The 144,179-nt window shown below is 44.9% G+C and overlaps 1 protein-coding gene across 1 annotated transcript; it reads left to right on the top strand.

Annotated features, from left to right (window-relative positions):
• Window positions 1-33,311: 33,311 nt before the first annotated feature.
• Adamts16 (ADAM metallopeptidase with thrombospondin type 1 motif 16) lies at window positions 33,312-133,838 on the top strand. The gene is made up of 23 exons (XM_041632225.1): window positions 33,312-33,371; window positions 33,480-33,582; window positions 40,410-40,741; window positions 63,211-63,472; window positions 66,153-66,352; window positions 67,746-67,829; window positions 70,184-70,343; window positions 71,667-71,772; window positions 77,876-78,013; window positions 84,714-84,867; window positions 86,803-86,898; window positions 96,426-96,574; window positions 97,549-97,721; window positions 99,466-99,596; window positions 101,010-101,133; window positions 101,685-101,929; window positions 107,324-107,462; window positions 112,131-112,257; window positions 122,107-122,308; window positions 122,439-122,633; window positions 124,963-125,187; window positions 132,326-132,473; window positions 133,710-133,838. Exons 1-23 carry the CDS (start codon window positions 33,312-33,314, stop codon window positions 133,823-133,825), a joined length of 3,669 nt encoding a protein of 1,222 aa, XP_041488159.1. The 3' UTR covers window positions 133,826-133,838.
• Window positions 133,839-144,179: the final 10,341 nt, after the last annotated feature.

Below are 144,179 nucleotides of genomic sequence, written 5' to 3'. Positions count from 1 at the left end.
ATGAAGGAACCACAGTCATGCAGAAGAGGAGGGATTAGACAACACCAGGCATCTTCAGGCTCAGAGGTAGATAGTGAGCTCAAAAACGTCTCAGAGGAAACTTCTGGCTCACCTGCCTCACAGAGCATGGTGCAAACCCCAGGTCATTTATTGTAGAGTAATCTTTTTGTACACTGTGAAGATGTCTCTCCTGTTTAACCTCATCTGTCAAGGCACTTCTGATGAGTTTAATAAAGAACTTGATGGCCAATAGCTAGGTAGGATAGGATAGGTGGGACTTCTGAGTAGAGATAGGAATTCTGGGAAGGAATCAGAGAGGTGGAGATTCACCAGACAGATGCAGAGGAAGTCAGATGCACAGAGGCCATGTGGCAGAATGTAAACAGATTAAGCTGTAAGAGGTAATTGAGAACAAACCTAAACTAAAGCCAAGCTTTCATACTTACTAAGAAGTTTCTGTGTCATTATTTGAGATTATTTGACATCCAAAGAAAGTACAATTACAGTCATAGCTGCTCCTTCCAGCTAACCTGCAGATTCCTGTTTTCCCACTTTCTCAGGGCCCTCACTCTGGAGAAGGAACTGGGAGATCTCAATAGCTGTATCCTCATGTCACATTCTCAGTCCTGGGCTAGCCTGTTCTACAAAACACAGAGGTATTCAGAACACCATAAGAACTGGAGAGGATGCTATAAAACAGACTTGACTTTCAAAGCTGATGAAATTTTCAGCTTACATCCAAGCCACCAAAGGTAACTCAAGGACATGGAAATAAAATGTGTTAACAAATCCCTGAAGTCTTTCCGAGTGTCCCTCCCCTGTCTCTACCTTAGCAAGGATGCTAAACAGACTATGACCTCTGCAGGACCGTGAACAGGCAGGGCTACAGCCTGTGAAAGCACCTAAGCAAGCTTAGAAACCAGAAGTGCTTTAGGGTGGAAACTGTCATCCTTCACACCATGATTTTCATTAAAAAACAGAGTATTTAATTACATTCACAAACTAACTTGTACCTTTCCCATTAAGGTGCCACTTGCTCCCATAATGCAAAGCTCTAAGATTCCCACAAACCCTTTGCTGAAGCTGTAGCAATAACACCCAAGGGGGTCCCCTTCTCCCATGTTGTGCTTTTTCTTGGGATGAAGTCTTAGAAAAAGTTTTGATCCTGTGGTGGAGGGTGAGGTCACACCTAAGCTCCATGAGTTTGACTTAGAAGGAGGACGCAGCCTGAGGTAGATCAGGCAGAACAAGACATGAGGAAATTCAGTAGATGCGGCTACAGATCCTAAGTCAGGTTCCCTCCAAAAGACGTTCAGCTGAGCCACGTGGCAGCAGCTGTACTCAACACAACTCAACTCCAGTGTGGGAGGAAGATAAATCTGAGGCTCCCCCAGCCTGATACAACTCTACACTGTGCCTTCCAAGACAGGAAATAAGACTGGAGATTCTACTCTGTGGACTGTTCCTGGCACTGCCAATGAATCCAGGATGTCTGGAGTAAAGACTTCCCAGACAATGAACCAAGAGACATGAATTGTCCTTGAAGACAGTGGCCTTTGAGATGGAAAGGAATTCCACCAAGGACAATGAAACTCCTTTCAAGGGTAGACACCTACCTCACTATCTCCTGTGTCTCTCAGTGGAAGCTGTCCTGGAGCCAGGACAGGGACAGTATACCTCACAGAACCTGCTTTGTGACCTCCTGTCTACAGGAATGTTTCTTTAGTGTACACTTTGCTGGCTAAGATGTATGCACTCTATTAGGAGGATTTTTTTCTTTTTCTTGGATGGTATTTGTCCCCAGAATCACAAAATTTAACAGTCTACTTTCCATTTTAAGAAAATAACCTTCTCTTCTGTACTCATGAGCAAAGGTGCATAATTTCTAGAACTTTCTTCCTGGTCCTCCTTTCTCAATCCATCATTGGCTCCTGGATGTTCTCCTTCAGTTCCCTCTCCAGATCTGCGATAGTTCTTTCTCTATTGGAAACTGTTGTTTAATTGTAGCATTTAACTAAGATGGTGTGAGCCTGTAAGTATGTGACATCACTGTGCTGTTTGCTGTGCACAGGTGTTCCCTTTTTACTTAGCTGTCTGTTTACTGTTTAAACAAACCATGAATCCTTTACTTTACAGCAAGTGTTCAAGGAAGACGGTGCTGTCAAAGAGAAAAAAATCAAAAGTTATACTCCCCAGAAGCAATTATTCTTAGGCCAGCTGTTCCACCCCAAATATTCTGATACCCTAACCAGACTCTACAGTACACACAACTATTGTCCTGAGAAGGCTGCAGGGCTTGAAGGACAGGTCCCTGCTGTGGAATAATCCTCTTGTACACTCTAAAGATTTGTCACTCAAATTGGCATAATAAATCACTGATTGGCCGGTAGCCAGGCAGGAAACATAAGTGGGGCGACCAAACTAAGGATGATGGGAAGGAGAAGGCAGAGTTAGGAGTTCCTGGCCAAATGCAGAGGGAGCAGGAGATGAACATGCCATGTTAATAAAGGTACCATTCCATGGCAGAATGCAAATAAAGAATATGGGTTAACTTAAAATGTAAGAGCTAATTAGTAACAAGTCTGAGCTATTGACCAAGCATTTATAGTTAAGATAAGCCTTTAAGTGGTTATTTGTAAGTAGCTGCAGGATAGGGAAACTACCATTTACAGGTCCCACAACAGAATGGTCAAGGTCACAGCAAACAACCATTCCGCTCCTTGTGAATCTTCTTGTCCTTGCTCCTCTACCATCCCTCTGTCCATTCCACTTGCAAGTCTCTTACAAACACATGGAAGTAATGCCATCAACTCTTCATGCCACTTTAAATTAAACCAGATCCCCCACTAAACTCCACATGTTACCCACCATCTCTCTCTTTGACCAGAACAATGGGACCAGCCTGTGCTTTAGTTAGTGGACCATTCCAATGGAATCCCAGACCTCACTCCTGCATGGCTGTTTCATAAACTATCAAACACCATCTTAATGAAGACCTCAAAGTAGCCTTGAGACACTACCTTGTGACTCTCTCCTCCTCCTGCCCCATGTTTCTTTTCTCATTGTTGCCATCCTGACTCAGAAAGGCCTCCTGGATGAACAGGGTAGCTGTTCCTATGGGATGATAGGTGGGAGATAAGGAAAGATTTCTGCCTTAGTTTTATCTTTCTAGCACTATATGAGGCTGGTGCCCCTGCCATCCCTTTCTGCAGATGTCTTGAGAACTACTGGGATGCCAACCCAGGAGTCTGCTGGGTATGAAGCTGGGGGTCTTCAGAGCATAAACCATGAGTCCTGATGACAAGCGGCCTCATCAGGCTTCTTTCTTTATTCTCACCACTATTAATAAATCTGCACCTCATCCTCTGCTCTCTTGAGGGCCCAGCATAAGATCAAAGTGTTTTCTGGTAATGCAAAGGTCACCTTTCAGCTTTGGGGCTTCAAGGGTGCACAGGCTAAGCTGGTCAACACTGTGGGAAGTGCCCGCTTCTCAGGACATCCATGCACCACAGCTGGTTATAGTGATATTGTGCAGGGAGAGGGAAGAATGATGACCCTCACTAGCTTCACTATTCTTGTCCTGATCTCAGGTTTTAGAACTGTGAGAAAATGAACTCCTCTTGTTTAACCCACATGTGGTATTTTGGTAGGGCAGCACATGCTGAGACACCCTGCTTCTCAGAGGAGGAGACCGAATCCTCGAGGGATTAATTATCTTTATCTGGGCACACAGCCAAGGAAGGACTGGGCTACAAATACCCTCTATTTGAGCCAACATGCGAATAACCAGTTAAGCCGAAGTGGATAGAAGCATTCAATATCTAATAACTTTAGATAAAAGTCACTCAATTTTATGTTAAGCATTTTGACCCACTTTAGATGGATTTTTGTACAAGGTGAGAGACAGGGATCTAGTTTGGTTCTTCTGTGTATGGATATCTAATTAGTGCATAGAGTGGTCTATGTACACAAAAGAACTTTATTAAGCCATTAAAGAGAGTGCCATTCCAGGACAATGGATGAAACTGGACACCATCATGGTAGGCAAACAAAGCCAGTTTGGAGAGCAGGACTATACATATAGGATCCATCCAAACAAAAATGCCACAGCTAATCCCATTAGTTTGTAACCTTCTTTTAAAAGTGAATTCAAAAAAACACTTGATAGTTTAGCTGATTCGTTCACATTTAGTTTTCAATTTCGAAATAGACTTTTAAAGAGTTTTGGAACTGAGGCTGCAGCTCAGCAGAAGAACACTTGCTTAGCATGTGTGAGGCCCTGGTTTCATCCCAGTGATGACAAACACACAAACGCACATCGGTCTCGTCTGTCTCGTTCTTTTGTGCATTTCGAATGTTCATTTGGGAATAGTGTTAGATTTTAGAGTTCCAAAGACATTCCAGGAGACTCCTGTCTACTTCAGACCAACCTCCCCCTGCATCCAGCCCACACAACTGGAGTGGTTTATTCAGTAGAAAAATGATATGAAAAGTGAAATGACATATATCTGAAACGTTAGAATCAAGCCCATCTCTTTGTATGCCGTCTTAAAATTAATATAAGCTCTCAAAAGAGAAACACTGACAGGGAATCAAAGCAGAAAGAGCATGGTGTCTAAATTGCACGGTCCAGGGATTTCCTTCTTTGCCATTTCCACCTTCTGTCCCAGGATAGAATCCAGGTATCACACTGCCTGGGCGGTTTTCTGAGTGGCAGCCCATGACCTGAGACCCACCCCACCGATCTTCAGGCTGTGTTTGGTCCTGCCTCTCTCATCTCCCCATCAGAAGCTTCTCAGGCCCCCCCTCCCCCAGCTTGATAGTTCTGGGGTATGATGGCCAGACAGGTTGCTGGGTGTCCTTCAGCTTAGATCTCCTAGATGCTTTTTTCATAATTGGATTGGAATTGCTGATTTAGAGATGCCATAGGCATGTCTGCATATGTGTGTGTGTGTGTATGTGTGTGTGTGAATGTATACAGTGATGTATATATAAGTATATATAACATACATTATATATAGTTTTATATAGGTATGACTATATATATATATTGCTTTTCAGTTGATATGAAATAATCTTAACAAAAGTAATGTTAAAAATATAAAACTATTAGGCACCGAATAAATGCTATTCGTTGCAAAATGTACTCTTCCTTGAGTAACAAAAATCGCAAATGTCTGTAGATTTCATCAGTCTCTTCCTGTTTGCTTATGCTGAGATAATAGGTGTGAAGCCACCCAACTCTACCCACACAGCTTTGTGTCACTTAGTCTGTTCCCTGTAGAGCATCACTCTGTCCAGGACTTACATCCAGAATCTTGTTCTGTCACCTGGACTCATACATGCTAAGCCATTGCTTCTGTCTCACCCTCTATGAGCCGACCTGCTTTCTGGTTTTCCTGTCCCAATGTAAGGTTTTTGAGGTTAAATGACACCATGGCACACAACAGACTTTCATCACTTACAGCCATTGCATGGATGTATCCATACAATGTTTCCCTTGGCTTTTGTGGTGCTCCGCCTTATGACTGGGGGATGCGGCTGCTGTGAGTACCCCTCGTATGCTTCATTCCCACCCCTGTTTTCAGTTTCAGTTTTAGGGTTTTAGACTGCTGAGTAATATTGCAATTCAGAACAATAGGAAGTGACTTTGAACCTTCAGTCTTCTGAGAGAAGTTGGAATAGCTACCGCCAGGAGGACCTTCTGAATCATGCGGTAAAAGTGGGACTACAGAACTTCCAAAAAACCCATAACCAAAACTTCTGTGGGCCTCCTCTGTACAAAAAACAAAATAGGTTGTCAAAGCATGGCTGTGTCTTCTCCCTGCTCCCCTGAGCAGGGCCCCTGTCTGACTATGTCAGGGAAAGAGTCATTTTACCATGGGGATAATGGCTCACACCCACATGCTTCTACTCTACTCTTGTCCAAGGAGGAAAATGACAAGACACACAGAAAGGTGTCATGATGATCACTGTAACTGATGCTCCAAGAAATGTGTCCAAGTTGGTCCTTTCCAGGGAATCGGAGTTCAAGCTGCTTAGTTAGTCATGTTTGGTCACCACAGCCACTGATTGCTTAGTCATGTTTGGTCACTACAGCCATTGATTGCTTAGTCATATTTGATTATAGCCACTGATTGCTTAGTCATGTTTGATTATAGCCACTGATTGCTTAGTCATGTTTGATTATGGCCACTGATTGCTTAGTCATGTTTGATCACTACAGCCATTGATTGCTTAGTCATATTTGGCTACCATAGCCACTGATGGCTTAGTCATGCTTTGATCCCCTCAGACTCTGGTGCTTGTCTGAGAAGCATGTGCTTCTTGTTCTTACCATTGGGTGTGTGTTGACAGAGGTGTTGTAGCCGAAGGTAGAGTCATTTGCCGTGTAATCCCAAGCTAACACATCTTTTCCTAAGGAAAGCTTAGCAGGTATGAAAACTTAGCCCGTGTCTCCCTAGGGGAGCTGTTCTCTGTCCAGTGAACAAGATGCTGGCTGATGCTGGGCTTTTTCCACCATCAGTCAGCAAGAGAAGGGCTTGGACCTATGTTCCAGGGAGCCCACCTGGCTGGTCTAGCCATGCATTTCTGGAATTTATTTGATCACAAATTGCTTTAATCACAAAATGACTCCCAGGAGTCTCCTAGGAGGGTCTAAAGATTCCTTGCAGGGAGAACTTGGATACTGGTAATGAAGTTCAAATTCACCAAAGTTTTTTTTTTTAATCTAAGATAAACAAACTCAATGAGGCATAGGAAATTCAAACAAAAGCCAGCACATGCCAAAGCACATTCATGTGGCTGAGCAAACACAAGGGCATCCCAGGAACAACATAACATGAGGATCACATACCTTCTACGACTTCTGTCCCCTTAACTAGGTGCCCATAACTCACCTTCAGGTCCTAGGCAACCCAGAACATTCCCCACAAATAAGGCGAACATTCCCCAAAAGAAATCAATGTTTTGCTCAAAATCAATATGCAAACCTGACACAAAAACTGACGACTGTTGATGTTTGGATTGACAAACAAAGTTATATTATTTGTTTCACTGAAAGGAAGCCAGACTGTTGGTGTGGTGATCCCTTCACACTTCCTTATTTCATAAATAAGTAAATGAAACAGCAAGTTTGAGTTATATGTTTGGCACAACCAACAATTCATTAGTCAAGACTTAAGCAGAGACGAGAAGCCTGCTTCTCTCAGTGATGAGCCCTGGGATGGCAAGTGACCATTCACAGAAGGCCAGAGGGCAGACACATTAGACAATGGAAAGTAACCAGGAAAGCAGTGGGAGATCAGAGCTCAATAAATTGTTCTTCAAAAGACACTCCTTTATTGATGGACAGTGGTCAGGGGACAGTCACAATCAGAGCAACACCCACATGCATGGTCAACAAAATCAATTAAGGAAGCTGGACAGCAAGGCTCAGACAACCTGCGGTGTTCCAGAGAAGATAGAGCACCCTCCAGAGGGAGGTCTAGTGAACCGACGATCCAAGGTCAGAACAAGCGGTCAAGCCAAGCTTGGTGTTTTATTTTCCTGCTGTGTCCTTTTTCTGATGTCACAGTGGAGGTTAATCACAGCTGTGTATGGGATGTAGCAAGTGCTTCAGGGAGCAGGTAGGGAGGAGTCGTGATCGTTAATGAGGAGAATGAGCTGTTGTCTGAGCTGTTTCTCATTGCTGTGATAAAACACCCCAACAAGATCAGCTTGAGAGAGAAAGGAGTTATTCTATCTTATGATTCCACAGGGATATGGTCCATCATGGCAGGGCAGACTGAGCAGCAGGCAGGGAAGGCTTGGAGGCAGGCGCAGGAAGCTGTCCGCCAAGGGCATCTGTACTAGGGAAGCAGAGAGCAAATAGAAAGTGATGTTGAGTTATTATAAAGCCGCAGAGTCCGTTACAAGCACCCTGGTAGAGCCAGACTCGTTTACCAGGGGTTTCTCACCTCCACACTGTAGTGCCAGCTGGGGACCAAGTGTTCAGTCATGTGAGCCTGTGGGGCCATTTCATATTCAAATCACTGCAGCTATTCCCTGGAAGTCAATCACCACTTTAAGGATGCCTCTGCCTGTGGAGCAGTAGGACAACCTTGAGAGTTACGTGCACAAACAATTTTTAAAAACAAGGTTCCTATTACTTAGGAAGAAAGATGCCACTCACCAGTTGTCTTGAAATGTTGATTTTTGAACAAACACCTGAACATTTTCAATATTGCCACACTTCCACGACTGATAAACCCATGCACTAGGGCTACTTGGCTATCAGAGAGACCCCAGCCACAACCCTGAGTGGATGTGAGAAGCGTGTTCTGCCTCTGCATGTATCTTTCTGTCGCCACACAAAGTGTGTGGCTGTGGAGGCTCAGCTGTACCTCTGCAGACAAGGCTGTTATAAACCTGCTTCTCACCCGGTCAGCAGCTTCCTGTAAGGCTGGCTGCAGAGGACGTGGCTTGCTCTGCCACCTCCATTACAATCCTCAGTGATGAGCCAGCCACCTTCCTGGCAGTTCCAGTGCTCACTCTACAGGGATGCGGTAGTTAGCTATCAGCCGAGGAGAACTGAGTTTCTAACACGACCCATGCACGGGGCCCTGGAAGCCTTGGAGGGATCGGTGTGCACTTTGTGCAAACCTATAGTTACTCAGTGACAGGGTAGTCTATGGAACAGTGGGAACCCACTTGGGGTTAGAAATAACTCGTGCAGTGAGTGAATGATCAACCCCGCTTTGAGTAGCACACTTCTCTTGAGTGTCCTAATGTTCTGGAACCAAACGCCAGCTATGGCTGAGGTAGGAGACTCCTGTTCACAAGGTCTGTGCTTAAGGACCATGAAAGCCAACATCAGCATGCTGTGCCACGTGCTTTCCTGGTCACAGACTGGGCGACGTCACCCTGTAGATGGCCCTAAAATCCTATTCAGGGACTGAGTTAAAGTGCTTGCTGCACAGGTGTGAAGGCCAGAGCTCAGATCCCCAAACACGCATGCAAATGCCAGGTGATATAGCCTGCCTGTAATTACAACCTCAGAAGGCAGAGACCAGGGATACCCAGATCAAGCTGGGTAGCACTGTACATGAACGAGGAAGTCAGGACCGCGAGGAGTGCATCCACACACTGAGACAAAGGGGCTGATCTATTGGGAACTCACCAAGGCCAGCTGGACTGGGTCTAAAAAAGCGTGGGATAAAACCGGATTCTCTGAACATGGCAGACAATGAGGGCTGCTGAGAAGCCAAGAACAATGGCACTGGGTTTTGATCCTACTGCATGTACTGGCTTTGTGGGAGCCTAGACTGTTTGGGTGCTCACCTTCCTAGACCTGGATGGAGTGGGGAGGACCTTGGACTTCCCACAGGGCAGGGAACCCTGACTGGTCTTTGGGCTGGAGAGGGAGGGGGAAGGGAGCAGGAGGGAGGGAAATGGGAGGCAGAGGCGGGGAGGAGGCAGAAATTTTTAATAAATAAATAAATAAATAATAAAAAAGACTGAACATATTAGTGATCTCTGGGTTTGAGAGACCCCACGTCAATGACTAAGACGGAAAGCCTGGAGGATAATCCTGACATCAGCCCTGGCTTCCCCCTGCACACACATCTACACAAACACAAGATGCATGCATACCGACTCAAGTGTATAACATACACAAAGACATGGTAAAAGGAAGACAAATCCAACCATGACAAAGGGATTGCTCACTTGTAGATCTCAAGGCAGAGTTTGCATACTTGATGCATGATGCTCCTATCTAGGAGGGAGTAACTGCAGCCTAAAGATGCTGAATAAAGCAGATGTTCAATCCAGCCACCCTGTCAAGGAAGACAGCGGAAGACATCATGTGCTCTCTGTGTCCGGCTGGCTACTCTGCCCTCCTTCTTCCCTGGCTCTCTTTCTGTCCAAATAAGTCCCACCTAACTTCTTCCTGCCGAGCTATTGGCTGATCAGCTCTTTACTAACAGTGAGAGCAGCTTGTCTTCACAGTGCGCAGAGGGGTTATTCCACTGACCCAATGTGTGTGAGAGTCTAGATTTCCAGAGATCCCTGCTCTCTGACTTCATCATCATCCCTGGAACACATCAACTATTTCATGGTCCTTTCTAACCATCCCTCAGACAGCAAGGAGTAAGAATGTGAAATGAAAAACCACTTCCCTCCTTCCTGAAGGGAGACATGCTGCCTGATAGAACCTTTCGCCTGGCCTTAGCAAGCTTGGGAGTGGCAGGGATTGAGGAATGTAGTTTTTATTTGAGGTGTCTGCATGCACAAGGAAGTAAAAATGAGGCTCCCATTACTGAGGAATAAAAGGAGACCTGCTAGAGGAAAATACAACCTTGGCAAGGTTCCTTCTTCTTATGACATGAGAAGGTGATTAAGGTTCTTACAGACATAGCATTTGCTATAAATACAACGTCTTCATTTCTGGGTCACGTTCAATGTAGACAGGCACTGATTTCCAACTACCTGATATCAGAACTCTCCACATAAATAACACTCCTAGTCTTGCATCAAAATCTGCCCTTTTCCCCATTGCTTTTGCCCACATGAGTGTCTCATTCCAAAGGCTCATCTTAAAACAGACAACCAACAGCCCAGCCTGCGAGGAGCCATGCTTCGGGGATATTCTCCCACCAGCTCACAGTGACACAGGGACCACAGTTTTAAACAAGGGACCCTCTGAGCCACAAGACTTTGTCTTCTCTGAAGACACCTGAGGTATCCTCTTGTCTTAGGTTCAGATGGCTTTACATGCCCTATGTCTGATTCCCAAGTCTTTTAATACAGTCCATTACCCTGGACAATTCTCATCATGGCGGGCATGTGACGATCATGGAATCTCATGGCTCCTTTTCCTGAAAGGTGTTAAATGGTGGGGAAAGTTATTTCCTCAGTCGCGTTTCACAGATATGATGATGAGACTGGAGACTTCACTCGTGGTCCATTCCAGTCCTAATAGGTAGTGTGTAGGGAACTGGTGTCTACTGTGAGCCACAGTTTCACTGTCTACTGCTTTTCATAGCTTCGAAACATTGCTGAACTAAAACAAACCATTCACAAGATGCCACAGAATCTATCCAAGCTGATTCCCTATAAGCATGGCCGGACTAAGGTGATGGTGGCATCCCACCCAAATCACTGATCTTCTTATTCTTGTGGTGATCTTCAAAAGTCAGTGGTGACTTTGATCATGGCTCCTACATGCTCAGCTTCTAATCGGACTTTTCTCTGGAGACAGATTTCTATGTTGGAAGTTTCATTCATAGGAGGGAGCACATTTTTTTTCTAAAACACAAAATATTTGTATATGTTAGTGGGTAGGTGTGTTCGGAGTGATAGCAACAGATTCTGGAAGCTAAAGTGTTGTGTCCTAACTGGGGTTAGTTAGTTGTAGGTTGTAAGCTGCGTGATGTGGATGCTGGGAACCAACCTCAGGGCCTGTGCAAGCCTAATATGTGTTTTTAACTGCTCAGTCATCTGTTTAGCATAAAGTATATTTTAATGTGGAAGTTGATCTTGTTTTTCCATCATTTGGATCCTTGGAATTGAAGTCAGGTCACCAAACTTAGCAGCAGATGCCTTCTGATCAAGGAACCGTCTCATAAATTCTTCTCAAGCACATTTTTATGATGTATTTGTATATTGTTAAGTGTGTTGTTTGACATGTCCAATGTTTATAACACAGTCTGATCACACCTGCCTTCCACCTTCTCTTATCTCCTCCACATCCCCCTCCTATCTAACTGTCCTGTTTCTCCACAGCCGCCGCCATGGTTTGATGTCTGTTTTGTGACCCTCTCAGCGTTCCGAGGCCTTCCTGTGTGTCCATGAGTATGGAGATAGCCGCTGGAGTGTGATAGCTCACCAGGAGGACCATTACTGATATGACTGACCCTTCCCTGCACAACCCACAGTGGCTTTGTAGTCATGCATGTCTGGTTGACAGGGCTCCAAAAGCAGCACCTTGGCTCCTACCATTCACACAATGAAAAAATATTCATAGATGTACTTGGCTGTAGCTTAGCAAATTACATGAAGAAACTATGTCTATGAGCATAAGCATAACATAAAAATGATAAATAGGAGGATGCTAAGAGAAAAAAGTCATAAATTTTCAGTCATTTGATATACAAAGGACTTCATTTTGACACTTTGCAACCTTACAGATAAATTAACCTCTCCCGGATACCAAACAAGGACCCCACAAATAGATATCTAAAGCCAGCTACCAATGTGCTAGCCATTCCGGATGGAAAATAAGAGACCTCTGCTTGGTAGTCGGTTGGCAAGCCTGAAGATCCAGACAATTTCTGGTACAAGTGGGAAAATGTGCTCGTAACTTACCAGTGATGATCTCTCCACATATTGATCCATGAATGTCTATGTCTCTCACTGATGGCTCAGCCTCAAAGATCAAGTCTGAATCTGAAACATCATAATATAGAGGGAATTCAGACGAGGTCATTGATTGGTGAACTCTCAAGTGCAGCAAAGGTGTCCATGTAATCCTTGAAGCCAGTGGAGGGCCTTGGCTGACTCTGACAACACCATCATGTGAGTCTCTATGTTCTGCTCCATCGAGAGCCCTTGATGGTTCTGTCGTTGAAACAATAGTGACAGACTAGGGCCTCTTTCCTGACACGGCTCTGGGAGATCATAGCTGACTTCATGGATTCAGAAAACCAGTGTGCTTCCTGTGCTGGGGGGTACTGCACACACAGCAAGAACATCCTGATTCCCTCGGAAAACACAGCCTCCAAAGGGACCTTGGAATGAAAACAGGCATCTTCTCTGACCTTCCATCAGCCCTGGCTCACCTCTGTGGCTGTATGAGTGGAGATGTGGTCACTCAGCTTCTGATATTTTGTAGTTTTGCTTTGGGGGATTTTGAACACTCAGTCCCCTTTTCTAAAAAATTCTCCATAAAATCTATTTGGATATTTTAATAATTCTTAATGGATGTATTTTGAGCCAGATTTAATAATTTTATTTCCATTATTTTGTACTCTGCAGTTTCCATGTGTTTTTATATGCCAGAAAACTACCCAATGATGCTGAAATTCAAACATCAAAGAGAAGAAAACTTGGGCCAGCATTGAGAAGTGGCCATGTGCCAACATGAACTCAGAATTCCATTTTAAGGGCAAGCTGGGCACAACAGGGTGCATGCAGATCAATTGACCAGAAACTGTTTAGCAACTCATGCAAGGCCTTGCCCAGTTATCTGTTTATTGGAATTTTTCTAGCAATTTATTCTACACACACACACACACACACACACACACACACACACACACACGCCACATACACACAAACTTTTTTTAATAAAAAAACTCTCTATTTTCTTTCTTTAAAAAAAACTCTCTATTTTCTTGTAATTAAATTCAAGTTTAAAAGACCACCCTTCAACCATGACCCCTATTTAAATTTTCTTTTTCAGACTGAGTTTTGGCGCTCCACTGACACCAGGCAAATGACTCTTTATCTCTGTCCTTAAGTAACTAGTTTGGAGGTCAGAAAATGGTGCTCACTGTATCCAGTTTCAGCATCTGCTCCTCTTTTACTGTAACTGTGAGCTGATGGCTCCGTCTCACAGAACCTCAGCAAACCCACAAAACTAGGAGTGTGATTCTGTTCACCCTCCTCCTCCCACTGACGGTGCTAGAGCTCACAGGGGACCCCTTCCTAAATTGCAATAATGTGATGGTTACTTTCAAACGTCAACGCGCCACAACCTAGAATTACCTGGGAAGGTAACTTCGAATGAGAAGTTATCTAAGTCAGGCTGGCTTATAGGCAACAGTGAGCAGGAGCGTCTTGACTGTTGACTGAGATCTGAAGAACCAGTCCACTGTGAGCAACACGATTCCCCCAGACTGGGCCTCAAACAATGTTAGCATGAGGTAAGCCAACACGCGAGGATGTAGGCAATACAACTATTAACTTTACCTTAGCCCCTTATTAAGGATGTAATGTTTTAAATTTGGGATTTAACCTCAAAGCCACAATGGACTCTAACTTGGAGTTTTAAGCCAAATAGACCTTTTCCTTTCCTTTTTTTCCCAAAGATATTTTATCACAGCAACAGATAAAGCTATGACACACATTTCTACACCAATAGTTTTCATTGGTTTTCCCAGAGAACTGATCTGAAGGCAAGAGTCCAAGGTCAGGGAACTTGAAGGCAGCTTTGAAAGCACACTGGCAGGGACGCCTGGAACCCAGAGAAAAGACTGAGGATGGAAGTAGATATTTGAGCCAAGAGGTTCCTAGTTGGGTGACTGAGCTAACTCCAACATTTCTGGACATCTCTGTGGAGCCTACACCACAGGACACCTCCTCAAAACCTGGGAAATCTCAGCAGCCAACTCCCCAGCTATCAGGGGCACAAGTAACTGCCCACCACTCCTTTCCCAAGCACTGCCCATGAGTGGGTTACTGATAGGTCAGGGTACCAGCTACATGACTCCACTTCTGCTCCACACCTGCGTGTGTCCTGGGTGCTCTTCAACTACGCAGAAAACCAATCGTCACCTGGTCACTGGGTCCGCAGAAAACCATTGTCTGGTAGCTAACAAGTTCTACTTGCTCTATGTTCTGCTGGCTTCAGCTAAATAAGTCAAGGGGACAAAAGTTTTGGCCATTGCCCAAATGTGTACAGTTCAGGGATGCCCTGAAAGCAGGCAGACTTTCATCTGCTGCTTGAGTCCTGGCAGAAACTCGAGATGAAAAGAGCCAGGAAGGATAAACGTTCCAGACATTGCTGTATCCTCAGAGACGGTAGCTGGGGGGATCTAAAGTCCTGTTCCCTAGGGGATTCAGCGACTGAGAATAACAGTCCCGCTCCTATTGGCACTGCCCTTAGGTGGTTCCATGGTTCCTGCCATGATCGCTCCCTGTGAAACACACAGGCCTGCACCATTATCTAATCAGAGGAAAAGTCCTTCAGGTGTTTCAACCATTCTGCCACCACATACCCTTTAATTAACAAAGCCATTTTAGCAGGTCTTGAGGAGACACTCATCACTGGTGGAACCACCATCCCCACTGTGGAAGTCACCAAATTCTGTGGATTCCCCACAGAGCATGTTCAGACCACGTCTTCCTGGACCTTTGACAGACTGTGGCTCTCCCAACCCTGACATAGTACGGTCTACACTTGAACTTGTTAATCAATAGGGAGCCTACACTAAGGTGCCAAGATGACAAGAAATCCCACATTGCATAAAAAATTGGTACCCCAGGAAACACCTTTGGGACAAAGTCACTTAATAAAAAAAATCCATTCTGTAAAAGTAGTGGATGTATACAGTCTTACAAATATGCAAGTCTCAAAACACGTGAGAACTAACGGGAAAAGGCACAAGAAAGAAAAGCATTGCCTACAAAAGATGAAAACTCACTGCTAACAGTTCCAAAAGAAATTTAGATTGAGAAGATAAAGAAAAAAACCTCAAAAGAGCAGTGCTATACTGTATATCTATAATCCTCCCAGCGCTTGAGAAGCTGAGGCCAGAAGACCGTGAGTCCTAAATCTTTACACTCTATACAGCAAACCCTGTCTAGAGATAAAAAATACACAAAGAAAACAAAAACAATTATCTTTAAAAGACCAATAGAATCTAACAAGATTTGGTTAAATAAAATTAAGAAACCTACAGAATGTGAATGAGAAAGTCAGCAAGACGCTTTGAAAAAGAGCCAAATGGAAACCTTCTAAATGAGGAGTTCAAAGGGGCAAATGAGAACCTCAGCTGGCAGTCTCAACACAGGTGCTGTAAATTAAAGGAAAGATTGTAAATTAACACAGGAAATATTGGAGCCTGAAGTCAGGTATTTGCCAATAAGAAGTAAGGAAGATAAGAGAATAGTGAAGATATTTGGGAGAACATGAAAAGAGATATTCTGCATCACCAGAATATCTGTCTGGAACCTAGAAGGCAGAGGATAACAGCATAGAAAACAGCTCCATAAAATAAAAACAAACCCTTCATCTCGACAAAAACATATGTTCTATGTGTAGGAGGTGTCTGGAACTTCTAACAGACAAGGCCACCAAATCAGAAAAGATTTCTTCATTGTCGCATATTATAATTCACCTGAAAAATAGGTGTGACAGAGAAAGAATCTTAAATCGCCAAGAGAGAAGCCTTTGGGAAAATTCCAGGACAACTCCTTAGACTATGGCCCTTAACCTTCCTATTGTGGCAACTCTTCACTACAGTTCCTCACGTTCTGGTGACCCTCAAACATAAAATTATTTATGTTTCTAATTTATAACTGTAATTTTGCTATTGTTATGGATCATAATGAAAATATTTTTGCTTTCTGTTGGTCTTAGGAAGCCCTCTGAAAGGGTCATGACCTACAGGTTGAGAATAGTTGCCTTAGACTAAGAATATATTTTTTCTGCAGATATTCTGCAGGCTATGGGGAAAAGGAATGATATAATTACAGCATCTCAGAAAAACAATAGGCAATCTGAATTTTTGTGCTCAGCAAAGCTGTCCTTCAAAAATAAAGGATAAAGCCAGGCGATGGTGGCTTTAATCCCAGCACTCGGGAGGCAGAGGCAGGCGGATCTCTGTGAGTTCGAGCCCAGCCTGGTCTACAGAGCTAGTTCCAGGACAGGCTCCAAAGCCACAGAGAAACCCTGTCTCGAAAAACCAAAAATAAATAAATAAATAAATAAATAAATAAAATAAAGGATAAATAAAGATCTTACAAAATAAGCAGAGACAGAAGGAAGAAAGAGAATTATAACCTCCGGGCAACCTTACAGAGGATGCTTAGCAGGGGTTGGGGGACTGCAGAAGTGACAGAAAGACAGCTGTCCTCATGGCAATGGTTTTTGAAAGGATGAAAAGAAAATATATTAACAGACATTCGAAAGATAAATGTGTGAGAATTGAATAACCTGAGTCACCAAACAATACAGACACTGAAGTAAAAAGAGGGGGGAAACCCTACCAGCTAAAAGAAGTCAACCAAAGTAAGTTAACCACTTCCTTTCCAGAGCCTTGAACAGTGTAATAGATCATATAAGAAATACAGGACTGGCTAGATCAATTTTTATAAATAATTCAATACCATGTTTCCAGCAAGAAATCCAACTCACCAACAAAATCACGCAGGCTGTTAATGGCAAGAAAAAATATTTTCCAGGAACAATTAGATCCTAAAGTGAGCAGGTGTAGCTACACTGAAACCTAACAAAGTAACGGCAAGAGAACCACGAAAGGTGTATGACAGCAAAGAGTGGATTCATGGATAAGACAGAACAGTTGTGAATCTACATGCATCTAACAGCTCGAGGTTTATTAACTAAACAGTCTTAGACCTGGAAGGAGAAATATACACCAGTGCACAGATAGCGGCAGACTCCAGTTACCCTCTCTGATCAATAGATCACATCATCCACACAAAAACAATCAACATAGGAACAGCATGGTTGGGAGAGGGAGAAGAGAGATGGGGGGAGACTGGAAGGAGAGGGGGGAGGGGAAATGTTGGTTGGGATGTAAAAACAACAAAGAAAGAGAGAAGAGGGGAGAGAGAAAAAGGAAGGAGAAAGGAAAGAAGGGAGGGAGGAAGGGAGAGAGGGAGGGAGGGAGGGAGGGAGGGAGGGAGGAAGGAAGAAAGGAAGGAAGGAAGGAAGGAAGGAAGGAAGGAAGCCTTTGAGTTATTGCTGTGTGTGCATTCACAATTAATGGACCAGCAGTTTCAGCATGGTAGTTTTCGGAGGCCTAGATTCCTAAAGAAAACTTACTCTCCCTCCTCCATACGCCATCCAAAACCAATAGCTTCCCATCTGCCAATAGTTTCATAAGTCCCTCCCCGTCCATACCAGGGTCTTGGGCAGGTCTTTTACATGCTGTCTTAGCTGCCATGAGCTCATGTGTGCAGCAGTCTTGTTAGGTCCAAATGTCTAGCAAATGCTTCACTGCCGATCCATGCAACCTTGGGCTTTACAATCTTTCTGCTGCCTCTTGCTCCATGAGCCTTGGGGAGGAAAAATACAATATAGGAATTACATTTAGAGCTGAGCATTCCACGGGCTCTTATTCTTTACACCTTGGCCAGGAGTGTCTCTCTATTATTCTCCGTCTATTGCAAAAGAAGTTTCTCCAGTGAGGGTTGAAGGAGTCACTGAGATGTGGGTATAAAGTCAAGAAGTTAAGAGCAGTTTATTACTGTGTCCATTTAGCAGGAAATTAGTGCTCAGTTCTCCCCAGGGCCGGTGACATAGCCAGTCATAGGGGTCTGATTTACTCAACAATACCAAGCATGAATTCTGTGTTGCGGAGTGAGCTTTAAATCCGATCAGAAAGTGGCTGGTTACTTCTGTAACACTGAGAAGCACTGAGCTTAAGTAACCTCAGAGGCACTTTGAGGGGGAGGAAAGGCCTCCTGTTGTGTCCTGCTCCACAGCCTCTCCCCTGCCTGGGAATTCCAGAATGTCCGCTGAGAAATAGTGGAATGTCCCAAAGTGTCATCCTTGAGAATATTTGTACTTCGAGTATATACTGTGGGAACTCAACAGGGCTAGAAATAGGAGATAATAGTTGAAAGACAAAAAAATGCATATTTCAGTAAATAGAAATTCTATGTACCCCCAGCTTCATCTTCAGTAAACCAAATATAAGAACATTCTATTGAAGAAGAAAAAAAAAAACCTCGCAGGAGATAGCATGACAATAATGGAGAACAAATCTCCACAAACTGATTTCTTGTTGAGGTTCACATCAGTGGAAGCCAAAGACCTGCCTTCTCTGCTGCCACAGGGGCAGCCACACCTGCCCAGCGGGGATCAATGGAGAACTGTGTGCACATCACCAGGGTAACCGCGGGGCCTTTGTCAGCTCCAACTGCCAGCCACTAATCTCTACCCACACTTCCCAGTCACCAGCTTCTCTCCACCTCACCTGCCAGTCACTAACATCTGCCCAATCCACCTGTCAATCACAAACCTCCACCACAAATACACATGTATTACTCACTAACGCCAGTCCACCTCCCCTGCCAGCCATTGGCCTGTGGCCACTCACCTCTGCATGGCAGATTAAAAACTGAACGTCATTCCCAGTGTGCATAGATAAATGGGACTTTGTGCGTTCTCCATATTCGAATTCTCCACAAGTCTCAATTGCTTGGCTAATTATAGTACTCAGAGAAAATCAAACTTAGCCCTATGTTATAAATACATTTATCTCTTAATTCAAAACAACGTTTCCAGTCCCCGCTATGCAGCTCATCCTATTGTTTCCATCTTGCTCAAGCTAGTGACTGGGTTTTGAGACTAGAAGCCTTATGGTCTCCTCAGGCCATTGCAGAGCTAGCATGAGGGTTTCCTCAAGATCAGTTGCCTAGGCTGAGAATTCAGTGCCCTCTTAGGCCACCTCCTTTCTAGACCTCTCAGGCTCCTTTGGGTACTCCCACCTGAGGGTGACACACTTTCTCTCCAGCAGACATCTGACCCTCCCAGCAAGGCACCCAGATCACAGTTCACCTACGCCTTCCTTGGAGAGGAGCCCCTTGACTGACGACAGGCCTTGGGAGCAGCAGTCTGTGGACTCAGTTCCCAAAGTTGACTGGCCATGATACCAGAAAGAATCCATTAACATTCGCACATAGAGATTTTGGGGGGAGGGTATACATTTTTATCAGCCAAAGGTCCTAAATAACAGCTCATAACACACACACACACACACACACACACACACACACTTAGCACTTCCTACTTTGAATGATTAAATAATTGAAGGATGGAGGACAGGAGATCTGTCCTTACTCTCTAAGCCCAAGAATTGTCACTTATTTTCTTGAGAGACTGTTGTGAGATAATGCTCTTATACACTGTAAAGATTTGTCACTTGTATTGGTTTAATAAAATGCTGATTGGCCAGTAGCCAGGCAGAAAGTATAGGCGGGGTCACCAGAGTAGGAGAACTCTGGGAAGAGAAAAGGCAGAGAGTCAGTCACCAGCCAGAAGCAGAGGAAGCAAGATGAAAATGTCTTACTGAAAAAAGATAGCAAGTCATGGGGCTAAACATAGATAAGAATTACAGGTTAATTTAATTTGTAAGAGCTAGTTAATAATATGCCTGAGCTAATAGGTCAAACAATTTATAATTAATATAAACGTCTGTGTGTTTCTTTGGGACAGAACAGCTCTGTGGCTGGGTGAAACAGAAACTTCCACCTACAAAACAGGCATACTGAAATAAAGATAGAGAGAGAGAGAAAGAGAGAGAGACAGAGAGAGAGAGAGAGAGAGACAGAGAGACAGAGAGACCCCATACTTGGTTGCTGTTTTTGCCTAAGTTGTTCTATTATCAGCAAAGACTTAGGAGTCAGATATTGGGGTAAAAACCTGATATATCAAAGAAGTGGCAGAAGGGCAACCAGCTGACTTTCCCCCTTTTTACTGGAGACCTAGCAAAGCAAACCTCTCCATATGTACCAGGCAAAAAAAAAAAAAGACCAAGAATCTCTAAGTCTCTCCATATTCCTTCCTGTGCCTCTCTATCCATCTTCCTAGGTCCTCCATCCTCTTTGCGGCTAATTCTTGTCAACTAGTTACTGGTTCTGCCTTCTGATCCAAGGTTAATTTTACTAACACAATCTAGGAGCTTCATAACACAATCAACTATCTCATGACACTTGGTCAGCTCGTCCACATATGCACAAGAGATAATCACTGATGCCCTTATGAAAGGGAGGCAAAAGGATCTGGCCCTAAAACAAGGGATGCAGATTGGCCACTGGGCACTTCTAAAGGCCACAAACAGTATTTCCTTGGAGCCCCTGGGAACACTTGTATTTCAGTGGCATGACATTTGTTGAACCTCTGGCTTGTGGAACTGTTAGGGAATGAATGCGTCTCTTACAATCCCTGGAGATCTCCCTGTTTGTTACTGCATTCCTGGGAAGCAGAAGTCAAGAGTGTATGTAGTCCTCTGGATGACTGCATGGACTTCTATTCTGATCTCTAGTAGTTCTGAAGTGTAGAAACTGAAACACAGGGAGTCCCAGAGCCAAGACCGACACTCAAGCCATCTGCTACAAAACATTTGAGAACTTGGTGGAGGAAACTCAGAGCCATATCTGGGACTGTTGTAGAATTCATTCTGTGTGTTCACATACTTTTGAATATTTAAGACTACATAAGCAAGCTCATATAAATCTTTGGTGGTTCTCCAGATGCCTCAACCAGCCATAGCATCCTGTTGAGAAGCATGGATTAATTTGTCATTTCTGTATAGAGGAAGAGCAGGCACATTGGAGAGATTTGGTGGGCTGATATTGTAACAAATGACATATTGTGCCTTTAGCTGGCAGAGTGTCAGGGTGTAGGACACCCACAGAGTTTAGTAGACCCTTGGGAACACAAACATCATCCAACCACCAATGGAGCTTCACCCATTAAAGAAACATCTGCTTACTTAGTATTGCCTTATCTCAACCCATGGTCCCACAGACACAGACTTCTCCTTGTAAAAGCCCAACACACATATAGAGGAACAATGTTCACTTTGTAGTTTCCAGGCTCATAGGGAGTGCGCTAACCAGAACTGTCTGTAGAGACACAAGTCATTAGACACAGCCCATGAAGGCTACTCATACACCCAGTAGGGATTACTGACCATGAACTTTACGACATCACGGGTGATGCTGTAGAGGGTGTATACATCATGAATGAAAATCCATCGAGCTGTAGGAATCCAGTGCACATTGGGAGCTGTATCAGAGAGGATCTCAAAGATGAAGGTAGACAGAGGGAGACATTTCTGACTGTACGAGTAGCCTGTGACACTTCACTGAAACCCTGGAGGACATCACAGAGAAGATGGTCTTCTCTGCCAGGCAGGCAGGCATTCATGCCTCAGACTTCTGCTTTGCTCTGAGTGTTGGATTAGAATCTGCCTGTGCTTGACTGCTCCAGTGTAGCCTTGGACAACTCTTGTCCCTTGACCTTGCCTCACTGTTGTTTTGGGTATCTTGGTTGTGCTCTTTGGAACCAAAGATTTTTTGTCAGAGGCCTAGTCAAGTATGCAAGCACCACAGGGGTGTAAAGTGGATCAGAACCCTTGAAGCTACACAGTATTTTCTCCCTGTACAGTCAGTTTACCTTGAAGATGATAAGGGCGAAATCTAGATGTCAGGAAATATGTAGATATAGAGTAGATCAGATGTAGATGTAGAGTAGATCAAATGTAGAGTAGATCAGATGTAGATGTAGAGTAGATCAGATGTAGATGTAGAGTAGATCAGATGTAGATGTGGGGTAGATCAGATGTAGAGTAGATCAGATGTAGATGTAGAGTAGATCAGATGTAGATGTAGAGTAGATCAGATGTAGAGTAGATCAGATGTAGAGTAGATCGGATGTAGATGTAGAGTAGATCAGATGTAGATGTAGATCAGATGTAGATGTAGAGTAGATCAGATGTAGAGTAGATCAGATGTAGATGTAGATGTAGATCAGATGTAGATGTAGAGTAGATCAGATGTAGATGTAGAGTAGATCAGAGGGCTTAACTCTGCTTCTCGCTCTAAAACATGAAGGTCCAATCTAACTGTATGGGTGTATGGATGATAGATTTCAGAAGAGGGAAGGGGGCAAGAGTATAGGTGGGGACAGGGGACAGAAATTAAATAATCTGCAGTTATTCATCATCCCACCAAAGAGATGCCAGCCCTTTGGGGACAGAGGAATGAAGTTCCAACCGTCTACACACTAACTCCCATGACAAAATCGGCTCCTCTCTGCTTGTCATGGGAGCAACTTGAAGACAGCCTGAAAGATATTGGCCTTTCTTTTTTAAATATAACATTTTATAATTTATTTGAGAACATTGTACATATTACATATTTTTATCATTTCAACCCTCACTCGTTCTCCTAACTTCCCCAAGATCCATCTTCCGCCCATTTCCAGCTTTGTCTGATAACCAAGAAAAGGGAAGAATTTTTTTTTTTAATGTCATAGTAGGTGACTTGATTTCAGACCTTTTCCATCATCCAGGTAGGATTCATTTTGTATAAAAGATAACAATGATTAAAGGATTCTGAGGTAAACTCAGTAATAGTTGAGGGGACGTGATCCCAAGTAGTAGAAGAACAATGAGGGAAATAGGATAAGTAAATGGACCTAGAATTCTTGGGCTTAGAAAGGATATGGGAAAATGAGAGTGACGTTGCCCAGTGCAGCTTCAAGAAGAATAACTTAGGAAGAGTGGTTTGTTTTCCGGTGTTTAGGTTGAGGATTCATAACATCCAGTTTGTTACGAATAGCATGTCACATATTTGAGAAAAATTGTTAAGGAGATTATGTAATCTACATTTCCACTAATTTCCTTTATTTTAATTACTGTATGATCAGCTACTTTCAAATTCTAGGAGATTTTTGGAGCTGGGAATCAATCTGCATTTGGTACGATGTTTGAGGGAGGCTGCTCAACTGTATCCATCATCTTGACAACAGAGGCACAGAAACTAGAGGAGTTGAGAAGCCTGGGTTTCAGTTAAGATACAAAACCTGAGTGGGTAAATTTCTCAGGAAATTATGTCTTGGTTATCAGAAGTCAATGAAAATTTTCATTTTCAAGAGATTTTTTTTTTGGCAGACAATTTTGTTCACAAAGAAACATGAACAATGGGGGCCTGAGTTCAGACCCCTAGCATCCATGTAAACTGGGGCTAGGTGGTACACCTGTCACCCAACACTGCTACACGGGAGGTGGAGACAGACAGCTCTCTATGCTCATTGGTCAGTTGTCCAGCCAATCTGTGAGTTCCAAATTTAGTGAGAGACTCTGTCTCAAAAAATAACCTGGAAAGTGATACAGGAAGGTATTTAGATATATATGTTCACACAAACATGCACACACACACACACACACACACACACACACACACACTCCCCAAAAACTAAAGAAAAGAAGTTTGATTTGTATAATAATTTCATCTGATCTCATAATTCGAATGCTTTCGTCCCTGTAGAATATCAAGAAAGAATTGACATGAACGACTTAAAAAATGGAAGCAGGATGAGCATTACCTATGAGCACTGAGGCTCCCACCAAGCCTGTCCACGGCATTAGGCACAGAATGGCTGTGGTGGCATTCGGACAAGACATACTTCCTGAAAATGGCTGCTCCCCACCATGCCTCACAGTGAGCAATGCAGAGTCTCTTCTCCCATCATTCCTGTGACTCTGATGGACGGTGTTTTCATTTGCGGAAGGCATTTGCAGTGAGACATGGTGTGGGGGAGAAGAGACTGACCTCACCACCCTGCTGTGCAGCTCCCGTCTCCAGCTGCAGAAAAGAGCCAGTCTGCTCCAGAGAGGCAGCCTTCATCCTTGAAGGCCCCTGCAACTGTTCCTCATGTAAAGCAACTGCTTGGGGGCTCCTGCTGTATTTTCAAATGACGTGTAATATTTTTCATCAAAACATTACACTTTTTAAGTTGTTTTAGATTCAGTAGTTTATCTATTCTATGCTCTATTCTAAGTCCTTTTTATATTAACTCAACCAATCCTTAGAATCGCCTGTGGGGGGATGGATAGGTAGGTAGGTAGATAGATAGATAGATAGATAGATAGATAGATAGATAGATAGGTGGGTGGGTGGATGGATAGATAGATGGATGGATGGGGAGAAGAGAAAGTGAGGGAGAGGGACAGGGAGGGAGGAGAGAGGAGAGGGAAGGAGACAGTCCTGGCTGGTATCCAGCACACAAGTGCTAGGATTTGGGTCTGAGTCCTGGTTTCATCATACCCATCACAGAGATGAGAAAATGAAGACTCCGCATGGGAGGTGAATATTTATCCAGGGCTATATCCTGTTCTCCATTTTTTATGTTTACCTGAAAAATATAAGCCAGTTTAGTATTACTTAACAATTTTCGTATGTCTAGCTAACAAATATAAATTAACTTAATTTAATATTACTTAATGATCGCAATAGATGTGTGTTTTGAATACATGACTAAATCTCACTTCTGAAACAAAACCTAAGACTTCTAAAATCGCCCTCAGTCCTGCTTCGTGAGTCAGACCCAGCAGGGTTAAACTCCAGTCTACGAGCAGGCTTTCTCGGGCTTAGTTCCTGAGTAGCCAGCCATCTTGTATTTTATTACTAAAATTCCTCCCCATGCTTCTGTCTTTCATGTATTATGTATGTCCTCTTACTCACTGTGGGGAGTTACTCCCGATACAGGGTGGAAGGCTGAGCTCAAGTTAGATATCACCAGGGAGGAACATTGTGGCTTAATACTGAATTTAAGTATTAATGTTAATGCTAAGATGAATTTTAGATAATTTCCAAGGTTCCCAGGCTTTATAATGTAGCTTCTTAGCAGGAATTTGACTTCGCTTTTCTGCCTCCTCTTCCCTTTCTGAGCCTTGAAAGTATTTTTGGAAGCATAAGCCCAGGATTTTACCAGCCTCGTTCATTCACACGCACATACGTGCTATGGTTATTTCGGGAACTGCCCTGGTCGTTCTAGGGTTTCATTAGGACCTAGCCTCTCAGTTATTGATCACTATTCATCCTTTAACGCTACACCTCCCAACAAGGAACACGTCCATGTGGAAATAATGGTGCCCAAGCAGGGGGTATACAAACAGGAGACACACAGGAATGGAGTGTGAGCTTAAGGGGTTCCAGGACGGAAGTGATGGTAAGACAGCCTGCCAGACCCATAAGAAAAACACAAACTCAGTGCTTCTGGAGAACTCTCTGTCTGATCAACAAAACAATAAAGGCACTTTTGTGCCTTCCACCAAAGGAGCTGTCGGGGGCAACAAGGACATCTCTGCAAGAGAAGCAGCAAGGTCTGGAGTTTTTATTCCAAACCAAGTTGTTGGTGGTTGGGATGGGAAGTAAATTGTTCACTATGCAGCCTTTACCCACGGTGTCCCTTCCTGACGGCATGTGACTTGAGCTCTGCCCCTATCCTGCATTCGAGAACACCTCCTTCTGCTCCTTAGGTACTCTAAGGGCGGTGGGGTGGGAACACCGCAGGGGTTTGTTGCTATATGTTTTAAATATTTTAACAAAAGTGTGAAATTGCAAAGAAACCTGAGATGACAATGGGGTGAAAATAGAATCATTTCTTTATTTAATACATATTTGCAGATCATAAGACCCAAATGTGCAGAAACTTTAAGTTCAAATTAGACAAGAGCTATGGAAAATCAATAAATAAACCTCAATAAAAGTCAAATAATATGAAAAATAAAAGCAGAGGAAAGACAACTTGATGTTAGTAGATAAAAGCCATGGACCAGCAGGGGCACTCAGCAAGGGACAGGATGTTGGTGTCTGCAGATGAGATCAGCACTCTGGCAGGTGCCATGCCATCTTTAGAAGAGCAGCAGAGACTGTCTACCACTGAATGGCTGAGGAGTAGAGGTGAGAGACTGAGAGAAGGTATGGAAACTATCACATTTCATATACCATGGTGCTGTAAGATACAATCCTGACAAATTTTCATAGAAGAAATACCCTTTCTAGGAAATATACATTTAAAAATGGCTTCAAGAAGAAGGAGGATGCCCATCCTAGTGGTTTATGCCTGAAAGTCCAGCACTTGGGGGCTATAGAAGGAGAGGAGTGATATTTGGCATAGCTGAGGCCACAAGCTCAGTCCTATCTCATAAGAGAATAAAATAAAGAGAAGGTAGAACTAGAGAGAGAAAGAAAAAAGAGAGAGAGAGAAGGGAAGGAGGAAGGGAGAGAGGAATGAAGAGAGGGAGGGAGGGAGCTCACTTTAACTATTTATAGTCTTTGTCACCAAATCAGCTCACAGTTTGACACACAAAGCTTCAACATATGGCGGCATGAGGTGCACACCTCAGCAGCTCACATTGATCTACTGCCGGCCAGCACCTGGAAATGGAGACCCCCCCTCAGCTCTCCCTGGAGAAGGTGATTGGAGGCTGAAATGGGAGCCGGACTCTATGGAGCTATTACAGCCCCAACGGAGTATGGTGCTGATCCCTCTTCAGCCCAATCCTGACTTCTTAGTCACTCAAATACAGAGCACACTCTCCAAAGGCTAGCCCATGTCTCAGGCCACTGAATGGGTAGCGTGGTGCCATGGTTTGAGCCTGAAATGTCCCTGCAAGTTCAGGTTCTGAGCACTAGTGAGTAGCCCTCTTCTAAAGCTGTATATGTTTTAGGAGTTAGCACCTGGATGGCAGAAGTGGGTCCCTGGGGAGAACCAGGGTTATCCCCAGCTCCAGTCTGTGTTCTCTGCTTCTGGTCCACACCACACAACAAACCTCTGCCTGTGTTCCCAGCACCATGCACTGTAGGCTCAGCTGAGCCTCTCTCGGTGAGGGACTGTTACCCTCTGGAACTGTGAGCCAACATCGGCCTTCTTTCCTTTAAGTTGCTGAGTCATAAAGGGACAAACACACACAGAGAACAGCAGCATCAATGTAGGAACAAACACACAGAGAAAATAGCACCATTGTAGGAACATAGGGAGACAGCAGCACCTATGCAAACATGTACAAGGATGAGGTTTGTAACAAAACTTAGTTGGCTGGAGGTGAAAAAAGCCACTCTTCTCTACCCTTCACGCCAACCTTCACTGGAAAGCCATAGTGTACATTCCCCTGCACCGGTACAGCTTGTGGGAATCACTTGGTCAGCCGAATGTGGCGGGGGGGGGGGGGGGGACAGTGTGACAGCCTCAGACTGAGACTGCTCGTGTCTCTCATGCAGCTTCTCCCAGGAAACATGGCAACCACCCCGACAACATTCCCATGCCAGCCTGCAGGGTAGGACCAGGAGCACGGGCCAACTGAAATACAAGAGTGTGAGCCAGATGATGTCCTAGGACCAGGAGCACGGGCCAACTGAAATACAAGAGTGTGAGCCAGATGCCCTCTTACTGGCAGCTCCTCCAATTCTGGTGGCTCCCGTGTGGCAGCCGCTGATTGACAGCCGTGACTGCCCAGTTCCCGTTACCTCTATGCCCAGGGGAATTAAGCAGGTGGGCTAAAGTCCCCACATTGGCGTACTATGGTCTTGGCTTAGAAGAGTTTTTACTTTCAAGGTGTCTTAGCAACAGCTCTGTTGTAGAGTCTACATTGTGGAAAGGGGAACGAGGCTATCACGACAGACACATGTAGAACGTCGGTACATTATTTCACGTGGGATAGTGGGCCTCACAACTTATGATGAAAACTTAGTCCAATAACTAAGATAGGAGAGGAAGAGGAAGTCCAGGGGATAAACACACAGGAAGGAGAAGGAACCCTGCAACCCAGAGTCCGATTGCAGCCTCTCCCCAGCTGGGAATCAACAATGGCTGCACAGTTCGTGTTTGCTGGGAAGGCTGTCAGCATGGACAATGCTCTTTTCACACGGAGCTGTTTCCAAACAACGTTAAAATAGCAATGGTCACAATTAGTGCCAGGTCTCATATGACCTTGAGTGTGGCCTTACTCCTTTCCCAGATAAGTTTTTTAAGAATCTCTTAATGAACATGTTACATTGAATCTGTCCCAACTTCCTGCACTCCCTTGTGACTTGGCTTTTTACCTTGTCTGCTATAACTCTATACTGTCCTCATGCTTCTTGGGAGCCACACTGTGAACTCGAATCCTAGCAGGACTTGAAAGATAATAGCTTCAGAACCTGCCAAACTCATGTATCACTAACATAAAGACAGTAAAGTGTGACCCTCATTTGGGACATGATTTCTTGCATATCCTGATCTTCTACAAGAACCTCCCTTTCCGTTAACCCTACCACCATACACACTTAAACCTATGTGTTAAAAAGAAAAACTTCTTTCATAAATTCGGCTTCAGGTTGTCACATCCTGAAATTCCTTTCTGCAGTGAAGTAATGAGTCCAAGCTTCACCTTACTGGAGGCCTCTGTCGGGACCACTGTGTGTCTCCTACTGCACCACTGCTTACATAACTAAACATTCTACACTTTTAACATAAATACTCATGCATTGACTAATATGCAGTTACTGTTATGGATAGTGTAATTGCGGGACAGTAGTATATATACAGTGTAAAGCATGTTTTGATCAGAGACACGCTTCATCATAGTTAGTCAGGGAGGAGGAACACAGAGTGCACAGAGTGGAACTCAAGCCCCAACGTCGTCTGTCCTCATTTTCCATTTTCCCTTCCTCTGCAGACTTTGTAAACTGTGACACCTCAAAGTGAAGAAGAACCAAAGACTCCTGGGATGTGGAGCAGCAGGTGGCAGGAATCCAGTATGGTTCCCCCGCCCCCATCCCAGCCATCAGTACAGTTCTGGTTTGCCCCGGAGACCCAGGGATCGCAATCCTATCGTCATTGCTCTGGTCAGGATAAACAGGGATCTTGACGTGATGTAGGCCTGGAGTAGGACTTTCCGTCTGGTGCCCCCTGATCTCCAAAGCAACACTTTCCTGTGTTCACAGGAAACCCTAATGGATAAGAAACAAAGGTCACAATGCTTATCTTCTCCCAGACTGAAATGCTAAATTTTCTTCCACAAAAAAAAGGTTATTTTAAATTCTTATTTCTTACTATGCTTAATTTTCATGGTAGAAGGAAATTCTATTTCCAGGCCTAGAACTCGCCCTCTAGTGGGGCAGAAAGAGTGGCTGGGGAAGAAGTGAAGCCTGGCCTGGTCCACCCTGCTTTGGGACACTGGAGCTATGTAGTATGTGGTGTGGGCCCCTGGCTGTTTTACCTCCTCTGTGGGACAGCTGCACGCCTGTGACTTGCAGTGGGGAGCCTGGATCTTCTCAGTCTTCCAAACAGCAAAGCTCCTCGGCAATGCCACATCCCTGTGCAGATGGGACGGTGCTCACCCAGGCTACACAGTGTGCCAAGCACTGACCCAAATACTTAAGAAAAGAATATGGACTGCAAACCTTTTCCAGCAGGACCTTCTATTAGAGTCCTCTTCGAGGATCTGCGACCACTGAGACCCCAGCTGTTGGGCTGACTTCTGTGTGGGGTGAAGCAGGAACCACAGTACGGCCTAAGCAGCCCCCATAGCATGCACACATGCACGCACACACACAGTGACACATACACATGCACACACACACGCACACACACACCCCTCTGTTAAGCCACTTGTGGGAATGGCAGTTTTGCCTTCTAGGTAACATGTCTCTGTCAACCTGTATTGCTTGGGTTCAAATCATACGTGCCTGACAAAGTCTAATGACTAAGCCGACCGCTGCTCTAAAATGCTGTTCCCATAAAATGTGGCTCTGCTTCTCCAGTCTGGAAAGGGTTAATCAGCATGGGAAAAAATTCAGCACCCTGTAGCTTCTTTACTCCAGATGCTTGCGTGAGATCGTTCTATTTTCTCTTTTCCATTCCCTTAAATGACTCTGTCCTATACCACTAAGAATGGGACTCATGGCCTCCCTCATGGTACACAAGTGTCGTGGAACACTGAGGTATGCCACCAGTCCTTCCCAAGGGTTTCTTAAATGAGCCCCTGCTGTCACGAGGGAGATGATGCCACTGTGATTAGAAGAAGCAATGCATTGGCATAAAGAAGCAATGGTCACAACCACTGGAATTAACTGCAGTCATAGACGGTTTGTAAATCCATGGGCCAACTTCCACAACACCTGTATTCCAAGCCAGGCAGCAAAGCGGATTCTATCCAGGCTGGACCATGCTGACCTGCTGCTTAACAGAGGTGACAGAATGCATTCTGCAGCACATCCAGAGCTGACTTCTCAGGGAGCTGCAAGATGAAGGGTCTTAGGGTCCTTGCCACATGTGTGCCCTGTGCTTTGAAGTGGGACATTTTTATATGAGAGCCATTCACATTCTGGTGTGGATTGTGTCTTCTCTCTATACATGTGGAAGAACTGTTCCCAGTATTACAGGCCACGCTCACTAAATGTGACCATTCAGTTCCACTCACCCATTTCAAGGAGGACCTGTATCTCACTGTTTGCCCTATTCTGCCCCCTTCTCTGTGGTTCCTCCTAAGACTGAGGGGTGGGTTACTTACTGAGACCTAGGACCTTCTGCTCTATACAGTCTCAATCCTTTTTTGTGCTGTCCCAGAGTCTGGTTCTAGGCTGATGACGAGACTCCTTGCACAGCCAAGGGAAATATCAGGAGCCCATCCTTGTACAGAGCTCAGCATCTTACTTCCCAGTGGAAACAGTCTCATTAGAACTGTGTTACATTGTAAGGGTGAACGTTTAATGTCACCCATTCATCCTTCTTTGTGACTGATGGAACTTGTGCATGAAAGGCCCAGACATCTCTACAGGACAGTCTGGCTCCCTCCATGTTACCAGGGACATGTCTGGGAATAATTAGAAACCCCACTTACCAAACCCATGAGGATCTGCACCCAGAGGAAAGATAAACTTCTCCTCTTTCTGGGGAACATTTTGGAGAACTCCAGGCACTGCCCACCTTAGTCTGTCTTTGCTAATGGGTGAGAGCAGGTACCCTGAGGTATAAACTAGAACAGACATATTCCTGGCATTGTGGAAGGGGCAGAGAGGGATAACAGGTGTTTTTAAGGCCAGTTTCAATGTCAGATCTTTACATAAAAGTACAAAGATACGTTTTGTGTGTGTTTGTCTGTGTGTGTGTGTGTGTGTGTGTGTGTGTGTGTGTGTGTGTGACTAAGGCTGAGAACAATGCTATTCTATGGGTGCGCTGGCTGGTCATGCCTTTATTGTACCAGTGGGTAGTTCTTGCCTGGCAGACCAGTATTGTGAACTCGTTACATCACTGGTTGCTTGCATGAAACCTTCATAAGACCGCTGCCATCCATGTTCCACCACAGACAAGTCTTATGGGCCCCTCCCCTCCCAGAGGGACCAGACAGTTAAAGGTTGCAGGACTGAGGGTGTTGTATTCCTCTATTACATAGACACGGGTATGATTCACATACGTCAGGGAATCTCCATCCTGCTGTGTCCTTTCTGAAATGTATGACACCTTCAGCCAATGAAGAGCCATCCTGGGGCATCTCAACTCAATGTAGAGAGGGGCAAGCACCCCATAGACCACAGCCACTACGGCCCATGCATCCCTCCCACCCCTACAGACCAGGCAAGGTCAGTCTAGCTACAAATGAGGGACCCACAGAAGGTAAGTGGAGGGCAGCTGTTGGGGTGGGCAGTCGTTGGGGGTCACACATGCAAATACCTACCTGTACACTCCTCTGTGCTGGTTGTACCTGTGCCCACACTGCAGCAGACACTATCAGTTGTCAATGGTCACGAAAAGCACTCCTATTCACAAACATGCACAGGGCATGGGTGGACTAGAACACAGGCCTGAAGGGAGAGCATTCACTTGTCACCTTGAATATGACTGGTCTTGTCTAGGTTAGGGTCCCTAGACTTCCTAATAGGATGCCCAGTCATCTGACACTTGCTCTCTCAACGGGCCAGCCAATGGCTAAGGTTAACCTAGAACCAGCCATTGCTGACCTATACCAGACTATAGACGTGAGAGACCCAGCTTCCTGACTAGCTTGCCCTGCCCTGCCCTAGCCTGCCTTGTCCCCCATTCACCCCTCCACATCACAAGCCCCAGGACAACTCACATTCATTCATAAGCAGATCCACCCCTCCCTGTGCACCCCTACTAAAACCAACAGAAGAGAAGGCAAGCTCCAGATTGGTCCTTGGCCAGGAAAAGAGGACAAATGCCCTGCCCCTATGCTGCACAGTCCTGCCCTTAGGTGAGAAATCCCACGGAGTTGCGGTACTTGGGAGTCCCACACCAGGGCATTTAGTCGCAAGTGCACAGGGGCAGATGGCTAGATACTACCCCCTCCTGACTTTGCCTCTTCCCCAGGCTTGCATGTAGGTGGGCAAAACACCCTCGGGCTGGGTTGTATGTGTGAAGGATGCCCAGTCCCTGGAGTGGATCCCCCTTCTCCTGATCTCTCCGCCCTGCCACTCTTCCTGGCCTTTTTCCTGCTGGTACCCCTCCCTCCTCCCAGCCTTACTTCCCCCCTCTCTCCCCTCCCCTCTCTTTCTCTCCTTTGCCCTCCCTCGCCCTGCCCTCTCCTTCCCTGCCCTCCTCCCTGCTGTCCCATGCTTGGGGCGGGTGTTCCACCGCCCCCGCCACCACTGCCACTCCACCCCTGGTTGCAGAGAGAAGCTGCAGTGATAACTCTGGTGTGCATGGTGGAGTCGCTGCCTGGAATCCCTGAGCTTCTGTCGGATCCGGCCCGCTGCTCCCTAGCACATTGCTTGCACCGGAGCTATCCAGTGACCCAGTGGAGACAGCTGAGCCGAGTCTTATGAGCCCTCACTGCGGCGGGGCCATGCAGCCCCGTGGTTGTGTAGCGCTTTGGGTGCTGTTGCTGGCGCAGGTCAGTGATCAGGTGAGTCGCGCAGGTGCCGGCGGAGTCCCTAAGACCGGGAAGTGCCTTCCTCAGGTGGCTGGGCTCTGCAGCCCTGCATTCCCACTGAGGTGCTCTCACTTTTTCTAGCAAACACCTGCTTGCGCCCTGGGACCCTCAAATGCAGCGTCTGGGAGTCCGGGAGACCAGCAAACTCCGCTATCCTCCGGATCGGACTGGCTGGAAACCGATGGTAAGTCTGCGAGGTGGGGGCTCGCGGATTCCCCCAGGTAAGCGTCCGACACCACCCCACTGCTGCTAGTTGGCAATCCCCTGGGGCTCAGGACGCCAAGAGCTTTGAAGATGCGATCTTGCTTTTAAAACATTGTGAGCTCCTGCTTAAGGATGACCTCCCACAAATATCTGTATCATATTTTCCAGAGAAGCGGTAAAGGCATGCCAGTATTACACTGGAGAAAGGGTACTATATCTGAGCGTAGGAAGATCCTAGAACACTCTATATACTAACGTAATAAACGCATCATTAATGTAAATACACCAAACCTAACCCAGGCAGCCTTGCTCCCACGCCAGCTTCTTCACCCTCGCATTTCTTTCCCGCTGAAGTCTTCTCCGCCTTTGACTGACACACCTGGAGACAGAAGGTGACCAAATCAGTATCACTACCAGGAGGACATCACAAGTGAAGCTTTCCCTTGTGAGATGTTCTAGCAAGGGCGCCCGATGACTGAGAAAGCAGGCTAGCGCATAGTCGCTAGGAGGTTCTAGTCTGCGCTGGGTCCGCAGCACCCGCAACACGTGTTAGTTACTCTCCTGTCCTTTCCTGGGTCGGATTAGCTGGAGAGTGTTAGCAGCATTGGCGACCAAAGGCAAGCCAGTTTTAATCTTTTTGGTGGATTTTCAGAAAATTCCCACGATTAAAGAAGTGACCCTTTGGGAATCCTCATTATCTCGCTCTTCATCATGGTAAATTTATAAGAGCTGAATGTGCACACTGGTTGCTGAAATTCCCGATACTAAATACGAGGGTAATTAGGAAGGGGTGGATGAGTCTCGACCATACGACTGAGCACCGCTGGAGGGCGCCAGATGCAAACAGTACAGTGCGGTCAGACCGGTTGTCAGTGCGTTTGGAAGGGAAAGTTGTTTAGAGCCCACCTTCTGCAGCCTTCATCTCCCCCGCGCTTCTGCCTCTCCTCACAGTCATGACCTATAGACGACCTTACCGCTCTAACACTGCACTTTACCCTATGTTCAGAACAAAATCATAAACATTTCATGGGGACTCATGATGCCTTTGGCATTTGTTTATTGCCTGTGTAGGGTGCAGGGTGCTATGGTGGTCAGAGGATAGACACTCTGATTGTCAGATCAAACACTGGTTGTCAGGCTTAGCACGGAGCAGGCTGGGAAATCCAGCCAGCCCACCCGGGTCATGTTTATTGCACTAATGAAGACTTTTCTAAGATGATGCCATTATAGACAGAACATCTCTTCAAGGAAGAGAAGACACGCTTACTGCCTGAGGCCACAGGCCTCTCACTGCCTGGCATCTCAGTTCCTGATCCCAAGGGCAGTGTTTCCATGACAGGCACTTACCGGCCTGAACAGGGCGCAGAGTACCGAGGGTGTGAGCCTTTGCCAGGGTGGCGCTTAGTGGAGACAGGATGCCTGCACAGCTCTCTCCTGGTGCTGTCACCCCTTAGCTATCACAAGACAAAATGAGAACATGGACAGCCATCACCCAGCAGAGGCGAGATGTGTCAGAACAGAGTGTCAGAATAGAGCGCAGGGCCAAGAGTGCACTGTGACCCCGGGTCTGCACACGGTGAGACACCCGGTCTCTGGGATACGCGCTGATTGTTAAATTAGCTTTGGAGCTGAGTTTGGCTGAAAGTGAGACTTGTGAGATTCTTGCTATTTTTCTGGATGCATGAGGTAATTGTGCAGTAGGAAAGAGAGCCTCACATGCTCCTTGAGGCAATGATGGCTAAATAATTTGAGATCAATTTGATTAGCGAACATGAGTGCATCGGTTTACTTTTTTGATGACTCTATTTCGTTTTCTGTTTTTTTTTTTATTACTCAGCGGTTTTCCTCATATTTGTCTCTGTAATAGCATCCATGGTTACCGCCAAGAGCATAGCACACATTTTTAGCTTTTTAAAAACCTTAGGCTTCCAGATCCAAGGCAAAGTTCAGAAGTTCATTAGAATGTTAGTGGAGGGGGTGTCGTTGGAGTGATGGCTCTGAGATTATCTGAGTGCCTGCTGCTTTTCCAGGGGTCCCCATCTGGGTCCCAGGACCTAGGTGCCTCAGAGCTTCCTGTAATGTCAGTTCCAGAGAACCTAGCAATCCTCTGTTGGCACCTGCTCTCATATGGTACATCAAACACACACACACACACACCCTCACACACAAAGACACACTCACACACAAAGACACACACAGGCACATACACACTCACACACAGACACACACATTCACACACACCGACATACACACTCATACATAGACACACACAGACACTCACATACACAGACACATACACACACAGACACACACAGACATACACACTCTCACACACTCCCACACACAGATACACACACACGCTGCACACACACACTGCACACGTCTAGTTAAGTAAAGTGCATTTTTAAAAGATACCTAATTGGACATAAAGGATGTATATTTTTGACTGTATATTCCAGGTTTGCAATGACGTTTATTTAGACGTATATATCCTGAGATAGGGCAGGCCCAGGCCAGGCTGTGCTCATGAGTGTTTGGGGCTTGTGGTAGGACTGGGGGCTCTGACTCATGGCATATACAGATTCCTACGATGGCTAATTTCAAGCAACCAGTGTGAATGCATGTGAGGGCTGGGTATTCCAGACCAGCCTTCACATGGCTTTTTGCTGTCCCCTCTACTAAGTGGTGGCTGCTGACCTGGCACACCCACGGGTACGCCTGATCTCAATGCCATCATTTCCAGATGGGAGCCTTCCCAGACATGAGGCTGTTCTCATGAAACCTCGTATAATCAAGTCACTGGGGGTTGTGAGTCAGGGAGCCCTTTGTGAACTTTGTCTCATTGCAAACATCTGCATAGCTTAGGCTTATTTAAAGGATTATCAGGCTGCAGGAGTCTTGTTCCTTTTTAAATCATAAGTCACTGGTTTGGGGAGTGATTATCTTAACACATTACACATTAAGTCAGGTTATAGCTTTCAGTTTCCTGCCGTTACTCTTTGTCTTCGCTGGTCCAGCAAGTGCGGTGGGATGCTTGCCTTCTGAGCTCACTCACTGTAACCTCCAGCCCTGAGCCGTCCACGCATTTGTGAGCATTTGATTCTAGGCCTTGATAAAATCAAGGTTTCTCAAGCCCTGGCAGGAGTAACACTTTGCTGTGCTGTTGAGATTCGCTGTCCACCAGCTTCCCTAGATGCAGGGGCAGCATTCATTCTCCTTTCCCCCTTAGTGACAGCCAAAACCATCTCCACAAAAAGCAGAGCACTTCCCAAGAGAAGCAGCCTTGCTGAGACCATGATGCTACCTGGAAGCCAGGTCCTGGTCACAGCAAGGCATTCGGTCCCAGGTCCAGCACACAATGTCTCCTGAAAGCTGGCACTGGCCTTTCCAGAGAGTTTGGTAAATACAGTGAGATGAATTGCATCAAAAACAATAATTAAATATCAAAATGCTCAAGGTTCACAACTTAAAAGTTTGGGGCATTGAACCCTCCCTTGATACTGAAGTTTTTGAGCCATGGCATTAATAGCATGGTTCTTCTGAATGTCTCTTCTTCATGGTACTGCGCTGGTCACCAAATCATCCCCAATGAGAGTGTTTGCAAATCTTTATCCATGATTCACACCAAGTCACTCACCCCAGGAAGCTGGGTGTCAGACATTTATCTAAACAAGACTCATCTATATAAAAGCAAATTATTAATAATTGCCAGACACAATTAATACTCTATGCCCCTTTCTCAAATAAAATAGATTATCTCACCTCCAAAGTAGAGGCCCCAAGAATATAGGTTATACCGCTGGAGCATGGTTTGCATTGTTAGCTAGCAGTCACATCCTTACTCACTGATTGGCATAGATTCATTGCACATACCGGTTTGCAGGTTTCCATGCTTCCTGAGGACTTCTGTACATAAATCTTCCACGTACCTTAACACACCCACTCTCTCACCCTCTCCTCTCTCCCACCATTCTCACTCATTGCCCCAGAGAGGCTCACATCTTACTTAAATATTGTATATGAATATAAGGTTATACATCTGTGGAAAATACAGGCTCTCCACAATAATAGAGAAGATGGTATATTTGTTGTCTGGGTCTTTTTTTACTTACTTTGATGATCTATGGTTGCATGCATACTTTGTCCTGCAAGCAAAGAGCTTGGTTCTTTACCCCTTTCTTGCATGCGTGTGCAAATCTATCTATGTCTATGTGTGTGTGTGCATGCGTGCATGCACATGCTTGTGTCTATCATTTTCCCATATCTGTTCACCTGATGGCCAACACCTAGGTAGATTCTATCCCTTGGTTACTTTGAAAAGTGTTCGTTGTCTCTGCAATATGTTGACTGAGAGCCCTCCAGGTATATATCGAGGCAAGGTGTGGCTGGATGATGTGACCATGCTCACCCCTCTGTGTACAGTGACGCTCACTAGTTAGGCTGACAACAAGATTCGTGCCTCTTGCCTTTATTGCACTACCCTTGCAGGAGGGGGAGGCATCTAGAAGCCATACGGGGGACCCCCTCATGAGGAGCCAGGTGTGCTAGCTAAGAGCACCCTGGCAGCTATGCCTACCCCACAGTGCAGAGAGCAGGGGAGCTGTCCCTCTAAGGAAAGTGCTTTGGGGAACTGCAAACCAACAAAGTGCGGACAGAGGATATACCTACACTGTCTCCTCAGACATGCTGAGGCCTGCTGTGCTTGTCTGTCTCCCTTCACCAGATACCAGATCATCTGATCCTTCACACCCCTACAGAAAACAATAAACCAATGTGTCTGACCCCACCAAAGCTCAGTCACCAGCTCTGATGCAGGTGTCCAGTCACCAGCCAGGGCCTGCTACCTTCCTAATCTATAGTTGCTACCCAGTCCAGTCTGTTAATCTCACTTGCTAGATCTACAGATGAAGCTTGGGACTGGAGAGAGACACACAGATGCTGTGGACCTGAAGGAGATGGGAATCTTAGGAGCAGAGCCCTGGCCTACCTTCTGCTATGTGGCAGGCTCCATAATCTTGTCATCCTCGTGTCTTCACCCAGCATGGTTGTCAGAGAACATCCTGACAAGGCACCCTGCTTTTAATCTCCAACCTTCCTCGCCTCTCCTAAACCCAGCCACATGCCTTTTGTGGCCTGTCACTGACTGCCACGTGTTTCTTCTGTTTCCCCTGTTTATTGCTTGGCAGGACAGAAAAGCATCACAGACAAGTGACTGTGTTCACTCAAAATAATTTAATGATAAGTACATGGATATTGCTTCCCTATAATTAAATAATACTTTAGACACAGTCTGCAAACTGTGTCTGCTCCTGATGAATCAGAAAAGAAGCCTTGGTTACCAGGAGTCTAGCAGAGTTACCTCTTACGTAGAAATCTGTTTATACTCCAGGGAGAACCCATGTGTTTAGAAGGCTGGAACCAGGAAAGCTCCAAAGGTGCTGTCTGAAGGATGACCTGCCGCATTGTCATCTTAGACCCCTCCAGTCCCCATGCTTAGAGTGGGCTCTTTGAAAAGACACCTGGAAGTACCTCCAGAGCAAGGCCTGACACCTTGCCGACATGTTGCTTTCAGCTATTAGAAAAACTGCAAGCACAAAAGCCAGCCAACACTCATCGGACACACGCACTACATGCTTAATTAAATATTTTAAAGACATAAACCGAGCTAGCTAATCTCAAACTAAAATATTTTTTTAACCTTGGCCTCGACAAAGCTACCTTGGCCACAGGTCTCAGCTGATAACACGGCTGAGCAGCCCAGCCCGTGGCTCCTACCCTTCTGGAAATAGCCTCTTCCCAGATGGTAGACACAGAGAAGATATTGTAGACGGTGGTATGAACCGGGAAAGTCCTGGTTATCATCTTAAAAAATAAGATCCTTTCTCAGAATGGCAGAAAAGCTTCGATATACATAGGACCATGTTGGAACTCAGAAAAGAAAGTCCCTCTCTGCTATCTGCGGAAGGTGGGGGTCCAGGTGTAGGACTAGATGATTCTTCAGTCTTAGCCATGTAGGTCTGATAGGATCTTGGAGGGTTTTTTATGGTTTTTGTTTTGTGTTTTTTCTTTTACTTTTATGAATTAGTTTAGTTAAATGCTCTTTAAACCAAGACACCATAGAGTATAGTGGTAAGGCCTGACCCAGAGATGTCCTGCTGACAGTGTCCTGAGAACCCAGATGGACAAAAGGGAAAGCAGGGCAACAGTAAAGTCTATGGTGGCTCCATAGAGGGTCCAGCGCGAGTGAGCATCTCTGTAGAGTAACCCATGATTCCTGGGATGTGTCTGCAGCCTACCATTCCTCCTGTGTGTTCAATGACTTCAGAATTAAATAAACAGCAAGAATATCTACCATGGTTTTTTTTCTCTTTCAGTTATGGTACTTGAAGCCAAAATGTCTTGTCAGTTCAGTATAGGTTTTTATACAAAATATAAAGCACATGAAGAAAGGAGTGCTTCACAGCTGTCATAAAACAAGACCATCTGCTGTTTCCACCCAGTAAATGATAGGGGAGGGGGGCTTCAACATCCACCCAGTCTCAAATTCATATGGAGGGATAAACAACAGAGCTAAATGGGAAAGTGTTGGAAGCCACCTTCCAATAAATCTCCACTGCTGGGACAGTTTGTTACCCCATACAGCAGATTCCACTATACATAAAAGGGAGAGCCAATGCCACATCAAACAAGAATTGCTCTTCCAGGGTTATGTTTCATTACTAGCCCAAGAACTATCCCGTGTAGCCAGTCTGAGACTCTTCTCAGAACTCCAGGATTCCTCAGCCTCTGTTTCTTTTTCGATTTCAGAGTATGACCTGGTTTCTGTCTACGAGGTGGACCACAACGGAGATTATGTATCCCATGACATCATGCATCACCAGCGGAGGCGGCGGCGGCGAGCAGCGGCCCAGCCAGGAGGTGATGCCCTCCACCTGCGACTGAAGGGCCCCAGACATGACCTCCATCTCGACCTGAGAGCTGCCAGCGACTTAGTGGCTCCCGGATTCATGGTGCAAACTCTCGGGAAGGGAGGCACCACGTCTGTGCAGGTGTTACCACCAGAGGAGTTCTGCTTCTACCAAGGCTCCCTAAGGTCCCAGGGGAATTCTTCAGTGGCCCTATCGACCTGCCAAGGTTTGGTGAGTATGGATAGCTATCCAAGGGGAGTGAAGTATCAATGGGGGCGGGAGAGGAGAGGCAAAACCAGGAACCCTGGAAACATTTTCACCTGTTCTGTTACCCAAGGAGACATTTTTATGGTCTGTGACAGCAGGTGGAAATTGCCAAGCAATTTAAAATTCTTTCAAATATTCCATGCTCTTTTCTTGGGTCGATGGGGGTCTCTGTACCCACCCTTTTGTCTTCTAAAAAAGGAAAACCGTAAGAACACTTCTGTTTTAAAGGAAAGCATAAGGAGTTGTGCCCAGGTCTGAAGACATGAATGAATGATTGTTGTTCTTGTTGTTGATTTCATGTGTGGGCCCACAGGGAAAACTGTAGAAACTGTCATTGTTTTGAACCAGTCACAGTGTTAATGACTTATTCATCTTGGCTATTTGATGGGTTGTCTGAACCCACTAGAATGTTGTGTCGTCCATCTTGACAATGGCTGTGGACTTACAATCGGGACATTCATCCGTGCTGGGTCCGTGCTGGGTCCGTGCTGGGCCCGTGCTGGGTCCGTGCTGGGTCCGTGCTGGGTCCGTGCTGGGTCCATGCTGGGGCCGTGCTGGGTCCATGCTGGAATCGTGCTGGGTCCATGCTGGGTCCATGCTGGAATCGTGCTGGGTCCGTGCTGGGTCCGTGCTGGGTCCATGCTGGGGCCGTGCTGGGTCCATGCTGGGGCCGTGCTGGGTTCGTGCTGGGGCCATGCTGGGGCTGTGCTGGTCCCGTCAGACTATGAATCTATCTGGTGCTTCCCTATCTCTGAGAATCTAAGCAGACATTTCTCGCAGCTTCAGGGAGCTCAGAACAAGGAGCATGTGGCCAAACTGGGATTTTGTATCTGCGTCGTTTGTCTCATTGCTATGACAAGATGTTCTCGCAAAGGGGACTTAAAGTGTCTCAGTTTTCAGTTCAGGCCATCATGGCGGGAAAGCCACGGTGGTAGCAGATGGTGACATTACATCTATGGTCAGGAAGTGCAGGGAGACGAATCCTGGCACTCAGCTTTTTCTCCCCGTTTGTTACAGTCTAGGCCTCCTGACCATGGAATGGTCTTCCAACTCAGTGGACCTCATCTAAATGGCCTGTCACAGGCACAACCAGAGGGTTGTTTCCATGGACACCCTCAGTCCTGTCAAATGGGCCTTAGACAGTAACCATCGCTGCGAATATCTCCCCTAGGCTTACCCAGGTCTGGTTTACAGAGTAAGTTACAGAAAAGCTAGGGCTGTTACACAGAGAAACCCTGTCTTGAAAAACCAAAAGTGTGGATAAAAAAGAAAATACATAGTGTCAAAATATTTCTAGATCTCGAGGATGTTAAAGATTTACCAGAAAATATGTGAGCATTGACTGCACCTCCAGAGAAGACTTCTAGTCTGCCTTATATTGAATCTCCTCCTTGCAATGGGAGATCTCAGTCCTTGTGTCTCATTAGAAATCTGTGCTTATGTGTGAGAGTAACAGATGCACAAAGGATGGTCACAGCCAGCTCCTTATAACACCTAAGCACATGCAAATGTCAAATGTTTTAAAACACTTTTAACATATGATAGTTTCCCTTTGGTGAACGCTGATGTGCGCTGATTTCATGCTGGCTTCTATTGTCAGAGTTTTGGGTTAGCGAGTGGACAAAGCATATGGGCTAGGGCGGGGGTTACCTAGAATTCTTGTCAAGCATGAAAACACATGGATGACTTATTATACACTACCAAGAAAAATAAATCTTCTGTGATTAAGGACCCAAACTTTCCAGGTATCACACACACACACGCACGCACAAGACATCCTTGACTTTCTTCACAAAAGACTTTAATCCAGAAAGGGAAAGTGTCTGTGAGCTCTGCCTTTCCGAATTCAGCCACCTTGGATTTGTCCATGGAGATTTGGGAAGGTGCTTTTAGTCAGCACTGGGGATGGAGGTGCAATGATGACCTGGGGGTTCCCAGAAGCAGAGCCCCCCACAGTAGCTTGGTTACTCCCTTTAATATGCCCGTTAGTCTAGATAATTGGCAGCAGCTTGAAATTTTTATTGTCTTTTAACTTTGGGGAATTAACATCCAAAGCTGTAAGCATGCATTGTTTGAAGACAGAGCAGTGAGAGAGAGTAGACCAGAAGGCCTCCTCTGGGCTATAAACCATGGGAGCCAATATTGGGACCACAAGAATGTGCTTCATCCTTGACCAGATGCACAGAGCATAGCTTTTCTTTCTCGTCTAGCAAAAGGATTAGAGGTGTTCGAGGCAATGCAGGGCAAATGAATGGCATTTTAAACAAAATCACACATGTCCTCCATCTTCAGACAATACAGACATGGAGCTGGTCCCCATAAACGAAGTTTATGTCCGCTTTCGACAAGCTGGAGTTATCTGGAAAGAGGGAACCCCAACTGAGACAAGGCTGCCCTAAGATCCAGCTGGAGGCAAGCCTATTAAGGCATTTTCTTAATTAGCAATTGATGGGGAAGATCCCAAGCCCTAGCGGGTGGCGCCATCCTTGAGTTCTATAAGAAAGCAGGCTGAGGACGGTATGAAGAGCAAGCCAAGATGCTTGGTCTCTGCATCAGTTCCTTCCTCCAGGTTCTTGCTTGAGCTCCTGTCATAACTTCCTTCAGTGATGGGCTGTGAACTAGAAGCATAAGCCAAAGAAAATCTTTCCTTCCCAATTTGCTTTTGGTCACGGTCTTTCACACAGCCATAGAAACCTTAATTGAGACAAGTTGGTAAGTCCGCTCTGCGTTCCTGATTGTGGTCACCCTGTCGTTCAAACCTCGGCACACTGGGTGACAGCGCCTTTCGTGTTCATTGTTCTACTGATCCACACATTCAATTGAAGTCAGTGGCAGATATCAGCTCTCCCATGAATTCTCCCACTTGCTGTTTATCCTGCGGATACAACCAGGGCCTCCCTGCAACGTACCTGAGACTCGAGCTGAGACTCACACAGGGTTGTTTCTCCCATTGGCCCCATGGATGCTGCTCTCCAATGGGAGGCAGGAAGCCAGAGAAGATTTTGTGCTCTTCTTGACGTGTGTCCATGGTAATGTTGAACTTTTCTCCATGCGCTGGGAGTCAGCAAGGAGGCGGGGTCAGGGCGCTGCAAGCTCAGCTCGGCCTCTTAGATAGGTCTGTGATGGGAATTTGTGAGGTAAGAGAGAGGAGAAGCCCTTGTTAGTTTGGACAATGAGGTCAAGCTTCAGACTTCTTCGTGCAAACGTAGATTGTCTCTGTGGTTTCATGCAGGCACGTCAGGTCCTACAGGGGAAATCTTGAGCCCGTGACAGCTGACGGCCTTTACATGAACAGTCTGATTTCTGCACAAATCCAGTCTTGTAGAAACAGCTCTAAATTGTCCTCCAGCGGTATCTGGAGGCCTTTTCTGGAAAGACAGCTTAAGCACTTTGTTATCTAAAGGATTTGTATCTAGTGAGCACAGGCTAAAGCCATAGATTTCATTATTACCCATGTTTCGGCTGAGGCCAGCGGAAGTGCTGGAGGCAAGATCTGTCTAGCAGGAAATGCTGTGTGCCCTCTGCTTAACCCAACTGCTTTCCATCAGAAAACATACATGATTAAGAATGTAGTGTGTTTGCCATTCGCTAGAGAGACTGGTGTATGGCTCTAAGAAAACCCAATTTTCAAATAAGTATGTGCGGATACACTGCCCCCCCCCCATCTACCTCCACCAGCACATTTGATCTCCGAAACATTCTCCTGATAGTCTTCTAGGGAATGGAGGTTACTGTGAAAGTTAATTGATAGTGCTATCCTGTTGGTAATAAATAAATATTTACTGGAAAAATAAGATAAAAAAAAAACTAAAACAAGCAGTTCTTTAGACGCTACAGTCAGAACTTGGCGTCCTGTCCAAGTTTAGATTTTATTCTCAGCTTGACAACAGTTGGAATCACCTGGGAGAAGAAACCGTCAGCTGAGTAAATTGCCTCCAACAGGTTGGCTTGTGGCCATATCTGTGAAAGACTGTTTTGATTGATGGTTAAGGTGGGAGAACCCAGTCCATCGTGGGTAGCACCACCCCTAGGCAAGTGGGCCTAGGCTGTGTAAGAAAGACCTCAGAATGAACTGCGGAGCAAGCCAGTAAGTAGCATTCCTCCACGATTTCTGCTTGTCTTCCTCCTTGAGTTTCTGCTTTGATTTCCCTTGGAGGTAGACTTGCAACCAGAAGGTGGAACCTGAGATAAGCCCTTTCCCGCCAAGTTGATTTTAGCCATAGTGTGTTTTTTTTTATCAAGCAACAAAAAAGCCATCTAGAATAGTTTTAATAACAAATGCCCCCCAACATGGTAGCTCTGCAGCTTGCTCACTCTGCACCCCAGAAGACTCTTGCTGTGTGAAGCAAATGGACAGATGAGGGAACAAGAAGTGTGGGCCGGAGGAAAACCAGAAAGAGGGTACCTCAGCCCATCTTGGTAGGAAGTGGGGACTGTCCAAAAGTCCAAGCTCCAGTCTCAGGCAGAGTTGGGTTGCTATAACCAAAAATAGAGGCACAGCAAACAGTGTATGGGGAGAGGCTGCTAACACTGCTAAACTCTGGAACCCCATGACAGCACCGCCAGGGAGCCCTGAGGGGAAGGATTTTACATGTTAAACCTAAGAATATTACACTGGGTAAGACCTCTCAGTGCTGAAATTATTTCTGAGCATCTTGGTAACTGCCTCCAAATACTTTGACTGAAATTACATTTTGCTAAATAAACATACACTTTCTAACAAAAATTGAGTCTGTTAGACTACATCCTCTATCTAGTTGACATCCCCATGTCTGCTGTCACCGCCTACCGCAAATACACTGAGCTGTGGCACCCCTGGACATCGTTGATACTTTGACAGCGTAAGAAACATTCCAGAGGGCAAGAGGAAGGGCATAAGCCCCGTCGTCTCTTTTCAGATAAGGAAGTGTTTAGTAATGAGACTTCCTGGACAAGGGTGATGATGGAAATGCAGTAAGAGTAATATTAACTTAGAAAATGGATGCATCCATGTAACCTACTCAGAGATAAATACTGCCTGCTTGGTTGCACAGATTTACTGAGAGTGCATGCAGCTCCGTCTTTTCACTGTAAAATGTGCAATCAGCACAGTGTAGCTATCACCACACTCTAACCTGACACAGACACACCCACTCCCCCAAACTCCATACGGTTTGCCCCCTTCCCCTGGTCCCCAACCCCTGTCAGTGCACGTATGCAGCTACCCTGTGGTGTCTAGAAAGCACTGGTTATGTTTATAATTATGGTTATATTACATCATAATCATTCGCTGGTCCTAGGTCTCACAGGTTTTCATCCCCCCTCTCCTGTGATGATCCTTGAAACGGGGATGAAGGAACCAGATATGGGTATTCCTCTTGGGGATGAGCACTCTGCAATTCCTTGTTCTCTGCTCAATGACCGGATGTGAGTCTCTGTGTTGATTGTCATCTCCTGTAAAACACACCCTTCTTGAGCCAGACGATGGTGGCACCCGCCTTTAATGTTACCCAACACTTGGAAGACAGAGGCAGGTGGATCTTTGTGAGTTTGAGGCCAGCCTGGTGAGTTCCAGGCCAGGCTCCAAGGTGACACAGAGAAACCCTATCTCTAAAAAGAATAAAAATAAAAACGAAAACAACAACAAAACCCTCTCTGATGAGGACTGAGAATAATAATATATGTGCATAATAATAAGACACTTGGATGAGTTAGTTTGGTACTATGTAAATTTTAACAATGTAAAATCTTTAGGTTCTCCTCTAAGGCCTGTGACCTTCCTAGCTGTAAGTTCTTGACCATGTTAGAGATGCCAAGCTTTTTAGACTAGCCTATGAATCCTTCAAGGGAATTTGTGTTCTTATCTTCGTGTCCTCAAATTGTTGTTATTTACTAAGTAAAATCAGTTTTCTTATAATGAATTACTGTCTTTCAAATTTATAAACAGAAATATTAGCTCTTGGAGGTAGTACAGTTCCTGAATATGTGCCAAACACCTAACAAGCCCTGGATTCAGACCTGAGAACCACGCTATCGGAAGAGAGAAAAGGGGGAGAGAGGGAGAAAAGTTATTTCCTTCTTTATTTTGGGATATTCATAAAAATAATATTAGTTCTATAATCCATTTCATCCAATTTCTTTCTACAATGAATGCTAAACACGAAATTCTCCTTTGGGGTCTATAGAGTGGTTTGACTGGCCACTAGAAGTTTCGATGAAACTATTTTAGATGCTCTATTAGTTGGTGCTTCCAGATGAGTTTGTTAAGAAATCTGTCTTATTGGCAATGACAAGAATATATTTTCTTAAAGTATTTCAGGCTAGTTCTATACTTGGAGTTGCCTTTTGTCAAAAAAGCAAATCTGGTTTCTTAATGATATTGGTCATAATGTTTATATGAACTTTAGTGCCCCCAATACAAAGTATCATTATTTCATCACTACTCCTGAAATTAAGCTATTCTCTTGCTTTCAAAAATAAGAGCACATACATGTCACAGTGATGTGATAAACACGTCCTTGGTGTGTAAGCGGCCCCCTCACGTGGTTGGAGAGTCGCTTGGGGAACTGGTTTGAATTGTACTAGGTCTCATTTCCAGCCACAAACTCCAGGAATTCCCTGGAAACTCCAGTCATTGAGAGATTTTTCCAAAGCAGCCAGTAAATCCTAGAAAATGTTGAAACTCTGCCAAACTGTCAACCGACGGGGAAATGCTCTAGGGCCAGGGCTATGAGAAAGCAGGAGTCGGAAGGAAGAAGTCAGCATTGAGGAGACAAAGGGGAGGATCCAAGTTTTAAAGCCTTGTCTGGCAGTGGCATCTGAGGAAATGTCACTGGCGGCATTGACTCCACCTTGGGAGACAGGGCCTGTGCTCAAAGGAGGTTCTTATAAGGAAGTATGTCAGGCAGCTGTGGGAAAATGCCAGGGGTTTCCAGAAGTCTCTACTGGTTACATTGGTTCCATAGGAATAGATACAATGGTTAAAAGCAAAAGTTTGTTTGGTTTTTAATGTTTTGTGTTTTCAAATTATCATTTAATTACAACATTTCTCCCTTGTTTTCTTTTCCTCTAAACTCTCCCATACAACACTCATCTCTCCTCCAAATTCTTGGCCTCTTTCTCATTAATTGTTATTCTATGCATATATGAAAACACACACACACACACACACACACACACCACAATCCTAAACATAACCTGTTCAGTTTAGTTGGTGTGTTCTCCCCCAGAAAAGACAGGTTGCCTCTCCCTCTCTCAGATTTTTTTAGTTGCTCATAGTTCTTCGTATAGAGTTGAGTTTTATTATTCTTGCATCAGTTTTTTGAGGTTATGAAACTGAGATCGTAAATGGTGGTGTGCTTTGCCAACACACCAAGCCAGTGTGGAATTTAGACAGTCTAGGATGAGGCTATGAACATTGTGTGTGTGCGTGTGTATGTGTGTGTGTGTGTGATATTATATTTTTGTTAAAACACAAACAACTGGAAGACCTCAAATGGTAGACTTTGTGTAGTGTCCTTGGCAGTAAAACCACTGTAGCCTTTGGAGTGTGCACCAAGCAGGCTGGGAGGATGGAGTGGCAAGCTCCCCTCATGGTTTCCCTGTGGAGCTTCTAACGCCCTTTGGTGATGAAGCAGCGTTACCCCTGGCACCACCCAGGGAAGAACGCTTTGCTTTCTTACTGTGGTCAACCTTATAGCCATAATTTCTATAATGGTCATGGGATCCTAGTGGGATGGAGTTGTGCAGACCTGGCGCACACAGGCCTTTCTCCCCAGGCGGGCTGTGCTTGCCCTGTGTCACCGGTTAAAGAGCCTGTTCTTTGTGTGAAATGAAAAGCAGTGTAATTTTTTCCCAAGAGGCCCTGAGGCTGTATCTAATGACATGTACAGGGATAAAGTGGTGCTCGGGGGACTTGTATGCACAAGTGTATGTGTGTGTTTTCCATCTGTGTGTTTGGCACATCTAAATCATTCCAGAAGGAGCAACCCGGGAACCGTTATCCTTGACTGGAGGCCAGAGTCTGAATCAATGCGAGTTTGTCCATCACCAGAGGCCTGTTCTTCCTCCTTGTGGTCAATTCTCGAAACCAGCAGCCACGGCTGCACTTGTGTTATTTCCCCATTCTTTTTCAGGTCTATATTGATTTACCAAATTTTATTTCAATCTAGAATATTATCATCCTTTGGCACTTACTGCTGTCTTGTGCTTTGTTAGTAGTTGGCTTTTGTTTTTTAAAAAAATTTTAGTTCGAGGACAGCCTGGTCTACAAGAGCTAGTTCTAGGACAGGAACCAAAAAGCTACGGAGAAACCCTGTCTCGAAAAAAAAAACAAAAAAAAAAAACAAAAAAAAAACGGAAATATTTTTTTATTTTTTAAGGAATAATATCAAGCATTTTAAAAATTGGTGTTAATTTCATATTTTTTACTTTGAAATAATTATAGGAAACTCAATAAAAGATAGCTGGTTTACAGAAAAATCACTCTGTCTTTGGTTGTGAATCTGGCCTTTCAACAGTGAGCCATCTCTCCAGCTCAGAAGGCAGAGGCAGGCAGATCTCTGTGAGTTCAAGACCAGCCTGGCCTACAGAGTAAGTTCCAGGACAGCCAAGGCAACACAGTTAGAATCCCTGTCTTAAAGAAAATGGATTTCCTTTTCTCAAACAACTGTAAGTAGACTTAACAAAATGACTATCAGACCAAGTCATCACAATTTTGAAAAAAAATTTAAAAATGCCATTTTTTTTAACAAAACTAAACCTTCCATAAGCTGGTTTGTTTCCAGCTCAATTTGCATGAGGAATTGACTGAAGGAAAACCAGATTCGCTGATTTCTAAATTACAAACCTTGTGTTGATATTTTGCTGACATAAAATGTTGATTAAATATGCATTAGGAAATTACGTGATATCTGTTCAGTTCTGTCTTTGCACCTTCTAGAAAATACAGAGACGCCACCCTGGCTGTGGCTCAGCCTCTCAGCCTTGTGTCTCACTCAGCAGGCGCAGGGCAAGGATGAGGGAGTCTCTTGTGTTAGTGTCCTGAGAATGGGACTTCCTACCAGGCAGAGTCTTCTGTGAAAGTCCTACCTTTCAGGGGTGGAGAGGCCACTTGGTGTAAGATAATCAGCACACTAGAAATGATTTTCCTTATGTCAGGTAACTGAGCCAGGGAGTGAACAGCTCTTCAGCCAACACGCAGGACTATCCCAATCTCCTGCTGCTGGCACGAAACCCTCTGACAAACGTAGAAGATCACAGGCTTGTTTTAGGGCACAGCCCACGGCAGTGCGAAATTAAGAAGTCAAAGCAGATGCTCACACTACACCCACACTCGGGGCAGAGAGAAACAAATACATACATACGGAGACTCACCTCACACCTTCGCTACAGTGCAGGATCCAAGCATGGGGGAGGGTGCTGCCCACTTTAGATTGGGTCTTCCTGTATCAATTAAAGTAATCCAGAACATACCCAAAAGACATGGCCACACCCCGTCCTGATCCACCCAGCGCCTCACTGAAACTTCCCGGTGACATAATGTGAACGGTCCTTCTAGAGCATGGACAACCCAGAACCCCAGAACGGGGGTGCTTACCTTGGAAAACAAACTGGGGGAGAGAGACTTATGGCAAGGGGATTCAATCAGGAAGCTGGTTGAAAGGGCACCAGGAACTGAAAGTAGGATGGAAAGGAGCATCCGGTGTGGGGCTGACATGCTTTCATCCGATCTGATGCCTCTCGCCAGCCTGGCTGCTGTCCACAGAGCTTCTGCCTCCATTATTCGTGGGCAGTGGGGACCTCAAGGGGGAGCATGACCACTGAGTGAGGCTTCCTCAAAGTCCCCACCTCAGGACACGGTGCAGAGGAACTGTTGTGATCCTGTTCTCCTCAGCCCCTCCCTGCACACTATAAACGATATGGCACAGACAAGGCCAGAAAAATCATCACACTCTGTGACAAATATGGCTGATACTAACCTTTAGTGACATCCCACGACAGAATGCAAACAAGATTTCAAAATATTTTATTCTCTCCAGAAACGTTATTGGAACTACAGTGAGCAAAGAGAAGTAGAAATATCAAGCCGACCCTTGGGTCAGGCCTTCTCCGATGTAAGGCATTGTTTGCACACTTAGGACGGCCGTTTGAGCCACACTTTGGGAAGAAGGTTGCCTATCCTCAACACCTGGGAGATCACTTGGTGTGCAACAAGGGGTCCTGGATGAATCAAGTGCGCAGAACAGCCAGCGCCTGACTCTGTGCTCCTGGTGCAGCAGTCAGGGGAACTATAACCCTCCTTTTATTTGCAGAGATTATGTAACTGAAGCCTGGGGAGTTTTGGCTATTCTCTCCAAGGGTCATCACTAGGCAATAAAATAAAGAGTGATGGATTGCGGAATAATAAGCCAAAAGAGAAGCTTGCATGTTTTATAGCCCGGATCTATTTCTAGTTAAAACGTACCCTTGCGGAAAATTCTGGAAAATATCTAGTAAATGCTTAATTCAGTACACAGGCCTTGTGCAGAGTCACAGTCGTTATCTGTTTCTGAAGGCCACTACCACAATTTAACATTTTCTGCGCCCATCCCCCACACAGCTGGCACCTCTCAAGGCTGTAACCAGCTAAAAGCAGTTTGGATCTAATGTCGAAAACGGCTTTCCACCTCTTGCTCCGGCAGTCACTTATGCTAATTAGGAAAGAGCTCCGGGGTTACTCAATTTAATAAAGTTAAGCATCCAAATTGCCTGCGTTGGTTGAAGTTTCCTGCCCTCCCCCACAGGTAGGAATGGCCAGGAGGTGTTTGTCATTCAGTCTGGTCTCTTCCTCGTGGAAGGAATCCACCAAAGTACCTCCTGGTTCCTCAAAGTGTTAGGATTAAAAATTAAAAATTTTCTAAACAATCCCTTCAACTCCACTGTTTAGAAATAATAGCAGCATGGAACTTCATAGAGCCACGGTTTCCAATGAATTTAATTCTAAAATACTGACAAGAATTATGGAAAAGTTGCCATTTACTTAAACCAGGAAAATTATTCCTACTGCTGACTAACAACTGTAGAAAGTGAAAGGCAGACAGTTGAGAAACCCCCAGCAAAGCTTCTGGCTACGTCCTTATCAGCAGTGCCTGAACCAGAGAAAATCCAGCCTAGACCTCACCGGGGAACCTGCCGGGTCTGCTTGCCCTGGGGGAAAAAGTGCATTTGCAAATCACAGGGTCTGAAACAACTTAACCACCTCTGTTTCCAAGTGAGAACAAGCCATTAATCTCCCAGGCTGCAATTTAAATGTCAAAAGGTCTTAAAAGCACACACTAGTACACTATTACAATTAGAATTACAGTATCACGTAGCAGCTTTCATTAAAGTTGTGTCTTATACTATGTGTGAAGAGATAAGACTGTAAATGACAGCAACCCTACAGTTTGTGTTCTTTCCAGAATCCAGATCCGACCACGAGGGCAGTGTGGAGGGCTTCATTTTTACAGCCTATCCCACTCGTTTGTAGAGTCTGCCATTTAAACCTCTTATTTGGCAATTATTCACAGATTATATTTCACATTCATGCCACTAGCTGCCAAGTGGATTAGACTTGGAGACTTCTAAGAAGTCTTTTCTGTTTGATCTTGGTTTCAATGCCAACCCTCAACCACTTCTGCATTCTCTAGTTTCATCCTTCATCCACCATATAGAAGGTGTAACCATATCAGACTCTGCCACGGAGGGGGTGGGGGGTGGAGTGGCTGTGACTTCTCTGCAACAGATACAGTGCACACATAGGTGAGGCTGTGGAGTTGTAGGTGTGACTTGTATTTTATTCTTGGGCTAGGAGATGCAACTAAAGATTCAGCTGATTGCATAGCAGCCACAGTCAGAAACCTGAGACCAAGAGGTGCTGCTATCTAGCTGGCTTTCTCCTTTTCTACTTTTTATTCAGTCTGGCACTACCCGCCATAGAGAGCCAACCACAGTCAGGATGGGTCTTCCCTCCTCCTGTAATTCTCTTTGGAAGCACCTTACAGACATGCTCAGTGGAATATCTAGTAGTTAATTAGAACTTGAATCAAGTTGACAATGAATATTAAGTACCATACCATCTTATATATAGGGGCTGAAGCGTATGACCTGCCAAAAGCTGATATCTAACAGAAAGAGCCCAAATTCCAGCGCTTTGCCCAGGGATTCTGGAATGTGAGGAATTTTCCATGTTCCTCCTTTCAAGGACATTTCCTCAATATCTTTGCAGTTTCAATGACTAGCTGAGTAACAAAGAATCTTAGCAAGCAAAGAATTTAAATATATACAAGCTATGCCTTAGTCATTGTGGTGTGTATATGGGGTACCAGTTGGAAATACTACACAGCCTAGCTTAGTAAATGGTTTCCTCAAAGTTTGGAAGGCACCTGTGGCAATCCCAGCTCTAGTAATCATCCTTTTAACACAACATTATTTAGTTGGGGGAGGGGAGGGAAAAAGAAGAGAAGAGGAAGAAAAGGAAGAGGGTGAGGACAGAAGGAAAGAAACACCAATAAAGCAATGCAATGCATTATATCAAACAACGCAGAAGCCTAGAAGTTTAAATCACAGCCACAGTCGTGTCCTGACTTTAGGGACATGACAGTCCTTGACCTGTGCAGAGCTGTAGCTCTGGCAATAACTCTCCCAGTATTGGGGCTCCCTTGATTCTTTAGGGGCAAAACCACCCTTCTTTCCCCGGAAGTAAAGGCTCCCAAAGACAGAACCACAGTGGCTTAGAGGGACTGACTGTGGCAGTCAACCTAGACTGGGCAGTTGTCTGCTGGGTATTTGTTTGCTAACCTTATTTTTTACCCTTTCCTTTCCTTGTTTTATTTTTCACTTTTGTTCTTCTAAAAGCAATGAATCCATCCAGGTGTTTGAGCAGTAAATAAACCTCCTGCAGATGAAGGTTCTTGCGGACTAATTGGGCAACTGTGACATCAGTGTTTCAAGGAGAAAAATTAGATACAAGCTGCATAATAAGTTCTTGACAGCAGCTTATTATGGAGGTGTTCTTTAAAAGTCCGTTTTTGTGTGCTTTGTCTGGAGTATCAGTGGCCACGTCAAGTTGCATGATGATCACACAATCTGAGTTGAAAAGTCTGAAAATGCCATCTGTCCTCACATTTATGATCCTCCTGGGATACTGACGTGACCAAGAACATATGTAGTCATATGCATAACTGAGTCTGGAATTTATGAATGTTACAATTTGGTCTCCGTAGTAACGGATGTTTAAAGCAACTGCCTAGGTCTATACATGTGTAACAGAAGTAGGGTGAAGCAGAGAGTCGGGAAGCAAGTCGGGAGAAGACGATCACCTCCAGGCCAGGAGCAAATGGCCTTTGCAGACTGTCTGCTCAGCTCCTATGGTGAAGCTGGGAGACAGTGATCAATCAGCTCGCATCTGAAATTCCTCAATGACTTTTGCATCATTTAGGTGGCAAAAGCTAACCTGTTTGTTTAAAACTAAACTAGGGGATTTATTATAAACTCCATCTGAACTCAGACTGTATCTGGCAGATAACTTAGGAAACCATGCTTTCCTTCAGCATTAGCTTCTGCCAACAGCTCCAGAAAACACAGACGGGGGAGCACAAGCCCGTAGGTGGGCAAGGCTCTGAGCGTGTCTTGGTGTCAGGGCTTGTGACTCTCAGGGAGCATTCACAGCGCAGTCCACACCTGCTGTTTCATATCGTCCAGAGAAGGCGGCGTGTGTCAGATTCCTTCAATACAAGGGTTTGGGCTGTGGGTGGACACGGAGGATGTGGCACACTCCTAGGTAACACTCCATCTCTAGCTAGTGATGTCAGCTCTTCTACGGCATAGAACTCAGGGACCACCTCACCACCTTTCACTGGGACAGCATGGGAAAGGTTAGATCCCAGCTGTCTTCTTTAGTGATGGTTCTCAAAAGCATGGCGTACAGGTCCTCTGCCCTGCCCAGGATCAAGAGAAGGTACTGAGTGCATGCTTGCTCCTGGGGCTGATTGTGTGCCCCCCTGCTTTTGCAGCTCTCCTTTTGTAGACAGCTGGCCCTCTGTCATCATTTAGATCTCTGTAGGTTGCTGACTAGTTTGCCTGCCTCCCAGGGCGCTTCTCAGAATTACTTCATCTTAGCTCTGCGTGAACTCCCAAGAGGCAACTGACGTAGAGGCAGAGGCCAGCATAGGACCCCAGAGGTGCTGGATCTCCTGCTTCTCAGTCCCACTCCCAGGGGCTCATTTTTTTTTGTTTTTGTTTTTATTTTCTAAATGCTTTCTTGAGCTGTAGATGATGAAAAAAGACCTCACCACTTCAAGTGGATAATTCACTAACATTTGAGCAGTTACACATAATCTAGTTTTAAAGGCTTATATCTGTGTGCATGTGTGTCAGTCTGTCTGCTGTGTGGTTGTCTACTGCGTCTGTGTGGGTACCCACAGAGCCCAGAAAGGGTGCCAGCTCCCCTGGAGCTGGAGTTATAGGTGGCTGTGCAGTGAATATGAGCAATAGGACCTGAGCTCAGCTCTCCTGCAGGAGTAGCGAGTACTCTGAACTGCTGATTCATGTCTCTGGTCCCCATATTCTGACTTTAGCCAGCCATGTGGCCCCAGAAAGAACCCATTCCCTTGATGCTCACTCTGTTTCCACTCAAGCATGTAAATCATTGCAACCTGCTTCCCACCTCCACTGCCTGCTTTGGAGCCCAACCAGCTGGGGACTGTTGCTCAGATTCCTCTCTTAGCATAAGGCATCTGGACTCCTCAGGACACTGTTTCTCAGCTTTTCAGTGCATTGGTAAAGGGCATCTGCTGTGTGCGCATGTCCAGGGCTGTCTATTCCCTCACTAGTGGATAGGCATTCAGATTCTGACAGCTTCCATTTCTTCATAACGATAGCTGCTAAGCACCACTGTGCATCTCATTCCCCAGGCTCTCGTGATAACGTGGGACAGAAGGGATTATATTATAGGCAATCAAAGAAAGAGCACAATTCTCTAATGATGCATGATTAATTAAAACTCAGAGAGAGAAATTGAGGTTCAATCTGAAGATCAGAAAAGCAAAGCAGTCAGCCACTGGCTCTTTCCTCTTACTTAGTCTGAAACGGCAATCCTGTCTCCAGGAATCTCAGAAGGAGACTGTGGCTGAGAGCTGTCTCCTCCCATCTTATAATCCTTTCTAGTTGTGGGATTAAGGGTATGTACCACCGCCGCCTGGTGTCTATGGCAAGCTAGTGTGGCTACTGGGATTAAAGGTGTGTGTCATTACTGCCTGATGTAAGGCTGGCCAGTGTGGCTGTTTTACTTTTCTGATCTTTAGGCATGCTTTATTTATTAAAATACAAGTGAAATGCCACTACACTCTGACATCCACGGATACACAGGACACCCATCCAGGAGCCTGGGGCTTCAGGGATTCCTCCTGTAGATGATGTATATAGCATGACATGAGAGAAAGAAAACACTGCCTCGGGGATTGTGTTGACAGCGGAAAAAGCAGCTGACTCATGAGCTAAGTGTCGGCTACATGACTCCATCACAGATTTCCCCAGCCTCTCCTTAAGTAGAGGGACAGGAGCCCAGCATTCACGCAGGGGTGGTGCAGTCTATGGGGGAAACTTGCCTGTACTCATCACCAAGTGTGAAAAACCTCAGGACACACAGCTTCTGCTAGAAAACATGTGTGCTTTTTATGGCTTTTTTCCAGAGTCCCCTTGCCACTGTGGCCAACTCCTGTCAAAATGTACCTAGCAATAGGTGCCCCCTGGCAATAACTGTCATCAGTGTGTGACTGGCCACACAGCCCGTGGAATTTTGGTATTTTCCTAGCTACACTGAGTCCCGCAAAAGCTGTGTCTGTCTTGTTTCAGGTTCTGAGCATCACCTCCCTCTTCAAACTCTGTCCTATGATCTTGACTGTTTACATTAACTTTTCTGCTCCACCTTTGACATAGGCATATTGAACATGCCCCGTGTCAGAGTAAAACAGCTACAGATTTATCCTGTTTCCAGAAATAGAAAGCAAGTCTTTCAACACAAACATATGTTCTGGTACACACAGGTGACGCACAAAGACACCTGCACAGATCAAGCCCTACAGAAAACCACACCAAGTCCTGGAGTCACATCCAGTGGGAGTCACTGCTGACTGGGGAGAGCTTTAGTACAGACACAAGCCTGAGTCTGCATTAGTAACCGCACCACTGAAGAGTGCCGTGAACAGATATACCCATGATGGTTGATCAAAAGGACCACGTTTCTCCCACTGTGTGGAACTGAACCAATGTCTAAGTGTCAGACAACCTTGGAAAGAGAAATTCCATCAGTGACACATTTCTTAGATTATGTTTGATAACAGCGATAACATCCAGTCCTTGAGCAGGTGGTTGTTTGCTTCAACACTTTTGTCTACTGCTGTTAGTTCACATCGTTTTGCATCAACCCAGAGCAGTCTTAATAAGTAAGCAGCCTAGGATAGCACGTGCTCAATGTCTTAACTGAGGCAATATTGTTAAAATGCTACACTGAGTGGTTGTTAGGATTCTTCATAGCCTGTGGCATACCATGCGCAAGGTCCTGAGCTCAGTCTTCAATACAACTGAAACAAAACTATTCCTTATGGACACCATATGCTCTCCATCGCAGACAAATGTTGTGAGAGACCCTCAGGCAGTGTTCTGAAACCATAATAACTATCTGACCTATCATACAGATATGGCGATATAGACATTAACACTGGCTCCTCTGCAGTGACATTTTTTCAGTTAATATCCTCTTCTTTAAATAGAAACACCAGACTAGGGTAGTGGCGCACGCCTTTAATCCCAGCACTTGGGAGGCAGAGGCCGGCGGATCTCCGTGAATTGGAGACCAGCCTGGTCTACACAGGGAGTTCCAGCACAGCCAGGACTGCACAGTGAAACCCTGCCTTGAAAACACAGAAATAAAAATAGTAAATAAATAATAAATAAATCGAAACATCATTTCTCACCTCACATACTTGTTATTTGGACAGAAATAGCAACTACCTTATAAGACAGTACACTCCTGCCATGGGAAAGGTGTCAAAGACAAAGACATTTTTATATTTGTGTTTATTTTTATTTTTTATCTAGTTAAAATATTTTTAAATGCTTTACTAATTAATAATCTACCTAAAAGCAGATTAAAGAGGCTGTGATTTGGGCTAACCTAATAAATTTTTTCTTATCTATATTATTAATCAAATGAAAAGCATGACCTTAAAAGATTAACTCAAATACTAGACCCAATATTCATAGCACACCTCTGATCAAACTAGTTTTAAAGAAAGTGAAGTATCTGTCCCAGTAAGTGAAGCTTCTAAAGCTAAACTCCAAACTTAGAGCATGCTCTGGGCTTTAGAAGGTACCACGTCTCCGGTTGTCACCCACTTCAAGCAGTTGTCACCCAGCACCCAGAAATGTGCACGTGGTTGATAAACTGACCCCATGGCCAAACCCCACTCACAGCGCACACTTCCTTGGGGAAACTTCTCCTGAGGGGAAAATGCTAAGCTGTCATGTTCTTCTCTGAGCTCAAACTCACGTGCCAGGCCGCCTCTCCTCGGAGAGCAAGAACTAAAGGAGAAGACCTCACTCAACATGTCACTCCAACCTTGTTCTTCAGCCAGGACACTACCGGGATCCACACACGTCACTGCAAGCCTCTGTGCGTATTGCTAAGCGGCAAGCAGATGGCAAACAGCCGTCCGGCCATCTTCCTACAGTTTTCTCTCCCCTTCTCCTTCCCACATCCCAGTAGTCAGTGTTCCAGTGCCGAGCTGTGATCTGGTGCCAGCACAGCGGTAACTCAAGTGTGTGGGAAACCTAGGACTGAGTCCTCTTCATTGCCTGCTGGTGACATGAGTCACGCCGTCACCAACAAGATTAAGCTTGAACTAGAAACTTTGTTAAGGTATCAAGTGTCAAAATATTAGTGTTTCAAGTTGACAGACGAGCAATTGGAAAGTGTCCAGGAACCGAGTATCGACCTGAGTAGATCACAGAAACGCTGAAGCCCGGGTTTGTTTGGGTTTAGGATGACTGCGGTCCCTGTCAGCTGCACACCAGCCCATTGTCTGTGAGGAAGCAGCACCAGAAAAGTCTAGATCCTTAGCCAGGTGAGACAGTAAGAGAAAAAGAACCCAACCCGAGAGGCCCTGGGAGGGCAAGCGCTTGGGCTTCTTGAGTTTTTGCAATGGCTTTGGATGAATTTTTACTTCAAACCATCACATGTCATCTCGGAACAAAACTGACTATAGTTTGAAGCAGACGTGGCGCGTCAGGTGCTGGTTGTGGGCCAGGTTCATTTTGATCCTGAAGCTACGAGGAAACAACAAACTGCTGGCTTTGATAAACACTTGTTGGGTGCTGAGACTATTGTAGCGTTTTGGGAGCATCACTAAAGACTCCTGGAATGAGCGTGATGTTGCTCCTCAGTACACATGTTTGAGAATAGGAGGCGTGTCCAAAGAGTATCATTTAGGAGTTAAACACCCGTGTTCATGCTGACACGATCCTTTCTTCACTGCCTGTGGGTAGATAGCTCTCCTGAAAGGGCACATGGTATCATCTGAGCGCCTTCCATGCAGTGCCTGATGGGTGGGATTCTATCAACCTGCAGGAGAGATGTTCCATGGATGAGACATACAGCCATTTTCATACCATTTCTATGTGTGTTTGATTCATTTAACTTACATGGCTAGATATTCTATGTACCCGTATCAATGGATGTAGTGAGCAAGTGCACAGGTCATAAAACTCAACCAACTTCTGTGTGATTGTGAATAGCGGCTACCAGAAGGAAGAGGTTCCGTTTTGACACTTGCTGAGAAGCAGCAGGCTCCAGGGCTAACATACCTGTGTCCTTCCCTCCCTGATGGGGACAGCAGAAGACTACTCAGTTTCCAGGGACATTGATTGACATGACTGGCCGGCTGTGAGACACAGGCCCTGGGAGGGCTCCTATGAAGCTTAGGAGGTACCAACTTCTGCTAAAGCCTGGTTAATAATCCACCCTCCGACAGCGCCGGGAGGAGGTGTAGCAGGGCATGCACTATAGATATTTCATGAGTTTCCAAATTAATCCTCTTGGTTCAGTAAAGAAACACTTTCATAGCGAGAAAGCATATTCCGCTGTTTACCTATTCTCTTGAGTTAGCTGCCAAAACTGAGGTAATAGAACAACTTGTTAAAGCATTTCACCATCCATTGCTTTTCAACAGTGTCCCGAATATCATTTTTATCAGTTACTGTGCTACATGGTTAGTGACATTGAAGCTTATTTAAATATAAGGTATCATAACCAATTAAGTTATAAATTAAACAAATGCAATGCTTGAATACTTTGTTAGTTAAAAAAACGCACAAATTCCTCTTGCTGTCTCGGGACCCCACTGCCTGAATGTGAAGTCTGTTATCCAAGCCACAGAGGACAGTCTGAACCTGAGAAGCTGAAGATGATACTAATCTAGACAGCCATCATAGAACACAACGCCATCACACAGGAACCTGGAACAAGCCCACCCCAAAGAAGTGTCATATTTGACTGTCTCATCAGCTGCTTCAGGGATCAGGGCTTCAGAAGGACTGGAAGAGGATCAGAGGTCATCAGGAAGGAAGAATGCCACATTTTGTTCTTGTTTGACTCCGCCATCTTCTCCCAACTCTTCATTAGAGCGTGTGTTTTGAATAGACTAATATCTTTTCGTCTCCTTACCAGATGACAAATTACCAGGAGAGGCTGAACAAATCATCCAAAGTCACACAGCAAATATATGTTAGAACCACAAGATAAAAGCTGGGGTGGGGGGTCTATGCTACGTCCACCCTGGGCTTTCTAGAAACATCTGTGTTGGGCCTTAGTGATTTGAGGGTCTGGTTTTTCCCTAAGAGTTGGTTTGGAAATCAAGAATTGTACACAAATGAGAAAGTTTATAAGAGTAGACCATGGTTTGTCTTTAAATTTAATATCTATTTATTAATCAAACTTGTTGCCTTCAACAGTGTAGAAAGCCAGTCGGAGCAGCACACGAAGCTGAACACCGTCTTGATTATTTATGCCACTTTGGGGTCCACTAAAATATCGAAAGAATGAGACTCGGCTGCTGGCCAGGGCTGCTATGGAATTCCAAATTTGTCTGTTCCCAGGTAGAGCCACAAAGCAGTAACCCTCTTTCAGCTGAAAGTTCCAGAAGGCCAAAGTTGCTGCTCATGGGTGGCAGGCTGCTCTCTCTCTGCCTGGTTCGGATTAGACTTTTCAAGCACTACCACTTCCCAGACCTGGGTGGCATCTGGGCCCCAGGAGGCAGACCCCCCATGGTCCTGATTGCTTTCCTGATAATTTAACCAAGTTTTCCTTTGTCCTTTCTGCTTCCCCAACAGGAGCTATGTGGCTAATGCTTAACTTTCCTGGTGTGAGAAGCCTGGGCTCTTAGACCTCCCACTCCACAGCATTGCTCCCTGCCATCGAAACTGGCCTTTTCCTGATAGCTAGAAAATATTTCTCCATGCTTATCAACGCAGCCTGTGTGAAACCGCAAACTCATGTGGATAACCTGGGGAGCTCAGGGTTCATTTGGTGCATCAGTGTTAGAGAGAGAGAGAGACCCTGTTCCCAACCTCTCCATGAGAATGGGTGGCAAGCTTAGCCATGTGTCCACCTCATCCAGTATGGACTGAATCATCAAACTAGGCTCGGTTCACACACGAACAGCATGATAACAAGGCTAAGTTCCCGCATACACGGGCAAGTTAGACGGAGTTTAAAATACCCTTCAGCAGTCATGAGCACTATGTGTCCTCCTCAGTCCTCCATCAGTGTGTGGTAACTCTCCTTGTGGGGTCTTTGGGTCCTTCTTTCTTCTTTGTACCTTTTGTGCAAATGCTTTCCTGATTTCTCAGACTATCTCCCCACTGTTACTGATTTTCCTATGTTAACTTTGTGACCTTCAAATATTTTTGACGGATTCTGCTGATTTTCCGTGTGTATCTTTCGACAGTGCAGACAAATAGGCAAAGGGAGGGAGCTGAGGCCACTGTCCTCTATACATGTAGAAAGGTGGCTTTCTCCTTTCCTGTTTAAATGCCTTTCATTTCTTTCTCTTGCTTGATGGCTCTGGCTAAGATTGCCAGTCGTTTGTTGAATAGGAGTGAAGAAACGGCATCCCTTCCTTGCTCCAGGTGTTGAATAGGATTGATGAAACGGCATCCCTGCCTTGCTCCAGGTCACAGCACACACACATTTATCATTTCTGCAGTTAGAATACTGAGGCTGGGGCTGAGTTTAAGTATGGCCTTTACGATGCCGAGATTCAGCCCTTCAGTGCCTGCCTTGTTCAGGGATTCTATCACGAAAGGAAATTGAACCTTATCCAGTGCCTTTCCCGCATCTGTGGTGATGATCACGTGGTTTCAGCCTTTATTATCCAATACGGCATTAGTAACTGGTGTGTATTGAACCATCCTTGCATCTCTGTGGTACCCTACTTGATTGTGGTGATGTGGTTTCTAACACACTATGTTTTCCCATACAAAAGTGTGCTTACAGGAAATAATTGTCAGGGATTGTTAAGGCTTAAATCCCAGGGTTTAGTGGTGAGTTTATAATATTGACATGTTGGGTAGCCAGGAAGCATGCCTGCTGAGTGTGGCCTAGGCCATCTTGCCATGTTGGACAGCCATGGAGCATGCATGCTGAGTGTGGCCTCGGTTCCTACTTTCAATTGTTTATTCTCTTTCTCAGCAATGCTGTGATATCAAACTTTAAAAGTGCTTGCCATTCTAAAAGACAGAAAATACAGTCTCTTAATTTGTTTCCTCAACATATTTTAAATGTTATTTCTCTTATTCAATTTTGCTATATAGGCATTTTACTGTTGTTATACAATCATTTATCACCCATTTCCTAAAATATCTTGTCTAGAAAGATCTTCCTGTGCTCTAAGTGATGACTTTATGTTTTATTCTGCATTAATTCTGTTAGCATATTTTCTCGAATGTATCACATTTATTAAAAATTTGAAGTTCATTTGAATAGACTTGAAAATTATTAGCAGTTTCTTTTCCTCTCTCCACTGGGACTAGATGCCAATATCAATATCTAACCCTGTGCACATTTTCTCAAAGGTCAAGTCCTTGTGGCTCAAATTTACTGTCTTTGGTGGACTGTGAGCCGCCCCACCCCCAGTGCATCTACAAATCAGGCTACAGACCGTTCTGCACCCCAAGCTCTCTGAGAAGGTGCAGATGAGGAGAACTCAGACAGATGCCGTGACCTTCCTTCCCTCCCTCATCAGCCCAGACTACTGAGCCCTTCTTACACAAGGGTCCACCGGTGGGGCAGCCATGTTGGAGAAAGACATCACATCCAGTAGGGAACACTAGCGCCTTTTCTAATGGTGGTGTTTTCTCCTCCCCCTCCCTTCTTCCAGTTAGGCATGATAAGGACAAAGGATGCTGATTACTTCTTAAAGCCACTTCCTCCACACCTGTCGGGCAAGCCCAGCGGGTCTGCACAGGCTGCCTCTCCCTCCCACGTCCTGTACAAAAGATCCACGGAGCCCCAGGCGCTCAGAGAAAACGAAGTCCTGCTGGTCACCAGGAAGCGAGATCTGGCAAGATCTCACCTTCACCATGGCAACTTCCATCTGGGCCTCCCACAAAAGCAGCATTTCTGTGGTAGACGCAAGAAATGTATGTGAGGGTGATTTCGTGCATTGAATGACTTGGGTAATTATGTCAGATAATGGAATGCTTTCAATTTATTAAAAGCGTGTCTCCCCACAAGGTGAAACGTACTGACTGTCCCTGCTGCCATCAGGGGTGACTCTAGGGATGGTATTATGTGTCTCATAAGTGATGGATGAACGTGGAAGATGATTTTATTCTTTTAAATAGTGAGCATTTTAAAAAGACACACTCCTCAGAACATCTTAGAAGAAACCAGAGCCCTGGCATCCCCCTCAGTAACTCTATCCTTGAGGTTTAGACATATTAAAGCTCACATACTTTTCCCGCTGAGGTAACTCCTTTGTAAGCATACATGGAGTTTTCCACTGCCACATCAAAGAGGGAGTGGGAGACAGAACTTACCTGCAAGTTGTCAGCAATCCTTTATGAGTGGGGCATCGTCCCGATTCCTCAGAGAGGACTGTCGCTTGCACATTGTCTAATCGTATGCTCCAGAAACCCACAGCTCTCTAGGGTCTCCTCTTGGCCTAAGCCTTCAGGCATCACCTGATAGGCCTTCCCAGGGGAGACAAAGGAAACCTAGGCCTCCAACTTCAACCTTCTCTGGCTCTCAGGGTGGCTTTATCTGCCTCTCTGAAGGAGAAGAGAAACCTGGCAGGCGTTCTGTGGATCTTGAAGAAAGAGGATGGATGAAACCACTGGTGCTCACTGAAGGAGCAGGTGTCCCTGAGGTGTCAGAGCCCATGCAGTGTCTGGACCCATTTTACCCCATGAACAAAACACAAGAGCTGTGGGTGAAGGTCCTGGAAATCTCAGAGGGAATCAAGTTCAGGGGGGTTCCTCTTTGGTCTGCTGGGCTTCTTGTGGGGTAGGTCGTGATCTTCTCAGTGGATCTCACTCTTAGAACAACTGTCCCCATTAGAACCCCTGCTTTCAAAGAAACGTGGGTGTGTTCTCTGTACTCCCTGAGACATCTGTCTGGTGACCAATGCAGTGGATTTGTTAAAGTGGATGCTGAGGCTGGAGGTAGGGCTGGTGATGGGAATCTCACCCATTCTCTCAGCTGTGAGCATCCACTGACGTGGGGTTAGCTAGACTAACATGTTCTCTCAGCTGTGGGCATCCACTGACGTGGGGTTAGCTAGATCACCTGTTCTCTCAGCTATGAGAATCTGCTGACTTGGGGTTAGCTAGACTCACATGTTCCCAGGACGTTCAGAAAGCAGTGACCTAAAACAGACAGTGTTTGTTCTCAGGAGCTTCTGAGAGCTCTAAGGTCACACCACACGTAGCTGAAATTCTTTTCGATCACTTTCTAGAGAAGAACCAGTAGTTGATTGTATTTACTCCCTCTGCCTCTGTGGTTCTACAGCATCCCATACAGTAGCTGACGTAGAGACTGAGTGACCCAGGACAACACCTATGAGGGTGTCCATGCAAGTGCAAGTTACAACGGCCACAAAGGGTCCATCACTCTTAGCTAGGGCTTATTGAGATACAGGCTGAGTTTCTCACAGATGAAATATTTGTGATGGGAAAATATACATATTTCATCATATTTTAATTTGTACAAAACTTGCGTGTACACATAATGAACGACCTTGGGGATGGATTCCAAAACTGATCAGAGGCTTCATTATTGCCTATATACCTTAACATGTACCCTGGGGGTAATTCTAGAGAATGTTCTTAGTGCGCATGGGTTTCGGGTGTGACTTGACACAAAGACACGATGTAGAATTTCTACTTGTGGCTTCGTGTTTAAACTCAAATAGTTTCAGATATTGGGTCACTTCTGGATTCAGAGTTTTTCAATTCAGGATGCTCAGTCTGTATTTCCAACTCACCAACCAACAGAAAGATTTAAAACCCATTGGCTGTGAGCACCAATCAGGCAGAGTTGTGTTTGTTCGTAGCCTCCAAGGGCAAGCTTGTATTAGGTGGAAGTTCAAATCACCAGGATGGGGAATCGAAGTACACTTCCCCATGAAAGGGTTCTGTGTTGGCTTAGCCATCTCCTAAAGTTAACTGTTTTTAATAGAGTGCTAATTGTCATAATTATAAAAGCATTCTAACGGAATCCCTCCACAAGGGCAGAGTGCAGTTTGCTCTGTAATTAAGTCTGCTCAGCATACACAGCATTTGTTAGACTCTTGTAGCTGTGGGCAGCTACCACTGACTGTGCGAGACTGACTGGGAAGGAGATTGGGAGGTTAGTTATATCCAGATACCAGCATCAACGGTGAGAAGAAGGAACACCGCTTGCTGTTCTGAATGTCACGGTGTGAAGAAGCCCTGTTTCGTGAATCCCTGTGCACTAGTGCCCTTGGTCCTAGGACATGCCCCTTTTAGATACTAGGGTTCAGCTCTTACTTTAAATCAGAACAAAAACAATGTGAAGTTAGTTCTAGCAATGATTTCCAAAACACCAAGACTATATGAACCTCATTTAAATTTAGAAGGTGACTTGAACACGTCTTGAGTTACAAAGGTCGGTCAGTTCTGGGTTCTATAATGAGAATCCTATTGCTGTGTTTTAGATTCTTTATGTAGCCTAGGTTTCCTTTAAACTTGGAATCACCTTGGTCGGCATGAACATTCATTTTTCACATTTCTGTAGGATCAGTTGTGCCTCTGGTTTTGTGTGTTTGCTGTAGCTTTCTCTCCCCATGCTCCTCCACAGACATGCCCCAGCCTCCCAAGGATGACCTCTACATCTTGCCCGATGAGTACAAGCCTAGCTCCCGACACAAGCGCTCCCTCCTGAAATCACAGGGAAACGAAGAGCTGAATGTGGAGACCCTGGTGGTGGTTGACAGAAAGATGATGGAGAACCATGGCCATGGCAATATCACCACCTACGTCCTCACTGTGCTCAACATGGTAGGCCTGGCCTTTCTGAAGCCACGGGCACATGTGTGTGCGCGCGCACTTGTCTGTGCATGTGTATTTCTGTATGCGTCTGCTTTTGTGTATGTGCCTGTGTGTGTCCTTGTTTACATTATGTGTATGTGCTCATGTGTGTGTGTTTGTATGCCTGTCTCTGTGTGTGCACACCAATGCAAGTTTCAATGCTTATTTCATGTCTTGGTATAAGAAACTCTTATTTTACTAATTTCCAATCAAAAGGTGAAATTTCAGAACTTTGAGGAATTGAATAGGGGATCGCTAACTTGATCATTGTGGCAACTTGGTTGTTTCTGGATCACTTAATTCACCGATGCCTTCATATACTAAAAGTCTTACCAGGATGTTGACACATTTTGAGGCAACAAAGCTGTACCAGATTGACACACAATTTTAGGTTCAGATAACGCCTACCGCTTTAAGAAGGTTAATGCTCAGGTGTTGATATGAAATATTTAATCTGCAGGCACTGAGAAGCTCCTATTTTGGAATATCTTCCCAGATGAAACATGTCTTTGTCTTGAAGGGCACGTGTGGGAGCTACAAATGAGTCAGGAAGAGTGCTCTGTGCCTGATAACTGTGAGCGAAGCCCACACCACAGAGAGAAAAGCGGGGCTGCCCACTTGTCAGAAAAAGTTAATGGCAGTGTTTTAAATATATATTTTGACCTCCTAAATCCATGAAACCCCATATAGATCTGTGTTTCTCCAGAGTACTCCAATCATGTCTAACTTTACACAAGAACCTCACTTTTCTCCCTCCCCACAAAGAAACTTATTGTATATCTCTCTCTCATCATAGAAATTCACATGGCTCTGTCTTCACTGATCACCCACGTGGCTCTCTCATCACCTGACTCTGAGGCTGAACTTTGCATAGAATCTCAGGGCCCTGCATCCCTGATCTGTGTCAGCTATCATTTGCCTGTGTTCTGTAGAGGTCCTCCAATACAGAACTCCATGGTAATCCGCAGCCTCCATGTAACCTGATTGTTCATGAAGGAAGCGGAGAGCAAGGGAGTGAGAATCAAAGGCTAGCCAGCCTATGTAGCAAGACTGTTGCCATAGTAATGGTGATGATGATGGGGATGACAGTAAGGAGGAGGAAGAGTTTTGAAGGCTGTCTCTCCTTCATGTTGGGTAACAGATGGACTTCCTCTGCCTTCTCAAACTTGGACTTTCGTTCCAGGCTCCCTCAGAAACAGCTCCATCACCAGCCTTCCCACACAGCTAGATTATCTGAGAAATGTCAGGATGCTATGCTCACTTAGCTAAGCACTGAAACACGAGGGTTTGCTCTGACGGGCACGAAGTTGGGCCATGGGCTAGCTATGACACACTCACGGCTGATGCCGATCTTCTGTTCCAGGTGTCTGCTTTATTCAAGGATGGAACAATTGGAGGAAACATCAACATCGCCATTGTGGGGCTCATTCTGCTGGAAGAGGAGCAGGTACTTTAGCTTCAAAAGCAGCTGCTTCAACGTGCCCTGCAGGAAAATGAGTGGGAAATGCCCTTTCAAAAAAATGCAATTGCTCTGTGTAATATATTTTTATTTCTCTTTTACTTGGGAAAAGAAGGATTTCATACTCTGCATTTAAAATGACTCACTTGTTTTTCAATTCATTCTAATGGTGCATGTACATGCATGTGTGGTGTATGTATGTGCATGTGTGTGTGAGTGTGCATCTATGTGTGTGTATCTATGTGTGTGGTGTATGTTTGTGTATGTGTGAAGGAGATGGTGAGGTCATATGTGTGTGTATGTGTGGTGTATATGTGTGAGGGTGGTGGTGGGTTGTGTGTATGGTATATGTATGTGTATGTAGTATGTGTTTGTGTATTTTTGAGTATGGTGGTGAGGTTCTTTGTGCATGGTATATGTATGTGTGTATATGAATATGTGGGGTGTGTGTGTGTAGCTATGTGTATATGTATGTATGAGTATGTGTGGTGTTTGGGAGTGTGTGTCATATATCTGTAAGTATGTGTGTGCGCGCCTATGTGTATTGTGTGGTGTGTGTGTGTGCCTGTGTGTATTGTATGGTGTGTGTGTGTTATATGTGGTCTCATGGGAAAATGAAAAGGAGAGTGCATTTGTTACGAGACTATAAGAAGGAAAAACACTGGTAGTTTGAAGACAAATGTGTCTTTGGCCTTCCTGTCAATGCTTTACTGAAAGATGAACTATGTCCGCACCAAGGATGGTGACCTGTGCTGTGCCCTGCCAGACTGTGCCTCTTTACCCTGCCAGCTTCTGCTTCCCAAATCCCCACAGTTCTCAGGCTTAGACTCTGGATGGCAATGGGGGATAGTATGCCCTCTCCTCCAATCCAAGCCTCCTGTCCCCCCTACACAGCTGCATGCTGTGCACCCCAAGGAGCCCCTCGCAACATTAGTGGCATGGAAGTCTTCACTATAAATAGGTTCCACTTCTGTTCCTCCCATGCTGATTACTGACTCAGCAAAGCGTGAGAGCCCAGGGCCTGAGCTCGACAGACACCCAGCCTTCACCACCCCTAGATGACGTCTTCAGTGTCTCATGGGAGCCACAGCATTCTTGTTTATACAGCAAAGACTTGTCAGATGGAATCGGATGGTTCAGAACATCTGTGGGGCACCCCTCTACGCAGGTGGGGTACAGAAGGACAGGCTGTCTGGTCTGTCTAACGCTGTTGTCTGTTCAGAGAGCGTGCATCTGGGAGGCTGCTGAGCTAGTCGGGCTTCTCAGGTGACAGGTTAATTATTCCCTGTATTAAAACGCTTTCACTTTGGAATTCATCCAAGCCGCAAAGACTAAGCAGCAAGGTTATCGTTTGATCATACACCTGTGTTTCGCTTTAATTAACAACAGCTTCCTGGAAGTCGCCAGCTGAGGAATGCAGGCGTGCTCCTGCACTTAAGTGCAGCGGGCTGCTTCGGCGCATATGGCTCCGAGAAAACAAAATAAACAGCTAAGGGGCGAATGTCTGTATGACTAAGAGACAGCCTTTTCAGTAGTGGCTAAAGCGTTTTACAAGGAGGCATTCTGAAACAGGGCGTGTAAACTGATATTCTCTAATCCGCCCTTCCAACACTGTAGCAAACCTAGAAGCGGTTCCATAACTCAGGGCACCTGTTGTCATGGTGCTCCTGGCCCTGCATCCTCTATCCCTTCTAATTCTAGACTTCAGGCCATAGTTCACTGCTGCTCCTCCACAGCCCTTCATACAGATGGAACGTTTAATGGTATTCTATATTGTCTCCTTGATGTCTGTTTTCAGGAGTAAAGCTTTAGGCCTTGGCCTTTTTCTGTAAACAGGTTGCTTCTGTGTAGAAAACTTTCTAGCTCCATACTGTTATAGCAGGGATGGAAATGCTGTTGTTCACTTTGGTTGTGAATTCACCACTAGTGAAGGTGAGTGTGTGTGTGTGTGTGTGTGTGTGTGTGTGTGTGTGTGTACTGTGCAAGCCATACACAAAAGACTATTCTAGCAACAATTTTGCAAGGTATTATTTGAAGATATTTTTATGCAAAAAGTTCATGCTCACATTTTGTCTTTATTGGTCATTGAATCCAAGAGTCAGTAAGATACATTACAATTGATTACGTATAGAAATGTATAAATGTGTTCTCTGGATCCATACTGATTTGTAGAGTACACTGTCTTTGGGATGGTAATGCATCATATATAACTCTTATATTATCTACATTCTGGGTCCATCTGTATGTTGTAAATCTCTCCACTAAGATATCCTGCTCTATTGACAATGGCTTGACCATATTTTCCTTACATTTCTATGGGTGTCTTGGCCTCTCTTGCCTAGCCAGGGCTGGCGATTAGTCACCATGCAGACCATACTTTAAGCAGCTTCTGCCAGTGGCAATCTGGATTGATGGGGAAAGATGGAACTCGCCATGACCACGCCATCTTACTGACTGGTCTGGACATATGTTCCTGGAAGAATGAACCCTGTGACACTTTGGGTAAGATTCTCCAGTATCCCTTGGAGGGCTGTGGCAGGGCGTCTCGTTGGAGGGTGATGTAGCTACCATCACCTCAAACACTAGCCGTCTTTTATCTCTCAACAAAAGCCCATCTCAAATTCCAGAGTTCCTACACTTTCTAAGGTAAGATCTGCCCTTTCTCATCTCTTCTGCCATTGAAAATGGAACCAGGAGACTCAAGCTTGTCTCATGATGTGGCAAGAGTAATGGACGTGTTGATACTGATGGAGATGCCACAAAAATACTGTACAGCATGTCCATCTCCATATTTCTCTGTAAAGATCTGAGCATCAGCATTCTAGTCGTGTTGCAGATGTTCACAGAGTGAGACAGCATTTGGACATTTTCCCATGTGGTCAAAGAGTGTGCTACTAACCAGGACTCCACAGGCCATTTCCTTTTTACTCTGTTTCTTCTCTAAGCTCAGAGGGTAGAGTTTTTATTTAGAAGTTTCTGGATAGGACCTCGTCTAGCAGGGGTTAGCTCTGCTTCTCACCACGGCTTGCTCATGAAACTGACCCTCAGCCAGCCTTGGGAGCTGTGCATTTTACCCACCCTAGCCAGCATGGCGCACCCGGTCTGCAGCGCTCGCCCACTCTCTTCCCATCTGCTTTTTTTCCATGTGTTAGACACCAAGTACCCCCATTACCAGCTCCCAGGGAGCACTCCAGACACTGAGGACCTAGTGCAGTTTCTGGGTAGATGGTCCTTCATGGATGTTACCGTTCCTTGCTGGGGACATCAGCATGCCCTGTGTGACTGCTGGAAGGGAAGTCTCAGAAGCCCGGCATGGTTTCTCCTAGTGTCTTCCACGAGCTTTTCCTTCTTTGCCTTTGTCTTTCTGCAGTGTTAAATCATGACTCAAACACGGCAAGTGCTTCTCATGGCAAAACTGAATCACTAAGCATGGGGTGTGATCCTAGGGACCTCACCACACACCCATGCTCTGCCGTGTTTCCCCTTGAGGCTTTGGCGGGCAGATATTTCTAGGAAAAGGCAGAAACCATCCTCATCTGCAATCAATCCTCTCTTCTATTTCAGGCCAACTTTAGTCTTTTCCAGGAATGTTGCATAGAAGCTGAGCCCATTTACCAGAAGACAGAGTCCATGGGCTCCTGGGAATACATAAGATACACCCTTCTCCCACATCAACACATCATCTTTACATGATTGTCCAGAAGCAGCCCATCTCACATATCCCCAAATGAAGATGAGGACCAAACTTTATGAAGCATTAAAAAATAAATGCATAATCACTCATTATACATCAGCCCTACTGTGTGTTCTCTTCATGTCCTACAGGGTTTGCACCCATAAGTGGGATGTGCAGTAAGTACAGAAGCTGCACCATCAATGAAGACTCAGGACTTGGACTGGCTTTCACCATTGCCCACGAGTCTGGACACAAGTAAGTCTTTCTTTCTCACTGGGAGTACTGGGAACAAGAGCATCTCCTGACTACATGACTTCTGCATTTCACTGTCGGTTCTGTGATTTCATCTTATTTCACAGTGGCCTGCTGTAGTGGTACTCCATTTGACTGAACAGAGGAACAAGCTTTCTTGTCAATGGTAGCTACTATAGACTCTGTCTCTCTCTCTCTCTCTCTCTCTCTCTCTCTCTCTCTCTTTCTTTCTCATACACACACAATTAATAGATACACACACATACAAACTCATATATGATTTGTACACATACTATACTTGGAGGCATACAAGTGGACCTTGGGATTGTGGCCACTGAGAAGTTGCCCCAGTAGGAAACGATTGACTTCCCATGTTCTACCCTGACTTCTGAGCTCTTGCTCACGAAACAAGGTACCATCAGGGTTGTGCCATGAACTGGGTGGCTTATTCTGGGTAAACAGGGTCCTGGGCAAGCAGCAACCAACAGTGATGATGTTGAGCTAGTGAGATGGGTCAATGCTTGAGACGCTTGCTGCCAAGCCTGACGATATGAGTTTGATCACAAAACACACACAGTAGAAAGAGAGCTCCGACTCCTGCACATTGTCCTATGACTTTGACACTCACGTCTTAGCATGTGTGTGCATCCACACAAGGAGAGAAAGAGAGGAGAGGGGCAGCAAACAAGGATAATAAGTTATCTATGGTGTTCATTTTTCATGTAAAAGAATCTTAAAAATCATACCCACAACAGCTTACAGAAATTGTTATTCTCATTTAAGATTTCATGCTCATAATCCTGCCATCTGATTCACCTTGGGGCATGGTCTATTGAGATGTTTTCAAAAGCCACATTGGCCCCCATTTTGCTAAGGACAGCCACTGAGCGCTCTGAGGACTACAGAGTTCAGTTGTTGTCATAGAAGTTACTTCTGCCCTGTTTAGACCACACTTGAAATGTCTCTTAGAAAATGTGCAAGCTGGGATTCCCCTTTTCTGCTAATTATCTGTCTTGAAGCTTGATTTTCCTGTCAACAGAACAATGGGGGCAGTGTCTTTTGTTTGTGTTTTGACAAAGCTGTTCTTTCCATCTCCTAGGAAATGCACCTATGCTCAGAATAACATGCACACATATGTGCTCAAGTGCATGTATGGCATGCACACACACACACACACACACACACACACACACCACAGGTGCAAGTGTGTGCCTTTGTTCAACTGAATCCCACAGAGACCCCTTAGGTCTTGGCTTTGTGTGAACTATTGACCTGAAGGCAAAGCTGTAAGTCCATTAAGCAATCCCTTCATTATCACAGGTAGTGACTGATGACTTTATTGCCTAGAAAATTCCACCTACACTGTATAAGGCTTTCAGTTAAAACATAATTGTATTTTTAATAGTCTGCTAGAGTTAAAATCTTTCATTATTATAATGACACGAGGCTCTTGTCCTCTCAACCATACCTGAACTTAATTAAACAACCAAGGCATGAAATATTTAAGTGACTGAGAACTCAGCCCACAAGAGTTTGATAAGCAGGTAGACAGGGAAACAGGCACTGGTATTGTTACCCACTATGGCAGGTGCAAAGCTAACTGAAATTCAGCTTGATTCTTCCCAATTTGAGCTCACGGTCTTCAGTCTTGACTGACCCAGGCCCTGAATTTGTAGAACTCAGGGCAAGCCAGCTCTAGAACGATCACCTAGCTTAGTGATTGTCTCAGCCCCCAGAGAAGGCCTAGTGCTTATGTTGGGCTATGTATCACCATTCCTCTTAGTAGCTCTTATATTCAAAATCTCCTGGTGTTTGACCGTTCACTCCACTATCCTAACACCACACACATTGCGCAGTTCATACGTGAAGTTGTCTGTGTTGGGGCATGTGTCAGCTCAATGTATGCTCACTGTGTTTAGAAGGCTTTGTCCACTCAGTTTACAGAGGGAGAAACTGAGACTCAGTGAGATCAACAGTGTGCCCAGTACCAAACAGCTCACGTGTGATTGAGACAAGATTTGACAAAGTTCCCTCCCCTGACATACACACCTCCCTAGCTACCGCTCACCCCAGCAACCTGTCTGAGGTCTCCTTATCCCAGCCCAGCTGCTGTTTCCACTTCTGCCCCCACCTCCTCCTGAGGGTGCTCTTCGTGCCTAGGACAGTCTCTGTCAGAGCTGTACGCGTTCTAGTCCTCCCCAAGGAAGATCACCGTCTGGATGGCATTGCCCCATGCCCCACTCAAGGGCATCTTAGACACACTCTCCCAAGAGCCTGAACCTTGACTAAACCTTCTTGCTGTTCATCATCCTGGAGACAGGGCTCGTGAGGAATAGGTACTTTCTGAGAGCAGTGGGGCCACGCAGAGGGAACAGTGGGAGACATGAAAGGCACTGAGCATTGTGTGCGCTTATAAAAGCCAGTTTGGTGTAATTTTTGTTTACTTCATGTTATATTATTATTATACTACTTATTATAGTAAGTGATGGGTTCGTGATAAGATTTTCTTATATATTGTTGTACCCTGTTCTTATTTTCACTGGTTTACCCCATATCCCACCTTGCTTGGGGCCCCATTTCTCCCCATAGTCCCCATATATATGTTCATACATGTGTATTCTCCATATGAGAGAGAGCAGGCACCATGTTCTCTTTCTTCCCTCACTATCTTGTCTTGCTGCTCATCTCTTTATATCTCTTCCTCCACCTTATTCTTCCATTTCATATTGTAAGTATGTTTCTATGTATGCATGTATATACATATGTCTATATGTGTGTACTTATACATATGTTTAATTCTAGACTACAAATGCAAAAGAATGCAAACCTATTTTGTCTTTCTGATTCTGGCTTATTTCACTTTGCAAAGTGGCCTGCAGGCTAATCCTTTGGTATTTACGTCCCAATAATCACTGTAAGATTGTCCTAGAGTCAACACACAACAATGGGTAAGCTGCTACAGACTGTTGTGTTCACAGACAGCATGGGTGTGAGCACAGGCGGGAGGCATGTAGATCCTTTGGAAGACAAATTCTCAAAGGTGAAGGGACAAATACTAGTTATTATTTAGCTTGTAGAGTGATAACCATTTTAAATAGAGTGTCATGGGGCTGAAGAGATGGCTCAGTGGTTAAGAGCATTGCCTGCTCTTCCAAAAGTCCTGAGTTCAATTCCCAGCAACCACATGGTGGCTCACAACCATCTGTAATGAGGTCTGGTGCCCTCTTCTGGCCTGTAGGCATACACACAGATAGAATACTGTATACATAATGAATAAATAAACATTTTAAAAAAAGAATGAATAAATAAATAAATAGAGCGTCACGGTGCGTGGGAAAGGATATACTGTGTGGCATACATAGCTAGAACTGTGCTTCTTGGTGATAAACACCTGTCTTCTCCTTGAGATACATCTGCTCTTCCATGACTTTCACACAGATATCCTATGTGGTCCCTGTGGCATTTTTATGTGATAGACACATTCGTCATGTCTGTACATGATGCTCTGAGTGGAAAGGAAACTTAAGCTGTACTAGGGCACAGATTTGGCAGGCACTGGAATCATGGGGTGGGTGAGCCCACCAACAGATGCTCGCTCCTATCTGCGAGTATGCCAGACGTCTGCAGGGGCGGTCTTGGAGTAGCCAAAGGGTGTAGTGTATTTCCCTGATGTTTTAATACTAGCAGAATTTGAAATTTGATCGTTGAAAATACCTTTGATGAAAAAAAATGAAACTAAGAAAGCTCCAGACCCCAGGCATTGTTATTTGCATTCCTGAGCACGTAGGCTGAAACTGTAGTAAAATTATCTAGGTCATGTGTGGGGCCATAACATTCTCCACTGAGAGCGGGTCAAGGGTCAGCCAGGACAACGTGCTTTGGCATTTGGTTGTCATTGCTCTCTCCCCAATGCAACCTCCCTTCTGGGATTTCAGCCCAAATCCTCCTCACAGCCATGACACATTTTGCCTGCCATGTGGTTGCCTTGGTCTTGATTAATTGCCTTTAAAATAACTTCAGAGAATGGGTGGAGGTTAAAATGACCACATCCACATCACCCTTGTTACTGACCAGGAATGTTGCAGAAATCTGACAATATTTGCCTGCAGGATCTCCTTGGATACACCCTCCACTCATACTCTACTTAGACCATGGAACCTGCAGGCCTTAATATCTGAGTGTCTGAGCTCTTGGCTTCACTCTGGGTGAAGGGCTCTCTCCAGTCCTTAATTTTGTCTTTATTGGGGTCTAGTATAGTAAAGTAGCAATTATAAGTCATAGGTCTAATGCCAGGCAAACATGGCAAGCATCTAAGTAGATGCATGTGTCCCCAGCCTCTGTCCAAGGATGTATTTTCTTTTGTCCTTTAGGGGCCCCCCACTTCCATTGTGGGCATTTCTGTCCTAGTTCCCTTCCATCAGTCATCACGGGAATCTTGATCACGGCCTGATAATCCAGTCACTATTCATTGAACAGTTGCCAATTTCTATTTTCTCTCATGTCTTTCTTCTTTCCGTGGATCCCGTTCACTCAACACCTGTTCCTGGGGAGTCAACCTAAGGACGGCCTGTCAAAGAGCAGCAGCCAATAACAACTGGTCCTCCAATAACGTGTTTACACTCATGGAATATCCATGGGGATATTCCAGGTGCCCCAAGCTTTCCTTCAAGGCATTTTGAAATGCTTCCTGGGAGAGCTGAGAACGGTGGTGTGAGCCCTTCTGCAGGCAAAACTCGTGGAACGTGAAAGATGCAGAGCATCATGGGGAGGTGCCCGCTTGAGTCCCTGGTCATTATAGGTCAGGGCTGCAGTGGCCACTTCTCTCCTGAAGATCATGTTGCTTGGCAGGGAGGGATATGTGGGCATCTTTAAGATCCTCGTTCACAGCTACTGTTGTTTGAAGTTTGGCCATATAGGAGGCCAGGGCAGAAGCCCCAAACTGTTCTGGTTTCCGCTCTGTCAGAATGGGTACATATTTAAATAGTTCCCACTTAGACTCCTAACCTTGCTCACTGTTTGCAGAGAGATGCCTTCCAGAGCAATATAGGGATTTGCGTCAGAGAGTCAAGTCCTGCCTGTCTGGCACAGCCTCCAATTTTGAGGAACCAGCAGTGTAATGAGCACCCTGGCACTCCTAACCTTGCTCACTGTTTGCAGAGAGATGCCTTCCAGAGCAATATAGGGATTTGCGTCAGAGAGTCAAGTCCTGCCTGTCTGGCACAGCCTCCAATTTTGAGGAACCAGCAGTGTAATGAGCACCCTGGCACGATGTTACCTACCTAACAAATACCTGCAGCTGCTCAGTAGTTCTAAAATCAGTCTGAGTATTCACAACCCGGGAAAAGCTTATTTGAAAACCTCAAACACCTGCATCTTTTTTATTTATTTATTTGTTTTTTAGTCAAGAACTTCTACCTGGAAATCTGATTTCCATTGTTTCTTTTTCTCATTTAAATTTTTAATCTTTTGAGAATTTCATACATGAATACATAATTTCTCCCTCTTCTTTTCCTTCTCTAACTCCTCCCCTAAGCACCCCACTCCCTGTCAAATTCGTGAGTTCTTCTATTACTGTTGTTACATATATACACACATGCATATATACATATGCATCTATAAATACCACCGGCTGAGTCCACTTCATGCTAACTGGAAGTTAGACCCATGAAATCTCAACAATATGATGGTCTAAACAAGACTAGCATAATGGCAACACCAGTTGACATTCCAACATGGATGGGGGCACCCCAGATCAAGACTTACAGATAATTAATGGCTCCTGAAAGAGAAAGATCCAGTATACCAGATCTGGTATTAAATTTCAAGTTGTCAGCCCTAAACACATACACTTAAGACTTCTGTATTTCTAACAAATATCTCTGAAAATTTTCGCAGTCCTGGTAATATGTGTGAGACCTCTGGGATCTGGCACATTGCCCTTTGAAGCTGTGTGATAACTCATTCATTCTTCTGAAAGGATCCATGAACACACAAATACTCTCCATGGTTTGGCTGATACCAAAGGAGCTGAAGAGGGGTGATTTTCACACACTACACTCGCCCTTACAGACTCTGATTTGAAATAACCATTTTCTGTCTTCCGTAGCTTTGGTATGGTCCATGACGGAGAAGGGAATATGTGTAAGAAGTCCGAGGGCAACATAATGTCCCCAACACTGGCCGGGCGCAACGGTGTCTTCTCCTGGTCCTCCTGCAGCCGACAGTACCTGCACAAGTTTTTAAGGTATGGATCCCTCAAGCTGGTTTTGTGATCACTCTGAACTTGGGAGGGAGGGTTGGCTTTTTCTTTTTTCATATCAATATTCTTGATTACATTACACTTTTATTTATGGCTTTTATTTTAAATTTTTATTTGACAATTTTATACATACATATAAAATGTTTTTTATCATGTACACCGCCATTAGCTCCTCTCATCCCCTCCTACTTACAGTAAACCATTCCTTCTTCTGAACAAGTCCCCCTAGTATCTGTCTGTCTGTCTCTGTCACTCTCTCTTCTCTTTAGTGTATATGTGTGTGTGTGCATGTGTGCATGCATGAGTGTGTGTACATGCGTGTGTGTATGTATATGTGTGTGTTTGTGTATGTGTGTGAATATATGTGTGTGTGTTTGTGTAAGTGCAGGGTGGGGACCACACATGGGTGTGAGGGTCCAAGGTTGATATCAAGTATCATTCTTCAATCACTTCCCACCTTTACTTTCTTGAGACAAAGTTTCTTCCTGACATTCAGGTTTGACAGTTGGAACACCAGTGAGCTTCAGGGACCTGCCACCCTTCTGGTCCCCTGACCCCCACCCCCACAAGGTTGGGGTTATAGATGCCTGCCGCTTACCTCTACTGTTTACTTCTATTGTGGGAAAGATGTGGGGATCCGAATTCAGATCCTTGTCTCCTGTGTCCAGCACTTTACAACTAAGCAATACCCCCAGCCCTACACATCCTTCTGTTTCTGCTTTATTTTCTTGTTGCTGTAATTTTGTGTCCCATTGAGTTTCACTGGGGAGGGTTTTATTTGCAAAGGTGGGGTTCACTTATTGGAACATGGATGAGTTAATAGTGGCTACACCTCTGGAGAAAGTTTATTCCCCCTTCCAACAGTGATCTTTAAGTGTCCATGGGTTCTCAGAGACACCTGAGACTCCATGCTGGGATATCAGTCTTGTCTTGCACAAAGAACCATAGTTTCTATGAGTTTATAAATCCAAAGACCATACCATCCCCAAATGACACCAGCGTTTCCCGACAGCCCACCTTCCTCCCACTCCCTTCATCCCCTAGCTCTTAAATTCTTTCTGCACCCTCTTCCACAGTGTTCCTTAGGACTCAGAGAGGATGATGTTCATGTCCCATTTAGAGCTGAGCACCCAAAGCTGCTTATTCTCAAACCTTGACTCTTTCTAGCTGGGGCCACATTAAACAACGTGATAACAGCTTTGACCTCTTATCTGGACTCCTCCCATTCACCGAGAGCTCCCTGGGATCCCCTCCCACACTGGGGGCCAGGCAGACTGTCTTTAGCTCTTTCTTGCAATTATTCATCTCTTCCCAGTGTCAGTGAAACTTCATGTAAGAAGGAAGAGTTTGTTCTTTAACATGGTTCTGTTCTGACTTGTGTTAACAGGGGAGATGGGAGTTTCTTTACTCAAAAGTGTTTCCAGGATTTACTTGGTTCTTGCCCCAAATTTTACAAAACTCTCTTTCTTCTCAATGTCTGTGAGACAAATATATCAATGTTTTTATAATTTTAAATTATAGTCTGACAACTTAGAAGTTTAGAGGATGAAATTTTGGGTATGTAGTAAGAATTTGTATCATGAAAGAGTCAAAAAACTGAGAAGACCCATGGCAAGGAAACCATTGTCCGATCACAGAAAAATCATCTGAGGATATTAGAAGTGCAATGTAATCTTCAAATCAGAATGTGATTCTCAGAATTACTATTAAGATTATAGATTATATAGAATTAAAATCCAGTTTTGCTCAACAGTACTGAAAGAGTAAAATCAGATTCTGAAATATGCTCGTTTGGTTTTAGGGTAAGCAATAAAATATTTTTCAGTTGTTTTTGTAATGAAACTCTCTTCAGGGACTTTACTAATTAGTAGATTTTGTAACTACAAATACACATGCAATATTCTGCACTGTCATTTTTTTAATATCAAGCTTTGCAAGAGAGCATCGCATTGTTAAATCACTGTGGGGAGTCATTGAAATTGAAAACATAGTTTTCAATTGGACAGCCTCACATATGTGAAACCTAGAGTTCTTAGTCCTAAGGAACCCAGGACTGCCTGTCTGACTGATGCTGTGGTTGCTAGCTTCCTGATTTCCACATATTCAAAATAGTGTTCTATCCTCCACCAATTAGGTAGCCTTTGGGATATGTTCCCAGCCATGAGTAAGCTGCCGCCGCCGTCCTGGGTCAGCATCTGGGAAATGGATGGCCTGGGGTGGCCAGCTCAGCTTTTCTCCGCTCTAGGTGGAGTTGAGAAGAACAGATACTTCTTTGGAGAAATTCACCCGGTGAAGTCATGTGTCATTTACCATTAATACACACTGTCTGAATCAGTGAAGTCCATGACCGAGGGAAACGACAGCCTGTCATTCAGTTCCCCGTGTCTGTTTGCTGGAGCCAGTGACCTGGGGAGACTCTAGACCGTCACGTTACATTTTACAACAGACTCATCTTTACTTTATTTTTTTCTTCATTTGGAATCTTGCCCTATGGGTCAACACCCCTGCCTACCCTTCACCTATGTGAGTCTAGGGGTTTAGTGAATAATGCGTTGGAAAGGGACCTCCTGGAAGAAGGGAGGGAGTGAGGGGGAGTGGCCTCTCCTGCCATCCTCAGTACTATACAGCTCTGTGGGTGAGGAAAAGGGATTCCCATGAGAGGCCATTGGGATGGTTTCCTTCTCGACTGTATCCAGATACTGTCAGGTGCTCACCTTGAGGAATCCTAGCCAGGGCTGACCTTTGTGCTGAAGATAGGAGAGAGAACAGGGACCACCGTGGAGGGAAAGGGAAGGGGTCGGAGTGAGCAAGCAGAGCTGCACTAAGTGATCTAAACTCACTTCTCAAAGGCATCTGTGGTAACAGAGAATGTTTTCTGAGAGACCCTGTTTTCTCCCTTGAAAAATGAGGGACTGTGGCTAAGCTGAAAAAAATATCAGGCACTTTGTATTATGCAACACAGTCGTGAGAGTGGTGAAGGGTTTTGAAGCCCCCCCACATGCTGTCTCTGGCCTCGGCCGTTGTTTCCACACTATTACTACTGTTGTGGTACCACACACAGACAGACAGTAAGAACACAACTCAGTGGCTCTCTATGGTGGTCGTGTCCTGTAAATTCTTCCAGGTCACGCTACAGAGCCTTGGTCTAGACCCCTCAGTCTTCTCTAATAGCTCTCAGCAATGGCCAGTCTCCAGGCAGAGTCCCGAGGGCTGTTCTTCCTTGTTGTTTTAACTCGCTATGAAAAGAATCATAAGATAAATATATGAGATTCATCCTATTTACTACCTGTAGAGATTGAATTCATTCATTTGTTTTTATTGTATGAACATAAAGCAGCTAACAGTAATGAAACATTGGACAGTTTTATGTAAAGGTCAAATTATTTTGCAATGAAGTTCGTGAGATGTTTTAAAAGTTAGCTGGCCATTCAGGCTGACATAATGCTAGAGCCTCTCTTCTGTTTTATTTACCAATATACCTGGCCTTTTGTGAAAACGAGAGGAATTTAACCACCAGGAGTTCATAGCAAATCTTGAAATGAGACTATGTGAGCCCTCTAACATAATGAGAATGTGTGTGTGTGTGTGTGTGTGTGTGTGTGTGTGTGTGTGTGTAATTCTGTATGTGAATATCTAGTTACTCAAGCTTCATTTATTAAAAAGGTTATTCTCTCGTCTCTTGTCTTTGTTCCTTTGTTGTGAATGAGTTGAGTACATCTATGTGGGACTCTCTCTGTGCTGGTCTATTTTGTTCCATTGACTGAGTTCTCTGTTATTTTGCCACTATAACTTTTTTCTGATTATTGTGAGTGCCTAGGAAGTCTTAAGATTAGAAGGTATTGCCTTTCATCTTTGTTCTTATCATTAAATTTTCTGTAGATTATTGTAGATCTCTTTTTTCTCCATATAAATTTGAGAGCCAACTTCCATATCCATAAAATGACTTGTTTGTATTTTGATTGTAATTAATTGATCAAGGCAAGAAGAACTGGCAGATACCATCTCTACTTTATTGATCCCCCTACCTCTCTGAGGACCTCAAGTGTCTCCTCATTCATTCGCTTCTCCAATGTCTTTCATCAGGGGTTAGTGCCTATTGGATTAAAGATATCATACATACTTGTCTAGATTTATATTCCTGCTTCATTTTTAGAGCATCAATGTAAATGACACCATGCTTGTCATTTCTAATGAGCTCTACTTCTCTTTGTTGGTTTATATACAGCAATCCATCTTGTGGACTAGCTGTTCATGGTGCAGCTTTCCTAAAAGCACTTATTAGTTTCAGGAAGTTTTCTAGTGGTTCTGCATATTCTGTGCAGACAATCATGTCAGCTGCACAGACGACAGATAGTCTCATTCCCTCACTCCGTATCTACAGACATCCCCTTATCTTGCTCCCACTGTCAGCTGAGTTAGGACCTCTGGTACAGTGCTGTAAATGATCAATGAGAAGGCAATGTACTCTGTGTCTGGCCTAATAGTAAAGTTTCATCTTCTCACATCATGACTCTGGCTTTTGAAGATGTTCTTTATCAAGCTGAGAGGTTCTTCTCTTTCTCCTAGTTTTCTAGGAATGGGTGTTGGGCTCTACTACATGTTTTTTTGCAACTCTTGATATCATATGATATTGACAAAGTGGGTTATGGAATCTGACTTTTAATGCTTTTAAACTTTTAATTATTATTGTATGTGCAGGGGTGTCCTGCCTACATGTATGTATATGTACCATAGGGACACCTGTAGCCGGAGAAGCTTTTCTGTGTCCCACCTGTTCCCATGACCAATTATAAAATAATCAATCAGAAGCTTGATATTAATTATAATTGTTTAGCTGATTGCCCAGCTTATTACTGGCTAGCTCCTAATTTTTAATAGTTTATATTTTCCCATGAGGCTGGCAGCTTGTTACCTCACCTCTTGTTTCTCCAGCAGCTGCTGGCTTTTCTTTCCACCCTGCCTTCTTTCTCCTTGTCTTTAGTTAGGCTTTCCCACCTAGTTGTATTTTGCCCTGCTATAGGCCAAAGAAGTTTTATTCATCAACCAATAAAAGCAACACATATTCTCAGCATACAGTGGAACAACACACAACAAATGCCCAGTTCCCACAAAGACCAAAAAAGAATGCTAGATCTTTTGGAACTGGAGCTCCAGACAGTTGTGAACCACCATGTGGATGATGGGAAGTAAACACAGATCCTGTGGAAAAGCAGACAGTACTCTTAAAACTGAATTATTTCCCCAGCATGCCCCTCCCAACTGACTTTTGAATTTTGAATTACGATTGAGCCCACATGGTTGTGGTATATGTTATATTTTTGAACCTATGATTCAACTTACTTGGCTGTAGACTATAATTTATTTTATGCATTTTTGAACTCTTTACTAATGTTTTTAAAAGACTTTTGCAGCTCTCTTCATAACAGATTTTAGTCTGTAATTTCCTCTAATATCTTCCTCTAGACTTGGTTTTGGGTAGTGCTGACCTCATAGACTGAAGAGACTGCAGAGAGCCCCCAGTTTACCCCACAATGTTTGGTGGAATCCACCGTGAACGCTTTGGGACTATACACCACCTTGTTGCAGACTGATGAGCTCAAAGGTGTGCGGTCTGGAAGTAACACCATGAGAGGACAAACAAAGTTCTCCTAGTCTGGGATTCAGTCGTTGTAAAGATAGCACTTGGGTCTAGGAAGATGTTTAGAGAGATGTGGGCTCGTGGAACATATAGGCATGACTTATTTGCTACTTGCAAGCATAAAACTATTAAATACTCACCATAAATGCACAAATTTTGTTAATTATATTTTGTTGCTATGATAAATCACCTGAGAGAAATACTTCAAAGAATGCAACAGTGTTCTGGTCTCATAGTTACAGAACTTTCAGCCTTTGAACATGAGGAAATGTTTATTGTATAGTGTGTATTGTATAGTAAAGAGATTGCTCACTTCACAATGGCCAGAGAGTAGACAGAGAAAGAGGAGAGATGGAGTGGAAGGTTTTATTTCTTTTCTTCAACTACACTTGACTTCACAATATCTCATTCAGCAGGGATGCTCACATTAATCCATGGATTACCATGGATGAAGCCAGTGGCCTCAGGAGCCAGTCGCTTCCCCATAGGACCATGAGTTGGGGATCACACTTCAACACATGAGCCTTTTGAGGGGATACTTCAAATTCAAACGCATAGAGATGCTGTGTTTGTTGGCAAAGGAATCATTGGTCAGACTCTAGCTACCTACCAGCGAGGTTAAGCCATATTTAGTCCATTCTGAAGACAGGAAGACAAGGAGGAAGTGAGTTGTTGTATTTGAAGTAGTTTGATTATGGTTTGATTTTTTACGGCAATTTCTGTAGTCCAGCTGTTTCTAGCACAAAGGGTGTGTAGTAAGCACTTGCGTTAGAAACCTCTCACTTTCAACATCTGGTCACAATTTTTCAGTTTCATTTTCCTTGATTTTGAGATATCTATTGAAGAGCAATTTGTTTTAGATAGGTCAAATATTTTATGAGTAATTTCAGGAAAAAAAAAACATGACTTCTGGCTTTAAATCTTTAAATAAAAAAATTTGGTCTTGAACTTTGTGGCAAAGAAAATAAGCATCTCTCTAAACAAAAGGTGTCATCAGATCACATGAGGAAGGATTAGTCCCTTGATAACACCTCCTGTTTGCTTCAGCACTGCCCAAGCCATATGCCTTGCTGATCAGCCGAAGCCCGTGAAAGAGTACAAATACCCAGAGAAGCTGCCGGGACAACTGTACGATGCAAACACACAGTGCAAGTGGCAATTCGGAGAGAAAGCCAAGCTCTGCATGCTGGACTTCAGAAAGGCAAGTGCTTACTGTCACATGCTTCCTCCACTATGATTCATAAAACCATTTTATTTAGTGTAACTGACAGTGATGGATTTCGCATTTATTGGGCACCTACCAAATGTCAAATCCTATATGCCGGGACCGGCCCAATGTAACAGGAAACACATGCTTTCCTGGCAGAGCAGATCATGGTTGATACTGCTGCGAGTATCAGCTTTCGTTTCAGAGTTGACTTGGCTTATTAGGTCAGATCTTTCTTCCTGATTTATCATGTGGGAGCACAGTAATAATTTTTAGTTGGTTTAAGTTGGCAAATTAATACTCCGCAATTTTTTTCAGATAGTATTAAGGAAACAATGTTCCCCACCCCCGTCCCAACATGAGCACAGTCTACTGAAAGGTAACAGCAGTACATCATGAGGCTCCTGACTATTGAGTTTCCCAAGTATAATTTTTATAGAGCAGTTCCTCACACAGGGTGATGCCTCTCTAGCCCTAGGGATGTCTCCCTGGTGATCTCCCGCATAAATCCTTCACGGAGCACAGATATGCATTCTGGCTAGACAGGGAGCGTCCAGATTTAGGAATTTGCTCTACTTAAAACCACAAGGAGAGCTACTCATAAATCACATGAAAGTAACTAGTTTTGAAGTTTCTTTTATTCTAGTTTATAATGAAATCAAGAATAAAATACACAGAAATATATGCAGTCTTCCAGAAAGCCCTCAAGACTTCAGAAGTGTTAGTAATGCCCCTGCCTCTCCTCTATCAAGCGTAATCATCTAAACGCAGCTGGGGTTCTGCTAAAGGCCAGTTTCCCTTTTGTGGGAAATACCAAGAATTTTTTCCCTACATCACTCTTGTATTTGTTAGGAGGAAAGACATATAAAACTAAAGCTTTTGTTAAAGATCAGACTTTCCAGACTGTACTTCCAGTCTCTGTGTTATGAGTGTCATGACTGTACACCACACTGTCAATGATATCCCAACACCATCTATAAGTTACAAGCAATATCAAGCTAATTGTAGGCTGCCTTTTTATTACTGATGAAATAGTGACATGCAGCAAAATGAAACAACTGAGCCTTGTCATGATCAGCAAACAAGGTGTTTGTTTAAACAAGCCACAGACCCTAGGGCATGAGTCCAGACCATACTTACAACAAATACCTTGCTTTTATCCGATGATATTGTCTATGCCTTTGGTCCTCCATGTTTCCATCTGTTTCAGCAATTCAGTAGAGAGGGGTTTAAAACCTCCGACAATGGACCTTCGCATTTCTGTTTCTCCTCTTAGTTTTACTTCTGCAAGCTGCTGCTTTGTGTAGCCAGGAACGCCGGAAGTAGGTACATACATATATGGTGAGAATTTTGTGCCTCCAAGACTCCTGCATGGATGGATCAGTGACTGGGTAGACAGGTGCAGGCCTGCACACAGGTGAACAGACATGTGGACATGCCAACAGTGTCTTGATCATGGTTAGTTCAAAACCTGAGGAGTAGGTACAGTATCAAGTACCTGTGGTCTCTGATACTCAGGAACCTAAGGCCGGAGGTTCATTTGACCCTGTGAAGTTCGGAGACAGTCTGAATAACAGCACAAGAGTCTGATTTCAAACATAAAGGAATTAATAAAGAAAGAATAGAAATTAATTTTCATATGTGAGGAAGTTAGTGGAAATTGGGATGGAGAAGAATACACGATAAAATGTCATTTGATTTTTTAAAAAATTACATTTCTATGGGTTTTCTTAATGCCAAGATTAATCCTATCTTACCCTTTGGTTTACAAAGTATGATTTTCAAATTTCAGGATTGCAAAAGTGGAGGCCAGGGTTCAGATTTTCCAGCTCCCTCTTGACTTTTCCTCCCTGTGGCTGAGGGACGTCCCTTCCCATTTGCTGACAGACATGCAATCATCTGCGACACTAATGGCTTCTCCCCCTCTAGGATATCTGTAAGGCCTTGTGGTGCCATCGGATTGGAAGGAAATGTGAAACGAAGTTCATGCCAGCAGCAGAGGGCACCCAGTGTGGGCAGGACATGGTAAGGGGTGGACTCCAGCAGCAGAGGGCACCCAATGTGGGTAGGACATGGTGAGGTGTGAACTCCAGCAGCAGAGGGCACCCATGGGCACCCAGTGTGGACATGGTGAAGTGTGGACTTTCTTTGGAAAGATGTGTGTCCTTTCTATTGTCACACCACTGAGTTGTTCATACCTCAGACACTCTGGGCTCTCCATGGCAAATACTGACCTCTCTGGGTGATACAGCTGCTCAATGTAACTTGTACGTTCTTGCTACATTTTATTTAGCTTCAAAGCAGTTTCATTTTCCGTAGTAGTTTAGGTTATTTTCCCTTACATTCTAAATGCCGCCTTTCTCCCACTTCACGTTGGAAAGAATTAGAGCTGGTTTGGCGGAAGTAGTTTCTCAGGGGTTATGTTGCAGAAGCACAGGCTGAGTGGGCAGTGTTGTGCCCAAGATCACATGGTGCCTTGTCCTGGTGGCATTGCTGTTCGCGTAATCAAAGACCCTGACCGTAAGGAACTTAGCTCGTATTTCCAGGTTAGAGTCCGTCATAGCACGAGAGTCGAGGCAACAGCAGCTGAAACAGCTCATTGCATCAGGCCCACAGTCAGGAGCAGAGAGGTGACTGCATGCATTTCTACTCCTTAGCTCAATTTCTCAGCTCTTACAAAATATAGGGCCCAACTGAGGGACTGGGCTTGCTCACTTCTAGGCTACACCTTCACTCTCAAATTGATAGCCTCTTCTCCCTAATTAGTAGTGTGTGTGTGTGTGTGTGTGTGTGTGTGTGACATAAATATATATAATAAAAATGTATGCTCAAATATATATACACAACCTGCTGAGCCCATTCTTACTGTGTGTGTGCATATTGTTTCGAGGCTAAGCACTCTGTACTGAACAACCAGTTAGGGCTCTCATTCCTGGGAGTGCCAACTCTACCTCTGCCAGTAGTTACCAGTTGCTTGTGCTTCCTTGTCTAGTAATTGGGCCCCATGAGAGTGTCCCCTTTCCACGTTTTCATGTGTATTGACTTTGTTCCTGTTCAGATGTTGGTTATGCAGCCATTCCCACGAGAGACTGATTCGGGGCAGGCTCCCTGGCATTCTGACTCTTACAGGTTTCTGTTGTCTCTTTTGAGACGTTCCCTGAGCCATAACTGCACGAGCTGTGCCACAGGTGTACCCACTGAGGCTGAGCCCCGTAACTGATTGTTCTCTGCACTGTGCCCAGCTGAGGTTCTCTGTGGTGGTGTCCTCGGATGAAGGGAGATAGATATACCTACACGTAGACTTAAAGATAGGATTTAGAAGGTAGTTAAGAACCATGCTCGGAGGCCCAGCGGCGGCGGCGCCAGACGCACGGAGGCGCAGCGGCGGCGGCGCCAGACGCACGGAGGCGCAGCGGCGGCGGCGCCAGACGCACGGAGGCGCAGCGGCGGCGGCGCCAGACGCACGGAGGCGCAGCGGCGGCGGCGCCAGACGCACGGAGGCGCAGCGGCGGCGGCGCCAGACGCACGGAGGCGCAGCGGCGGCGGCGCCAGACGCACGGAGGCGCAGCGGCGGCGGCGCCAGACGCACGGAGGCGCAGCGGCGGCGGCGCCAGACGCACGGAGGCGCAGCGGCGGCGGCGCCAGACGCACGGAGGCGCAGCGGCGGCGGCGCCAGACGCACGGAGGCGCAGCGGCGGCGGCGCCAGACGCACGGAGGCGCAGCGGCGGCGGCGCCAGACGCACGGAGGCGCAGCGGCGGCGGCGCCAGACGCGGCGCAGCGGCGGCGGCAGCACGGTGGCAGCGCCAGACGCGGCTGAGCGGTGGCCAGACCCAAGCAGCTGGGACAGGCTGCAATAAGGAGAGCAGATCGCCCTACTACAATTGAATCAAAGAGGTAGGCCTTTGGTTGGCCAGGTCACTGGCACAAGGGGAGCCTGGTCCTGTCCTGAAGATCCTTCGGAGGGGTGAGAGGGTTCTTGGCCTGCAGCAGGAAACACAAAAGAGAGTGAGGGCATTTTGTAAGCGGAGCCCTTGGCCAGCAGGGAAACCTGATCCGGTTTCTAAAGGATCCATTGGATAGGATCAATAGGAGGAGATGGGCAGGCGCCAAGGCAAGAACTCACCCAATAATCCGAAAAACAACATGAAAACATCTGAACCCAATGATCTTACAACAGAAGTATTTGAACAACCTAACACAGAAGAAGTGGAAAAAATCGACTTTATGAAGATAATAGAGTCCCTTAAACAACATGTAAAAAATGCCCTTATAGAAATGGATGAGAAGTACAACAAAAAGTTTGAAGAAATGAGTAAATACGTACATGATACCCTGGGAAACCAAGAAAAAACCATCAAACAGGTAATGGAAACAGTTCAAGAATTGAAAACTGAAATGAAGGCAAAGAAGAAAATACAAACTGAGGACCAGCTGGATATGGAAAATCTAGGCCAACGAGCTGAGTCTACAGAAACAAGCATAATCAATAGAATCCAAGAGCTAGAAGAAAGACTCTCAGATGCTGAGGACACCATAGAGAAAATAAACGAACAGATCAAAGAAAACAGCAAAGCCAACAAATTCTCAACACAAAACATTCAGGAACTATGGGACACAATAAAAAAACCAAACCTAAGAATAATAGGAATAGAAGAAGGAGAAGAGTCACAGCTCAAAGGCTCAGAAAATATTTTCAACAAAATTATGGAAGAAAACTTTCCCAACTTAAAGAAAGATATTCATTTAAATATTCAAGAAGCATACAGAACACCAAACAGACTGGATCAAAGAAAAACATCTCCTCGCCATATAATAATCAAAACACAAAATATACAGGTTAAAGAAAGAATATTAAGAGCTGCAAAAGAAAAAGGGCAAGTAACTTATAAAGGTAAACCGATCAGACTTACACCTGACTTCTCGATGGAAACTATGAAAGCCAGAAGGTCCTGGATAGAGGTTCTGCAGAAGCTAAGAGACCATGGATGCAAACCCAAACTACTATACCCAGCCAAGCTATCGTTCACTATCAACGGAGAAAACAAGACATTCCAGGATAAGAACAAATTTAAACAATACGTAGCCACAAATCCAGCCCTACAGAAAGTAATAGAAGGAAAATCGCAACCCAAGGAATCCACCACTGCCAACACTGCCTACAATAACCCAGGCATCTAATGGCCCTTCACGAGCACATCTCAAAGAAAGGAGACACACAATCTCTACTACCAAAAGCAATAAGAATAACCGGAGTAAACAACCACTGGTCATTAATATCACTTAATATTAATGGGCTCAATTCACCTATAAAAAGGCACAGGCTAAAAGATTGGATACGAAAACAGGATCCAACATTCTGCTGTTTGCAAGAAACACATCTCAACCACAAAGACAGGCACCTACTCAGAGTAAAGGGTTGGGAAAAGGTGTTTCAAGCAAATGGTCCTAAGAAAAAAGCAGGTGTGGCCATACTAATTTCTAACAAAACTGACTTCAAACTAAAATCAATCAGAAGAGACCGAGACGGTCACTTTATACTCATAACAGGAACAATTCATCAGGAGGACGTCTCAATCCTGAATATATACGCCCCCAATATAAAAGCACCTACTTATGTAAAAGAAATATTACTAGAACTCAAGGCAGACATCAAACCACACACACTAGTAGTAGGAGACTTCAACACACCTCTCTCTCCAAGGGACAGGTCAATCAGACAGAAACCTAATAGAGAATTAAGAGAATTATTGGAGGTAATGAAGCAAATGGACTTAACAGACATCTATAGAACATTCCACCCAAATAGGAAAGAATATACCTTCTTCTCTGCAGCTCATGGAACCTTCTCAAAAATTGACCACATACTCGGAAACAAAGGAAACCTCCACAGATACAAAAAAATCTCAGTGTCCACCTGTGTCTTATCAGATCATCACGGATTAAAGTTAGAAGGCAACAACCACGCTGCCCCCAAAAAACCGACAAACTCATGGAAACTGAACAGTCAACTACTGAACCACGCCTGGGTCAAGGAAGAAATCAAGAAAGAAATTAAAGTCTTCCTTGAATTTAACGAAAATAAAGGGACAACATACTCAAACCTATGGGACACAATGAAAGCAGTGTTAAGAGGAAAGTTCATAGCACTAAGTGCCCACTTAAAGAAAACGGAGAATGCATACATTGGGGACTTAAAAACACACCTGAAAGCTCTAGAAAAAAAAGAAGCAGACGCGCCCAGGAGAAGTAGAAGACTGGAAATAATAAAACTGAGGGCTGAAATCAACAAAATAGAAACACAGAAAACAGTCCAAAGAATCAATGAAACAAAAAGCTGGTTCTTGGAGAAAATCAACAAGATCGACAAACCCCTATCCAAACTAATTAAACGACAGAGAGAGAACACGCAAATAAATAAGATCAGAAATGAAAAGGGGGACATAACCACAGACACAGAGGAAATTCAGAGAATCATTAGATCTTACTACAAAAGCCTGTATGCCACAAAACTGGAAAATACAAAAGAAATGGACATTTTTTTAAATAAGTATCATATACCAAAGCTAAACCAAGACCAGGTGAATGATCTAAATAGACCGGTTTCTCGCGAAGAATTAGAAATGGTTATCAAAAATCTCCCTTCGAAAAAAAGCCCAGGACCAGATGGTTTCAATGCAGAATTCTACCAGAACTTCCAAGAAGAATTAATACCTATACTCCTTAAGGTATTTCACAATATAGAAACAGAAGAGTCATTGCCAAATTCCTTTTATGAAGCTACAGTTACCCTGATACCAAAACCACAAAAAGACCCAACCAAGAAAGAGAATTACAGACCGATCTCACTCATGAACATCGACGCAAAAATCTTCAATAAAATAATGGCAAACCGAATCCAAGAACACATAAGAAAAATTATCCATTATGATCAAGTAGGCTTCATCCCAGAGATGCAGGGCTGGTTCAACATACGCAAATCTATCAATGTAATCCACCATATAAATAAACTGAAAGAAAAAAACCATATGATCATTTCACTAGATGCGGAAAAAGCATTCGACAAAATTCAACACCCCTTTATGATAAAGGTCTTGGAGAGAATAGGGATACAAGGGTCCTACCTAAATATAATAAAAGCTATTTACAGCAAGCCAACAGCTAACATTAAATTGAACGGAGAAAAACTCAAAGCCATCCCACTAAAATCAGGAACACGACAAGGATGTCCACTCTCGCCATACCTCTTCAATATAGTGCTTGAAATTCTAGCAATAGCAATAAGACAACATAAGGAAATCAAGGGGATTCGTATTGGAAAGGAAGAAGTTAAGCTTTCGTTATTTGCAGATGATATGATAGTGTACATAAGCGACCCCAAAAATTCTACCAAAGAACTCCTACAGCTGATAAACAGCTTTAGTAACGTGGCAGGATACAAGATCAACTCCAAAAAATCAGTTGCCTTCCTATACACCAAGGATAAGGAAGCAGAGAGGGAAATCAGAGAAGCATCACCTTTCACGATAGCCACAAATAGCATAAAATACCTTGGGGTAACCCTGACCAAGGAAGTGAAAGATCTACTTGACAAGAACTATAAGTCTTTGAAGAAAGAAATTGAAGAAGACACCAGAAAATGGAAAGACCTCCCTTGCTCTTGGATTGGGAGGACCAACATAGTAAAAATGGCAATTCTACCAAAAGCAATCTATAGATTCAATGCAATCCCCATCAAAATCCCATCAAAATTCTTCACAGATCTGGAGAAGACAATAATCAACTTTATATGGAAAAACAAAAAACCCAGGATAGCCAAAACAATCTTATACAATAAAGGATTGTCTGGAGGCATTACCATCCCTGACTTCAAACTCTATTACAGAGCTACAGTATTGAAAACAGCTTGGTATTGGCATAAAAACAGAGAAGTCGACCAATGGAATCGAATAGAAGACCCTGACATTAACCCACAAACCTATGAACACCTGATCTTCGATAAAGGAGCTAAAAGTATACAATGGAAAAAAGAGAGCATCTTCAACAAATGGTGCTGGCAAAACTGGATGTCAATCTGTAGAAGAATGAAAATAGATCCATATCTATCACCATGCGCAAAACTCAAATCCAAATGGATTAAAGACCTCAATATCAGTCCGAACACACTGAACCTGATAGAAGAGAAAGTGGGAAGTACTCTACAGCACATGGGCACAGGAGACCACTTCCTATGTATAACCCCAGCAGCACAGACACTAAGGGCATCATTGAATAAATGGGACTTCCTGAGGCTGAGAAGCTTCTGTAAAGCAAAGGACACTGTCACTAAGACAAAAAGACAACCCACTGACTGGGAGAAGATCTTCACCAACCCTGCAACTGACAAAGGTTTGATCTCCAAAATATATAAAGAACTCAAGAAACTAGACCGTAAAAGGCTAACCAACCCAATTATAAAATGGGGCACTGATCTGAACAGAGAATTCTCAACAGAAGAACTTCAAATGGCCAAAAGACACTTAAGGTCATGCTCAACTTCCTTAGCGATCAGGGAAATGCAAATCAAGACAACTTTAAGATACCACCTTACACCTGTCAGAATGGCTAAAATCAAAAACACCAATGATAGCCTTTGCTGGAGAGGTTGTGGAGAAAGGGGTACACTCACCCATTGCTGGTGGGAATGCAAACTTGTGCAACCACTCTGGAAAGCAGTGTTTCGGTTTCTCAGGAAATTCGGGATCAACCTACCCCTGGATCCAGCAATACCACTCTTGGGAATATACCCAAGAGAGGCCCTATCATACAACAAAAGTATATGCTCAACTATGTTCATGGCAGCATTGTTTGTAATAGCCAGAACCTGGAAACAACCTAGATGCCCTTCAACGGAAGAATGGATGAAGAATGTATGGAATATATACATATTAGAGTATTACTCAGCAGTAAAAAACAAGGACTTCTTGAATTTTGCATACAAATGGATGGAAATAGAAAACACTATCCTGAGTGAGGTAAGCCAGACCCAAAAAGAGGAACATGGGATGTACTCACTCATATTTGGTTTCTAGCCATAAATAAAGGACATTGAGCCTATAATTCATGTTCCTAGAGAAGCTAAATAAGGTGAATCCAAAGACAAACACATAGGCATCCTCAGGAATATTAACCTTCATCAGGCGATGAAAGGAGACAGAGACAGAGACCCACACGGGAGCACCGGACAGAAATCTCAAGGTCCAAATCAGGAGCAGAAGGAGACGGAGCACGAGCAAGGAACTCAGGACCACGAGGGGTGCACCCACACACTAAGACAATGGGGATGTTCTATTGGGATCTCACCAAGGCCAGCTGGCCTAGGTCTGAAAAAGCATGGGATAAATCCAGACTAGCTGAATATAGCGGACAATGAGGAATACTGAGAACTCAAGAACAATTGCAGTGGGTTTTTGATCCTACTGCACGTACTGGCTTTGTGGGAGCCTAGGCAGTTTGAATGCTCACCTTAGGAGACCTGGATAGAGGTGGACAGTCCTTGGGCTTCCCACAGGTCAGGGAACCCTGATTGCTCTTCGAGCAGATGAGGGGGGGGGGGACTTGATCGGGGGAGGGGGAGGGAAACGGGAAGCGGTTGTGGGGACGAGGCAGAAATTCTTAATAAATAAATAAATTAAAATAAAAAAAAAAAAATAAAAAAAAAAAAAAAAAAAAAAAAAAAAAACAAATAAATGGAAATCTTATTAGTTAAATTAAAAAAAAAAAAAAAAAAAAAAAAAAAAAAAAAAAAAAAAAAAAAAAAAGAACCATGCTGCTTTAACAAAGAGGTGGTGGTACATTCTCTTCGAGACCCATGACCTCACTAGCCCCAGGTAGTGTTGCCTAGGTGACTAGTACCACAGTGACGTGTGCTTAGGTCCAGCCAGGCAGTTGTTGGTTACCACCTACGTGTGAGTGGCATCCTCTGCACTGTTACTGATATCTTGTCATGTGGGACACTGTTGTGGTATCACAGCTGGGTGCCTTGCTGGTCTTTGCGATGTCACAGCCTGGTAAGACCGTTTCCTCCCTTAGCATCTGGCATGGGACTTTCTGGCACCACGGGATCTAGATTTAAGAGAGGAGTCTTTTAAGTTAGATCCAGCTCAAATTACCTAAGTTCTGTATCCTAAGTATGTAGTGTCTTCAGTTACAGGGTCTCACCTTCAACATCAGAGAATCAGGCATTGGCAACTACCATATTTTATATTGTTTCAAGATCACTAGGACTATCCTGACCAATCATTCTGAAGTGGATTTCTAGTGGCTGGTGCCAAGAGTTTTGTTAGTCTACAATTTTTATAAAGGGCATTGTGAGCCTTGGTGACACAACTTTCTTTAAGCTACACACACACACAGACATATACGTATGTATTGTGTATAATTTTAGGTCGATGTAAAATAGTATGATTACGTGAGGCTTTGACAAATAGCCTCTGTGTTCTTTGTATCGTCTCTCTCCTCCCTCCTTCTCCTGTATTGACCTCCATTGAGTCCCTGTCCCCATTCTTCCATTTCCTGCTTCATCTTACATGTATCCTACTATTTCTATAATATTGATCGAAACCATTTGTATGGATCAACAATGGCCAGATGTCAGTAGTTGATTTGATGTGTTTTACTCATGCAGCAGTAACAGGCAATTGAAATGTTGTCATTTTCCTCTTTCAGGAGTAGCATTGCTTTCCCTCAGTACCAAGCTATTGGTTCAAATACTAGAGATAACTGTGTTGCCTGCACTTTTTGCCCACAAACCAGGCTCTGTTTATTTAATGCAGACAGCAAACCAGATAAGGCATCTATCTTCCCTCTTCTTAATAAGATATTCTGAATCACTGTGCTCTTTAATATTAAGGCCATACTACAATACTATAGGTTCCAGAACACAAAATCACAAAGTAGCTGTGTGTGTGTATGTGTGTATTGAGCCATTCTCTTACAAAATGGATATTGGTGGCATCCCTAGTCCTCATGGGAAGAGACTGGATTTCTTCCTGAGCAATTGCCTCACCCCTGCTGAAAGCTGAGTGACATCCAACGTGCTCTAAAGGAACAAGATGGTTTCCCCCAGCCCAGGTATTTTGCAGTAAAATCCAGGAGCTAACCAGAAATTACAAGGTGCAAAGTCCCGGATCTTCTTCATCTGGACCTTTCTGCCCTGAGACTCTCTTCAAAATGCAAGCTAGGAGCTGGGAAAAGAACCCTTTTTTTCATAAGTCGGGGGTCATGACTTTAGAGATGAGTAATCAGACCAGATGTTCATGTCAGTTTTCAGCCTTCTACAGTGACTGATCCATACCTCTCCCCTTTACACCAATTCATCAGGCGATGCTGGGTTTGGAAAGGTAGACAAAGAAAGGCCAACTGTGTCTTTAGTAGATGTCACTTGCATGTAGAGATGCCAATGTTGGTATATTTTACAAGACGCCTTCCCCTTGGAGTTGCAAGAAAAATGAATTGAGTCCAATTATGCAGGACACATGTCAATGATTTTAAATTTATGTTTAAAATATTTAGTGGTGTCGTGGAGGACAGTGTGTGAACTACGGTGATGAAGGCCCCAAGCCTACCCATGGCCATTGGTCAGATTGGTCCTCTTGGTCCCCCTGCTCCCGGACCTGTGGGGGAGGAGTATCTCACAGAGACCGTCTCTGTACCAATCCCAGGTATGTACACCACCTGCTTCCTTCTGAATGAGCCTTCCTGCAGCGCCCAATCTTGTTAGTAGCAGCATTATCGCTTACCCAATACTGTAGAAAATGCTAAGAAGGGAATTCCACTCCATTTCTGAAATGATTCTCTTGCTTTCATGTGGTTTATGATGCTTACCACTTCCTGACTCTCAGCAAAATATAACCGAGCCAGCAGGGCCAGGGCAGAACTGGGTTTTAACTATATGACTTGAAACTAAGATGCTATCTAACTGGCTACTTTATTTAAAGAAAAAAAGAAATGGAGTATGAACAGAAAACTCCAGTAAGAACAACTCTTTCATAAAAAGCTTTGCTTTTCTGTCAAATATTGTCACTTTTACAACAAAGTAGCCTAATTTCAGGGACTAGACCCAGAGAGATAGTAACCTACTTAGGGAAGCAAAAGGCTCTCTGGTTTGTTTCAGAAATAAGTCATGCTACTTTGTTGCTCTTATCTGTAAAGCATGAGGCTCCAAAGTCACTCTTCTTTCCACTGTCCTCTTGAGTGTGCCCATCCATATTTCCCAGAAATCAGCAGGCTCGTGGCTGTCCAGTGATTCTCTGACTTGGTCCACAGGCCTAACGTCCTGGCCCTGTCCTAAGGGATCTGGCAGAAGGAAGAAGATGATGTTGACTTTCTGCCTCAGTATCTTACTCTAACTGGGCATCCTGGAAAGCCATCCTCTTTCTCAGCAGCAAACCTACTCCCCTATAGGGTGTGAAGGTGACTCACTTTCCTGCCTCCTCCAGAGGATGCTGGAGGACAAGGAGCAAGTGCACACAAGCCTGGATCTTGAACTCTGCTTTGTCCTCCAGCATCAGGACCATAACACTCAGGATGGACTCAGGATGCTTCCCTTCACGGCCTGCTCTACGACGTTGGGATTAGCAGCTACATCACTCCAGTAAACATAAGTGCTTATCTCTGGCCGCAATATGTTTTCCAGGCCGTCTCATGGAGGGAAGTTTTGCCAGGGCTCTGCACGCACACTGAAGCTCTGCAACAGTCAGAAATGCCCTCCGGACAGTGTAGATTTCCGTGCTGCACAGTGCGCCGAGTACAACAGCAAACATTTCCGAGGGTGGCTCTACAAATGGAAGCCTTACACCAGAGTGGAAGGTAAGTTTCCAGTCCCACTCTGTAGGGGGCCCATGTCTTGTTACCATTTTAATACATCATGTGACCAGTACTGCCGTGTTCAGACGGGCAGACACTGTAGGTCTGGAAGGCCATCATAACAGGGTTCCTTCGGGTGACTGGTTTGATTTGACCCACCCCACTGCCATTACATCTTACCTACACTTGGTCGGTAGACAGAAGCCCACAAGCCAAATATGTTGAATGAGTAGCTATTAAAAATTAATGACTGTAGTTGATGCTGATGTGACTATAAACACATCACCCACATTCTTAGATATTAAAAACTGAAAGAAAATTCTAGTATGCTTCATAGAAAATGGATAATTTTTCAAGTATACTACAGCAATGAAATCCTGTTCTGTAACCATACAGTGAGAAATTTATTCATGGAGTGAATGAGATTTACACTTGTCAGTGGGAGAAAAGTGAGCAAGATGTTATGATATAATGTAGCTAACATTATAAAAATGTTGGTAGTTCAAGAGGCATGTCTCAAGTATATTTAAAGATTATCTAGTTATCTCATTCCTTGAGACTGGGAATTCTGTCCAGGCCAGTGGCACGCGTTCCGGAGCAGACATAAGCAGAGGTGTCCCTCTGGCTCTATGCCCATCATTTCTGTGCATCTGCTCCTGGTAGGGGGTTAGAAATGATAAGCCCTGTGTAGGGAGCTGTGAGCAGTCTCATGCAAAGCAGATTTCATTTGTATCTTATGCATAAACTGTAAAACTAAGACTAAGACACATGATCAACAGAGCCCTGAACCAGAAGGAAAACAGTCCATGGGGTTTGAGAGAAACTGGACTAACCTGTGACATCAGGGTGAAATGTATGTGCTACCCTTGACTTTGCTAGTCTGTGGCAAATGATCATATTAAGTACATGCAAGTTTTAGTTTTAAAATCCTTGGGTAATTCTCCCATCTTGAAAAAATAGCACAAGAATCTATGAGTGAGTCTTAGACGGGAGGAAATCCCCGAGAGTGTGAGGCTCCCCAGAGGCAGCTGTCCTGATTTCATCCAGAGAAAAGAGGTCCCCACAGAAGCTTCAATTAGCCATATGAACTGCAAAGCCTGGAAGCCTGGGGGAGTTCAGATCCCTGGGGTCATACCAGTTTTCCTATAGAACACATCACACCCTGGAGTTCTCCTTTAACACTTCTATCAGTCAAAAGACAAAGTTTAATGTTTTTTATATAATGTTATAATGTTTCTTATGTGCAAGAATTTTGCACAGTGTTACAAAACACAACTCATCAGTTTACATTGCTGTAACATAGTCTTTATATAGTAGATCATGACCATTGTAGCCCAGCCAGCAAATGTATAAAGGAGCTGTCGGGCAAGCGACACTAGAGAAAAAGTACCAGCGTAGCATCAATAAATAATATTAAAAAATTTAAAGGGTTTTACCAAAGATAAATATTAAACTTTCTTTGCAAGGCCTAGAATGGTGGCACACACCTTTAACCCTTCACACGGGAGGTAGAAGCAGATAAAGCTATGTGAGCTCAAGGCTAGCCTGGTGTACTAACACATTCCAAGCCAGACAGGGTTACATGGTGAGGCTCTGTCTTTTAAAAAAAAGTCTTTAAAATGTGTTATTGTATGGGACTTATTTTATGGGGGAGACAACCAAAGAAAAATCTGTCTAAAACTCAGAGCAAAAATAACTGAGCTGAAGTGTCTTTCTATTTGTGTTTGTGTGTGTATTTCTTTTTAAGATCAGGACTTATGCAAACTCTACTGTATCGCAGAAGGATTTGATTTCTTCTTTTCTTTGTCAAATAAAGTGAAAGATGGGACTCCATGCTCGGAGGATAGCCGTAATGTTTGTATAGATGGGATATGTGAGGTAATAACGATTGCTTATTCATTCAACAAATGTCTCCAGACAGTCTGCTTTGTGCCAGGCATCCTGTAAGGGCTAGAAAGACCAGACAAAAGAGAGGAGCCCTTTCCCTCCAAGTCCCAGCCCAGGGGGAGAAAAGCCAGAAGAGCTCATGCTGATGGCACTGCTTTGTGATGGAGGTGTGTACAGAGCATGAGCAGATGGGACAGCTGATGTCAGATGTGGGTGTGGAGCACTCGTGGGGACCTAGGAGGAGGGAGCACCCACACCTGAGCTCTATCTGGAAGGGTGCACTGGAGCCAAAGGGTACTGAGAGCAGACCATGGGAGTGTCAGGAAGCCAAGGGGGTGCTCAGAAGGCAGTTGGGATCTTGGGGTTCTGAGGGGATGAGGGCATGAACAAGAACTCACCAAGGGTGACCATGTAGATTAGAAATTGGGCTGGGGACAGCAGATCTGCAAGGGGTTTCTGGGCAGAGTCGTGAGAAATCAGTGAGGAGCCACTTAGCTACCATAGTGATCTCTACATGAGGACTGTCCAGACCTCAGCTGCAGCAGGGCAAGAGGATTCAAACAACTCTAAAACCCAAAGTCTAGACCACTAACTCAAAAATCCATGAGAAATTTGGGAGACCTAAATTCATTTGGTGGCATAATCTTCTCTCTCACGCATGACTGTTGGTGGATTTTCTTCCTCCCACTTCTTGTAGAGATTTGCAGTAGACATATCAATGTATAATCTATAGAGTATGGCAGCGTCAAGCCCCATGGAGACCCATGCACATGACAGCCTTGATACAGCTGACCTTTTAAATTTACACACCACAGCATTACAAAACATGTCTGGCCCTGAGGATTTCCAGCATGGGGCTATGACTGTGATGGCTTTGTTTCTGAATAGATGCTATTCCTAGACACACCTTGGTAGGAAATATGAAACCAGCAAGCATTATAGAAAACACGATAAGCACCTTAACTTATGCAACCTTGCACAGATATTGCTCGTACGCATCACTTATGGCGAGAATGTCTGGGTGGTGTCAATCACTCCCAGCCACGTGCTCACTTCAGCAGAGCCTTGTGTGAACATACCGGCAGTCAGTCATCTTACCAAGTCAGCATTGCTCTGAGATTCACTGCAGCTCCATCTAGAGCTTTAACTGAGGGTTCAAGTACTACAACTGGAGATGAACTCTATAGAAGACAGATAGCACATCCATCCCAAGAAAAGAGGCCAGGAGACCAGGACAAGCCAAGCTGCACATGCATTGGGTATCCATCACCGATTTGTTAACTATTCCATGTTGGAAACGTGTTCAGCTAGAGTGGGAGGAATATCTTATTGTGAGGTTGGTGATGTTGTTGCTTGTATTGTCCTTTCTTCCATGAATGGTCTGTGACCTTGTGGGACCTTCAGAGAGTTGGCTGTGACAATATCCTTGGGTCAGATGCTGCTGAGGACTCCTGTGGGGTCTGCAAGGGGAATAACTCAGACTGCACAACGCACAGGGGACTCTACAGTAAACACCACCATACCAACCGTGAGTAATGACGAGCCATGTACATCTGAGAAAGGGGTTCAGTCAGAGATTTTGCTGGGAGGGGCTAAGGGAGAGAAAATGGTGAGAGCTTAGAGTGCTGAGGTCTCCACTGTGAGGTTTCCTTTGCTTCTGGAGCAGCGGTTCTTGCCCTATGGGTTGCAGCCTCTTTGAGGTTAGAATGGCCCTTTCACAGGGATCATCTCAGACCATCAGAAACACAGATATTTACATTACAGTTCATAACAGTAGCAAAATTATAGCTATGATGTGGCAATAGAAACAACTTTATGGCTGGGGATCTGTGTGAAATGGTCACAGTATTAGGAAGGCTGAGAACCACTGTTCTGGGGCTTCTGATTTTTTCTAGAAGTGGATACTAGGCTTTTTGAGCTAAAATGATCCTTGGGAAAGCGGCAGATTACAAGACCTCTCCTCCAACTGTTGAAAAAGGACAAGCAGAGCTAGCAGCAGATCCACCAGCTCTAAACATGGACTCTCATAATCAATTATGGGAAGCCAGGCTAAACCAAATGCTACATTCCTCTCTCCAGAGTACTACCACGTAGTTACGATTCCGCCTGAAGCTCGGAGCATTCGTATCTATGAGACGAACATATCTACCTCCTACATCTCTGTGCGCAATTCTCTCAAGAAATACTACCTGAATGGACATTGGAGTGTGGACTGGCCTGGACGATACAAGTTTTCAGGTACCGCCTTCAACTACAGACGGTCCTACAAGGAGCCTGAGAGCTTAACCTCCACGGGACCAACCAACGAAACACTGATTGTGGAGGTAGAGACCAGATTTTGGTTCTGGGGCTGGATTTGGTGGCCTGGCACTTTTGTCAGCTTATCGCTGTGGTCTGCATTGGATGTAGAATTGTAGCATTGTAGCGATCAGAAATAGGAGCAATCCATCCAGCAGGCTCAAGGGGGCAGTAGACTTATGGCTATTGTCTTCCCTTGCTTAGTGTTTGAATGTGTATATGTACCTACCTGTGTTACCATCTCTAGGTCTTTATCTGTAGATTTTGTGGGTGATTTATTTTAATTAGTATTTTAGTTAGCACACACACTTAAAGGTTTTATTATAGTATTTCTGGACCTGTGTCATTTGTTCGTATATTGACTGGATGGTCTGAGTTTAGGTGATTGGTCTCCACAGCTCTGTATACATACTAGATATTACTCAGTGATCTGGTGTACATGAGCAATGGCTTTCTGTAACTTTGTCTCCTAGTGCGGAGAGAGTTTCTTCTGCTGTGCTGTTCTTTTATTGGTTGATCTTTTCATTCAGTGTAATCTGATTATAGTTACCCTTCCTCAACTCCTCCCAGATCCTCCCACTTCCCACCCACACAATTCCATACCCTCTCTTTCTCATTAGAAAACAGACATATAATAATAATGATAACACTAATAATTTTTTTTAATTTGTCCTATTCTGGTTTTGTTTATTTTATCTGCTATGCTGTTTGTTTTAACATTATGCAGTTCCATTCATCAGCTTTTGGTATTTCTTTGTTTCCCTTTTTTCTTTTTTTAATTTTACATTTTTAAATTGATTTTATTGCGCTATACGTTTTCTCTGCTCCCCTCCTTTGCTTTCCCCTCCCCTTCAACCCTCTCCCATGGTCCCTATGATCCTAATTTACTCAGGAGATCTTGTCTTTTTCTACATCCCATGTAGATTAGATCCATGTATATCTCTCTTAAGATCCTCATTGTTGTCTAGGTGGAAGATGAAATCTCTGAGTTGTTTTGATTTGCATTTCTCTGATGGCTAAGGGTTGAGCATTTCCTTAAGTGTCTTTCAGCCATTTTAGATTCCTCTGTTGAGAGTTCTCTGTTTAGGTCTGTACCCCATTTTTAATTGGATTATTTGCTCTTTTGATGACCAATTTCTTGAGTTCTTTGTACATTTTGGAGATCAGAATTCTGAGCTTATTTTTTTTAATTTGCTTATCTGGTCTTGATTTAATTTTGGTAAGTGATATTTATCGAGAAAGTGTCCATTTTCTTTATGTTTTCCAATTAGGTAGAGTACAGGTTTTCGAAATGTGACCTAATGATTCTCTGGATTTCCTCCCTGTCTGTTGATATGACTTCCTTTTCATTTCTGATTTTGTTAATTTGGATATTTTTTTCTCTGCCTCTTGGTTAGTTTGGAGAAAGGTTTGTCTGTTTTATTGATTTTTCTCAAAGAACCAACTCTTTATCTCATTGATTCTTTGTATTGTTTTCTTTGTTTCTATTTTGTTGGTTTCAGCTCTCAATTTGATTATTTCCTGCCATCTAATTCTCTGTGTTTGCTTTCTTTTGTTCTAAAGTTTTCAAATGTTCTGCCAATTCACTAGTGCAAGATTTTTCCAGTTTCTTTTTGTAGGCGTTTAGTGCTATGGACTTTCCTCTTAACACTGCTTTCATTGTGTCCCATAAATTTGGGTATGTTGTGTGGTCATTTTAATTGAATTTTAGGAAGTCTTTAATTTCTTCCCTTTATTTCTTCCTTGACCCATTGATGATTCAAGTGAGCATTGTTTAATTTCCATGTGTTTGTGGGCTTTCTGTCATTACTGTTGCTGTTGAATTCTAATTGAAGCCATGGTGATCTTATAAGATACATGGGGTTATTCCAACTTTTTTGTATCTGTTGAGGTTTATTTTGTTACCGAGTATGTGGTCAGTTTTTGAGAAGGCTCCATGAGGTGCTGAGAAGAAGGTATATTCTTTTATGTTTAGATGAAATATTCTATAGATGTCTATTAAGTCCATTTGAATTCTAACATCTTCCCTTATTTCTCTGTCAATTTTTTGCCTGACTGACCTGTCCAGTGGTTAGAATGGAGTGTTGAAGTCTTGCACTATTAGTGTGTGGAGTTTAATGTATGATTTAAACGTTAGAAGTGTTTCTTTTAATATGAGGGTGCCCTTGTATTTGGGGCATAGATGTTCAGTATTGAGATTTCCTCTTGGTGGATTTTTCCTGTGCCTAATATGAAATGTCCTTCTTTATCTCTTTTGATTAACTTTAGTTTGAAGTCTATTTTGTTAGATATTAGGATAGCTATACCAACTAGTTTCTTAGGTCCACTGGATTGGAAAAAACTTTCCCAACCCTTTACTCTGTCTTTGAGTTTGAGATGTGTTTCTTGGATGCTTGCAAAAGGATGGATTCTGATTCCGTATCCAAACAAAAAAACTGTTGGCCTGTTTCTTTTTATAGGTGAGTTGAGTCCATTTATAGTAAGGGATATTAATGATCAGTGATTGTTATCTATCTCCTATTAATTTAGTTTTTGTTGTTGGAGATGTTATTTTGTGTGTTTTTTCCTTCTTTGGATTTGCTGCTGTGAGATCATCTATTTTCTGTGTTTTTGTTGATATAGCCAGCTTCCTTGGGTTTTCCTTCTAGTACTTTGTGTAGCGCTGGGTTTGTGGATAGGTATTTGTTAAATATGGTTTTGTCATGAAATATTTTCTTTTGTCCTTATATGGTGATTGAAATTTTTGCTGGCTATAGTAGTCTGGACTGGCATCCAAGGTCTCTTTCTGTCCGCATAACACTTGACCAGGACCTTATGACTTTCATTGTTTCCATTGATAAGTCAGTGTAATTCTGATAGGCCTGCCTTTATATGTTACTTAGTCTTTTTTCTTTCAGATCTTAATAGTCTTTGTTTATTCTATATGTTTAGTGTTTTGATTTTTATGTGATGAGGGAACTTTTTTTTTATCCAGTCTATTTGGTGTTCTGTAGGTTTCTTATATGTTCATAGGCTTATCTTTCTTTAGGTTGGGAAAGTTTTCTACTACAATTTTGTTAAATGTATTTTCTGTCCTTTTGAGTTAGCCTTCTCCTTCTATACCTATTATTCTTAGGTTTGGTCTTTTCATGGTGTCCCATATTTCCTGGATATTTTGTGTTAAGTTTTTGTTAGAGTTAATGCTCTCTTTGAGTCTATTTCCTCTATTATATCTTCAGCACTTGAGGTCTCTATTTCCTGCCTACTCCCTTGGAAGACCCACACTCACACCTGAAGCCACAGAGGTCTCTGGTTCTGGCCCACTCCCCCAGCAGTTGCTCCCTTGTCCCTTCTCCTGTGGAATTCACTGTCTCAGGCCTGCTCCAGCCTAGGTTGCTGGATTAGTCCTGTTTCTGTAAATGTCCCTGGTCTGGGCCCACTCCCACAGAGGTCCCTGGCTTGGGCTTGGTCCCACAAAGTCTACTCCCTCGGAGGTCCCAGACTTGAACCCAGACCCACAGAACTCCTGGCTGCTTTTGGTATTCCTTGAACTTTGGAGGCCTTTATGAAGTTTTTACCTACAATGATATTGTGAGTGTATTCTCTCTGTTTTTTTCCAGCAATTTCTGAGAGCCTCGCCTTATAGCTAAAGTCATTGATCCATTATATGGGTTTTTAAATAAGATGAGACCTGTGGGTCCAGTTTAATTTTTCTAACATAAACGTGCAGTTTTCCTAGCATCACTGAAGATGCTGCATTTTCTCCAATGTATATGTTGGGAAAGTTGTTGACAGTCAAGATGCTATTTCTGAAAGAGTATGTTTCATTATCTATTTCATTTCATGGTCTCAATATCCATTTTGGACCAGTAACAAGCTGTGTTGCTACTATGACTCTGTAGTATAAGCTTAAATTAGATATTTTGATGTCTCCATCTCACTCTTTTTGAGGAGGTTGTGTTGGCCATCCAGGATGCTACATGCTGCCTGGTGAGTTCCAGAATTACTTCTCATATCCCTGGGAGAGCGACACTGGAATTTTAACAAGGATTGTATTTTATCTGTTAATTTCTCTTGATGGTGTGGCCTTTCTCACAGTATTAATTCTGCCAAACCATCAGGTCTTTATTTATATTAATGTAGTTTATTTTTCAATTTCTTCATAAAATGTTTTGAAGTTTTCTGTACTGAAGTCCATCAGCCACTCAGTTAACTTTATTCCTAGGAATTCTTTTTGAGGTTTATGATTGCAGTTGTTTTCTTGGCATGCTCACTATTTGGGGTAAAGCAACTGTTTTGTGTATATTTTCTAGTAATTCCCGTTGGCTGCTGAGCGTGGTTTATTCTGTCTCTTGGATGATGTGTTTCGTAGATGTCTGTTAAGTTCCTATGAACTATGGCAGGGCACAAGTTTAAGCTTCCTTTGTTGTTTTCATTGTTGTTGTTGTCTGTATGTTCTATTAGTCAGTATGCGTTCACACTCGGGGAAAGTGTGGCATTGAGCTTGTCCACTGCTGCTGCAGCTGGACCAGTCAGGGCCTCTGTGTCTATTTCTGTTTCTTTCATGGATTAGGATTTATCAGTGTTTGAAGCTCATGTATATATGATTGTTATACCATATTGATAGATTATTTTCTGTATTGATATGTAGTGACTTTCTTATCTCTCCTAACTCGGGCTTAGGGTCAGCTCATCAGAGAGGATAGCTGTCCCTGCTCTTTTCCTGTTTCACTTCCACAGCTTCACTTTCAGTATGGATGCATCTTGGCCAGTTTCTTACAAACCATCCGTGCTTACTTCTTAGTTCAACAAACGGCTCCACTTCTTCATCCTGAGATCTAGAGGCTTTCTGTTGGGAAGGATTTGCGTCCTGTAATTCACATCTTCAACCCGAGACCTAGAGGCTTTCTGTTGAGAGGGATTTGAGTCTTGTAATTTTGTTGGTTCTTTTCCTAGTAGATTTATTTTTCCCATTTCTTTCTCCTTGATTCATATTAGGGTTTTGGTGATTTACTGTGTGGGACTTCGTAGTGTTTTCCTATATTTCCCTTTTCCAATCTCTTCCCCACCTGAAACTTATTTGTTATGTTGCTAATGGATTCTGCCATTCTTCCTTGTCTATGTATAAAGCTACCTTAGCTATCCTCTGCAATGGCTGCCAATGGCCATGTCTTGCTTCAGTTCATACTTGTATTAAAATGTCTTTAGTTCTCCATAGGTTTTATAGTATTTATTTGCTCATTTATTTGTGTGTATTCTTACTCGTTTTGGGGAGATAATTTTGTTGCATGTATGTGATGGGCATTTTAGAAAATCGACAGTATTTTATTGTGTGATTAGTTTTATAAGGTATTATTTTATGTAGTTTAAACAAACTAGTTATCAGAGAGTCATTGATGTGGCTCTAATTCACTTAATGTTTTCCCTTTCATCTTTTGCAGCTTTTATTCCAGGGCAGGAACCCTGGTGTGGCCTGGGAATTCTCACTGCCAAGGTCAAATGATAAGAAGATCCCAGCTGTCCAACCCAGCTACACATGGGCCATCATACGCTCAGAGTGCTCTGTCTCCTGTGGAGGAGGTGGGTCACTTTTCCTGCTGTCCCAGAGGTAGAGAATAGGTACCAAATTCCCAGCCCAGCTTCACACGGGCCATCATATGCCCAGAGTTATCGACTCCTGTGGAGAAGCTAGGACACTTCTTATACTACTCCAGAAGTGGTGTGTGGGTACCTGAATGAAACCAGGCCATGAGTGCTGAGAAACAGTATAGTAATGGAGAGTGTGGTTTCTAATGAACCTTACTGATGGAATTAACTGTCATTTGTCACCAACTCATATACTCAAATCCCCCAGAAAACTTCATGGTGTAAAAACTATATTGACTATGATAAGAAATATAGTGACAGAAAGGCATAGTACTTACAGATTTATTATCTTAGTATAAAATAAGGTGCTAAGGTTAAGTGTCTATCCTGGGCCCTGGGCACAGAACACCAGCCTTACCCTGGTGGGCACAGCTAGTTCTTCTCTACATGCAACCATACACATGTGTTCTAAGCATGCAACCATACATATGTGTTCTAGACATGCAACCATACACATGTGTTCTAAGCATGCAACCATACATGTGTGTTCTAGACAGGCAACCATACACATGTGTTCTAGGCATGCAACCATACACATGTGTTCTAGGCATGCAACCATACATGTGTGTTCTAAGCATGCAACCATACACATGTGTTCTAGGCATGCAACCATACACATGTGTTCTAAGCATGCAACCATACACATGTGTTCTAGACATGCAACCATACACATGTGTTCTAAGCATGCAACCACACCACATATGTTCTAGACATGCAACCATACACATGTGTTCTAGGCATGCAACCATACACATGTGTTCTAGGCATGCAACCATACACATGTGTTCTCCACTTGCCTTTTGTAGCCTTTTGCCTCATTGTCTAAATCACCATCCCCACGATACTTTTAGCTGACAGGGATAATAATTAAAATGATTTTATTATTCATGTCCTTGAAAATCCTCCTTGATTCTCCCATAATACTAAGTTCTAGGTCTAATTAAAGAATAAGCATCTATTTTTTTCAAAAATGGAAGCTGAATTTCACATGTAGAGCTTATTATATCTGCAGTTAAGTTAGGGTTTGCTTTGTGATTCACTTTGTGGTGAAATCTACTCACAGTCCTTACAGCCAGCCATATTTACACTGTTTTCCAAAGGGCTGTTTGACACTGCTAGCTCCAAACTCAGAAGTATTTTCTATATCAATGTGAAGTATTACCCAACTGTAGTTTTCTTTCATGTGATAAAATGTACAAAATTCATTTTCTTTCCATGTTGGAAACATTTATTTTTTTATACTTTGAAGCAATTTAAGTAATGTTTGTATTATGTTTCTAAGCTTTCAGTAGAATTTACAATGGAAGCATTTAAGAATCTTGTTTATTGTAAGAATTAGATATTTATATATTTTTATTTTTGTAGTAATTATATCACTTTGTTTACCCCCTCTGAAGTTAGTATTTCTAATGAAACATGTTTTTCTACAAGACCTTAATTTCTATTTTACATGCTCAAATTGAATACTTTAGGAGCTTTTGTGTGATTATCATATATTTGAAATATTTTTCATTTAAGCTTACATATTTGGGCTCATTTCTTATATTATTAAGTAAGAATATTGGTGACAGATTAGCCAGGAAGTGAGAAATCATTCTAGATATTTAAATATGTTTATTATGCAGATTAATTGCTTATAAAACAAAAACAGTGACCACAGATAGCCTTCTGTAGACCTCTGAGTTACTCTGGTTATCCAAAGATCCTGAAAGATACAGAAGTCTCTGGTGATAAGAAATCTAAGCAGAAATGAAGAGATATCTCATCAGTTAAGAGCACAGGCTGCTCTTCCAGAAGACCTGGGTTCAGTTCTCAGCACCAACATGGTGGCTCACAACTGTCTGTAACTCCATTCCAGGGGATCTGACAAGACAGGCATACATTCAAACAAAACACCAAATGCACATAAGATAAAAAAATAAATTATAAAAAAGAATTCTAAGCAACTCATACAAGCAAATGCGGCCCTTCCAATCCAGATCTAATGCTTCTGTCCACTGCAGCAGAAACATGCCAAACCCTCTCAATTTCCTTCTTTTGAGGGATTACACTAAAGCTCCCATTGTTAAAAATCAACAATAGTAACCCAACTAAAGATGAAACTGCTCCAGAAACTGGGGTAGGACTAGAATGTTCAGGGAACATTGATAGACAACAATGTCTAGCAGAGCCACAGAAGGGCGCAGCCTGGCCAGGCCTTGGTCATGAGCATTTCGGGATGTGACATCCTGAACAGTGTGCAGGACAATGCACACAGCCTTTCACTGTCCCACGCTCACCCAAGTGGAGCTTCCTGGCACAGTGCTTATCAGTGTGAGGTTCATCAGCATTGTCTACCCCCCCCCCCCCACACACACACACACTCCTGCTCACAACTGCTCTGCCGCTTTCACAGACAGTGAGTGGGGCCTCTGACCCCTGGAGGGTCACAGGTTCTTCTTTGGCTCTCTTCTGTCTGTGACACAGGGTTTGGTTTATCTGTAGATCTGATATGTGGGTGTCTGGGCTTTATCATTCTCCCAGTTCTGTTTGTAGGCAGCCTGTACACCCCAGAGCCATGCTAAGTAGCTTTTCTCCATCTGAATCAAATGGGAGGTAGGCTCTCTCAGACTAGTCAGAAAATCTTCTGTGATTCCCAGGACATGGAGCTACTATAACTCACATAGATTGTATACACACACACACACACACACACACACACACACACGGGACTGACGATCAGTGGGTGCCAACTCAATTTCATATTCAATCTCTGAAATCATTGTGTATGATGACATCATAGTTTTCATGATTAGCATTCCAGATCCACTATATTCGCATAAATATTCTTTTACTTTTACAGAATATTGTATGATATTTATCAGTGCTTTTAAATAAACCACCCTCATCAGAAATCATTAAAATAAAGTTATTTCAAATTTCTCACTTGAGGAATTCCAAAGAGGACAGATTTGATTTGGTTTATTGTGTTTATATATACTCACTGCACCCTGCTGCTAAATAATTTCACAAAGGTTGCCCCCTCAGGAAGCATAGAATGGAGGCTGGGTCTCAGACCTGTGGGCTTGCAGAGGATCTTGGTTTTGAATTCAGGAGAATGAGTCTCTAGCTTGGTTCTCATGTGTTCTCAGAGACTTTCACTTCTTTGAAAATGCTCAGCTCTCTGGGAAAGAGAGTCTTGGGAGTTGCTGGGTTGCTTTGGTTCCTGGAAACCATCTTGCCCCTTTGCTCATGAAAATCTCTCACTGCCTATAGCCAAAGAAGTTGGAGTTGAGGGGGACATGGTCAGAGGCCAAGCTGAGTCCTATGGAGTAGCTGCTGCCTGAAGATCAGAGGGCCCTCAAGTTGTCAAGCACAGTTGTTCACCTGTCTTTGTTTGCGTTCATCTCATACTGACACAAATATGCTCCTCTTCTTTCCTTCTGTTAGAAGCATTTAATTGCCATCTTTCAAAGTATATAACTAGTAAGAGCCTATTTTTATATCATGGCAGTATATATATATATATATATATATATCATAAAGTGTACCATTTTAAACCTTGATGAGAGTACAGTTTGAAGCACTAAGTGTGTTTATGTTGTTGTACAACCATGAACACCTTACATCCCCTGGACATTTTCAGCCCCCTAGATCTCTGTGCTCATTAAACATCAAGCCCTCATTCTTGTACCTTCTTGCCCTGGAAGCTGCCAATCAGATTTCTCTCTGTATTTGGCTATTCCTGATATCTCATATATGTCCTGTGGAAGAATGTAGCTCATTGAAACATTGAGCATAATATAGGACACGCACAGAGCCTTAGATAGTGCATGTATGAAGGCCAAGTATCAAACCAAACTTCGGTGGTGATCTCTTGATGCTCTCCTAAGCCATAACCGTGAGGAGCATGGTATTTAGAGTGTAGCCTGGTGATGTTTAGCTACGGGTTCTCAGCTGAGAAACTGATCATCATTTTGTTGTTGTGTTTTTGCTGATTTATTTATTAATTATTGATTCCTCTTACCATTTCATGAACAGATATGTGAGACTAACATTATTAATATCATATTTATTTAAATCAACTCAGTAGGTTACATATATTAACTATAATAAATAAAATGAGGTCATGAATTTGAGAGGGAGGGAGTGGGAATGGGATCAGAAAGGAAAGGGATGGAAATGGTATAAATGTAGAATTCACATATAAAATGTTTAAACATTAAATTTAAAAAATTAAATTAATATATTGGGGAAATTAACTTTTTTGCAAAATGACTTTATTTCATCAAATGAATGACAACATTGCTTGCAAAACTATGTTAAATTTATTTATTATTTTGTTTGTTCATTCTTTACAGTCCTGAGGATTGAACCTAGACTTTGTGCTTACTGGGGAAGCAATCTACCACTAGGCTATGTCCTCAGGGCAAACACATTGAATTAAAAAATGTTAAGCTGTAGAGAGAAATACGTAAATTCTAGAGCATTGGGCATTAACACAAAGGCATGCAAACACAGTTAAGGTTTTGCAAACAATTTTAAAGATGGCTTTGCTAGCTCTTCTGCATCTTTATCTCTGGTCATGGCTCCTTGTCTTTATCGCATGTTCCCTTTCTACAGGCAAAATGAACTCAAAAGTGGGATGCTACAGAGACCTGAGGGTTCAAGTGAATGCATCCTTCTGCAACCCCAAGACTCGACCTGCCACAGGGCTGGTGCCCTGCAAGGTGTCAGCCTGTCCTCCCAGGTAAGAAGGCTCAGGGTCCATGGATCCTTGGAGCTCGTGAGTCTAGAGACTGAGAATTGATCATTGCCAGCTCCAGGTTCAGTGCAGTAGAGAGGCAAATGGAGCAAGAGCTGGCTTAATGCAGGATCAGGAAAAAGTCTTTTGGGTGATACATAGCCTGGAAATTCTTTCACCTATGAGAAGGAGTTCTTCCCTTAGCATCCTGATGTTTTTTATAAGCATGTCCTAGTGCTTGTAATAGGAGAATAATGGATTCTCCTAAATTCTCCAGTATCAGTTGCTACTGTTTGCTACTTAGTTACTAGTGACAGGCACTGGACGAGTCACTCCCAGGGTCTGCCCAGCTTGTAAGCAACTGGGACTTATTGTCACACTCTTGTGCATGGGTGAGCCAAGCTGTCTGTCACCTCTTTTCTTCCCTGGAGACTACCACCCATCTCTTCTTTGAGATGTGAGGTTGGGAGTTTCCTGAGAGATAGGAGTTGCTGGCCATCTAAGTCCTGATCCTGGGACTTTTTCTGTCTCTGTCTTTATGGAGGACAGGTCACAATGGGAGGTGAAAAAGCACTTGAGATGTTGAAACTTTAACTTCAATGAGCCCCTTCACAGAGCCAAGGGAACTCAGACAATAAAGACAATCATGCTTCTTGGTGGTGGAGGAGCACAACTTTAATCCCAGTACTCAGGAGGCAGAGAAAGGTGGATCTCTGAGAGAGGATTGCCTGGTCTATAGAGTGAGTTCCAGGACTGTCAAGACTGATGCACAGAGAAACCCTGCCTTGAAAAACTAAACAAGCAAACAAACAAAAACCCAAGAACAACAAAAAAGAGAATTCAAAAAACATATTTATGTGAAGATCCACAGAGTATGGCAAAGGGATCCTAAGTTTGAAGAAACAAAACACTCTGCTAAAACACATAGCTACCTATGTGTCTCTGAGGCAACTCTCATCGTTCACCAACAAAATCAATTCAATCATCAGGGTGAATGTTGGTCCCGGAGGCCCAATGCAGCTGCAATCAGAGCTGCATGTGTGGTTAGAGCTACGGCTGTAGGTGGTGTGGCAGTTCATCTCTGCATCTGAAACAGATCACTAAACTGAGCCTTTCATTAGCTGACCCTTTTCATAGGCTATTTGCCTCCCCCAGGCCAGGGGACGGCATCTCCCCCCCCCCCCCCACCACATGAGAGTGTCCTCACAGAAAGCATTGTGTCTGTCTGTGTCACCTTTTATGGAAGACAAAATGACTGTGTTACCCAAGCTTTGGATGCCAGGCTGATCAGGAAAATCTCACGGGCGTCTTTTAGGGGTGATTTAGATGATGTTTTCCTTAGCAGATTCATCTTCTGAACAATTTGGGTGGAGGTTATCCTCAGTCAGGAACAAGGCACATTCTAGGACAGGAAATCTCCCAAGGGATAAAGCATCTTAGGTATAAAATTCTCACACCTATGTAGCATGCAAGTTCATGTTCGTATAGATGGTTTTCACCTAAATGTTGTAAGCAGGACATTCCCTGGCCAGCAAATAAGATGTCTAGGAGAGTCTGTGCCTGTGAATGTGAGTGTGAGTGTGAGTGTGAGCAGGAGGAAGAAAGACCTCACCCTCTTTGGGAGCATCAGGTGGTGTTGCCTATAAGCAACACAATGTACCTCAGGGTTCTCCTTCCTTTACTCAGTGGGCCTCTGAGGCTTCTCCTGGGGGCTGTTCAAGTACCTGGTTATATTTTCCATATAAAGCACAGGATTTGTGAGAGCTCCCCAGACATTTCTTTCCTATGCTCACGCACCTTTATGAGTCCCTGAGGGAGGGCCCTTTTGCAGATCTTGCTGGTATTTCTAATCTAGTGAATCACTTCCTTCTCTTTAGAGATGCATTCATGTACTTGGTTTTCTTTCCTTAAACTATACAGCTTTCTTCATTCATTCTTCTTCCTCTCCCTCTCACTTGTACAAATTTAAAATTTACAATATTGGCGACAGACTAAATATTTCGGCAGATTCTCAGCATCATGTTCTCTTTATTACTTTATATTAGTATGTGAAGGGAAAACAGTAAGATGTTATACAACCAGTGTCCACGTCTCTGTGGTTGTTTTGGCTTTAAAATAATTCATATTGATTGGCTGTGCTTTTAATGGCCTTTCACAGAATTTCTGAAAACAAACATATAAGTAATGCTATAGGGAAGAGTTTTATCTTCCTCTTTGTGCATTAAGTAGATAAGGGACTGGGTTTATTGAGTCCTGTATACCACGTGGGGCATCATTACTTTTCTGAACAAGCGATGAGGAGCAGAGGCCAAGGGAAGGGTGAAGAAGAGAGGATGGCTGCCTCCCTGAGAACTGCAGCTCAGGGTTCAGCAGCCCCTGCTGTATGCCAGCTCCTGTTCCAATGCTGCGTGGGGGAGGGGCGTGTTAGGATGAGCTCCAGTCTACAGCTGCTGATACGGCTAAGGATACTCATGATTCTCCAAAGGCCTTCTAAGGAAGAGGGGCCGAGGTAAGACACCAGACATCCTGGCCCAGGGCCACTTTTCTATCCCACATCATGCTGCCCCCATGGTCAGAACCCAGAAAGTGGGAAGCAATGTATCCAAGGTCAGGAGCAAACGCGGGCTTTGATCAGCATAATCCTGTTCACACATGGTTACAGGTTGATGTATTTCTATACCAATAGGAAGAATGCGCTCTCCCCAGCACACGTTCACTGTGGTGAACCCACCAGGAAACCGTGAGGGGCATCATGGTTCTCACACAGCGGCTTCATGTCTGGGCTCGGTTGCTGGGGACTGTCAATTTGTGGGACTCTGCATTTTCTTCAACCTGTGAATTTCACAAAGGCAATGATGACATAGCCAATTCTGTAACATGTTCTGTGACCAGTCAGTGTGAGCCACATTTGTGAGTAACCTGCACCAGCACCTATGGTCACACTGGCATCCAGTGGGCACAGCATCTTCAGTGGCGCTGTCTCTGCTGGTCCCTCCCTTCTCTGGATGCCTTCCGGTCAGTCTCCTCACCATCATCCTCTAGAATCCCAAATGCCACCCAGGCCTCTAGCTCCCCACAGCCCTGTACTGCCATACCCTGATCCTCTTTTATCTTTGTTCTCCAACACTCGTCTCTGCCACACTGAAATTGTCTATCATTGTCATCTTAGAGGCCCATGCGGCCCATCTTCACACTCACGATTCTAGATGTGACCGTCCTTCCCATAGGCTTTCTCAAAGTCTGTCTGGCTAGGAATGTTGCCTGGTCTATAGGGGCTGCCCTGGGGACAGCATCTACTGAGCTAAATAAAGTAAAGGCTTAAAATGGCTTGAATCCCCACGGCTGAAATGAAGAGCTTTGCTAGGGAGTAGGACAGTGGCAGTAGGCTAGGGGACAGTGGCCAGGGTCCAGTTTCAGTGCAGGGTCCTACCTACACAGGTAGTAGGGGCTGAGATGGGCCACTGGCTGTTGAAGGAAAATGTTCATAAGCACAGGGTCCGCAGGGTGGGTGAGGAGCCATCAAAACAAGGCCTGTCTACCCACTGGTTTTCAAAAAGTGCGGAATATACAAGAGAGACTGGGAGGGGGTTTAATATTTATTTCCATTTGAGATCCATAACTGTGTCACTTGGTGAGTTTCTTAATTAATGACCCGACCTTTCTGATAACTAAGGATCCACCAACAGGCTCAGGGCACTGGTTTCCAGTTTGAGTTTCTGAAATGCATGAGCTCACGCCATTCATCCTAGTGCAAAATCATTTCGGATTGTTTTTTTTTTTTTCTCTGTGTTTTAGTTTTTCCTCGGCCACACCTAATTTGACAGCAGTCCCATTTAATGACTGGTCTTTACTGAGTCATTCCCAAGACTCAAGTTCATTTTCTTAGAAACAAGCCTCTCTTTTCAGGCTTGTGTTTCACAAAGTTACACCAAAGCTAATTATGTTACATAATTGCAGTGACAGGACCCGTTGGCATAAACAGGCTTTAAGGGCTGACGCAGCAGGGTGGATGGAATCCAAAAGACAATAGCAAAAACAAAAGACTGTGGACACCCAAGGGCAATATTGGCATCTCCAGGCTGGTGCTTCATTGGTGAGCAGGGCCAGAGAGCTCCCCCAATGCCCTCCGTTCAGTAAGAATACACACCAGATTCTAATGAGGCCAATGTGAGCCCATGGGCAAGGAGGAGACCACTTGGGCCATGCGGTTGATGTCTTGGAAAGAGGACAGCTGGTACAGAAAGCCAGTGGGACAGAAGTCCATCTGAGTGGTTCTCTACTGAGAGAGGAACATGAGAGGGCACAATGAGAACCTGCCCATGAGAAAGGCTGCTGTAAGTACAGTCTGGGGAACCTGTACTCAGCTGTGAACACCCCACTACCTCACTCTGCCTTCTCCTATGTACTTTTGCCCTTCACGGGCAAGAAAGTCCCCCACTTCCCAAGGTGGACTGTCTGAGAGATGTGGAGGAATGAACTATTGGGGACAATTTCCTCTAACCTCCCAGGTGGCTTTGCTTTAACGACAGAAGTCTTGTAGTCTTCTGCCAAAGCCCAGAGGATGGCTAGGTCCCTGGAGGACATCCTAAGCCAAGGACCTTGCTGACCCAGTACCCAAGGAGTAGCTTCCTTCTCAGCAGCAAGCTGAAGGGAGTTGTAGCCACAAACTGAAATTTGAACACAGGAAGCCCTAATTATTTCCAGCAGAACAAAGGCAAATGTAGGCCTCGGTTTGTCTGGGGACAGAGCCTGCTCCTGTTTCAGGTCACTCACGCACTGGGCACCAGACCTCTTAGGCTAACCTCTTGGAGATGAAGCTGGTCAACAGGAGTCACCTCTGCTGCCTCACCGGGATCAAATGCCCACCCTTTCCACCCCATTCGTGGTGGAAACTGTATGGAGGGCAGACTCCCCAGAAGCCATGACTTCACTTCACTCCGGAACTAATCAGTCCCTCTAAGGCATCCAGAGAAGTTTACTGCAACAGCCCAGTGTTCTGCAAGGAGTAAACTCTCAGATGTGCTGTGGGACAATGGTCTTGTATTGTTTTAATAAAATGCTGATTGGCCAGTAGCCAGGCAGGAAGTAGAGGCAGGGTGACAAGAACAAGAGAATTCTGGGAAAAGGAAAGAGTCAGTCTGCAGTTGTCATCCAGACACAGAGGAAGTAAGATGAGAATGCCTCACTGATAAAAGGTACCAAGCCACGTGGCTGACACAGACAAGAGTTATGGGTTAGTGTAGGATGTAAGAGTTATTAGAAGTCTGGGCTAATAGGCCAACTAGTTTATGATTAATGTAGACCTTTGTGTGTTTCCTTGGGACTGAACTACTGGGGGACCGGGCAAGTCAGAAACCTCTGTCAACACAGATGGACACTGTTGGTTGAAACCTAGAAGAACCGAGACCATGTATAACTTGGTGGTCAGCTTGCTGTTTGTGTGTCTTCCAGAATTCCCTTTTTCCTTTTCTTTACCCTGTGTAAATGAAGCTCTGTGGTCCTTTCTGTTTGTTTGTAAGGTAGTCTGCAATGGCAGGACAGTGAGAGAAGAAAATCTGGTAAAAATAGCATCTTAATATATAAGTGAGCCTTTATAGGCCTCTGACTCCTCACAGTTTATAAAATTAACAGTGTGGCAACTCCTTTGGAGTAAGTTTTTGATGTCTGGCTCTGCACGCTTCCGCAGAGAAATCCTGCATCTAGACATGAAAATAGTTCAGGGTCCATGTCTGGTTTATTATAAATCTGCCCTTCAGCTCTTCAAAGGAAAGAACGTGGTCCAACTTTTTGAGGGTAAAGAAAATGAAGTAACTGCTGAGTGGAAATCCTCAAGGTGCCAGGGAGGACTTGGCTTTCTGCGCTTGCCCCTTGCCGCCAGCCGTCAGTCAGAAGTGGGCTTTCTGCTCTGACCTAGACAGCAGAGGCAGACGCCGATGAATCCCTGAAGAACACATCACAGAGAAGGTCCCGGCCTGCTGATCAGTATGTCAGTCACCTGTGTAAACCACCTTTGGTGGAGGAGGAGGAGAAAGCGTGCCAGCCAAGACGCACCATGACTCTGAGCCTCTAGAGCTTGTCACATGTCAAAAGAACCTGGAGATTCTGGAGATCCTCCTGGGCTCAAGAGATCAGCACATGCCCCAAGACTGTAGCAGTCTGCCATGCCTGTCCACCTGATCCCACAGCTTGCACTTATGCATCTGGTTACCTAACAGGCTCCCTGACTCCTGCAGAGATGGAACTTGTTTTGGGGCTGGTGCTGAGAGATGGTGACAGAAATGTCCTTTGGCAGAGAGGCCAACCCTAAATTCTTCATCACGTGATAAGAAGGGAGACCTACGGGGCCCTGATCACCTGCCTCTTTCATGTCCTCCATCCACTGACCTCAGGCGGTGGCTAGCCAGCCGGCTTCTGCTCTAAATTAGCTCATTTTGTCCTATGGAAAGGGCAGCTGCTTCAAAGCGCCTGTGTTCACTGCTGGATGTGAACTGTTATATTTGAGACATTTCATGTGAAAAGGGTGGTGGATCGCAAACGACTTACACATGCTGACGAGGTTTATGTGGCTTCAGAGCATGGCTAGCACCCATTCTCTCAAGCCACAGAAGCAGCTGGAAGCTGCTAAGCGCTGCGTGTGTGTGTGTGTGTGTGTGTGTGTGTGTGTGCACTGGGTGGGAGGTATCATGGGACTCATTAGGGCTCACGTACACATGTGAAGAAGATGGGTTTAATCCTAAGAGACCTGAGTGTTGTGACAGAGGCTATTGCGTGGGAAAGTCAGGTTGTAAAAACCCACCTGATGATAAATGCTCAAGTTAGAGCCTCCAGACTGTCTGTCAAATGATATCTATCCTCATCTGTCAAATGACTTCTCTCCATGGGCACAGAACGCTCATCACAGCTTCTTGCAGGTGGGTTGCGACTGGGATTTGTGTGTCCGTCATTCGTCATGATTACTGCACCCAAAAGTGTTCACTGAGAGTTAACTCTGAAAACAGAACAAAATGCCAACAAAGCCAATAGACAGGATTAAGCCCCGTATTATTTCTATCTTAAAATGGTACTGGGTGGGAAGGAGGATTTCATTGAGAAACATTTAACACCTGGTGTGTTGATCAGTACTCTGTTGCTGGAAGAAAGCCAAGGATGAGTCAGTCAACTAAGAAGGAGAAGACTTCATTTTGGTTTGCAGCTTTGGAAGTTTCTATAACTGGTTTCCCTGTTTCATGGGCTTGTGGGGAAACATCAGGAATGTGAACCCGAGAAATCTGCTACCTCATAGGGTTCCAGAAGCAGATGAGAGGCCAGAAGGGTCTGGAGTCCCAGCAGCTCTTTCAAGGCTATGCCCTGGTGACCTTAGTCCCTGTAACAAGGCCCAGCCTCTTAAGAGATCCTGCATCACAATAGATTGCAATAGCACTGAGGGCTGACATCAGTCTTCAACACCCCGGCCTTTGACGAAGAGTCCAGATCCAAACCTTAGTAGCTGTTGATCAGTACATATACTTAATGTGGAACAAGAGATACCAAGAAACATAGCTTCCAGTCTGAGATAAAGCAACTCTCTGTACGACTCACAGCCGTGGTGAGATCCACACAGGCAGGCCCTGTGAGAAAGCCCCCACAGTGGAGGCTGGGTGCATCCATGTCCTGCCATGGAACCCTCACTGCCTGAGGAAGAGTAGCCTTCTTGTTTCCACTTATGACACAGGCAAACTAAACAAAGAGGTCGTTGCTGTGGTCCGTGATCAGCTGCTGAACGAGGCTCGCTCCAGCATGGGGAAGCCTCCCTCGGGCGGCATCAGAACAGTGTGGACTGAAACTCTTTCCTAAGCTGGAGTGAAGGCATTTCCCTTGAGCTCCCTCTGTGAAGCAAAACGGACACTTGGCGCTTGCAGAAGCAATCTGCGTGATCTCTGTTCAGAAGGCTTTTCTTAATGACCTGCAGTTAAGGGGGCTGGTGGAGAACAGCTCAACCCAGTTGGAGTGGCTGGAGATGGTGGAGACAGGAGACTTAGGGAGGAGGTGTGGAAAGTGTGTGAGCAGCCAAGCTGTCTTTCACGGCCCCAGCGTGGACACCAATTACCATTTATAAGGCTGCAGGGCCGAGAGCAAACATAAGAAATGGAAAAATATTTTTAAAAAAAACAACATGAAAGCATACAGAGGTGGCCAAGGAGCAGCCAAGAGGATCCAAGTGCAGAGCCGGCACACCACCGCAGCAGACACCAGTCCCTCACCAGAAGGATGTGCCACTCACTTGTCTGTTAGCGTGGAACAAAAAACACTCATCTTTCTGATACTGAGAATATGGTGTTCCCACAGTTGACGTGGGACCAGTTGCAAGAGCCCTTGTGTGTTTTCTTTTTATATGTTCCAAAATTACAGGCTCTTTACAGTTTGTTTCAAGACGTAATGAAATCTCTTCAAGAGTAAAGCAGCATACGGTGCCTCCAAAACAAAAACTAAGCAGAAGCACCGGGCTGCTACCGAGTTTGCAGGTATCGTGGAACTCAGAGTGGGGGCTTCCCTTTCTCTTCCAGGAAGTGTTCTCAGCTGCCTCTCTTTTCAGATGTACCACCTTAGTCTTAATACTATCCAAGGAGTCCCAACCTACACCAAGGAAATGGCTCAATGGGCAAACTTCCCCACCACATACGTGTCCTCACGGCTCCTGTCTGGCTGAGCATCGGCCATGGCCACACCATACTGTGTGTCCTCACGGTCCCTATACAGGTTGGGCCTTGTGACCATGCCAAAGTGTGTGTCCTCATGGTGCCCTGGACTGGTTGACCATCATGGTTATACTGAAAGAGGTGTCCTCATGGTCCCTTGTTCTGACTTATCACCGTGGCCACAAAGCCTTCCAATGCAAGGCTGTGCAGTCAAACCCAAGCTTAGCTCACACCTAGTAGGGCACCATCGGGCTGAACTTGGACCCACCTCCATTTCATCCCCCAGTTCCAGCCAGCACATTCACCAACAAGGATACTTTTAAAACCAGAGATGGAAGTCACAGTGTAGCTTAGGGAGAAAAACACAGTGGAGAAACGGAGAAGATGATGAGATAACACAGCATCCTATCAATAGGTACACCAAGCCCTAGTTGGCCACAGGTGACATCAAATCAAATCTGAATTACCCAGCTGCTAAGTAATATAGGAAAGACAGAGACACAGCATCCAAAATCCTGTAATGGGGGTGGGGGGAGCAGACTGTATGGAAGATAAGGATCATGAATTCATACAATGTATTTTGATCATGCTTCCCTCACCCTCCAGCTCCTCCAGAATCTCACCCCATACACACATGTTAAATACCATAATATGTTAGATATAATGATATTGTGGTTACATTTTTAAAAACACAAGGAATTTGAATCCTCAAGGAATGCACATGGAAATAACTGTCTGAAATTGACATACACATGTTATACTGAAATAGCTGCATTTGAATTTTGCACACAGTTACATAGGTTAAGGTCAAGTGTTAATGGCTGTTGAAGCTGAGTGGGTGTAAGCACAGAGGTCTTTTATTTGGGCTATGATTGGAGTTTTCTATTTTTATTAAAAAAAAGTTTAGAGGGAGATTAAAGATCTGTTCTAAGGTGGGTTATTTGCAAATATAGGGAAACCAGATTCCCCTTAAAGGCATAGAGTCAGATTCAGCACCAGCGACACATGGGCAGAAATGGCCTCTCTATGAAAACTGTGGCTGGAAAAGATTACATTTGTGTCAGGTATCACAGGAAAGCGATGGGCCACCTCTCAACACATACACGTACCCACTGACTTGGAGCCATGGCGCCATCCTTCCCCTCACTGTGGTTTTCTGTGTTTCCGGGTGCCCTGCCAGCTGGTCTGTAGGAAACTGGAGCACATGCAGCCGGTCGTGTGGTGGAGGCACTCAGAGCAGACCTGTGCAGTGTATGCGGAGGGCGCACTACCGTGACGAGCCCATCTCGGCCAACCTGTGCCCGCAGCCTGCACCCTCCAGTCACCAGGCCTGCAACTCTCAAGGCTGCCCACCCGCTTGGAGCACCGGGCCCTGGGCCGAGGTAACCAGGTGGGGCGGAGAAGGGACGGAGGCTGGACCACACACTGTGGGATGCTCTGTCTAAGGCCTGGGACATCCAGCCGAGTCTGAAAACTGTCCGCCTTTGCTGAAAGTTTCTCTCTCTTGCACAGTGCTCACGGACCTGTGGGAAAGGGTGGAGGAAGAGAACGGTGGCCTGTAAGAGCACCAACCCCTCTGCCAGAGCTCAGCTGCTGCACGACGCTGCCTGCACCTTGGAACCCAAGCCGAGGACCCACGAAGTCTGCCTGCTCAAGCGCTGCCATAAGCACAAGAAGCTGCAGTGGCTGGTGTCTGCCTGGTCTCAGGTATGCCCACCAGATTCCCTCAGAATGGGGTCATCCTCACTCCTCCAAGCAGCCTGCTTCTTTCTCCTCTAGCTTCACCATGTCTTCTCACACTATCCAAGTTCTGTTTCCCATGCTTTGAGTCAGTCCCCTCCATCAGTCATGGCCCCAGATCACCTGCTTCCCTGGCATCCTTGCTGCCCTCCCCCAGTGCCCAATCCCTCCTTACAATGACACTGGTAGCCTTTCTCAAGCCTTGGGCACATAGGGAGTGGATTTGCTCACTCAGAAAGCACAGAATGCATTTCTGAAGAGGGTCTCCGTGGGCAGTCAGTTCATGTTTGCAGAAATGTCTTGGGTTGCACTGCTGAAGCACTGGCTGTGGAGCCAACGACAGCAGAGATGGCGATGAAGAGCACATCCCCTTTCATCTGACTGGAGATGTCCAGACCCCTCGGGAGAACTAGCCATGGAACTCTGAGCTTGGAGTATAGAGGTTTCCTGACTAGCCTTGGTCTAAGTAAGCCCAACAGGCCCCCGGAAATCTTTCCACACCAGCCAAGGATGTACTGTCCCCCAAGGCCAAACTTCCACCTTCCCACGGCAGCTGGGAAAGAAATCACTGTTTCTGCTCAAACTTCTTAGGGTAGGGCCAAAGGTGCCCTGTCTCTCCACACACACCAGGTATTGCCTTGTTTAGGAGGAGGGTTGGAGTGACCCCCGGGGCTTTCCATCTTCCTGAGACACTGTTTGCCACTGAAAACTAAGTGCAGCATTGTCCGGTGGATAGAGTAAGCTCACTACTCCTAGTCATGTGCACAGGTTCACGATACCCAGAGCAAATGCAAGGCGAGTCTGGATGGGTTTCCAACTTGAGCACGAAAGCCGAGTCTACTGGGCAAACCTCTGAGGCTAGAGGCAGACAGCAGGAGGCTTAGGCTGCATAATTGATGGGCTCTGTCCAGGGAGGAAATTCTTGATGTGGAATTTAAAACACTGCACATGGAGCCGGGGGGGGGGGGGGGGGCTGGAGAGATGGCTCAGCAGTTAGGACCTAGGTTCAATTCCCAGCTACCACATGGCAGCTTACAACTGTCTGTAACTCCAATTCCAGGAGATCTGATACCTTCACACCAATGCACATAAAATAAAGTTAAATAAAAAATAAAAACAGTAACAAAAATAAGAAAAGAAATTCAAAGGTTACCACTCAAAATAATATATGTACACATACATCTCACCCAGAGAAAGAGATGTATGTATACATATATATACATTATATGTACACATGTTATATATACATATAGAGAGATATACACACATATACATACATGCACATACACAGAGAATATGCACAATCACACATATACTCATACAGACTTACATATACCAGAGTTTCTCTCTGTGCTATACTCAATAGGCAGCAGAAAATAGTCTTCTAATAGGGATTCTGTCTTGGATGAAGGGGACACAGAGGCATTTGGAAGCGAGTAAGTGAGTGTGAGGAGCTCTGCTCCCTTAGATCCCCTGTTGGCAGCTTGACCCAGTGGTCCTGAGGCTGCCCAGCATTGCCCCTCTACCCAGCAAAAGCCAGCCATATCTCAGAGCTGGGATCCCTGCTGCGGACAACGGCACTGGCCTGAGGTAATGGAGGATGTAGCCTCACGTGCCATTTCTGCTTAGCAGGTGCTACAGCTTCTCATGTCCACTCACTGGTCCATCCAGGGCCTCTCAGCTCATGCAGGAGCCAGGCAGCAGGGATCGCTTGGGCTTGGCTTGCATCCCAGAGAGAGCAAGTGCTCTCACACACACCCCAAATGCTCTCACCCCCGCCCCCATGCCTAGCTGCTTCCTTTCCAGGAATCACTCAGGTTTCTAGGGAAGGTTTCTGAACCCTGGAATACTCTAGAGGCCCATACTGTGGCTGCAGAGGAGGTGTGGGGGCGATACAGAGGGCTATGATTCACTGCATATCTTTGTTCATAATATTTCTCTGTTGTTATCAGTGACAGCCAAGCACTTAAATTTAGCAGTAGAAGTGTCCACAGAATCGCACCACGAGGTTTCCTTCTGCACCACCCCTATGTATCGCCTATAGTATTATCTGCTGTTTGTAGTTTTGTTTTGAGTCGGGTCTTCAGTTTGCCATCCTCCTGTTGGGAGTTTCTGTACCACAGTACCCAATCTCAAATCCTCCTTATTGAGTTTAATATTGGATATTATAAATGTCTTTTTTTAAAAAAATGCCAAAGCCCAAGCCATTAAATGTCTATATTTATGTGAGTGTTAGAGCTGGTGCCATCAGGGAACACCTTGACTATTGAACCCTTCTTTGCTCTCCTCTTCCCAGTGCTCTGTGACATGCGAGAGGGGGACACAGCAGAGAGTTCTCAGGTGTGCCGAGAAGTACATCTCTGGAAAGTACCGAGAGCTGGCCTTCAAGAAGTGCCTGCATCTGCCGAAGCCGGACCTGGAACTGGAGCGGGCCTGTGCCCTGTTCCCCTGTCCCAAGAACCTTCCATATTCTGCTGCAGGCCCCCCACGAGGCAGCTGGTTTGCCTCACCCTGGTCTCAGGTAAGACGCTGATGCTGGGGACTGGCTCACATTGGTTGGGGGGGGCAGCTACCTGTCAGGGTATATACCTCAAAGCCCACTGAGCCATTCCGGCCTTTCTCTCCCACACGTGGGTGGCCCCTCGAGGGTGGGTATGGCCTGCTGAGGATGGACTCCACATGTTGCTGGACCTTATTGGACCCCTGGGCATCATTGCAAATGTTTATGGCACCAAGTGTAAGGAAATGTAATACTCTTGGTAAAACCTGGGCAGAGATCCCTAGAGATGGGTGTGAATGGAAAAACCGAGATCCATAATAAATCAGCAGTGGTTAGTTTATAGCCAACCACGTGGCTGTGAAATGAGATGGGGATTTTCTTGTTGTGCCTGGGCCCTTGGAGCAGCAACCTGGGCTGAAGGTATCAGAGTCCCCCTACAGCAGTGGTTCTCAATCTTCCTAATGCTGTGACCCCTTAATACAGTTCCTCATGTTGGGGTGACCTCCAACCATAGACTTATTGTCATTGTTACTTCATAACTGTCATTTTGCTACTGTTATGGATTGTTTTTTTTTTCCCCAAGAATGTTCCCTTTATTGTGTTCAGGGGCAGATTATATAGAGATAGCCACGCCCCAGCCAATACTGTTATGGATTGTAATGTAAATATATGATAGGCAGATTGTCTTTGGTGACCCCTGTGAAAAGGTTGTTTGTACCCCAAAGAGGCCACAATCCACAGATTGAGAACCACTGCTCTAGGGGCTTTTGGCTTCCCCAAACTCTCCTCCTTGCCCTCTTCCTCACCTCTACCAAGACTCTTCTGGCTTGCCTTTCTTCCTTGTCTTGTTGCTGCTTGACTTCCCAGAAGCTTAGTCCCATGGGCTTCTGTTCCTCTGGCCCTGGTTTCTTGATATCTGTCACTCACCTATGCCCTGCCTCCTTCCTCAGTGCCCAGTCTGAGTGCTGCCAGATTGGGTGAATGAAGACCCTAAAGCTGCTGAGGCCTGCATATAGCTGATAGACCTCTAGCTGCCTGCTCAGGGCTTTCCTTTCATGCCTCTTTGTTCTAGGAGAGAGAGAGAGAGAGAGAGAGAGAGAGAGAGAGAGAGAGAGAGAGAGAAGGAAAGGGAGAGGAAGGGAGGAGGGGAGGGGAGGGGAGAGGAGAGGAGAGGAGAGGAGAGGAGAGGAGAGGAGAGGAGAGGAGAGGAGAGAGACAGGCACACATCTGAAGGCTGCCCCCTCTATGACCCACTTCCTCTAGCTAGGCCCTACCTCTTAAAATGTCCACAGCCTCGAAAGAAAAGCACCACCTACTGAAGACCAAATGTTAAAACACCTGATCCTGTGAGAATGGTTGGTTCAGGGTCACATCTCAACAAGTGGCTGCAGTCAACTTCTCAGGCTGACGATGGCCTACCTAGTTCCAAAGGCTAGTAGCTATTTTTATGTAGCTAAGTTTATAAGGATGCGAGAGTTAGGCAAAGTCACCGCTCACTACAAGCAAAGCAATGCCAGTCCTCACACTTTGTTCTGCAGAGGAAATGACTGTAGAAATAGGTGCTTGATCAGAGCCCAAGAACTGGGGGGGCGGGGGAGGGGTGTCATGTGACCCAAGTGACTAGTGGAGTTGACCAACCGAGATAGTCCATGCCAGCACTGACCAGCTCTCTCCAGCCTAGGTCTATTCTCTTGGAGTGTATAAAGGTTTAGCATCACTTTACTTAAACCCAAACCTAAAACTTAACCTATTCTTCAATTGCTTTGGTAGCTCTGAAATCCCTGATTTGTCTAATGATTAATTTGTATTAACTGGCTATGGTTTATATCCTCTGTGATCTGCTTGTTGATTTAATACCATAACTTCTACAGGGAAAGAATAACTCATGGGGAATATTTGCTGTAAGCATTTGTACCCATGACCCTGCACATAAACTGTAGAAATTTTACGGGCTGGAAAAATTTCAGGTAGCAATGGATGGTTCAAGACTGGCTGACCCTCCACGGCAGACAGGTTTATCCTTGTCCCAGTTAAAGGACATTGTGGTGATTTGCTATCTGGGGTTTCTTCAAACTCAAATAGCTTTGTTTGTCCTCTCATTTCATGGTGAGCCATGGTATAAGGCTGATCTAAATCATTCCAGGCATGTGTACTGAGGATCAGGTAGTTCCCAGGCCATGGGATCTGGGAACAGCTTAAATGTAGTCACCTGTTGCTCTCTTCACTTCACGTGTCACAGATGAGCATGTCAAAGGTTGGCAGAGCAGAGCCACCCCACCAGAACAGCACAGATTATTTGGGAAGGACATGGCCTATGAGGGGTCAGCAGCTGGGTCCCAGATGTCACCATGCCTGCATCATGGTATCATCATGGCATCATGATGTCATCATGCATCATGTCATCATGGCAACTGCGGGGAAAGACAAGGAGAGGAGCATGCCCAGAGTACAGGCAGACTTCCAAACCAGATGGATGCTGCCCTGTACGCACAATGGGATCACTCATCTGCTCTCAACTCCCGAAGCTCTAAGTGGGCATGGGAAAATAGGAACCAGCTGAGAGCTATTGATGGCTAATCCACAATCTGCGCCTCCTTGTGGCAAGGGAGTTCATGTTTGGGACCAGGTGACTTTGCACAAAGCTTCACAACCCCATCCATAATTATGTCAGAAGCTATTACGATTAAGGCCACTAAGGTATGTGCAATCCCATACTGCACAGCTTTGGTGCGTGATCTCCATGTCCCTGGGAAATGCTCTGGATTTGGAGAGTACATTAAGGGGCTGACTTAATGTGATGCCTCTTAATAGAGGCTCTAGAGAGAAGAGGTGGCAGATTGGAGACCTGGGTTCCCAGAACTGCTGTGTGCATCTCTATCTATTGTCCTCTGGGTTTTGAGGGGTGAGCTTTGCACTGTGTTAAGTCCATGGTCTCCATCTCTGTGGTCCTACAAGTCAGAGGGAACCCAGTTGCTAATCACCATCCTTACTGAAAGATTAACGGTGACCATGTTCTAGAAAGACCAACATTACAAAGGAGCAGGCTTGCTCTCATTACATTCAAAAGCAACTAAAGCAGACATGATTATTTGAGACACACCTTTCATCACTGATGGAATGAATAATCCTTTCTGCCACCCATCTAGTACCTTCTGTGTGTGAGTCATTGATCTCTTAAACATCGGGATCTCCTCTGATGCAGAAGCACTCTGAAGTCTGAGAAGCAGGAATGGAGACGGTTTTGAGTGAGAAGTGGTCAGCAAAGGTCTTCACTTAGCCTGTCTACATAGTAGAGGCAACCCCATCTGCAGTCTCCCTGAGATTTTTATTCAGAAATAAAATGTGTTCAGACTGGACAAGGTAATTTCATCTTAGAGCTGTAGAAGGACACTGCTTGCTGCACCCTAGAGAGGACCATCTTCCTGGGCATAGTGGGGGCTCCTTGTCACATCCAATCTCTAGATCTGGCAAAGTCTTTACAAGAGTTCTTGGGTAGTGACCTGTTGTATAGAGTTCTCCAAGTGCTTCTAATGGGAGAGCCACAAGTCCAGCATGAATCCACCAATCGGGGGGGGGGGGGGAGTTGTACAGGTATCTGCAGCAGGTGGCTGTGTGGAGAGTCAGCTGAGCCAGTACAGACCAAGGTTACAAAGAAGCAGGCTGTCTGGGCCATGAAAAGATTGCTCAGCAGAAGTCCTAAAAAAGTATAGGAAGGTGCAAAGCTTTGAGGTGCTACAGTCTCCTTTGAACATTCTTTCTTGATGTGGGATGGCCTTGTGTGGGTTGGGTTGCTTTTTACTGGTAGATGAATAAATCTGTTTGGGCCAGTGGTTTAGCAGAGTAAAACCAGGCAGAAAATCTGAACAGAGATATATAGAGAGAGTAGGTAGAGTCAGAGAGATGCCATATAGCAGCTCAAGAAGCAAGGGGTAACAAATCGCAAGCTTCGTGGTAAAATATAAAATAATAGAAATGGATTAAGATGTAAGAGTTAGTCAATAAAAAGCCTGAGCTAATAGGTCAAGCAGTGTTGTGATTAATAGTTTCTGTGTGATTACTCAGCTCTGGGTGGCCAGGGATGAACAAGCACTCTATACTGACACTTTCTCTCAAAACTGCTGTCATTGACTTGCCCACAGCAAGTATCCAACTGAACCTCCTGGTTCCTGCTGCTTCCCTGGCTCCTTCTGGCCCTGCTGCTTCCCTGCCTTCTCCTGCTTCCCTGTCTCTTGGCCTCAGTTGCCTCCCTGCTTTCCAGCCCTTGATAGGGGGCTCCAGGTGTGCCTTATGTGTTTATGAATGGAAGACCTAACAAGAACCCTGTGATAAAAACCCTAAACATACAGCTAAGTTTGAAGCCACAATGTTTGCATAATTGATAAACAGTTTCCATCCTTTCCCTTCCTGGAAAGAAAAAGAAGACACATTTGTTAAACTTCGTATTTTCTTTTCATCTCCTTATATACCACAATCTTTATCAACTCAAAACATTTCCAAAGTTTTAAGCTGAATATTTTTTTTCTTCCAGCCTAATGTGGAGAAATGCAAATATTGAGAATCTGAGAGACTGTTTCTTACATAAATACGTGGTTTTTTTCTCATGAGGAATTCTCAAACTCTCTAAACCAGGGCTTCTGAATCACCAGGGATAGTGCCAAGCCTGAAGCAGGGAGGAGTGGGAGCCTGGGAGGTGAAGATGCCAGAGTTGGCCCTGCTGAGGGCCTGAGCTCCCACCGCTGCTGGCACTGCCTGGCTTAGGACCACACTTTGACCAGTGGCTTCCTCAGGTACCCTGAGGCCAGGTATTGAGTCATTCATGTTCACCACTGAGCATGGAGTACGTAGAACATGCCCTGGCACAGGAGCGATGAGTGGTTAATATGTGACCATTAAAGGAATCCGTAGCAAAACACACCAAACCACACATGAATGGTCTGGAAATTGTGAAGCCCCATTCAGAATCATAAATGCATGTAAAACATCGGGAGATTTTTATAGACTTTATTTTGGTAGCTCGATTGCACGGTTCTCAAGGACAAGCCTTGTAGAAGACTCTGCGTGGCTGTATTTTACAGCCAGACATATCTCACTGTCATCCTGAGTATAATCTTCAGCTGAACAGGAAAAGGATCAGCTTGAAGGATGAGAGGCAGGTGGATAGAAATGGCTGCACATGTCCCCAATGAGACCAGGTCCTCTGCTGGCTTGGTCCTGTTCGCCCATAGTCCAAGAGCTCTCAATAGCCCATGGGCTGAGTGGGGGCGCCTGACATACACAAAGCAAAGAACCAAGTGCTGAGTTGAGCTTTTGCAGCGTGTCAAAAATAAGATACACAGTGGGAAACATCTGCTGGCCCCTCTGACTCTGGGGATTCAGTAATAAGATATTCATCTGTCCACTGCTTTGCTTGTTCTGGTTGTCATAGTTACAAGTTGAAACAGAGTGGTGGGTGACTTTCACTACTTCTGATCTAGAAATAAAGGAGTACAAGCCTAGGAAATGATCCAGACACAGTCTCCAGGCCTGACCCTGCTTTACCAGAAGAGGAAGGAAGAAGAAAAAGCAACCCCTTCAGTCTGAGATTCTAATATTCCCAGCACGCTATGTGTCCAACTTCTCTCCTCACTGGAGATGGGAAGGTGTATACTAATCCCAGTGAATTTGAGGTCATTCTGAATGCTCTGATGGTGGCAGGCAGCAAGGACACGTTCAGCGTCCGATTGACTGATACTGGCATACTGCTTTGTGACAGTGAGTTGGCCCTTGCCTGGTGTTCCAGTTCTCTGCATTGGGACTCATCCTCCAGTATGTTGTCTAGGAAGTGGGGATGAGCAACATGAGTCAGCCATCAGTGTCCCAAGTCCTCACAGAGTGATTCCTGGCCAGTTTTTCTGTCGCGCACCAAAACATCCCAACTGAGAGCTGACCTCATCTTCTTCCAGGTGTCCCTTTAATCTCTCACATTCTTGATATACTTGAGGCAACAGTCTTGCCTAAACACAGCTTATATAGCCCAGTCTAGACTTGTGCTGTTTTCTTTCTTGGGTTGATTAATCTCCATGGGCCCACTGAAGTCCCCCTGTCTGTCTAGCTGCTCTTTCTTTGATTTCTGGCACACGGTTAGCATTAGAAAGCTTTTATACAGTGGAGTGTGCACGTTGACAATTAGTGAGCAGGGTCTATTTAGCTCACTCTTCATTCTCCCTGTGTCATTGCTGCTTAGGATGCTAAGACGTAATGCCCTAACTCAAAGGGTTCCTGGCTGGCCTGCTGGCCTAGGCACAGGAGTCCTGAACCTGGGGTCCAAAAGGGTCTGGTTTGAACACCTCTGAGGCTCCCCAGGTTTATCAATAAAGGTGCCATTTTGTCCCCAAAAACACTGTGCATCCCTTCATGCCATGAGAAAGCAGCCTGGGATCCTTCTGCAGGCACTAGTTCCCTGTGTCCATCGGACCCTCAGTATCTCATCCAAGAACATTCTAGATAGAGGTTTGTATGTGCAATTACTCTGAACACAGCTACCTTCAGGGCAGAAGAGAGCAAGGGAAGAGGCAATAGGGTTTTGGCACCATGGACATCATCAGACCTGGTTCAAGACAAAGCCCCGCACAGGTGAGAAAGTACCTGGCACTGATCTCAATGTCAATCAGCAATCTCATTCTCTCAAATACCTTAAACAGAAACCAAAATGATGGAGCGGGGAGTGTCCCTGATTTTTTTTAACATAAGAGTAACCTGGAGACAGGCTCTGAGTCTTCATTTTCCACACTGTCTATAATTTGAGGAGATCCTAGGCCAATCCACAGATACCTGTGTCCTTATGCAATACTCTAATGCTTTTAACAAGTGTGTTGTTCCTAGGAAACCTTAATAAAAGTTGCAGTATCAAATTCCCACTGGAGCACATCCTGAAAGACCAAGGCTGTCTTCTCTTGATTTCTGAGGAGGGTGGGATGGCAGCCACATCACAGGGCAGATATATATCACAGGGCTGCTTTGTGGTATCCTGGGAGAGGGCCAAGTATCATCTCACTTCAGGGATCTTTGTCCCTGTTACCATCACTTCGGTGTACAGCTCTGCCCTCTGACAAGTGGCATGCCAATGGTTGACTTTGGCTGATGTCCTGACGGCATGGGACTGTGGTTCTTTGCTTTGTAGTGCACAGCCAGCTGTGGGGGTGGTGTGCAGAGGAGAGCCGTGCAGTGCCTGCTGGGGGGACAGCCAGCCTCAGATTGCTTCCTGCACCAGAAACCAGAGACCTCCTCGGCCTGCAACACCCATTTCTGTCCTATTGCAGTGAAGAGAGGTGAGTGTTGGAACCCCTTAGCTGGACTTTCGCAGAAGTTCCTTAGAAGATCCCAGGAGATGGGGTGCTGGCTGGAGCACCCTGGAGTAGGGTCTTCTACCTGTAATATTCTGTCCCTTTCTTCACCTCCTCCACTTTTTCAACCAAAGAGTCACAATGCTGTCCCTGCCACTCTCATCCCATTGCAGAAGGGACAGAATAGTTGGTTATGTGTTTGTCCTCTAAAAAGCATATGCTTACCTCTTTTTATATACAGTTTGTGGCATTTAGAAGGACAGTTTTAGCAAAAGTATCCTTGAGATGCACAAAACCTCCTTATTCCTTGGGTAGACTCTAAAACCAATCCTTGTATCTGCACAAAATGCCTCAGGCAATTGCTGAGCCTGATGCCCTGACTTCCTGGGCTGCATCTTAGGCAGACTGTCTGGGAGGTAGCCTACAGCTGGGCTGGCTAACCCTGAGAACTAGGCGATTGGCATTCAGTGCCCATGTTTTACGCATCCTTCCTGGGCAAGGAGTTGCGCTAGCATATTTAGAGCCAGGAGACCCCAGTTTTGCAGGAAGGACTTGATGGAAACAATGGTCCCACAGACCCCATTTACCCCTCACTGCTACTGTCTCATTGCTATGGCCAAATTCCTGACAGGGAGTATCTTAGGAAGCTTGGGGTTTTCTTTGGCTTATATTTCCAAGGGGTACAGTCCTGGTAGCAGAGGTCAGGGAAATGGTGGCAGGAATATGAGCAGCTTGACACATTGTATCCAGGAGGGGTCAGGGAAATGGTAACAGGAGTGTGAGCAGCTTGATACATTGTATCCAGCAGGGATCAGGGAAATGGTGGCAGGAGTCTGAGCAGCTTGATAACATTGTATCCAGCAGGGATCAGGGAAATGGTGGCAGGAGTATGAGCTTGCCACATTGTATCCATCCATAGTCAGCAGCAAAGGGAAAGGAAGTGAGGGTCAGACTACACAACTTTAAGACCCACCCCTTACAGCACCCTTTTCAACTTCCTAAGGTTCCACAGCCTTCCATAACATCACCACCAACTGGGGACCAAGAGTTTAGCCCAAACAATCTGTAGGGGATATTTCATACTCCAACAACAACTGGTCTGGAGGGGAGCTCCTCCTTGGCCATAACAAACTCAAGTTTCTCTGTGTACCAGAGACGGCTGGAAGAGTCCAGGGCTGCCCATAGGAGCCTCAGGCTAATACACAGTGTTCTCGTTTCTAGACACCTTCTGCCAAGATCTCTTCCACTGGTGTTACCTAGTACCTCACCACGGCATGTGCAGTCACAGGTTCTACAGCAAGCAGTGCTGTAACACCTGCTCCAGATCCAACCTGTGAGCTAGGACCGGTCCCGGCAGCAAGAAGATGCCCCCTGAGAGCGGCAGAGCGAGGCCAGACCAGACAGCTGTGCAGTGTGCATTGGGATGCATCCAGAAGACAGGAGCTGGAAGGAGACAGATTGTCGGGCTTCTGACCCAGGGTGCATCAGTGTGTTTCTGAGTATGGGAGCACATACTTGCACTCACAAAGGGCATGTTCTGATCTTCTGTTAGGTGGGAAAGTGGGATCCCGCTGAGTGACCTCCTGCATATGGACAGGAGGGGCCTGTGCTATGGTGCGCAGGAAGCAGCCGTTCCCTGTGTTGGCATTCAGCCAAACCAAATGCCAAAGACAGGCAGCACTAACAGCAAATGCTGGATGTATTTCCAAAAAGAGAAGTGTATAAGAATCATGAAAGGGTTCAGAGCATCTGCCATCCAGCACACTGGCCTCCCTCCAACCTCAGGGGCCCCACTGTCATCGTGGAAGGCTTGTGGACACTGAGGGGCAGGAGTGAGATAGCTCTCTCCTACCCCAGTGGCCCCTAGAGCAGGTACCTGCTGGGGCCTCTGACTTAGGACTTTGCATACTTGGAAATGGGAGAACAAAACCCCCACTAAGGTGCTTTCTGTACTTCCAGACCTTGCTCTGGAGGAGCAACTTTGATACTTTGTTTTTTTCTTGGTTATTTACAGTGAGTTACTGTTTCAACCCATTTCTCGGTGCTGTTCTGTTTTAAAGGAGGAATCAGAAGCGTGGGTTACATGAGAATATAGGTGTCCCTGGAACATCAGTGTCCCCAGTAACCGATGCCAGCCAAGTCACTGATATGCTGTTAGTGTTAAGCCCCAGGCTGTGGTTTGTGTGTTGAGTGGTTTTAAAATCCATTCTGTAAGTTTGCTTCTGAGCTGAGAGCAGAGGCCATGGAAGGACTCATGGCAACCCTCCAACCTACCCCTGTACCTCTCTGTCATTATTGGTGCTTATTTCTGATCTCCCCACCTAGGCCTTCCAAATAGGTGCCTAGATATTTATATTTGCTGAAATTTTATAATAAATTTTATATCGTACAGTGTGCTTTGAAATCGCATCATGGTTTGTCATGAGGTTTGCTTCCGAGGGGAAGGGCTGGAAGAGGATACCAATGTCTAAGACAGTTTTAGAACACATGGGCTATTTTCTACTCCCGTTGTGGAGGAGAAGATAGAGCTGCAGGAGAGATGGGCAGCGACAGGTGACAAGGCCGTGTAGAACATCTGTGCAGCAGGCCCTAATGGCTCTATGTGAGGCTGTGCTGAGAAGCAGAGCCCACAGGCGACAGAGAGAAGAGAGGTCATTCAAGCAACTGGCCACTGATTACAGAGCTCAGTCCCCTTGAGGTCTGCACTGGACCCCTGCAGTCTGAAACAAAGTAGTGGACATTTTGAGCATGAATCCCAAAGGACATCAGGCTGCAAACTTGGGTGTGACTTCCATTCCAGCTGCCTTTTAATCCTCTGTCTAGCCAAAGATGACCACGAATTTCTGGCCACCCCCTTGCCTCAACGCCTCAAGTACTGGGATATCAAAGTGTGGGACCATGCCTGGATTATGATGTGCCAGGAATGGAACCATAGTTTCATTGGTGTGAAGCACATCCTCTACCAACCAAGCTATAGTTTCAGTGTTGGCCCAGCCTCTTCTAGGGGAACCTCTGTCTTTTCTGTAGGTCCCCTAGGTTGATCTGCTAAGGTTCACTCACATGTTGGAGCATCTTTCTTTTAAGGCTAATAATGAAATGTTAATCACGTCTAGAAAACACTTTGACAGAGTGCGTTGCCTGGCATTTATGCCCTGGCCAGTCAGAATAACCACCACAGCACTCCCTCTGGTTCAGAGATATCCAGCCCTAATAGGGGCCCATGGGAAGTCATTGCTGTTCCCATGACTGAGGCAGATCCCTTCCCACAGGGACTCACCAACCAGCCCACTGTAAGAATATCAGCTCCTCATGACTGGCCCTCTTAACCAGCATAGACTGCTTTGTTTGAAAGTGTCCCCTGCTGGGGCAAGATCACACCATAGCTCCATCTCATCTACCTGAATGGAGAGACCCCACAACCCATTTTATACACAGACCAAGAGAGAAACTCTATGAAGTGTTCCCTGAAGACACAGACCAGAAAAGGGCTTTATAGGTTTCTGTAGTATGCTGTATAACTTAGGGTGGCACATTCCAGAGTCCTAGCTTTTCTGACTTCGCAGCCCTGTTGGTTCACTAAGCCTCTAAGGCAGCTTTCCAAGCTGCTGCCAACAGAGCAGATGCTTGGGAACCCATTATGTTCTCCACTGGTTCCTCCTAAGACACCTGTTGGCCTCGTTTCATGAAAAGAGCAAATATGACCAAGACGTGGTCCCAATCCCATAACACAATACTATGCAGTTACAAATTGACACAGGCACCCACGGCAGGATTCCACATGGGTAGGACCAGGCAGGCAGGTGCTGGCTTCTCCATGGAGCAACAGTGTGGAGGAGGAACCGCCTTCCACATGGTGCTCAGAGGGAGGATGGACGCCTGACAAGGTGAAGATGTGAGTGGAGCAACCACCATCCACCTGTGGCTCTGCTCTCGGGGAAAACAGTGAACAGGGGAACTGAACCTGCCAAAGTCAGGCTGATAGAACTGAAAACTGGGGCCCTTCTCAGTGCCCCCTCTCCAGGTCATCACCAGGCTTCTTCAGAAGGGCACAGAAGAGCTCTTACCCAGACTGGACCAAGTCTGATCAGAGACTTTATCTGCTCTCTGCCATCAGCATTGAAGAAGGCAACTGTCCAGGACTGCATGCAGCTGGGATGCGTTAGTGCCTACTGTGTATGGAGCAGAGATAAGAGACTAACAGTGCTGAACATTTGACTCTCATTATGAGGGGTCATTCCAGTTTCAGAGGGAGGAGGTGAGCACACAGGACAGCTAGGTGACTTCCAGACCCTCAAGCTTCAAGTTGCAAAGCTGGTTTGGACCAGAAATCAGTAGTCCAGCAGTGACAGCAGCCACAGTCTTCGTCCTCATGTCCACAGCACATATTCTTATTCCACTCTGTCTGGTTCTTTCCCTTGGTGGACACTCCTATCTGGACAGTACTGCAGCTCCCTTGACTCATTGCCAGGCATTCTCAGTCAGCTCCAACCACCTGAGCTATCTGCCAGTGCCACTGAGCACTCCAAAAGAAAGAGACATGCTGATGCCTCTCACTGGTAGCCCGGGATCTCCTTAAAGAAAAGTGCTAGACTTGCCCGCTGGGCAAGGACCCACCTGCTGGACCTGGACCCCACTTAACACTCACTCTCCAGTCTCCAGAAATAGCGGGTCATCAAATAATCTCTTCCTAATTAGGGGATATTTCTCAATCTTTTTCAACTTGGGTGGTCCACTTTGGGTCAGAAAATTGTCCTAGGTATGGAGCACAAGAATGCCACAGAGATGAACTCAATTCCAAGGAGATGGCAGAGCCCAGGCTTCTACACTCACCACCCCAACACCCTCTATAAAATGTTTGTCACTAGTTAGCAGTAGACCCATGGGGATGCTCAGCACACCCTCCTTTCTCAGGGCCCTTCCCTCACCTGTGGCCACTGGTACTGCTCAGGAAGCATTGTGTAGTTCTGAGCCCCAAGGGCCTTTGCTCAGTTGGTCATCCTGGAGTGTCCTGTTAGACACGGGTGACAAAGGGCGCTGAGAGACTTCCTTACAACCTCTACATGCTTGGTGTCTGATGATTTCTCAGTGAGTCAGGACCCTGGCTGCACCTTATCACGGGGGCTTAGGTGGGGATTTTCTCTGCTCCTTTGTCAATTGTCTTCAGAAGCCATGGCAGAGCCACAGACAGCCATCGTCCTGTCTCACTGGCCTCTTGGGAATCGTGCCAGGCGCTGCATTTTGGAACATGATGGGGTAAGCCCAGAATGTTCCAGCAACAGGAACCACAGCCATCTGGACTACATGCAGACCCCAGGAATTCTGGGCTGTGAGGGAGTCAGACAAAACAAAATTGTGACGAGACAAAGTGAGGAACCAGCCTCAACGGGTCAAACCAGAGCTGGAGGCCCTCTCCTCCCTGTCTGCCTTTCTGTCCCTATATATAACCACCAATTCTCCCTGAGGCAAACAATTCCTCCTGGACTAACCCAACAATTTCAGTGCCTGACATCTGTGGGAGACTTTAAGATAAAGAAAGTCTCTCCAATACCCCCAAAATTCCTATGACAGTACTCACCCTTCCCCACCCTATACCCAGCCTTATTGCTTATCTTTCTAATGCTGAGCCTGTCTGGGAAGCCAGAGCAGCCACGTTTTACTCCTGGCTTTGCTCCTGGTAGGTGCTTGTGCCTCTGTATCTCATGGGGCGCATCAAAGCCCTCTTGACTCTGTGTTAAGCTAACCTACTCCTGCCTTGGGCCAGAGAACAGAAAGCAAGCTTGCCTTTCTTGGCTCTGGTCTTTATCCTCTAACTCTGATATGCCTCCTTCCCCTATGCTTCCCATCCTCATCCTTTACAGTAAGCAAGTCATATCCCTAGAACTGCTTCTCATTTACTTCAGGAGGCTGAGGCTGGTGAATCCTAGAAGCAGTGGTCCCCAGTGGGAGCAAAGACTGTGACTAAGCTACCTGAACAGAGACTGCAGGTCCACCTACCAAGACACCTCATTTGGGGGCCTCTCCACACATTCCCGATATCTGTTTCTTCTCTAAATACAAAGGGAAAGGCCAACTGCTCTTCCCATGATGGGGCTTCTCTGACTGAATCTGAGTGAGCCATAGGCAGAGAGACCAGGAGGGCTTCCCAATAAAAGGCAGCCCCTGAACCTCCCAGTGAGCCACTCGGCTCTGCCCCAGACAAGAACCTAAACAAGGGCAAAATAAATACAACTTCCTGTTGGTGTGGTTGGTTCCTGACCCCTACCAGGGGCCACTCTAGAGATTGTACAGTCTGACTTCACCCTGTGGATTTCAGATTTATAATATTTCAGCCCGTGGGAGGCCAGAAGGCAGCGTAACAGTGTCTGGACACTGGAACATAAGACAGAACCGAGCAGACATTGTGGCCAACTCCTCACAGTCATTCTGTCTTAACACAGAGAAAATATCAACTCTTCTAGAAGGAAGGTGGTCAGATTTGACAGATGATCACATACCCCCTCCTCTCCCATGACTTCTGGCATATGCCCTGAACTTTCCCATGAGATAGCTGTTAAAAGAGGCACTAAACCCTCCTGGTTGTGAAAGTCAATGGCGCTTCTCACATGGATTCCTTCAGGCCCACACAGTGGACACCATCGCATTATAAAATTCCTCCGCACCTTGAGCACTGTCTGTCCTGTGGCAAGCACAGGCTCTCCACCACAGGATACTCCAGGCTAGCCTACTCCTTCCCCTGTACGTGCATAGGTATTCCTCATGTCTGCCCTAACTTGGGGCCATACTCACAGTGTTCAAAACCAGAGAGCTTGCCACTGTTCTTGGCAGTCCCTCCTTCCAGGGATCCTCCAGAACCCTTACCAGCAAAGAGCTCCCCTACCCAAGCACGCCCTCCTTCCTTCCTCTAACCTGGACTGTGGCCAAGGTCACCCTCCTCCCGGGTGATGCCAGGAAAGACTTTCCTCATGGTTCATACCTGGTATGGTCCACACTGCTATTCACTGAGGGCCTGCACTGGCCTTCCTTTGATCTACCTACTTAGCAGGAACTCACGTGGTGCACACTGCCATTCACTGGAGCCCCGTGTCCTCTGAACACATCAGCTACTTCACAGAAATCTCACACCACCATTTACCTGAAAATGTCCACCTTTCTAACAAAATAGAAAATTCTAGCTGATCCTTTTGTTGTTGTGATAAAGATGCCATGGCTCAGGTACCTCACAGAATGAAGAGTTTATTTGGATTTCAGAAGGATGCGTCAGTCATGGCAAGGAAGCATGGCAGTAGTCATGCAGCAGGAGCCTGAACGATCGATCACATTTCCACCCTAATGTGAGAAGCAGAGAGAGTGACCTAGAAGCTGGGTGCGCCTCTAAACCCTCACAGCATACCACAATGGTGTGTTTTCTCCATCAAGACTCTATTTCCCTAAAACCTCCCCACGAAGAGCACCATGAATGAGTACTGAGAAGAGAGACTGAAAACACAACCTATAAATTCAGAATCCTGCTTTGTTTCTACATGCATGTTCAGCTCTACAGAACCAATATGTAAGTGATTTAGGTATACTGGAAGCCAATTCTTTTCATATCAACCGATTTTAGCCATCTTCAATTCAACGCTATCAAGGTCTTTCTCCTTTACACTTCAGCTAGTCATACTTGGTAGTACCCAGATCAGGTAGCTTTGCCGTCGTGTCTGGGTTAAAGCTAGGGTGTGGACGTGTGTCATTATCAAATGGAATCTCCTTGAGATTACAAAAGGGCTCATGACATGCACACTTCTGGATGGGGGCAGTACAAGACTTACATGCATGACACATACCTACCTGGAGTAGCTCCCAGCCTTCTGCAAAAAAGACCACAACCTGCCTTGTGTTTCTGACCTACCAGATGTTTTTCCATGGCCAGAAGTAGCCATGGGAGCTCATATCTTCTGTGAATTACCGGATTTGAACGATTCATCTGTCTAGCTGCTCGAGACATATCCATCAGGCAACTGCAGCAGGCTAGTGCTACACCCATCTCAGGTTGAATTCACGAGGATGCTGATCAGCTCACATTTTCCATCCATGTCATATTCCTCCAGTGTATCCTCATCTACCCTGCCCATGACTTCTAAGGCAGTGGCCCAAGTGTGAATGAATCCCACAGTATTTAGGAGGTACCCAGCAGGACAGAGTGTGAGTCGACAGGTATCCTTTTCTTGAGCCAACACATCCTCACTGCACACCTTCCCTTTCATGTCACCGTAGCAACAACCTTAGACTTCACACTAGCCGTTTCCCATGTGGACTGCACAGTGCCTTATGGGTTGTTTTGTCCAGCTTCCTACATGGACATACTGCTCCATTGGCCCAGAAGAACAAATGACATGCTTACTTGCTGACTGGACATGCCTGCTTCCTCTGCGCTTCTGCTCTCAGCCAGTCCTCTGGCTAGAGCAATGCATAATATCCATGAGGCAGGGAAGGAGTTCTAGCCGGGTAGTTCTGTGTGGTCATTGTCCACTAGCTAGAGCAATGCATGATCTCCACGAGGCAGGGGAGGAGTTCTGGCTGAGTGGGTCCATGTGGTCATTGGCAGGGCAGCTGTTTGGTGCACTACCACTGAAAGGCTCTGAAGAGCAGTACAGGGCTACTGACCGTGCCTCCCTGTACAAGGTCCTCTACTGTGTCAGCCCTGCCCTAGGACCCATGGTGGAACAGGGGTGTTACATCAGCTTGGACTCTACTTGTTGGTTTTATCGTCTATAAAACAATGAATCCAATCCCTGTGAGTTCTCAAAAATTCTAAGCCATTCTGTTTTACTATCATTGAGCTATTTTTTTTAAAAAAAAATGATTTTATGTTAGGTATTTTGCTAGCATCTGTGTCTATGTACTTTGTGCATTCAATGCAATGCTTGCATAGGCCAGAAATGGTGCCAGATCCCTGAAACTGCAGTTGGAGATGGTTAGGAGCAGCCATGTGGGAGCTGGGACTCAAACCTGGGTCTTCTGGAAGAGTGAAATGTGCTCTTAACCACTGAGCAACTCTTAATGTCGTGAACCAACCTTGAAATTAGGACGTCACTCATCAGGTGACTCAGCTAGCTGGTGGGAAAGTGTTTCTTTGAAACAAAAACAAAATGTGAAGAGATTCTGTAGGTTTTTCAGGGATCATTTTGGCCTTTGCTGCTGTAATCCTCATGCCCAGACCCAGACTCCATGTCACAGGCAGAACAGGAAGAGGCCGGGTCTGTAGAGTCCAGGGCTACCTGGCTACTTGGGAAAGGAGGAGATATGTAGACTGAGAGCTTCCTGTCAGTGTCTCTCCACAGCAGCCATTTCTATATGCAGGTGCCTCTTGACTGGATCTGAAGGCAACCCAGCTCCCTCATTCATGCCTGGGTGCATGAGCGGAGAAGCTCAGGGCACCCACCTGGGGCTAACACCGAGCCATGCTCACAGCGATGGAGATGTGCTTTTGACAGCTGGGTTAAACTGCCTATTCAGCTGGGAACTAAGACCCACAGAGGATCAGGGGATTGCTAATCTGAAGTGAAGGATGAGCTAGCAGCCATTGTGTGCCCTGAGGCTAGGAGTGTAGAAAGAGCTGGACCCTGCTGTGCTCCTAGGCAGGTAGCCTGGGGTACAGAGGCTCCACTGAGTCTGCCTGCTGTGCTTATACATCTGATTACCACCACCCTCTTTCCAGAGCAGAGGAAGGCATACTGCCTATGTCTCTACAAATCCCAGGAGATTTGCTTCCTCTCGCTCATTGCTTCATGTGTCTCTGTGCCAAGGGATGCAATTAGCTGCCAACTCTCGCTCGCACTGAACTCTGTGCCTCTGTAGAGGCATTTGATATCACAGAGCTGTCCTCCCTGAAGGCAGCATCTACCAATTCAAATGAGGTCACACGGCTCTGTTTTCTTCAGTAGCTGGGATATATCCAAACCTCCCTCGTTACCCTGGCAATGTATCACTCACTGAGAGGAAATGGACCAAGTATTTGTTTAATTATACTCTCTTCCCTTACACTTAAGTGGCTGTGATTGTTCTGGAATTCACAGTGCTTGGCCCTGCTTCTGCCCTTGCTGCTATTGTTTCCAGGACCCTAGGAAGCTTAAGATCTCTTCCCCCAGTCCATGTTATTCATGGAATTATGTGTGTTCCCCAAGTCCACACACTGATTCCCTTAACTCCAGTGTAGTTGACTTTAGAAACAGGATTTTAAATGAGCTCAGAGAAGTCTGATGAGGTCATGAGGGCAGGACCCTGATGCAATAGGACCACTGCTCATAAGAGAATAGCCCCCAGTCCCGCCCACCCCTGCAAACAAAGGTCATGTGTGGTGGTTTGAAAGAAAAGGGCACTCAAAGGGAGGGACACTCTTAGGAGGTGAGGTCTTGATGGAGGAAATGTGCCACTGTGGGGCGGGCTTTGAGGTCTCTTTTCTCAAGCTTCACTCAGTGTGATTGTCAGTTGACTTCCTGTTGCCTGTCAAGATGTAGGATTCTCAGCTCCAGCATCATGCCTGTCAGCATACCCTCATGTTTCCCGCCATGATGATGATGGACTGAACTTCTGTAATTGGAAACACGTCACCTCTGGAGTGACTTTTTTTTTTTTTTGCCCTGTTTCGACCCTGGCATCCTGCTCGACAGGCATTGTGAACTGAGCAGTTGGCATGATGGAAGACAGTGGATGTGGGCACTTCCTTTATACAGAGATTGTCAGGCATAGAACCAAGCCCCTGCCTCTGGGACTGCCTTCTGCCCCATGTGCCAACCATCTCCTCCCCAGAGGTCACATTGCCTTCTGCCCCCCTTTTGCCAATCATCTCCTCCCCAGAGGTCACATTCTGCTGAGTCAGGAGACATTCCTTATGGTGCTCCCCAGAAACAAGCAAGGGTGGCCTTGAGTCCTGGGATTAGAGGTGTGTGCCATCACTCCCTGGCCTCTAATAGCTTAGTTCTGCACTCCAATCTTCAGGCAAGCTTTATTTATGAAAGCACAAATAAAATATCACTATAGAACCATCCTGGACTGTTACAGATACCTGACTCTTCTCCTGGAATTTCCCAGCATTCCTGAACTGGTTAAATGGATAGTGGTACCAGAGGAATTAATGGAATTTTATAAAGTTACCATGTTTGCTTTTAGGGATGAGTTCTACAATGTAGGTTCCACTACTCCAGGGAGGATAATTCTCCACTCTGAAACATCATCCTTTGGGATGCTTCATGTAATGTGATCTTTATGTCAAAAGAAACTCCAGGCATGCCCTCCAGGAGCAGCTCATGCCCTCCAAGGAAAGCCAGTGCCAGGTGCTGTTGAGAAAGCTTTCACCCTGGCTCAGCCGTGGGTGCCACACTCACACCTGAGCGTGTTTGTAGCCATTCATAGGGAAACAGGGACAGGAACCTAATAAACAGCAACAGTTCCATGAAGACAAATCTGCCACTAGATCACACAAAGTACACAATCCAGAATCCCGTGAATATGCAGAGGATGCCCAGGGTGACCCGGCCCGAGTCCAAGTTCAGCCATAAATAGTAAGAGGATTTTAGTGCCCATCATAGTGGGACAGTCACTGGGTCATTGCAGGTATGTTTGCTTGCAGAACCCACAGTTAAGGCTTTTCAACACCCAGCATTTGTACCTGTTTTCAGATCATTTCTGATAAAAGAGTTAAAGTCCAGGAAA

Source organism: Microtus oregoni, unplaced genomic scaffold, assembly GCF_018167655.1.
Source record: "Microtus oregoni isolate MIOR12 unplaced genomic scaffold, Mior012 000040F_ref0000088, whole genome shotgun sequence".
In the NCBI taxonomy this organism is placed as follows: Eukaryota; Metazoa; Chordata; class Mammalia; order Rodentia; family Cricetidae; genus Microtus; species Microtus oregoni.
This window is presented reverse-complemented; position numbering and strand designations above follow the sequence as displayed.

Coding starts and splice junctions, on each gene's coding strand:
- Adamts16 (XM_041632225.1), top strand. CDS start 33,312: ATGCAGCCCCGTGGTTGTGTAGCGCTTTGGGTGCTGTTGCTGGCGCAG. Junction 70,344..71,666: donor TGAACCCTGTGACACTTTGG/GTAAGATTCTCC, acceptor CATGTCCTACAG/GGTTTGCACCCATAAGTGGG. Junction 125,188..132,325: donor TTGCCTCACCCTGGTCTCAG/GTAAGACGCTGA, acceptor TTTGCTTTGTAG/TGCACAGCCAGCTGTGGGGG.